Below are 137041 nucleotides of genomic sequence, written 5' to 3' on the forward strand. Positions count from 1 at the left end.
TATTACATATATATAATATAAACATATACCTACGTAGAAGGTATATTTATTGTTTATCAACCATATCACATAATATAAATGTATCATAATCATATCTATAACCTATACCTGTGGCTATACATATATAATATAAAAAAATAAATTTACAGCGTTAATTTTTTATTCAAATTGATTATATAGGGTGTATCTTATGTCATTGTACGCGGGGTTTTTTAACGATTATGGATCGATGACATAGAATTTCGTTAAAACGAAAAAAAGACGTGTTTCTTTATATTCAACAGGCAATTTTTTTATAACAATTTCAACATTTTTAAACACGCGGGTGTACCAACAGCAAAATCAACTTTATTTTTTCAAATGGTAACTACTATATTTTTTAATGGATTCCGGTAAAGCTTTTTTTTCTGAAAATTTTGATAGTCGTATCATCAATTTTGGTTTGCTAGTTTATTATAACTATATGGTCCTCTAAAGTTTAGTAAAATATGCATTAATACTTTTGTATGCAAAATAATTGATATAGGTTTACTTTACAAGAGCTAAATAATTTTTTCTTATAACTACCTTTTTATACACTTAAGTAGTTTAATTGGTAATCTAATGACACTCTCTCAAAAAAAGAAAAAAACATAAACAAACTTTTTGGCAAACATAGTTAATTATTTTTATTTTAACATACAATCATCAAAATCAGTATTATTATTTTAATTTGTTATTGTAGGTAATCGTAATTAATTACTTCACAGTTACTTTTCTTACAATATCATAAATTTGGATTCTTTATTAGGTGGCTAAAGTAATAATGGTAAATGGTATTCGAATGTTGACATTAATGTATTAGGTATGAATGGGTGTTAAAAAAAATTGTGTAACGAAAAAAGTACAATGTTTTGTGGCGCTCTTCTCGTAGTGGGATAAACTTGAAATTTGAACCATATAGGTTCCCTATATTGGTACCTAGGTATCACATGCAAAGTATGAATTTAGGAGTTGAAATTCTTAACCCTTCATATTTTTTAGTCTTGGACATTTACATTTTATTTCGTACTTTTCCTATCATAAATTCCTATCATACTTTTCTTACAATAACATTAATTTGGATTCTTTATTAGGTGGCTAAGGTAATACCTTATGGTATTTGATTCTTGTTATAATAATATAAGAAATCTGTAATTAACTCAGATTAAAAGTATTCCTAAGTTAGGTACAAACCCAGTGCCGCAATTACCGGGGGAGCGGGCAGGGCGACGCCCTGCTAAAAGGGGACGATGAGATTAATTTTGGGGCACAATTTCTATGATTGAATACCTTCTGTGTTAGTCTAGATTCAATAATAATAACAATTATAAAAATTAAAAAATGTTTATCTATTTCATATTTTGTTAACAATTTCTTATCTATTTTATAGTTGTACGATATCACGATATTTATTCTCTTATCAGTTTTATAATCAATTTTTGATTTCTCTGAGATTCGATAATATTATGTAGCCATGACATTGATTGTACTGTAGTGTTTTATAACCATGGTTAAAGCACAGAATAGGTTTAATCTATTCTGTGATTAAGGTATTCAATATTGTTAAGGTCAACTGATAAAGTATTAATAGCCCAAGAATTATAAATTCATGCTATCTCGAAATTGAATTGTGATTTGTTTTTCAGTTTCACTTTCTACTAAATTCTGACTATTCTCATTAATTCTTATTATAAAAATTAAAAACATGTCAACCAAACCTAAACAGTTTAGTGGTCACCAAAAACGAAAAATAAAAGAAAAAAAAGATCTTGTATTTAAAAAAAACCAAAGTTCATTGGATGCATTTGTAAAAAAAATAATTTAGATAAAATTGGTATGTTCTATGTAGTATTATTATTTATTACTAAATTAATTTCATTAATAATTACTCAACTAATTGGTAGAATACAGGCAAAATAGAAAGTTTACATTATATATTATAATAATTCATATAAAGTATTATTATTAATGTAGATATCTATATTGTTTAATACTAAATATTAAAATTTCAAAAAAAAATATTAGTATTAAGAAATAGTTAGTACCTATAATGTGGTTTTTATGTTTATCATTTAAGTAATAAATAGGTATCTATACTTTTAAACTGTTATATCTAATATATACTTTGTTAAATTTAATTATATACAAACTATTATAGATGGTGACATGGTGTAAAAGTAAATGACAAAACTTATAGTAGTAATAATGCTAGTGGTAGTGTTTAAACATTTTGAGATTGTTATAAAAAAATTGCCTGTTAAAAATAAAGAAACACGTCTTTTTTCGTTTTAACGAAATTCTATGTCATCGACCCATAATCGTTAAAAACCCCCGCGTACAATGACATAAGATACACATTGTATATATATAGGTATACCCTATATAGAATATAGACAGTTGAAATAGCGTCTATCAACTATGTACCTACATTATAAAATATTTTAAGATATAGGTTATACAATAGTTATTGTCAAACTCAAATAAATCGTTCTACTATCATAATTATCCAACGCATAATAATATATATAGGTACACGGAAAAAAATAAATAGCTATCCTGTTCATAAACTTTGGTAGCTATTCGGACTATCAAAAGCAATATAGTTGGGAATCCTAAACATATATAGTTGACATCATTGTGTTGGGAAAATAATGTTAAGTTACGGTTAAAATTGATAATCATTAATTATAGTTATAACTCATAACATAATAGTTATTCTAACCATCTAACCTATAACCTAATATTATTGATTGAACATTTTAATTTTAATTTTTGCTGTATAATTAACTATGTAGGTACTAAGTACTTAATTATTAGATTTGAAATATTAATTTTAATTTACTTGTGTTTAGTAAATTCTAATACATCTAATAATGAATAGTTGGAATTATTATTTTATATTGTTAAAAAAAATAAAAACTTACATTCCTCTCCCGGAATCGAACCTACAACCAGCATAACCTAGATAAAATTGTCCCTACCTATATAAACCTATTTTATTTAGGTAGGTACCCGCTATACCTTCATAATACCTTAATATAATATATAACATTAATTAATACAATTTTAATATAAAAATTGGTAATGGGTTTAGCCGTTTTGCCTAACATATGTAATACATATATACGCGTATTTCGTGCTTGTATAGTGCAGATTTCAAATTATATTATAGCCACGTGTTACTTGTATATTAACATTAAATTCCCATTTATATGTAAAAAAAAACTATTCAGAAATGTATTTTAATATTATTTTGTTCATATGGTTGTAGTTTGTACTGAATGTATATATACCTACTGAATAATTAGTTGTACTAACCTTATCGAGTATTATATTTATATTGTATAATGTGTAATATGTAATATACTAATATGTAAGGATAAAATATATAAATATATATACTATGTATATTGTATAATATATAATTTTATATTAATTAAAAACGTTGAACTTAATAAAATGTATTTATAAATACCTTTGTATTTTATTCTACCTAGCTGCAGCACAATTACTTATATTGTGTAAATTTATGTAAGTATGTATATTGCATATAATAGTATACAAATTGTTTTTTTTCTTATAGTAATAATAAACAAAATTAATTATTATAAGTCTTAAAAATTTTAAAGTAATATATAGCCAATAGGTACTATACTATGTTACTATATTGCTACATTATAAATAAAAAAAGTATATATAATACCTAAATACATTTATTTAATGTATTTATACCTATATACAGTATATAATATTAGTATCTATAATATATAGGTACTATAAGGAAAACACTATTAATAATACCTATACCTACTTATTATGTGATGCATTATCTTCCATTGGTGCGTATTTAAAATTTTGAATTACAATATATTATATATTTATGATATAAATTATAATATTATTAATTGTAACTAAAACAAAACAATATTGTTCTGTAGAATGATTTATTTACGTTTAAAACTTTGATCGAATATTATTATATTACGTTTAGTGTATAGGTTAGACTTTTGAGTTGGGGGGGGGGGGGCTAAAGCCCTGCTTTAATGATATTTAAAAAGCTTTAAACAAAATGTAGGAAATGTTTGGGGGCTATGGGCATTTTTTTTTTTTGGGGGGGGGGCTTAGCCCCTAAATATCAACCTGTATATGGTAGGTACTACAGTTTTGTTATAACTAGCCCCGCCGGGGCGAGTGAAAACGTTTTATAGCCTTGCCACTATCAGGTATTTGTTATACATACAATAACCAAAATGTTGATACATCTTTTAAAATTGTTTCAAATGGATCACTATTTATTATTTAGTTTTGGACGTTGTATAAATTCCGCCATGTACGAGTCTAAAAATTTCTATCAGCTTTTCCTCTACGTTTTTTGTTGCCCCATTTGGCCGAACCCCCATTCTCTCAACATGCTCTCCTGAGTTAGGTCCACGAAATTGTATCCATGACTAAATTTATTATGTTGAAATCTGTGTTGTTGCAAATTAGCATAAGCTTCCTCCAGTCGTCAGGAAAAATTATAGAATCATGTTTAATATTAATATATCGGTTAATGATAGGTATCAATGTGCCTAATTTCTGATCACGATTTGGCACACTGCTAACTATGAAACATTTCTTGGTTTCACGACATATAGGTATCACCAAACACCCATTGTTGAGGTAATATATGCCCTACATTATTTTTCCGGCGTATGAAAATACTTTCAAAATATTTCAACTATTAAATTTGGGCCACCAATTTGATTGTTGTTGTTCTCCAATCTCCATATGCGTCAAACACAAACTTCTCATAAGTCGTTATTCCAATTGCATTTTTTCTAATATCCAATTCACGTTTGCAATATGTCACTGTTCATAAGCCTATAAAAGTATATAAAATATACAATATAGTATATAGGTAGTATTTATCGGTAATCTCGAACCGTTCAACCAATTATAGTAACTCTAATTCCTTTCTCTTTACGACAATCCCTTCGTTGACATTGCCATCTCGACCTTTTTAAAAACATTTTGTTTCATGTATATTTGTCATGTCAATAATATTTTTTTACTGGAGAAATTGAATTCCGGAATTTATATCGGGTACTTATTCTGTTAACAAATCCTTAAAGTTAATTTTATTGATAGATATAACAAATACGTACTGCAGTGATGTTTGATCGGTATATCGGTTTGATTATTTGTGATACCTAAACACTTATGGTAGTAAGGCCTAATATAGTAATGGTACGTTTTTCCGTCGAATTATTAGATTCATTTTTTTATTAGCTTCCAGTAACAATATATTATTATAGCTCAACAAGATTAAAAAATATAAAAAAAAAATTAATTTTTTATATTTTTACCATGTACCTATTTATTATTATAGTTGGCGGGGAGATAACAAACCTGAGTGGTGGGGCTAAACTTTATATATAAAGTTTTCACTCGCCCCGGCTGGGCTGTATAATAACAAACCATGGTTTGTACTGCAGTACCTGCACTGTTACAATTAAAAAGTCTAATGATAATAAAAAAAAATACTAATTATTATTAAACTATACCTATCCAAGACTTTTTTTTAAAAAACATTTATATTTACTAATATATACGCATATAATATATCGACTCATAAATATTTAGTGTAATACCTATATAGTATATATATATAGGTATATAGGTACGTAAAATTACATACTACGTACATAAAAACACTGCTGTTATACATTTTAACCGTATTCTGCTCGTTATTTAAATTTGCATCAAGAATTGAACCTATTTATTTCACGTATAAGTATGGTAAATATGTATCGACGTAGTCCGTAGACATATACCTATAATATAGGTATAGCCTATTAAATATAGAATTGATATTATAAGGTTTATAGGTTTATAATTTGGTTACTGAATATATTTTCCTCTATACATCCAAATACCTGCAGAAGAGGTAGGTAGGTAAATAGGTAGGTATAGTAAATTCTATTGCAGGTTTAACACGCGTATTGCAACAAGTAGGTATTTATCGTATAATTAATATACTATATATTACACAATTATTACGAAGTGAATCCGTATAGGTATACTTATAATAATATAATAGTAATTGGTAATTGTAATTTTTGAGGTATGTACCTATTATACAGTTATATAGGTACTTATGTAAATATTGAAGGTATGTATGGTATCAATATGTATATGTATGAGTGGTTAGGTATATATTGGTATCGCAAAACGGTTTTCTCGTGACCAGAGAAAAAAATAGGGGCGCGATGTCATCACGTCTGACATAAATCGAATCCGCCCAAACACTAACCGCCGCGCGTGCATTAGTAACGCGTTTTTGTGCGCATTTTTTTTCGTTCAAAATTCTCACCGTTAAGACGATACCCGCCACTGCACCGCCAAGTGCGTCCCCGGTCGGGGTATTGAGCAGCGGGCGCGGTCGAGCGACCGGCGCGATCGATGCGGCCAACGAATGGCAGGGCCAGAACACGCCTTCCCGGGGCGGCGCTCGGCACGCCCGCCCGCCGAACGATCGTGGCCCGTCGGTGAGGCTCGGCACAAGTCGCCCGCCAGCCCGCCGCCGCTCTACCGCAGTACTACCGTCATCGCCAGTACGTCGCAGTGATCCGCGCGTTGATGTAGTTTGTTGCGGCGCGTCGTCCCGCGTTCTCATTCTTTGTCCGTTCGCTACCCAACACAGCCATCGCACAGTGGCTCCGGTCGGTCGTCGCAGAGTCAAACGTGTGTTCAGCTAATATTTCGTAGCCATGATCCGAATAGCCGGCGAGTGCGGTTCGATAAACGTTTACGGAACAAGAAAAATAATAAAACAGTAAATTCCTCCAAACCCGTCGTCCGGCTGCAGGGTATATAATAAGAAGAAAAAATAAAATCAGAACCCGATCCCAAATTTCGTTCTCGCTCGCACCGGTGGTGGCACCAGACCCGTGGATATGGCGTTCTTCTTTTGTGGTATTGTTGGAGATTTACGTTACTAGTATTATATTGTATTTTTTTTCGACGATCCAAAACGTCGTCGTCGTTTTTGTTGTTATTATTATTGTCGCGTACACTATTGGTTGGACGACGTGTTTCGTACTGCGGGCCGAGGTGTATATATATATAATATACTCTGTATAATGTGTTATTATTAGGTCGTATTATATACCTATGGCTGTACATACATACATTTATATATTGTATACAGTGTGCGTGTGCCAACAACACTATACTGGCGTTGATTACGTGAATACTAGTTTTTAAAGTAGTTGAGAAAAGAAAACCGTTTGTTCCGCTGCGACCGTAGTTTTTCGAAAGTATAGTCGTCCTGTTGGACGCGTAAGCGCTGTTGAGAGGGGAGAAAAACACGACCCCCCCTCTCGGGCCACCCCAAAATCCGCCCATTTTATGAGGTTCCATATATGGACGTGCAGAGTTTGTTTTCGCCTCAAATTGTGCCTATATATAATTTATGCGTGGCAGTACGTATCGATATGTAGTACTGCTATATAACCTATACTTGCTCGTTTGAAACTGCAATTGAAGTTGTACGTGGATAAAAATCCCTCCGGCGTCTGCTGCCTCGTCCTCGCGCGTGCCGTCGAAAACGGTTTAGGTAGGTACCTACGCGGAAAACCCGCCGTGTAATTTATCTCGTTTGCGGGCGGGCACGTGCACGCACGGGTAATGCATACGAAAATGTGTTATGTAAATGTGTTTAAAAACGTATACCTATAATAATATGTACCTACCTACGAGTGGCTACAGCGGTTTTTTCTTTTTATTCCGTCGTGGTTTATACCCGCGTGTGGTACCTATATACTGCGCGTCTGCGTCAGTGCGCGCCGTGATGCACTGACTGCGACGACACTATAATAATATGACGTATAATATTATATAGGTATATAATATATATATATTATTTATACAACTTACTGAATAGATGTATTATATATTTTTATTATTATGCGTATTATACACGACGGACGTGTGTGTAGACGTCACGCGTGCTATTATTATTACGCTCAAATATTGGACCTATCTATAAATAATAATTATAATATAATATTACTACCTAAATGCCACATTTGACTTTATGCGAATATTTATTGTTCTTGTAATCATATCGTTCGGTCAACGGTATATAAGATAATATTAGACACTAAACGATAAATTTATGGTTCGTTCGTTTTTTTTTTTGCTCTCGTATCATATAATAATCGTATTATAATGTCGTTCGTTTGAATGTTTGATATCGTAACTTCTGTATAATATAATTCTGCGATTACCATTCGGCGGCTTTTTGTTGATTATATTCCTATATTTAATATAATACAATCTCCGCCGCCCCGGACGACGGACCAGACAGACTCCAGCCGACACTGTTGAGTGTTAAGCCCGGCCACAGAGGAGAGTTATCGCGCACGCACACACACACGCACACACGCACATGCTTGACTCGTACGCCCCCTCCACCCGTCGCTCCTAACAGCGTCACTCTCCCACAGTTATGCCGCTGCTCACACAGCCCCCATACGGAATAACAATAATAATAATAATGACTCGTATACGACACACACATCGCGTCTTGTATATAATATAACATTTATATATATTTCGTCGACTTCCAAATTTCTATTTAAATATTTTTTAAATAGTTTTTTTTATTGTTTTCATTTGATTGCATTAACGTCTATACTTTATAGGTACCTAGTACCTATACATTATGTTTACTAGTACACTTATATAGTAGGTATATATTTTTGTTCTCTGTCAACTGTCTATAACACTTGCAAGTGCGAAATGGTTCAACATTCGGTTATGCATTTTATTTGTATTATATAATATAGATGTTATACAACATTTTTTTCGATGAAATTGAAAATATTTTGTTACAATATTTCAATTGGATAAAATAGTTTGATTTAAAATTACAATTTTAAATAAGATTTAGTCATTTTCATGATTAGTTATTGGTAATATTTTAAACTAAATTATACGTTTCTTTTTTTTATTCTTACATAAACATGTACTGTGGGTGAAGATAAATTCGCTGAATTTAATTAAGGATTACAGAAATTAAGTCTCAAGATAATATAAATATAATATACCTATATTACTTATGTATAATATAGGTAATATATAAACATTGTATTAATAATGGTTTAATCTTAAATGTAGTACTTTCTTCCATGAAATAAAATTAATTTATAAAATTGTTTAAACGTAGGTATTTTTAACGAGAAATCCAATCAAAAAATCTATTGAATCTATCTTGATGTTTTGAAAGCATTTGTTATAGATTTTTTGTGGATACTTATCTTTCAGAAAATTTTTAATTAAATAACTTTTGTACAATCGTTGTCCTATTATGCCTTAATTACAGAATTATTTGTATGTTTATTACCTATCTACTTATATATATATTATTGATTTTGTGAATTAAATTGTTATTATATATTATATTTATATTAAATACCTAAGTAATATAGGTACTATAATGTCTAAAAGATAATTTGTTTTATATTTTGTAAATCACAAAAATCATAACATGTACTTCATTAAATATAGATTATACTTAATAAGTAAATACCTACAAGAATATTATTTTATTCATAGTCAATAACTCTGCTATTAAATTGTATTAAATAATAATGAATATCATATTGATACATATCTTATTGGGATTTCAGAACACCAGATCATACATAAAATATCCTTTAAAATATAATTATGTTATTGTGAATCAATTTCAACAAATATTTATTTATTAATACTACTAATAATCACTTATTATAGGTTATACCTATGTATTATCTTCATTTTATATTAAGGTAGAACATAATATAATATAAGCATCTACAGTGTTAACATATTGGTATGAAAAAAGTTGACTTGAATCAGTATTTATAAATAAAATAATTGATTTTATTGTATTTTTTTTACTATGTCTATATGAAAATATTGCATATTGTTTATCAGTTTTTGTTTTTTATTGATGTTAAGTAAATACTAAGTAGCACATTGTAAGTACCATTTAATAATGTTCTATTATATAGGTTATTTATTAATATGTTACCCATTACCAATATAAAATATAAATTAATCCATTCACGAATTAAAATTCACTTGAAAAAGATAAATATATTAGGTATTTTATTATTGTCTTTATTTTATTAGGTAATATAAGAAATTAAAAAAAAAACAAAAATAATATTTTTACCTTTATTTTCATAATACTATTAAATTCTGAAATACAATATTCATATATGTATTTATAAGTACATTAAAAAAAATAATAATTTAAAAAATGAATTAGATAGGTATATAATATCTAAGTATAATTAATAATTATTTTTATATTAAATACGTTAAAATGAATGTTTAAACTATGACACAATATTGTATACTTTAAAAGAGTTTTTAATAATGATACAAACATCTAATCTTTTATAGAATTTTAGGTATACATCTTCATGATGTTGGGCATTCATCTTGCACTTCACATAATTTGGTTCAAAATTGTAAATAGCTCTGTATAATGTATATACTAATTAATGTATGATATATTAGTATTATTATTATTCATAATAAATAAGAATGCAATGGACAAATAATATTTATTATTATTTGTGAAACTTTGGTTATTATAATGTATAATAATATTAATGTTTATAGGACTTTTTAAATGTTCAATAACAACAATTAATAATAAATAAATAACTGTTTTATTTTAATATTAGTATAAGATTTTACGGAAGTATAATACTTAAGTCTAAAACTTAAATCCTGTTGACATTTTTAACCCATCTAAGAAACTATTTCACTATTTTATTTAACAGTTTTTCCTTAATTAGGTTTATTGGAGAATTTATAATGATACAATTAATAAAAGACCCTTCTTAATTAATATGTCCCAACTAGATAAAATAACCAATTGGTTGCTACGTTCTGATTGATTTAAATTTAGATGAGCCCTTTTCATTATAGAACATTGGAACACATGGTGTCCGTAAATTGACGTAAACGTAACTGTAAAAGCGTTAAAATCTACTGTTGAATTTTTGGTGTTAAGGGTAGACCGACCTGCGATCTTTGAAAAGAAAAACGCACTAAACTCCTCCCAGGACCCAGACCGGCTTCTGCTCATCTATAATGGTTACAATGTAATTTATATACATATATATATTAGTATATTCAAGGAGAAGATCTAGTGGTACGATTAAACGTACGAAAGAATCTTTGTTGTAGGTAACATAACGTATACATTATCCGTTTATCCACAGTGCGTTTCAGAATTATACTTTTTATAATAATATTGTGCAACGTAAATAAAAATTCAAAAAAACATTTCTACTTAATGTAAATTTATTTATTTATTGTTTTTTTTTTTATATATATTTCCATAGCTTCGCCCGGTAGCGCAACTGAACAACTCATGACTCAAGGTGCGTTCAAAATACGGTCCGGACAAGTCGGTACACCGATAGTTCAAAACAGCGACCCTAACCGTGAGTAAACACATATTTTTGTGATACGTATATTAATAATTTATATTATATTTTAACTGATCGCCATTCGGTTGTCATTGGAGATACTTCATTATATTATATAATATCGATTCGCCGATAATGTTCGCGTATCTATATCTGACGCGAGATAAAAACAAACACAAACGAAATTGAACAATAATAATAATATTATCATCGTATCTTGATCGGTGGTATACGATGATAATATGCGAACGCAACAACAACGCGTGTGTGTAGGGTGTGGTCCATTTATGATTTACCTATAATATACGTCGTGAGTCACTCGCAACGAGGGCGCAAAACGGCAAAACCTATACAGCGGCGTATTAATACATCCCGCTAACTCGTTCACCCCTATACACAATATTCGATAATTTATACACTGTACATATTCACTATACGTACATACACGTATTATACAGCATGATGTCGTTCTGTGGCGTTTTTTCACGTTGGCTGTACGCAAGGGCTATTGGACGATAGAAAAACACTGCGACCCACTCTGTATACAAGGCCATATATAAAATAATAAATATAAGGTCGCTGCAGAAATATTTGATTTATCCCTCACTGTCTCTCCTATAACTGTATACCATAATATAATACTCCTAGCACTGTACTACTCATACCGAACGACGTGCATTATTATATATTATTATTATTATTATTATGCAACTCTTATATTCCTCTGGTCGGGACAGGTGAAGTGGCCATTAGTTTTGCGTCGAGGCGAACCGCCGCCGCCATACCATACATATATATATATATAATAATCCCTCGGCGTGTCCGTCATGAAACCCCAACTTCTTCCGCAACGTCACGTCGCTGTTTTCCTTGTGGTGGCTGTAATCGCGCACCGCTGTAAACGCATTAATTTTTAATCACACGTAATTAGCGTGATTATAGAGATGTACGTCCCGTAACTGTTTTGCACCAACAACGTATTCTGGATATTATGGATAGTATTATATGCATTTGGTGGTATGTTTATGTATTATATGATTTATATGTATATACGAAACTATCAATTTGGAGACTTCCAATTCTATAGTTGTCATCTCATGTTTTTACATTCACTCTGGAACCAGGATTAAATGGGGACTCGGGGTGTGGGGTACACTGGTATTTAAAGAATTGTAAGATAAAACTAAATAATATACTTTTTGATATTATGAAATAGGTTTGCTTTTAAGTTATAACATATCAATATACAGCCGATTGGTATAATTATTATTATTGACCATAAATGATCAATTATCGAATATTATTGTTAAGCTTTAAAGTGGATATATTTTCTATATTACGACCCATCTATATAATGATATCCCTTGGCAAAAAACCACCAACTGCAATGAATTTACTTCAAACAAATATATTACCGTTCCCATGATTGTATTTATTTATTATGTATTTAATTCATACGGACGTAAAGTCCAATAACATAAACGCTAAACAACATTATATTTTATAGTAATTTGTGTTTCACATAAACACATAAAATAATAAAACGCACTTTCCACATTTTCTGTCCACTTAACAACACTATACACATTATTCCATCTATACATTTAGATATTGAATATATTTACAATATAGGTGATTGGAATGTATTTAACAAGTAATTTTTATTTTGTTAATTTATAATATTGTCTACAAATAAATATATTTATAATAGCTGTAAAGCATTTGGATTCGATGCAAATATATACATGCACAGATAATAATTTAAATTATATTTTGCAATCTACTATATTTCAACCCTCCCACAAAAAGGTCCCTAAGGGCAATAGCTACATAAAAACGAAAAAACCTATATAGAGGGAAATATTGTGTCCCATCTGGTTAAACTCTTGGTTCCGCCTATATAGCCTATGCGTTTACATTATTTTGAACGTTATAGTCAATGAGCTAAAGAAATTGCACTTTTCAATCATATTTAAAAAATAATTAAAATATGATTTATAATTATTAATCTTAAAATAATTTTCTCCAAATATTAATTATCAGTTTTGACTCAAGTTAAAAAAAATGTAGGTATATTATAATTATGAATTATTGTTTCATTATTGTATTGAAAAATTAATTTATTGAGTATAATATTTTATTTACAATTAAGTATTGAGTATGATACATACCTAATATTACTAGTTATTATTTTCTTAATTGTACTCATAGCTTGGAAACTATTGTATTATCTGTGTTTGATATTCAGTCGGTCCGGTGGTAACAGGGCACAAGTCTACGACATTGCCATGTATACAACGTACTGTTAACATTCCTTTTCCGACTATAATCTAATTCAAATATGTAAAGGTCGCCGTTTGTAGGAACTGGCAAACAATCGAATCGTTGTTATCGGGCAAACAAGTGACCTAAAGGGAACAAAAAAACCCTCGTCAACCATATCTGAGATATTATCTAACGTACTCAGCCTTATATACAAACAGGTTTTGGTGTCCATAAAACAAAAAACGTTTTAGAGGGATAAGTCATTTATTTTTTAAATTTTATTCTTTATAAGTTATAACGTATACACGTTAAAAATAAAATACAATTGATACAATATTAATGCTTCAACTTAAATAAAAATAATTAGGGTTTAAGTATATATTTGTTTTTTTATATTTTTATGAAGGTTAAATTGTATCCGCATTTAAATTAAGTATATTGTACTGTATTTATCATTAATAAATTGTAGGTAATCATAATAATAATAAGTTGTAAAAATATATATTAGGTTTAAGGTGTATCATATAGCAAGTTGTATACTTAAAGGTATAGTAGGTATTTTTGCAGCAAATAAAAAAATGCTTGTTAAATGAAATAACCAAATGTATATATTAGTTTTTTTTCCTTTTGACAATTATATTTAACTTTAAGTCTTTAAAACAATATTATCCCTTACTGAGGCACTGCAAGTTCACCCATAATCTGTTTCACAACATTGAACAAACAAATAACTAAATAAAAACTAACAATGTAAATAAAATATAAAATTAATATATATAGAAATAATTATGTTGGATACAATTCCGTTCCAGTAGGTAAATTTCGTCATAATTATGGTGTGAGTTCTTAAGTCAATTGCTTGCATCTTCGGTGAAGTTGTGTAAATCATACGAGGTACATACAAATACGATAGGTCGTATTTGTTGATTAAAATAATATTACTGTAGTATAATGTATTCATCGTTTATTTGGTTGCTTCGCATTCATATTGTTATTGTTTTGATGTTATACTTTTTTATGTCACAGACTCACAGAACATCTCCTTAGTTCTAGCGGAATCAATTTAATAGTGCCTATTCTTTCCGACGTAGTTTATATCTATCGAGGTGCCGGAGTGTATTAAGTTTTTGTTGAACACAGTCTGATTTTCCCATGATGGCCATTTTTTTCATATACGTATTATTATTTTCTTTCTGTAACTTTTCAGCAGCCTACAAATTCATTTACGAATCAAAGTTCAACATTCAAAGAGTTATTTTATGAATAGTTCAGTTAATGAATTTTGTAAATATTAAAAAAAATTAGGTATACATTTTTCCAGAGCTTGAATCCGGTTACCGGTTTTCAACTGAAACCGGTTACCATGACCAATTTTGGGTCTGGTAACCGCTTCCCGGTTTGTAAGTTTAAATTTTTGGAAGCGATTAACAATTAACGGTAACCACCAAGTTCAATTAAGGGGTAACGTGTAGCGGTAACCTTTTTTTTAAGAAACCGGTCAATTCAACAAAACCGGAAATATCAAAAAAATTAACATTATATTTTTTGGAAATTGTATTCTATTTTTTTGATTGACAAGATAATAAATGTAATGTAATAATAAGTACGATTAAACATGGTATACTGTCTGTAGCTACGATAATAAGTAATAAGCACCAATCGTAGATACTAAGTTAGTCATTTTATTTTATTGTAATTGACGCCGTTTAAACACTTTTCCATGAACTATTTTTCAATCAATGGTAACAGATAATTTACTAATTCAAATTTATATTTGGCCATAGATTCAAATGATAAAATTTATAGCTATATAGGTATTTATTTTTTAATTCTTGTATTGAAACATTTTATAAAGTGGATATTTGTTTTGTGTAAATTAAAGGAAAACTAAAATTTTCCGAAAAAAACAAATGAAAAAAACCGTTTCTGAAGGGTTAATCTTGAAGAATTAAAATCGCTTCCAAACCGATAACTGGTAACCACATTTTTAGAGATAATATTTTGGTAATCGGTAATCAATTACCACTAATTCTAAAAACCCCTGAAACCGGTAACCACTTACGAAAAATGTTTACCCGGTAACTGAATTTTTCATGAGCGGTTTCGTGTCATTTTTCTGAGTTTTTTCCATTTTTGTTTCTTAAATTAAATTATATAATTATATATTTATAAATTATAATCATAGTATTGGGGAAGCAGATTAACAAAACGCGCTCAGGTGGAAACAATTTGTTCCTATACATATAATAGTTTTACATTGGTAAAATTTACATTTTACTTTTTATAATAAATTAATTTTACTATCGAAACTTTACACGATTTTATAGCTAACTGTATACGTTGGTAAGTACAATTTTTACTTATATTATCAAATGCATTTAAATGCACTTCACTTAAAGCAAAATGTATGTGAAATGTCAGGAAAATACATACAATCTCCCGACTCCACGTAGGGGGATCCCGCCTAACCATCAGTACGATAGGCATTTACATCGCTCCCAGTGTTAATCTGTCTTCCCAATACGTAAATTAAGAAATTTAATTATAAACAATTCTTTGTAAAAAATGTATATATTGAGTTTTATTATCTAACATTATTGGGGCTGTAAAAAAGTTATAAAATAAAATGAATAAAATGATTTATTAAGTAGGTATAGATGTTATATACTTAAATGTATAATTGTAATTTTGTTTTGTCTCCATTGAAATAATATAATTTAATATGTTAGGTATAGATATAACAACTAGATAAGTGGATTCTACATTTAAATTCACATGTTTTTGTAATGAAATAAATATAACTGAATAATATTATTGTATCAATGAACATATAGTATAGTACTATAGTATATGATGTTAACTATAATATTATTTTACACTTCGTTTATTAAAATTTGGTGTTTCTAATTAGTCATCCCGATTCTTGTTCAATTACGTGCCCGTATAGTTATTGTGGTCTGAGTTGGTAGTTATTATAGTAGATAGTGGATGTCAGTGTCAGATGTATTAATGTTCGTAGTCTACTAAAAGAACAAGGGAAAACCTAAATTTTTACTTCTATTTTCTGATAAAGCAATTAAAATTGAACACTGGGTGGTATGTATTTGAACACAATATAAAAATATATATACAAATTTGTAATATATTATGAAGCCTTGTAGCAATAAAAGTACCATGTAATAATATATAATATAACAGTTGTGGATAGTGAAAATAGTAGCCTAGCCTATAATTTAGCCAGTTATTGTGCAGCTATACACTGCGCCCACCCCCGCCAATCTCATGCTGCGCCTTAGTAATTTACGACAGATATATGTATTTTTTCATCCCGAGTACTTACTACTTGTCAGTAGTGGGAGTCAGGGTCTGCTGTCGTCCGCGTCATCATTGTGTGTGATGTGTATGTGTGTGTCTGTGTACTGTATGTCTGTATATATAATATATATATATATGCGGCAATGCAGCATGTTGTATATTTTTGTGTGCACGTAAGTATTATAGGACACCGATGTGTTCCAAAGATCTCTTGTCGTTCTAACAACATAAGGTTTTTTCATGGCTCGCGATATACGAAATATTTTTATATTGGTTTCATGCAGTTTATTCTCTTATTAAAAAATGTAATTGCGGTAATCAAGACCTAGCACCAATGTTACGGATTATATTATGTTAATTATTAAAAGTTCGCAGCGTGTTCAAATTTTTAAAATGTACTAAATTATTGAAACACAAAATCGTTTATTTAATAGTTGTAGTAGGGATATACAGTTAATTTTTTTTTGAAACACGACACTGAATATTATAAAAATCCATTAATATTTAACTCATATTACAGTTACATGTCATGATTTTACTGATTATAAGTAAAACAAAATAATAATAATAACTTATGAGATATTATTAACATATTGTAGTTCAAAGAGTTATAGAGTGATCATTGTTTTTCCTCTCATTTTACTTTTTAAAATAAAATATAGTTCATCAAATTATATAGGTAGGCTATATGTAATAATTATTATAGGTATACCTACTAAATTTACAAGTATGATGTATTTAATTATAACCCGTATTCTCTCTTTAAATCTGTAATAAATTTAAACTGTGTCGTTAATTATATTTTTTAGTCGATAATTATTTTAGCTAAGTTAAATGAACTTTATTAAATTAATAATACAAAAATAACAGGGCAAGGGTTCTGCCATGATATGCTCGTCAAAGATGTATAGAAAAATATTATTCATGTAAAATGCATTAATTTACTCTAAAGATTGAATCTTCTGAATGTATTTACTCATTTTGTGAAATTGTATTTAACACGTTAATAAAGATTAAGTTCATTTTATATACACACTGCAGTAAAAAAACAGCTATTATAATGCCCTTGTGTTTCGTTGATTAATGTCATAACGTGTTTTTGACAAGTTCAATCTGGCGGTGGAACAAATGCACTTTTAGCCCTAAATAATAATATTAAATAAACCGTTCTTCGTTCTAGAATTTATATTTTAACCCGTATCAGAAGATAGAAACTCTACACTCGTATATTCTGTTAACTAATTTCCCACGGTCTGGATACAGTGGATACAACAACTGCGGGTACTCCGTCCAACAATTATCATAAGATCACTTATTGAATTAATATAGGTACGTTCGAAAAAATACATTTTGTACTAGAAAACATTAAACTAGTTTCTACTACTTATCTACCGTGTATGTAATATGTAGAAAATGTATGTGATATGTAGATATATAGGTAGGTATCTTAAGAAGAAGGGAAAAAGTGATTAATACAAAATTGAAAATAGTAAAATTAATATAATTAAAATCCATTCTTCTGGTGCGTACACGAATTTAATGATGTGAAAAATAAATAATAATATAAGTAATTCGTTTTTTTTATTACTCATATTAATATGTAGTCAATCCTAATGTTTATTTATATGATAGTGTTCATTGAATATTAAATAATATGACATGTTTGTACATGTAGTTTTATTAAATGTTAACAACGAAAAAGACTACTCTGATTATTTTGTTCAATGAACGAAATACTTTCAAATTTACTATAGTAATATTAAGTATTTTTAAGTTTCTAACAATTATTTTCAATATTGGCTCCTGAAACGAGTTCAGCTGAGCAAACATCGAAGCATTGAAATCCAAGAAGGATGTGGTTATAATATAGGGGGTGGTTTGATGGAGATATCCTTCCCTTCTATTTGCAAGGGTCCAGTGGTTGATGAATGGCCTCAGATGCACTTCAAAAGCTGCTGTGCAGTGTGCACCCTATATAAATTTATTTTTTCTCAATGTGTAATTAAAGGTGTTGTGTTGTTTAAAAAATATGTGTAATAGTTATAGTTAAAAATACATAACAAATAACCGCATATAAAATATTATTAACATACGAATTATAACCAATAAAAACTTGTGAATTATTATTAAACTTAAAAAATGACTTGGTTTATTTTTATATTTAATTCATCATCATAATTATTAAAATTGTTTTGTAGATACCTACTTTTAACTAGTTACTTTTTTTACTTGAAAATTCATATATTTTTAAAATAATAATAATAATTTCAAAAGAATCAAATATTTGTTTTTAGTTTTTGCACCTATTTATAACCTTGAAAACTCGTATAATATATTAATCAAAATATGCATAGTACAAAATGTGTTCAACAATTTCAACCCCTATTAAAAAGTGTTTTAATAATAAAAAATTGAGTCAAATCTAGAATTCTACCTAATCTCAAAACAATTACAAATATAATTATTATTATAAAATACACACTTCATATATTATTTTTAAAATAACCTACCTGTCTCAATTCATATAGGTACAGTGTACACGCCGTACACTTTTATTTAGAAAAATAGTAGTGTATATACATTGAAATTATCGTACCAAAAATGTATATTTCCATTGGTGGTACCTATACTTATACATAAAGTTCAATTTATTTATAGTCCCTAGACAATTTATTTAAATTAGTAATCAGAATAATGTAATATAGGTACTAACATATATATAGGTACTATATATTCATAAATTTAAATATATACGCAAGCTTACTTTTCTATTATTCACAATCTTTTGAAAATTCGTCAATGGATATTTTACAATGTACTTAATATTATTATTTAATATTTATACAGTTTTACTTAGGTCTCGAGTAAAAAAAATATACATTATTGGCAAATATAAGTTAGGTTAAAACGTGTAATTAAACTGTTAAAGCCTCTTTTGTACCTAAAACATTAATAACGTTAAATTTGAGCGCTGCATGTCATATCCTTAGTACTTATTATGCTATTTATATATATATATTTATTATGAATTATAATTAAAATATTAAAAAGTTCCTTGTCTAATTTTCTATAATTTTGTCAATATACCTAGAGGTAATATCATATTATAAATAAAATAAACCGTTTTCTTAAATTGGAATTTTGGTGATCAATAAATAAATAATTGACAATATTTTTCATTGAAAATGGGGTGTACATTATAAAATAGTTTGTATGAAAAAGTTCTAAATATTATAGAAAAACCACATTAAATAAAATATAAAATAAAGTTAGAATACAAAACTGACAGTATCAAAGTTGACGTTATAGTAAGCAGTACATAATATGAAAGCGCACAGGAAGCTGTGTAGTAAATATTACAAGTACAATATTATAAAATATTATCGTGATTGTTTTCGTTTCGTATTTATAACATGCACCCGGAGCATGTGTGAATGGTATATGTATTGCATAAGGCGTAAAAAAAACAATCTAATGAAAAAAATAATAATATTATAATAATAATATGCGTATTCGATTAAAAATAAAAATAATAAAGGCCATAGTGGTTTATTATGGTGGTCTTTGGAGAAATATCGAACAAAAATATTATTTAAAATATTTTTGCTCCCACGCGGGGAGAATCGGTCGAGACGTGTATTAACGACGAGCGTGCACTATATTATACTAAATACATTTATTAATATGACACGGTTGTATGTAGTTGAAGTAACAGTCGTAGTAATAAATGCGAATGTGTGTCGTGTCCGTGTTATTGTGCTGGCGTAAACGAACGATTCTCGGCGGCGTTAGCGGCCTGAGAACCCCTGTGTGCTAGGGTTGTCCGCCCGTAGCGTTCCAAGGGGCCCCGGCCGTTCGCTGGTGAACAGTTGGCTCGTGTATGTTTTTCAAGAGTTGAAGAGTGTCAGTGTGCGCTCGGCAGCGGATGTACGGCGTAGTGCTTCTCAGAGTTGTGCGGTCATTGGTTATCTGTATCGTGTATTATTATTATGCGTTTAATCGAAATTTTACTTCGGTGTAGTGCTACGTGTTTTCTTCTACCGACTAGCTATATATATGTTGATGAGATTTTTGGACGAAATTTAGAACTTACATATTATATCATAATATAATAAGCACATATAGTTTGCACGACACACCTACAATTCAACAGGTTTATTTAATTATATTATAGGTATGTTGTTAATTTAAAAAAAAAATAATGCCGTTGCCTATATATTGTAATTATTATAATCAAGTAGTAACTTTATGCTATCGCTGTATAGCTTGGCATCGCAAGTACTGCGCAACATCGGTCACTGTGTATATAGTGTGTGTGCGCGCGCGCGTGCATGTAAATATAATAATATCTGAGGGCGTTTCACACTACATAACACGGCCTATTCCGCCGCTGAAACTTAATGGATCTTTTGATCTCGCACGCTGCCGTTATTATCTGCACATTTCAATAAAGTTGGTTTTTTTCATATTCGTATATAATAAAAAAAAACTTTGTTTTTCCAAGTAATATATGGGTTAATAGTTTAGATATACATTATATCTGCACATTAAGTACTGATATCTGTACACACGTTACCGTAGTTTCATTGTATATAGGGTTTTGGATGTTGAATTTTTAAACAATATTAGTATTCGTGTATGGTGTATCTACATGTGGTGTATTTTTTAATTTTTAAAAATTCATTATTGTGTTCTAGCCTTCTAGGTATGTATAAACGTTTTAATTTTTAGTACCTCTATTCGATTATTTGTGTACAATAATTAATGTCTATATTTGTTTTATGACTTAATGTGCAATCGCTGCATTAAACAAGTTTTTGTTTTTATTATATAGTCTTTGTATGTTTGTTTTGTTCAAAGAAACTATAACGTTTAAATTTGAATCTTGTGTTATTAATTAACTATTAATTTGAAATTAATAAATACAATATTACGAAATTATATTTCCACATAGACGTACTTATGACAAAATTAATAAAAGATTTTGTTTTTTCTGTAACATTAATGCACACATAATTGTTGGTAATTATTAAAACCAATTTTAATAACATGGCATATGTTTTTCGATATTAAAAAAGTCTAAATAATAAATTGCTTCAGTAAATCGTTAAATGATAACAATAAACCATTTTAACGGATACAGAAAATACTTTGGGTTACTACTTCTTTTGTTATCTACTTGTACATAATACACATGCCACGAGTAAACATAATATTAAATATATTATATTATAATATACATTATACTGTAGAATATAATTTTAAAAAAAAATTCGATCGCGTATTATACATTTTTATACATTATATTAGTTTTGTATAATATTCTTCTATTAATTCTTAATATTCTCCAAACAGTAATTACTTATATTCACATAATATGGGCATTATAATAGTTAGTTATCAATTCTAAAATCGAATTAAAAATAGCAGATACTATACATCACTTAGCTGTATTAAATATTTTAGGTCAATAAAATAAAATCTTGATTTTTACATTTTGATTTTATGCCCACAAACATAATATATATACATATATATACAAATTTTTATAACACCTTCATATGTGTTAGGTTATACGTTTATTATACGTACAATGAACACTATGTATGACCCATATTTTTGCTAAAGAAATTCAACAATTTTATGGACATTGTTGAAATAAAAATTAAGTTATTGAGTATTAAAATTACGTTATATAATTACGTAGAAAAAAGTACTTATTTTCCACTGATAACAAATCATTTAACGTTTAAGAGATCAAAGTATACTTTCTAATATTATTAAATTTGACATTTTCGACAAATAATAGTACACACTTTGTTACTAATTATAAAAGTATGATTATCGACTAATAAATCTTACGTCAAAATACCAGCTGTTTGCTGGCTATTTGCTATTATAGCTTAGAAATATTATCATAATTGTTTATATTTTCATAGTCCATATCATAATATGTATTTAAATTTAGAAAATCCATTTAATTATTAAAATTAAAATTTTACGTTTTTTAATTTAAAAAAAGCTTTTATAACTGCGGCATCATTAAGTTGTTTTGTGTTTTAAATACTTAACTCTGTTAATATTTTAATAAGAAAAAACTGATGATAACAAAAACGACTAGTATTAAAAATAATTACAGTTATCCATTTTAAAAAGTAGTACAAACACGCTAGCGTATTCCGACACACATTACACCTATAGCTATCTTGTTAAAAATATACGTTGATAAAAATTAATTATAATTAACTTTTAAGAATGCTGCAGTAATATGATTTTGCTTAAACAGATAAGCATTTATATAGGTACCTACCTACATATTTTATAAATAATAATAAATAAACTTCCGTTGACATTAAAGATTACATTTTACGAATTAAATTGAAATAATATGTCACGACTCTAGAGTCGTGTATGAAAATTAATATTTTGCGATATGTATAATGTATATATTAGTTATTTAAGTAAATTTTGAGCGGAATTTTAATTCAAAATAATTTCCCGATCATGAAAAAAGTTTAATCTTGGATCTTATCTACTAGTAGCGTATCTGAAGGGCTACTTAAAGAGGGGAGAACATTTAAAAATATTGTACTTCATTTCAAAATACCGTGATGAAGGGCTCTACCTCCTTTGTTACCACACGCACAATAAGTATAAGTCAACTGTCAATTTTTCAATGACAGGTTATCTTTAAATAATTTTATCTTATTTGCTAAAAATAATCAAAAAAGTAAAAAAATACAAGAAATAAACATATTCTTTTTAAAATATAATTTTGATTTTTTTCATTTGCAATTAACTAGTTAGGGAACTTTTTTTCTATTTAATTGGTTGAACTTATGATTCAATATGTCTGCATATTATATTTATTAAATCCAAACTAGTTAGGGTGCATAAAAATGGTCTGATATTCTTATCACTACTTTTTGGAAACGTCTATAACAATAAATTATCGATACGCCCAAGGATAATAAATTATGTATGAAAACACCACCACTAAAAAAAGTCCAATGGGGCTCAACGTCGCGACGCGTCGCTTCGTTGCCCATAGGTATACGTTACTGCGATCTACCAACTATGAACTAGTATTATTTTTAAAAATATCACGTTTAGTTTTGGCCAATGTTACCTAATTATTTAATTCGCGCTTGTGGTCTTTTTTATTGATTATGAATTGGTAAACAATTTTATAGTTTTCATTCATAATATTATTGAACTAATATCTCAAATATGTGTAAATGTCTCAAATGGCTTATCTAACATAGGTAAAACATTATTAGTATTGTTGAAGACGTCGAAGTTGTATATATTTCGTTGAAATATGGAAACTTCTTTTTCTGTATACGACTCAATTATAATATTATATTGTATTTTATTTAAGTACGTTTTTCAAAAGACGGAACTGATAAGTGGCAAGCAGGCAATATAGTTATAGCCTATATAGGTTATAGACTATACATCTGCAGCTGTGTGTTCGGGTGGTGATTTATTTATTTGTTATAGCATTCGATATTCTTATTGAAAAAAAAGGGTAGACATGTAGGTATACGGTTCTTAGTACATCCTTCATCGAGCCCTTCTTCATGCATTATGCGCATAGGTTTCTTTCCCTCTCGTTTTGAGACAAAATCGGTTTTGAACTTCGATTATAATAATTTCAATATTTTCAACTATAGTCTTTTTGCAATTGAATATATTCAAAACGTCGTATGCACCTTATTAGTTGTATTAGGTATATTATGTTAAGTTTGCAGCATGTGTATGAAGTAATGTATACGCGTTATTACTTTGTTATTTAAGAGAAAATTGCGACCCAGTGATAAAGTTAAGTTAAAGACTTGCTACAATAGTCCATTCAGATTTCAGACCGCCCAATATACAGTCAAGACACATATATTATATAAAAGGCAGGCTTTACATTGTTAAAAATGGTTTGTCAGAATCTAATCAATAATTTTTTTTACATTTTTATTAAATATTTAGCTTAATATTGGATTTCCTTACAACTTTATTTATAATGCACTACACTATATTAACTACTTAGTTTAGATAACGTTTATTTATTTATTTCTACACAACTTTATGATTATATTATAAATTATAATATACGCGATGAAATTAGATATATAGACATAAGTTAGTATACCTATTTATATAGATGATTTGAAGTTCCCAAGTTATGGCATGTACTTTTTTTTAAATGCGTTTTGTATATGCATTAATTGTACCTATATTTTTACATAGTCAAAATTTAAATTATCCATGTATAAATATACCTTTTATCTGAGATGAAATATGCGGATGGTCACATTTTATCTGATTAGTAAATATTAGAAATTGTAGTTCCAAAATAGCTTAGAAAATATGTGCATAATATAATAGATATATATTATTTTTTATGTACGTTTAATAAGATAACTTTTTATAATTACCTATGCAAAACTAATCTAACAAATGGTTAGGTAAATTGTAATACACTTTATTATATTAAGCATAATATAAACTTATGTATAATATAGCATATTGCAGAATCAGTTTTCTATATTATTGTCACTCGTATTTAATTGAAACGAATAAATTTATATAAACAATAATATATACAATGCACATAGATAATACCTACATTGTATAATACAAATACATACATAGGTATACGTGATACGATTAGTTTTGTATATTTAGTACCTATAGGCTATCAGGTTTACATTTTATTTGAAATTATTCAATGTTTTTCTAAATCTAAAATACGGTATTTTGTTTATTGAATGAAATATCTATTACTTATATTATACTTTTTGGACGAGGTTGACATTATTGGAGTCCACAAAACATAATAAATAAAATCATATTCTCTAAATCGTGTTTTCTATTTTTATTTTTTTTCCACGATAAAAAGCTGTTTTGGGCAGCGTAGTATTTGTTCTTTTGCGCTATGAACGGATTTGAGTAATAATAATTTAAAATCCGAACATTATAATATAATGTTATTTAAGAAATAACCGGGAAGAGGAATTTTTTCAACTATTGTTTTTATTTAGTAACGTGACTCCTTTTTTTCTTCAAATTTATATGTTTTGAGAATACAATAATTATTAATAATATCGTAATGTTATCTCGTCAGGCAGTGCGTTACTTGTCATCTCGTTCGGTCCGTCGGGGTCGCATTGTGGAATGCGGTTTTGTTCGTTTTTGTGCAAAACTTAAGGCCGCTCCACAATGTCCCGTCAACAACAAAGATTTTAATAATAATTATAATAATAATAATAATATTACAACAACTGTAAAATCAAAACAATATTATGGACGTCGTTTCAATATTCCACCGATGAAACCCGAGCAGCCCTGGAGATTGACTGGCCGAATTAATATTCCAATAACTCTTCGCACGCTACACGCTCGTCGCAGGACTAAATACGATTTTATGTACGTATACACATCACAACGAGCAGGCGGCGCCGCTAGAACAGACACCGCCGCCGCCGCTGTCGTTGTCGTCGTCGTCGTTCGTCGCTATCTGGTGTGTGTATACTGTATAATATATATATATATGTACAATATACATACGCCTGCCGTTAAGCGGATTATACACCGGCGGCGGCACTCAGTGGTGCCAATAGCGCGGGTCTGAACACTCTTCTTTCTTATTTCTTCACCTTTTTCTAATATTCAAATTAATTTCGTTATAATAGGCATATCGTATGGAGGAACAGAAACACAGGGTGATTCACCATAGCATAGGTTCATCCCTATTTGCTCATTACTCATAATGAATTTATTTAAATTGCTATTTTTGGAATTTTTAGATAATAGACCATATTTTTAAATTCTTGAGATTTTTTTATATTACTCAAGTGGTGTTCGTGGTGATACAATCTTCTGTTTTTCAAATAAAAACCTTTTTTTTTTAGTATGAATTATTTAAAAAAAAAAAAATTATTTTGATATACTTACCTTATTCAAAATTCAAACGAGTAGTTTTTCAGTTATTCAAATGTTTATACTAAGGAGTAAGAATAATAGTTATTAAAAATAATTTTCAAAAATATAAAATATATGTGACCTATAATTGGTATCTAGATATTTAGATCTAGTATTTATTATACTTTGACCGTTTTTACAAATTATACATTTTAAATTTGAATAGATTAATAGATTAAATATTATGAGGACGTGGCACCCGCATATGTTGTCTCCGTCTTACAAGTGCGTAACATACCAAATTGTATGCTCAGCAGATCACCTTTAGCTCCGTCAGTGTTTAAACATTAGAGTGAATTGACCTCTTAAAGAATATAAAGGTAAGTTTATTATCTAGGTAATGTAATAGATTTTTTATTGTACTTTAATTTTAAACCGAGTTATGAGTATTTTAAGATGTATAGATAATTTACAGTTTTAAATACTCAAAACTCGCTTTAAAACTATAATAAACTATAATAAAAAGTCTATGAAATTGTCTAAATAATAATCTTACCTTTAAATTGTATAAGAGGCTGATTCACTCTAATTTTTATACTAACGGAGATCTACGCGATCTACTGAGCGTACAATTTGCTATGCTACGCACTTGTAAGACGGAGACAACATAATATGCGGGTGCCACGTCCTCTTAATATCTACAATTTCAAATCACCATAGCCCCCGCCGACTTCCTCCCCCATATCTTCCAAAACCATTATCCTTAGTACATAAAGTAAAATAACTTAAAAACTGCTCGTTCTAGTTTTGATTTTAATACGTCAACACTCAATATAATCAGAAAATAATAATCCACTAAATAATTTTCTATAGAAAAGGGAGTTCTCATTTGAAAAACAGAAGTTTATATCTCCACAGGATACTTCTTAATAGTATAATAGTACAAAATATCGCAGTAATTTGAATATATGGACTATAAGTAATTATAATTAAAAATTCCAAAAATCAGATTTTAAATAACTGCATTATTGAAGAAAGGGGGGTGAGCATGTTTGGTAATCGCGCTACCTATATTAAATTATTATTTTTTTTTTTTAAGTATTGTTTTTGTTTGATATTATGGATCATACATCTCTCTACGCTATAATTTGTCTGAAACGATTTTCGCTTCGTTTTGAAAACATTATTTATTAATTTTTATATTTTCCATTCGTAACGGGATCGCTTTTGGTCGGGCCCGTGACTCGTGCGCGTTATTGGAGCCTTGGAGGGCTTTATTTTGTTTGAAAATAATTGGTCAGAACGTAAAAATAGGGAAAACATTTCTCCCGAATTATATTAACGTGGAACTGTATTGATTTAGAAATATATATTTGTCCATAAAGTATTTACTCGAAAACGTATGTGTTTGGAAATTAAAATACTGGAAAATATTATCTTGTAATCGTATTCAATTGTTATGTATTTTGTTGGAATAGTACTACCTCGGAATATTTTGTTCAAAACTGCATCGCAATGTATCACAAACTGCATCGCATGTATTGCAACAAAAACACTCAGCCAAACTTCGTGAAAAAAAAGCTAAGTATAAAAAAACGGCTCTTAAAGTTGTAATATCATTTGAACCATAGATACCATTGATGTTAAAATAGTCTGCTAAATAATTGAACTTAGCTTAGCAACTTTAAAACACTTGATAAGTAATACATTACTTATTTCAATGATAGTAGACTATATTATGATATGTACTCATAATGCAATAGTATTCTTAACTTGTCACTAAGCTAAGTTCAATTATTTAACAGACTGTCTTAACATAAATTATATATATAGTTCAAAAATTACCTATAAAAGGATATCACAACTTTTAGAGCAGTTTTTTTTCACTGAGTTTGGCGGGAGTGTTTTGTTGGGATATCACTAATATTTTGTTGATACCTTATTATTTGTAACTTAGTCATTGTTACAATGTTACGTGACTAGAAATAAGTAATAACGTGGTTTAATTTTAATAATATGATATCGTGAGTAAGAGTGAATGTTGCCGTAGAAACGAGCGTAGTGGGATGGATAAGCGGTGGATCCCCCCAATATTATACACAATATTATATTTTACGATATTTTCGTCGCATACATACGAAAAATCGGACTTAAAAGTTCCTGATCATTTTTGGTTGTAACTTTTAAGCCATCCAACCAATCTGCTTGTGAGATCTCTCATTCCCATCTGCGCAATATTTCTGATCGATTGATACCTTATATGACCTTGTATGTTCAGCCGTTTGCCCTGTAGAGCGGGCCGAAGAATTAGCACAAATTAGCACGGTTTTTCAATGTTGCAACTCTGGCTCTATTGTTAATATAGTACGTTAATGGCTATTGGATTTTTTTTACTTATCCACATCTGGATCACGTTCTGGATTCGTTTGACGACGTAAAGACGAATATTATACATTACAGCCGACGGGATAGCTATCAAATGTATATCATGTTATGCAATGTTTAATTACGACTACGCGTGTTATATATAGTTCGGTAGTTGTTCATAATATTTTCCCCAAAGTAGTATTTTAATATCTGCCAATTAGGTGAATTCATAGGTGTTATAATTTTCGTATATACTTTATAATATTAGGGTAAAATTACTACATCTAAAGTATTTAAAAAAATTTAATTTTTATAAATTATTATGTTTGTCATCGGTTTAATATTATGGTTTTACTTTTCAACAATATTTTTTTATATACATTTTAAATGTTAAATACCTTTAAGTAGGTTAAGGTATTATTTGTTTATTTCCCTGTAAAATGCAAGGTATAACGATTGGGAGCTAACGAAATAATACAACATACGCGTAGTTTGTCTTTTTAAGCTATTTAGACATTTGAAATTGCATTTTTAGTAGGTACATTTTTCGATTTGTATAGTCAAAGATTTTTTTTATCATTCAATAAGCTTAACTCTTAAGAATTCAATACAAGGTTCCTCATCATAATATGTTGTTCTTTTAGCAATCAAAACGATTTAGAAAATACGCGAACAATAAATTATTTTATTTAACCGTATACCTAAGTTCAAATTTTTACAAAATTCATAAACATCGAGAAAATGTGCAAAACATTTTGGGGTTAAAATTAATTGCAAATTCTTCATGCAAGTTTCTCCTTGGAATTTACAAAACAAATTTAGCGTAAAACCAAATAGATTTATTTTATGTGCATTTCAAGCTCAAATTTTTATGATATTGGATATATTCTAACGTTGGATTCTAACGATTTAACGATTTCAATAATCTCCTCAAACAGTTTTTGTTATTATTTATTATTAAAAGAAAAAAAAAAGATTAATAAAAATGGAATACTATAGTTTTAGAAACTTGAAACATTTCACCATTACTTTAAATACCCCACAATGAATTTTTCAAAATATTTAGACTAGTTTTAAGCTATTTATTGGTATTTTACATTTTTGAATTTTTAGTTTTTTTCTATAAATGTCGAAACGATTTTTCATGTTTAGTTAACAAAATATAATGTAAAATTCTTCTTTAATAAGTAAGTTGTACTCGGAGCAATTAAAAAAAAATTTAAATAAGTACAAAGACACATTTTTTATGTACATTTGAAGCATAATTTTGACAAAATCGAATATTTAAATGAAAAAGTACTTTTTTCCCTATAACTATTTTAGTTATTATTTTGTAATTAAAAAATGATTAATCGTAAAGATATGAAATGTTCAAAATATTTTTACTAATTCGAAGTTATTTATACCTTGATCCTTTTCACACCGTTTGAAAGTACTTTATTGACTTATATACTATATTTATTAATAGAAAATGAATTAGCAATAGTAGGTTATTAAAATATATAATATTAATATAATACAATATTCTTAGAAATAGAGGTTTACGCCTGCTGGCACATTGTCTGAGTTCAGAACCGTTTTTTGTACGCAATGATTCTTCATCAGCAAGAATTCTTCATTCAGAATTCAAATTAAGGTATTTAACACATCCATTACGGCAGTAACCTCCTCAAAATCGATCGCACAATTCTAACCACAATAAAATATATAGGTATGACCTATATATACATTTTAAGTTTGTATTAAATTAATTAGGTATGTATATTTTTTGAAAATGGTTATTTTTAAATTATTTAAAAACAGATCAATAATGTGCTTGGTATCACGACAAACAATGATTGGTTTGAATGTTTTATTTGCATCCGTTTAACAATTCCGGAAACTAAAATCGTACATTTTGATAAGTATTGAATATGTAATGTCATAGCCGTTACACGTTATATATTTACATCACTCATAAATATTCATCGATCATATTCTTATATAAGTTTAACATTCAATTAACTAATTTCATTTTTATTTCAGTTTACAACATATACGTTTTCCCTTTTAACTTTAAAATGTAATTTACTTTTATTTTTTTATCATATTTTTTTTTTATTTGGCCATGTTATATATATAAAAGCTATATCAAATAGCTCATTATTTTTCCAAATATTTATTGAGGAGCTTTGAAAAGAAAAATGTACTACATAAATCTTATACAACGTATAATATACCTAATATAGATGACCGGAAAGTGGGTTTCGGCATTTTTTGGTTAAGGATGCAAAATCAATCAAATCCCTATTGAATAATTTATTTTGTAACAAAAATAACTACATATTTTTTTTTGATTTTTACTATAAAGTAGTTTTTAGGGTGGAGCTGATTGAATTCGACTCTTAAAATACGTTCATATAGCATTATAGCTATAACTAAAAAGTTTATAATAATTGAATATGAGAAAAATTGAAATGTAGTTTTCAAATTTACTAATATTTATTTATATATACGTGATGATGAACTATAATAGTGGTATATGTATGCAAAATTGAGTATATCAAGTATTCACATTGACATTGGTACATGATCGCTTATAGTTATAATAAAAGGTATAACATTTAATGACAATAAGATGTTATTGTGATAATAATTGATGTACTTAATAAATATTTTCTACTATTATTAATTATTATACATAATAATAGATATTCTAACCGTAGGTAGGTTATGTACATAATAATTTGTGCCTACATTATGCAAACTATTTCTTTGAATATGAATATTTTACTATTTTTTCTTCTAAACTGGCAACTAAAAATATATAGGTAATATTATGTTTAACCTTGCGGATATCTATGTAATTTAAAAAACGAAATTTAAATTCATTTAGAGAATATTATACAAATATGTTAAATAATTCATCAATTAAGTTATTGTTTCACTTATTAGTAACAGGTGTTAATGATAGGTACTGTATAAATGATGTGATTTAAATAACTTTTAAGGTACTTTTTAGTACTTTCAAAATTTATTTTAATGTTTTTAAATTTCAAATAACATTTTAGACCAATTAATACTAAGTATATATCCAAAGAATAGTTTCCAAGACAAAAAAAATGGTAAAATAATACTCACTAGACATAATATTCTTTTATTTCTGTTTTAAATGGTTTAAAATAATGGTTTTTAACTGTTCCTTTACGTATACATTTTTGAGAAAAATGTCTACCACATAATAAATGGTAATTTAATGTGTTTAGGATGTACAGTGTACACTAATCCAAATACTGCACTATATAATATACAATAACCTGCAGGAGGAACATTAAATTACATTTTTAACACTAAAATGTTTTTTTGTTATTCGTATATAAAATATCTAATAAGTACGTTTAACTAAAATTGTCACTGCGCATGCTGCATACTACAGGCATACTGCATAGTCTAAATTACTAAATTACTGAATCAGTGGTTCCCCAACTTTTCCTTACAGCACATCGCACATTATTATTAGATTTATATAGGTACGTCAGAAAGTTGCGGCACACTTTTCATAAACATTTTCTACTTTTTGATAACAATACTACAATGGTACCTACTTTAAGCCGCAGGAAAAACTTATTATGTCCCGCAGACCAATCAAACATTAAATAGTAAATACTATATTCACCAAAATGTTAAAACTAAAATTTGAATTTTTTAAACTATTATTTTATTTTTAAATAGTTATATCTCCAATATTATTAAACATTATTTTTGTGGGCCTTTTTATAGCACATAATTTGGAAATCACTGGTGTAATTATATCCATTTAAAATATATTATCAAATTCCAAAATTGTTATAAGCTGATTCGTAACCAACTTTGATAATATTTTGTCATCAGTGCCACTCAAGAGTATAGTCGAGTCGTAAATGGTGTATCATTAACTCGGCGGCAATGGAGTATGACGCATCACGATGATGCATTCTGTGCGTAGTGTTGCCACCACATAGAGTTTTAACCAGTGGCGTGCCCAGGAATTTAAAATGGGAGGGGGACAAAATTTTTTTTTTAAATAAACAAAAAAAAAGCGGGTAAGTGGAAATTCACTCTGCTGTACAGTAAGCTACAAGTGGGTGACTGTAAATTTGAATTCAATTATTTATATCATCATCATGTGTGTAAAAAACGGTTCTGAACAGAGACGGTTTGACAGCCTAGGATATTTTATTTAATACTTATATTGTTATTATTAATATATATATACATTTTTAACTAAAAAATCATTTTAGAAGCTTGTGGTTATATAATGGTATTTATTTATTTATTTATTTTTATCCTGGATACAACATTTCTACCAAAAGGAGTGCTTTGATTTCAAGATATAGTATCTTATATTTTAGCAAATTGGATTAAGATGGTACTTAAAAGAGGTCATTTTTCAATTTACTCAATAATAATTTAATGGCACGGAAAAATCACCGACAAATTACGAAAAACCGCTAAAAACATGATTTTAATTTCTAACGCTTTGTTCATCGACATAGAAACGAATAAAAAATAATAATATTATAATATTAATTCAACTAAAAGGCTATAGGTAATAAATAATAACAATATAAAATATCTAGACTGACAAGCCGTCTCCGCTCAGAATCATTTTTCTTATACAAAGATATTATATCATTGAATTCAAGTTTAATACAATCCATTATACATTGACCCACTTGTAACCTACTGTACAGCAGAGTGACATCCACTTACCCGCTTTTTAAATTTTAAGTTTAATAAATTTTGTCGAAATTAAAACTTTAAATATTTAAAAAGAAATTGTGCATATGTGTTTTTAATATTTTTCAACTGCTATTGTAAAAATATATTAGGAGCCGTGTATTATATATTCACGATTTTTGACCAAACAAATAAAAATTTATTGATATATCATGTACAAAAATATAAAAACAAAATTCAATGTAAGAAAATCGCTACTTGAGAAATCGAGTGAATATCCAATGATGTTAACATTTGAACTTCAGACGCTCAAAAATTTAATTTGACTTTCCGGTAAACATTTTTTTTTTTGATAAAGGTAGACAAACTTATGACGAATTTTGTATTAAATTATCAAATCTTAGATAGTTAGATAGTTAGGTTAAATTGTGACTTTTTATAATATTTTTCAACTGCCATTGTAAGAATATATTAGGAGCTTCGTATTAAATTTCAAGCTTGTTGACTCAACGAATAAAATTAATAATAATGTAGAAAAATTAATGACTCTTAACAGCTGTAATAACTAATAAGTTGTTTTCTGAAGGTCGGTAAAAAAAAGACAATGGGGGGGGGGGGGATATAACCCCTAACCCTCCTCCCCAGAGCACGCCACTGGTTTTAACTTTTAAACATCACTATAAATGCACTATTGCGATGTATTCAAATGCACATGATATAATATCAGATAAAACTGCATCGAAACTATTTTGGTATTATTATCCTGAGGGTATTTATATACACTTTATAGATGTACCTACTATAGGTATGACAGCATGAGATTGATTTGATATTTTGATTAGGAAAATATGTAAAAGTCGTAGATGATATAATTACCAGGTACGCGTATATAGAGTTAGATTTGGCCGTGAATCGAGCAGGAATGCAATTAAATAACAATTATTGATAATGTATCAATATACGTGCTGAAAATCGTACAATTTTGTCTTTTATACTTATATATACGTTAAGTAGGTAAGTATTTTACATTATTGTAAATTAACTATTAATATATTATTTTAATACATAATATAGGTATTATAAAATATTTGTACTCTACATCTTTTCCATAAATACTACAACCAGTGTACAATCTAACTGTATATAAGCACTATAACAATTAAGATTAACTAAAATATATAAACGACACAGGCGCATGCATTACTATTTGATTACGAGCGGTCTATTTTGTACATTTTAGATAATTATAAATTTATAAGTTTCAACTTGTAAATATAGTTACACAGCATGCCATGTATTATTTTTTGTTATTTCGAGTTTTCAGGTATATTTTGCTGGCCTAAAGATTATACTTCATACTTTTAATCAATTAAAAATCAATTATTACTATAGTGTATAATACATTGCTAATTGTATTTTTATACAATGACATTTTTTTTAAAATTATTAGTGCTTGGATGTTTTTGTAGTAAAAACTAAAAAACACTTGTTATTTATTTATTGCAGTAGGTAGATATAATTTATTTGAAGATGTATTTTCATAAATACTTTTTTTTTTAGATAAATAGCAATACACAATAACAATTGATAAGCTTTTAAACTTTTTTTTTTTTATTAAAAATACACAATTACAATCTATACACATTTGGTACAATAAATCATTTTGATTACAGATAATATAACTAGCGAGACTAACAGATATTGGGAGGGTACTCAGTAGTGCCACCCGACAGACTAAATTAGGAGGTCTCTAGGCCAGGATCGTTTAAGGACGTCTCTGGGGGTTAAAGCTTTTAACTAAATAAATAATCTAATACCAACATCTTATATTGTATTTACCTATTACATTATTATAATGTCAATACACTATTTATACCATTTTTATATTACTTAAGATAATTTTGTTTATATTTTGGACCTAACCGTATAAATTATTTTAGTATTATTTACTGGAAGTCTGGATAAAAGGAATAATTTAAAATATATAATAACAACTGGAACATCAGATGTTGGACAAAATATTTCCCCCGCAAATTGCATTAAATTTTTTAAATTTCAAATACATTAAATTCGTGTTTTTTGTAAAACAAATTTATAATAAAGTATGTTTAATACTTACTTATTTATTTTAAAAGTAAAGAAAATAATTCCAAGTACAACAATAACATTCAATCTATATCTTACTAGATATTATATAGTACTTATATATTATATTGTATATTTTTCAACTATACCATACTCTGAATATAATATTATATAGCTCAAACTTTTCACTGTACATCTAAAAGTTTGAACATTTGTTCGCAACTCTTTATAGGCTTCTGCAATTGCTAAAGAATCTCTGCACAAGCATTAGTTACGACTGCAGTGTTATGTTTTCGTTTACAAACAATATTGTCGAACGCCCGTATTGGAATTGAAACTGTAGTGAAAAAATATGTTAAGTATAGTGTATACATGTTTATCTTAGTAGGTATATCATATATAATATTATATTATATACTATACGTTGCACATTCGAAATCAGTATTTACTAGGTATTTGGTGTGAAATGTTGTGTTACAATTTTTTATTTTGAATCCAATGTATACTATACATCTCGTTTTTTTTTATTGTTTGCGTTTATTGAATGGTATGTTAACTGAATGGGTAATGAATAATAACTAATGCGTATGGTATACCATTAGGTACCTATATAAAAATATATTATTATATACGATCAATGATTAATATACTAAAATTCGCTGTGATTTATATGTATGTCACATAAGATGTGCATTTAATATATCTGGATAATCTTTTTTCATTATTTGCGTCGCATTTATATGTATCTTATATTAACATAATAAATATAGAAAAATTAACTAATCGCAAGTGCATTTCAGAATATTATTTTAACACATGTCTGAAAGTTTTAACTTCGGCTATAGAATGTTTTATATTTCTGTATACTTGCCTCTCTTAGTTATTATTACTTCCCTATACATAAAATCGTCGGTTTTACATTTTATTTATACATTTAATGATGACAATATTATTAAATATCAATTGTATGAAAATTACAGTTGAAATATTGTGGTTTATGATGGTACGCAGATATATCATATTATATATGTGAATATGTGATATAACAACGACAATCGTGGCAATAGGTATATATATTACCATCAGCCTCATCAAGCCAACATTTGATGTTTTACATAATATTATACAATATTTTATTTATTATTATAATATTGGGATCCCCAATTATTATTTCAGAGCGCATGTTTAAATTGTATAATAGATTACACTCGTTTTAGAATTAAAATTAAAATATCCAGAAAAAAAAACCCAAAACAAAACACAAACAATAGATATACATATAATATTGTTACCTTAAGTTTGATGATAAGTAAATTCACTTTATATTCTTTAATAGTATAATACTAAAGCTTAAAACCCAGAATTGGAACATCTGAACGCAAATTTGGTATTTGCTATACCTATTGTTCAATTGTACGACGGAGACTACACAAAATACGGGTGTGACTTACTAACGTGATTGAAAGCGGCGATTTTTTTATCTCTATCCAACACACGTGAAACCATTATTTGGATGTGTTTTATTTCCAACATATAACGATTAATCTAGTGTGAAGATAAGAATTCTGAAAACAGATTGAATTGAATTTGTCGTCTTATCTATATTTTGGATAGACTTTTTAACATTCTCAATTTTTCAAAAATCAAAGCTTATACCTAGTATTTTATTGTTTACTGTTTAGATTTCGACGAGCAGAGCGATAAAAGTATTGATTTAACAATGTGTGCTATTTAAATTTTTTTTTCGTCTGTATACACGAAAAGTAGTCAAAAAAATGCTTCGAATATCAACTTAAAGGGTGGTCACTGGTAGAAAATGTAGTCTAGTTTGTAATTTTGAGAGGTCAACATTTTAAATTCTAATTATTTTGTAAAATAATTGAGAAAGACAAAAATAATTAAGATAAAAGGGGAATTATTACCTAAAACCTTCAGTTTTTGACAAAATCTATTTTCTTTTTTTTTGTAGTAACACAAATACGTTTCGCGGAAGTAATACGAAAGTAGTACCCGTGGCGTCGTCGATACAAACATGAAAAAAAAAATTAACACCTTAAAAGTTCCCGAAATGTTTATATGGCCATTTTCCATACAGATAACATTTTCAAAATATTTTCACTCTTATTTAGCTATGTACCTATTTATAGGCATGAGAAATGTTATATATTTTTTTTGTTTTTTTAGAAATTATTATCGATAAATAATTTTCTGCTGGATAAAAAAAACTTTAAAATGTAATACAAGATTCCTCATAAGTTGTTATAATATAGTAGTTAAAAATATTCAAGTACATATTCATGCATTGCATGTATTTAAAGTTCAAATGTTGACAAAATTCATCAAAATCATGAACGTTTTCAAATTATTTTGTAGTAAAAAATTTATTAAATTTTTAAATTTTATAGCTAAGAGTTAAATATTAAAAATACAGTTTTTTTATAGATAATTTAATAATACTTTTTGTACTTGAAACTTTTAATGTACCTACCTATATTATTATATTCTATACACGGTTTTCGGAAATATATTACTTTAATAGAAATAATATATTATCATAAAATATACTTAGTAATATGACAGTTTGCCATCGCTTAGAAACGTTTATCATTGAATTAAAATTTAACACAACCATTACAATAACGCACACGACACCTAATCTACAGCAGAGCGGAACACCGATGCCCACCTTTTTAATATAACTTTTTTAGGGTATAATAACAAAAGTGTTGGAAAGTTGATTTCGAGTGACGTCAAATTAAAATTGGTTTTCATAGTTCTTATCGCTTCTCTAGATCTATTGGTATCTACTCTACGTTACTAAAGAAACCAAACGTAAACTGCTGAACGCACTTGTTGGCGACTGAGACAAGAAATGCGGTTGTGGCGTTTTCTTATAATAAATTATACTACAATGCTTTGAGTTTGTTGTTGTCCCAAATTGAACGTATAGATGAACACTGCATGTTGGTGATTGGTGAATGTATAATGTACACACAAAATATAATATTTATTGTATATTATTGTATAGTAATTGTATTGTATATTATTATATAGAATATGAATATAAAAACGACGACGGATGATGGTACCTATTAGTGTTTTCAATATTATTCGACGTTGAGTGGCGTTTGTAGATTTTCTTGTGATCTCGTTCGCGTCAGTGCTATATTTATGCAAGGACAAATGGGAAAATTGCACTGGGCCCACTCATAATAGGCCCACTGACTTCAGACATACAATATATTAACTTAACCTTTTTATTATATTTTGGGAAAACAAAATAGATTTGGATTTTATTTGGATATTTTGGTGGGTCATAAAGTATAATAACTTTTCTCTGAAAACTTTGCCGACAACAAAATCTAATTGCCGTTATTATCGTAATAATATTATTATTTTCGTAATATTACTACTGCCGTTGTCTTGCGTAGTTACGTGATATACGTCAGTCGTATTTATTGCATATTGTCTATTTGTCATTTGTTTATCATTTTTAATAATTTAAAAATGTCAAAATATACTTAAGTGGTTCAATGACGAGAAAATTAAAGAATAATCGATATGAAGAAACAAAAAATCTACACGATAGCTTAGATAAATGTACGTTTAGAACTAGTTTATCTACTAGAGCACAATAGAAATGTTTGTGAAAGATGATAAGCTGAAATCAAATTTGACTTAAAACATTAAACTAAAAAACATTTAGTTTGATACATAAGTGTACCACTGTACCTAATAATCAAAAATACAAATTAAAAAAAAAAATGTTTTCTTTTTAATATGTATACTTAATTAAATAAATATTAAACATTAATTAGACGCATTGAAAGTGTAAAATGTTCTTGTATATTAAATAATAAAACAATAAAATTGTATTCTCAATAATCCAACTACTCGTATATAAGCAAGTAATTACTTACAACATTAATTAAAAAAATCATGGACAATTTGGGGCCCAAAACTGTAAGTTGTACTGGACCCATAAATTGGTAAATCAAGCCCTGGTTCGCGTGCAATATTGTCGCATCGTGTGGCGTCAGATGATTTTTAAAACCATGCATTAAACATTCACGTGTATCGATAAAACATCCAATAAAAAAACTTTATAAACGTGCAGCCGCCAATGCGTAAATACCATAGATATGCCGCACTGTTCTCTTTAGGGGTTGGGAGTGGGTGTGTGGAGGGAGCTATTATTTGGGTTGTTAACACACGCTTATAATAATAATATATAAGAGTAATAAATGTATACGCATTATATCGTAACCCGAATTCTCGGAATTTGGATTCGTTATATTATATTATATGCCTATGGTTTTATGTATAGGTGCGTCGTCCGTATTTTCGAAGGTGGAGGTACGGTACCCACCCACTATACCGCCTATTGTTCGTATATACACATTCAGTGTCTCCAAGTCATCCAGACACAAGCTTACCGGTAGATGAATGATAATTATAACTATTATAGTTATATGTATATAATAATATTATAAATTATAATATACCGGTTTTTCCTTTAATAATGAATTGATACCAATTATGATTTCTATAATTTTCAAGTATATACTCAAAGAGTGAGGACCGTATTATTAAATTCTTATACCTGCTCATATTTTGTATACCATTTAAAAACTGTCCTGCGGCGATACAATAACTTCTTTTTTTCAATTAAGAATTAACTGTTTTTTTTCTGTAAATCGTTAAACAGATGATTTTTTTGAAAATTGTTTGTATCTAAATATTTTAATTCTAACTAGGGGTTTTTGATTTATTACATTTTTGTATACTATAAACTACTACAATTAGGATATAATAAAGAGCCGTGATAATAGGTTAAGAATTAAGATTATACTATCGTGTTATAAATTATGATGGCTTTAAAATTATAGTAGTTATATAATACCTAATTATATTAATCAATTAACATTAAGTAATATTTGTGATTAAATAAGTATTATATCTATGTCATATTTTTGTAATACCATTTTTTAGGACTATTTCTTTAGTAAATAAGTACATTTTAATAACTCAGAAACTACTCGTTAGAATTTCGACTTCAATACATCAAAATATAAAAAAAAATCATCATGTTATTTAACATTTTAAGTGGTTCTCCTTAAAAAAAAATATGTTAACTTACCAGTTAGTATCGTCACATGGAATAAATTACATAAAAATGTATTAAGTATTTCAAAATATGGTCCTTACTTATATTGTTAAGAATTCCAAAAATCAGCATTTGAATAAATTCATTATTAAAGGAAAAAATGGGGATGTACATGCTCGGTGAATCATCCTGTATAATATGAATTGCAGTGGCTGGCATATCTGTATAATATTCTAAACGACGGCGACAGATTCCGTCCTCGTATTATCGACAATTTGATTTACGACATTTGATGGGCCGCCGCCGCGTTTATATAACACTCGTGTATATAATAATATAGGCACGTTCGTGCTTATTATTTGATTATCTGTGTGTACAACGTTCAAAAATAAAAGATGGGTGTAGAGGATTATATTATAATTGTAGAAAATATTTAGAATATAATTATTATCGTTTGGCTCAGTGTAAATAGTACTAAATACAGTGATAATATTATTATTGAATTGATATTGATAATATTATGCGAATGCTGCGGACAGCTATATAATATTAGGTATATACGTGTAAATCGTAAATGTGTAATATGATTTCAGTATAATATTATAACATTATAGTATGTGTAGTTGTGCATTCCGTGTGCATATTATTACGTGCATATGAATGTATAATAAATATTCAATGAATTATCTATATATTATTTTCAATTAAAAACGATCGGCAAAATTATTGTTGGATGCGAATATGTAGTTTCATCTAATTTATTACTATATTGTAGATAGATCGATATTTAAATTACAGAAAACTATACTGTTAGTATTGTATGAATGAATTAACACTCGTAGGTACTTAATACATCTGTAAAAATGGATTAAAAATGTGAATATTCGGAATATTTCCTCTAGTGTTATTACACAAATTGAAACAATTTTAACCTTGTCTATAATAATTGTTAAAGAAAAATCAAACATAAATATCACTTATGCGGCTATGCATCATGTTAAATCATTGACAATTTTAACATTTTATGTCCATGTTTATGTGTATTTATGTAATGTAAACGTAAGCATAATACACAATTTAAGGGGAATAATTTTAACTACCTACGTTTGTTACAACTGATCCAAACCAATATTTGCAATTTAACTGCACTTCGTATAAATGGTTCGCTTATGATTTTTAAACGCAATCGCGCTATAGTATTTACCATAGATTAAATATTCATTGGTCGCATGCATGAAGAAAGAAGGATGGCGGTTCGTTTAAACGTTAAAAAAAAACTTAAATATAACTTCTAACGGGGCATTTTAGTGTGGTGAATAAAATTAATTTCTTTATTACCTATGGGAAAATAATAGAAACACTTGAATTACATTACAATATTGTGAAATATAAATTTTATGTATACACATCGACCCACGTCCTTCCACCGTTTGTGAACGGCCAACTACTATTTCTATATTGCACATTTAATATACTCGTTGAGAATTTATTCATGTACCTACATTATACATCAGTGATTCCCAAAATCAGGGTGATGCCGTATCACAATTTTCAAGACAAACCTTACAGGTTTTATGTTTCTAAAAAAATTTTGGATGTATATGTTCACTATTTATTTTATAATAACACAAACCTTTTTCAACTGGCTACTACTTGTATCTGAAATCACGTATCTAATATATTTTTATCCCGATAAAGCCGGGAATTGGGTGTTCGCTGCGTACTTACCAAAAACTATAAATTATTTTGAAAATTCAAATTGTTTAAAAAACAATAATATAGTTTAATACAATATTGTATTATTATTTATTGCGAAATATTTCTAAAGAAACAAAACGGTTCTCGAGACAGGTGATTCTTAACGAATACTAATAGGTATTGATGCGCAACGACAAACACCGCGGCCAAGTAGTTCTATGCATAGAAACATGTTGACCTCAGCAGTTTAACTAAAAGTGATGAAAATTTGTTCAAAACAAAATAATATGCTTATTTACATTTCATAACACATATTAAGATACTAAGTATTGGAAATGGTATACATTGTCTTTAATGATAGTAATAACGTGTTATTTTATAGTAGGAGGTACCTATGTATATTATATTGATGGTGCATGCAACTTACTGATACGCGAATATAGCCACGTAGCCTCGTAGAGTAGGTATCGACCAAAAACAAACGCATAAAAAATATTATAGAATCTTTGGGTACTTACGGGTATGTTACCTACTCCACTCAGCTTCTAATTAATACTTATTAATAACTACATTATAATTTATAATATAGGTACTATAAACTCGTAAGCATTGGTGTACTTACCTATATATAAAAAATATAAATTATCAAATATAAGGGTGCCTGTATTTTATTGGGGACTGGAGTGGACCGTGTTTTTAAAAAGTAAAAGGTTGGTAACAATTGCAGGTGTAGAGTGCGTACAGCCGTATAGGGTACTGCGGTACATAAAATAAACAACACATGTGATGACGTCTTACCCTGAGTTTAATAATTTTGTTTCCAGAAGCCAGAAGTATTTAATGTAGGTACACTGTACACATAATTATTATGAATGAATTCAGTACACAGTAGATCGAATTCGTAGCTATTCGTTTACACAATTAATTCTGAGCTTATTGATTTTATTATTTTTTCAATATTTAATATCTTTAAAAAAAATAATGACTTTTTTATGCTGATAACACTATATAATGTCTGAGGATTTTTATAATATTCCAGTCAAAAGATTTTGTTTCAAAAGCTTTTAGGTGTTTTTTCTTTCCTTCTGTATTTGAAGTTATACGTGTCAAGTGGTTACAAAAGTACACGCGAGAAATTGTACTTACGTAGCTGTTCAGTTATCTATCTTAATTCTTAAAATAGTAATTGAATAAATTCATAAATTTGTTATTGTAGTTATTACGCATTTATTGGTTGACATTTTAATTTAATTTAATTTAGAAAGCCATAGTTGTGTATATGTATATAGCTAATAGGGAATACCCAGAAGCTGATATGTATATGAGGTGTTTAATTGATGCTGTAAACTGTAGAGTATAGTTGTATTTTTTTAGAACTGGCTTGAAGTTTGGATTTATATTAAACCTTTACATTTTTGTTTGACACTTTTTTGCTACAAAAATAGTCCGGTCACAAAAGCCCTTAAGACATCACCTTTTATTGATGAATTTTATAAATCTTCTTAGTTTAGGCGATTTTGAATTCACTTGAAGCCTGATCTTAACTTTTAAACCAGTCACGATTTCGTCAACAAGGTGATATTAAAATCATCTTGTGAATGCCTATAATATATTCATACTATAGATTAATTTATATCATCGATCTTTTGAAATAATATTCTATTAAATATAATAAGCAATACTTATACAATATTCAGTCATACTAAGTTCTTGACAAGATAGTATCTATCGTACATTCGTACACAATATAATACATACCTTAAAGTATACATAAGTCACACATTTTATTATTGTGTACCTAATAGAAGGTTCAAACATATTTCAACTAAATTCATTATTGATAATTATTTAAGAATATTTTAAATTATTACTTACTATTACTAATTAGTATGAAATACGAATTATATAACATACTAGGATTGTAAATAATGAGTCCCCAATGTTTTTTGATTTTTTTGTCTTTATAAGAAACACTTTTTTCATGGTGTTTATCAAATAAAATAATATGTAGGTATATTGAAATGGATATAATCTTTTGTAAATACATTTTTCGTTTTTTTAAGGAAGATTTTAAGAAATAATTAAATGCTTGGTTGGTTGCATAACATACGTTAATTAATTTCGTATTCCTTATAAATAATAGTTATATCATAAATGGCCAATGAAGTCATGAATGAAAATAAATATTACATCATACGTATAATGAAATTATAACGCTAAAGGTAAATTAATTTGGTTAATGTGGCCGATACATTATGCTTATATTCTGAAATGGAATCAATAACTTATTTACACGGTAACTTACGAATAAACTACAAATTATTGAACGCTCGTGCAACAGTATTATACTTATTGCGTATATTAACTACATTGTCCTGATAGACCTTTATTGAATGTTTGTGTATACAACCTGCAATCGTTCTTATTGTCGTTTGTATTTTTATATTAAAATATCGCCAGGCATATCTGATATTTGTAGTATTTAATTATGTATGAACAATTATGCTGTAGCCGCCGCTTATATTATAGCAGTATATTGCTGCTCGGGTTGTCAACAATTTAATATGTACTTATAAAACCAAAACTGTATATTGTTCAGATACTTCTGACGTGTGTATTTGTGTATTGTATGGTTAGGTTATTTGTATCAATTCATTGCATAAAACATTATAAAACCGTACATTGACATACAGGCGATATAGGTTGGTCTATCTATAAAGAAGTACGCTAAACGTAGCAAAAAAACACAAAACCGATATTGGCGTTCGGTTCGCTAGTCTATAACATTGTTTTCTTTTTTTGTCGTAACGCAATATTACTCGTAATATAAATATGTACGTCGCCCGAAGAAACATGCGGGACCGTCGCTCCGCGTATTTTCGTCGTCGATCCAGAATCGAGCGTGCGAACCTAATTCGACTCGGTCGGGGTGTGTCGTTTGGAGATGACGAGAGAGAGAAAAATTGAAAAAAAACCTCAAACGATTTAAATGATTTCGGGTGGGGTAACTACTTCAGTCTGTCGACGATGACTTACAAGTTTTAAAGATTATATATTATTATTATTATTATTATTATATAGACGCACGTGCTGGTCGCACAATATAAAAATTATCGCATTATTTTTATGTGTACCTATATTGTATATTATATTATATGAAAAAAACCTAAATGTTGTTTCGCAGACCGGAGCACCATCGTCGGCGGTTCAAACGGCAACGGCATAACAGCAGCGGCCACCGCCACGGCCACCGGGTTCGAGATGTATTCATTTTTCGCCAGCACGGCGACCGCCGCCTCGGGCACCGGAACCATTTCGGTGGCGCCCTCGTGCGGCGGCGCCCCGCTGCCGCCGCATTCTGTCGGCGCGCAGGCGCACTTTACCGGCATCCAGTCGGCCGCTGCCGTCACGCACCAGCAGCAGCACCAACAACAACAACACCACCTCCACCACCACCTCCTCCCACTACACCATCTCAATCAGCAGCAACAGCAACAGCAGCAGCAGCAGCAGCAACAACAACAACACCAGCAGCAGCAGTCGGTCTCCGCGGCCATCAATTGTTCCGTGGTGCGCGCTATCGCCGCCGCTTCGTCGACGCAGCCGTCGATCGTAGCCGTTTCGTCCGCACAACAATCATCGACCGTTGTCGCCGGGACGTCCGCCGCTGGCAAAAGTAATTTCATTTCGATTTTGTTCAGTTTTTTTTCTTCTCCTTCCGCTACGCCTCACATTTTTATTCAATTTTTTTGGAATAACGGATTTTGTGGTTTTAAAATAAAAATTCAAAAAAATACCAACGACGCAAGTAAGCCGAAATTGGGTTTTTAGTTTTTTTTAAAAATAATTTTTCTATAATATATCGTTGCGCTCGGATGCCTGCGGTGTAAAAGAATAAAATATAGGCTTCTAACGTGTGCGCGATGCGTACATGAAAAATACGGACGGACAAAATGGCTGACACAGACTTTTGTGCCGTCGCCGCCCCACCGGTGTGTGTCACGTTTGCCCCTCGTGGTGTGCGCCCTTCTTTGGGCTCGCTCCTCTTAAACGGACCGTTAACATAATAATAATAATAATTCGTTGTCGTAGTCGTCGTCGTCTCGTTTTACAACCATTAAGGGTATAATACGTTATAACTTAACGTACCTTTCTATGCGTTTATTTAATTATTTTTTTTCAACACGGTATTCAAAACGTCGCCTTGTCCTCGAGAACGGACTACAAAATTATATCTATCAATAAATTCATTAAAGCTCGTTTTACGACAAGAGAAAAATATTCTAAATCCGCGGTTTAAATACGGCCTACGTCGTTGTATGATATGGGGGAGGGGGGTATATATTATCCAAAAATCACCTGGCAGGGCGTGCTTGACACCACAAGAGATACGAATTAACGACTACTTTACGTCTATATATATATATATATATATATATATTATGTATGGTGACTAGACGCAATTTTTTTGTTGCATTGTCCTAATGTCCTTAACATTATACTAAGTACATGGAATTTTATCTTTTTTTTCTGGAAAATATAAGATACAGATATATATAGTACCAATTATTTTTCATAATATAATTATTCGTTTACATTTTGTGGTTTGACCTAATATAGTATTTACTATTTAGTACCACATGTCCACATAATGTTTTTCTACCATAGTATGAATGAACTGTTGTACGTTATAAAATATGTATACCTATGCAGTTTAGGTTATATATTTATAATCATTATACGAACCTTAGCGCATTATATAAACAAACCAATAATTGGTTGCATCCTATCAAATATTAACGTATAATTAGGTAGCAGATAGTACTAGTAGTAATATTTACTATTAGATTTAAATACTTATATTTTTCAATAATCACACATTCTGAATATTACTGATATTTTGAGTGTATTTAGTTTCAAAGTGGTTATCGGATAAATACACGCCTATAATAAGTTGAATACTTGTATTGCGGGATTATATTATAATATAAAATATTTAGTTTTACTAGTGGATATAAATCGAAACAATACAAAGGGTTCTTGGGTAAAAAAAAATACTTTAATTTTCATATGACCTATATGAAACATGGTATATAAAAGCAAAATAATTAACGTAGTTTACACGTTGGCCAAACCTCTTAAATAAGGCTTTAATTTTGGTAGAGGGGCCAAATTATAAAACTTAATTTTTTTTAGAATTTTATATCTAGTCCCCATCTACTTAAAATGCATACGTATTTATTATTATGTTGACGGGTTGTACCGAAATCCGTCGTCGTAGCGGTCTTTCGGCGGAGTTCACTCGATGGAAAAGCGTATAGCGTTCCAGTACCCTAAGGCGTGCCGCCACGGTGGTTTAATATAACGCCACCGCCAGATTCTGTTCTATTTTAGGGTCGGTCCCCAACGTCGCAATGCTCGGTGAGAAAAATCAATAGCCGTCCTTGAATTTGAAAAGTCCACGTATATATAGGTGCTCGACGAAAATCAAGGTTATATGCCATTTTATCCGTATGATATATTTTTTGTTTAATATGACTGTGTATAGGTACTCGTTTCGGCCATAATTTACTATATATAGACATATTACATATTATATGTATCTAATACCTATACAATTGATACGCGTATACCTCCTAGTTGATAGTTTTGTAGGGAATTCGCGTCGAATACGTATAATAATTATTATTATTATTAGTCATTCGTTCGAGGGTTAAATTTCCGATTACTTTTCGTTCGCTCGCGGTTTCAAAAGGGTAATTGGTGTACGCCTGGTATTATAAAACCCGCTGCTCTACTACATATATACTCGCATGTCGAGATAAATATATATGTTTATGAATTTCCATTAGTTTCATTTGAATATGATACTATAATGTATAATTACCTCCAAAACTTTCAATTTATATACTTCTGTATTTCCAATGTCCAACATTTCTGTGTATTATCATAATTTTGTGGTAGTATTGAACAATTGAAAAGCAGATTATTATTTTTATTTAAAATTACTACGCGCGATGGATCAACAACATGATATTATTTTGATTATAAATTGTAAATATGAGTATTTTAAAAATTATTTATTTATTTTAGAATAATGAAACGGGAAGTACAACTTTTGGATTAACAACAAAATACGTTGTGAAAATAATTTTCACAATTATGATTTTCATAGAATTTTTATAATCGTCGGCGGTCGCTTTTTAATTTATACATGCAAATATTATTATAATAGTCATCACAATATTATCACTTTGTAATATCAACATTTTGGTGCAATTATTATAAACGTTTAGTTGAAAATAAAAATGATTACTTTTCTAGATGTATGTTATTATACCGTTGATTAGAATTATATAATAATGTTTCTGGGATCATTTTGCCATCAGACCATTTCATTAAAATATATTAATGACTATACAAGCGTGCGTATATTACAGTACCTATATAACGCAACTCTTAATCCACTTTGTGACTTAAAGCATCTTATACGCGTTTCAGAATGAAAATACCGTACGGTAATAGGTACGTGAACTATCGTCTGTATAGGATTTCACACTTACAGTTTTATTATGATTGTTGACCTTTGATTCCAATTTTTTTTTATTTCTACGGGACCATGTATGGTTAACAACGTGCACAAAACCATAGAAACGTTCAGTGCGACTCTAGCGTACGAGCAGGGTTGGTAGCTCCGGGACACCCGCCTCCCACTACCAAATGTTTGGGTCCTCACATGCAGTTAAATGTCATTTGACGTGTCATTTCGATAAGTAAAGTAAAGGATTATTAGTCGATCGAAATAATGAAAATATTCACTAGTTTTATTTATACACATATTATACACATCGTTAAAATAATCTCGTTTTTCAAACTTATCTGCAGTTATTATTTTTTTTTGTAATACCAACTTAAATTACTAAAGTATAGTTAATAATATACTATAAGATATTGTAAAATATATCATAATATAGGTATTCAACATAAAGTTCATATTATTTTGTTTAAATAATAAATACAATATTTATTTTTTTTATATTAAAATATTTTGTATTGCAAGGAAAAAAATGGGAAATTATAAGATTTTAGGTTGTGCCTATAACTTGCTTATATATATTTATGCCCGTACGAAATTTTAGCTCTATAAAATAAAATTATGTATAACTATAGTAGAACCTCCAACCGCCCTTGGAAAAGACATGGGTTTACAGTTCGCCGTTGTCTGTTGTGTCGTTACTCGTGTGTGCCTTTTATCGTATTCCATATTGTCCATTGTAATCATGGTATTATATTATTCACTAACCATGATCTTCCGGAAAATATCTAGAGTTGAGCACCACACAGCAGACGACGCAGCTGCAGTGTACACGGTTTTAATGCGTATAATATATAACCAGCTTAGTCAGAGGTTTTTTTTTATTCTGAGTCTTTTCTCGCAAACAATATTAATTAAATTCATTGTGTCGGGCGGGCACGTTGAACAAACCGCCGTGTGTTATTGTCTATAATATAATCGTTCGTCAATCGAATTCATAATCATAATTATAATAATGTTTGTACACACGAATTTTTGTGTCGTTCCATTTTTTTAATGATACAAATATTCCTCAGCGACGGTGAAAATATACATTAAATACACTGCGAGCGCGCGCGTACTGTTTTTCGGCTAGTTTATCGCCAAGTCCGCACATACCTTAAGGTATACCGTATACATACCTACATAATAATATAATTTATAATATCATAGGGCATAGGCACCTACCGCACAACTGCATAGTTTACGCGATTATCAGCTGAACCATTCGATCGTATAATATATTATATTATTATTATACAACACTCGCACGCGATTTTATGTTTACCTAAGGACGCGCTAAATCTTTTTTTCGGTACGGCCACGGTGACTGTTCACGGCAGATAATAAAATGTGTGATATAATCAAGGCTGGGCAAGTTAATGATTTTTTTTAACTCAGTTAAGTTAATATGCACCAATAACAAAAAGTTAAAAGTTAATAACACTTTTTGTTAACTTTTTATGAAGTTAAAAAAAAGTTAAATTGTTTATACAACGCTAGCGTACTTAATTTTTTTCCAACCCGAAACTAAATTATATGATATAGTGTTAATACTTCATACAGTATTTCCATATAAGTTCGATTCAAATAATATAAATTTTCAACTTTAAACAATTTACGATACAATTTTTTTAACATGAAAACAAAATAGACTGAAATAGTAAAATATTATAAAATTAAAAACAAAATTAATTTACTTAATTTACTTCTTAAAATGAAAAATTAACTCGTTAATTAAGAAAGAAATTTAACAAATTAACAGTTAAGTTAATGAAAAGCCAAAAGTAACTAGTTAAGTTAAAAAGTTAAAATTAAATTAACTTTTTAACTTAACTTTAACTTTTTAACTCGTTAAGCCCAGCCTTGGATATAATAATAATAATATTACTGTCGCTCGTGTTAATATCATTACATTACGACTGCGTAGTGCGCACTACGTATATTTAGTTTCTTGGAACATTATACTGTTGTTGATATTTTCATTTTTTTTTTTATCACAGTAGTTGTACAATTTTTACGATAACAAATATCCAATATTTTGCTGAACAATGATGATATTCGTGTTTTTTACCGGGTGCTTAAACAATAATAAACGAAATCGGATCTCCATGTACAAACTATACGCTCTGCAAATGTGCTATTATTATTTTTACTATTTATTTCTACGCACTTTACTCAGATAAATGCACACACGCCGTACGCATATAGTGTGGGAAGCCGCGGGATTAAGCATTAAACTTTTAACTTTGAAACCTATATATTGGTTTATTCGACTCAGTCGCTTATGTGGCTCTTAAATGCTTTTAACTATTTATTTTTATCAGCAAAACATTTAAAAAAAACCATACCTTGGTACTGGCTACCATGATGATTCGACTACTACAGAATTACCTTTCTAATCTATATAATATAGTATACTTCATTCATTCCGATTCTGCTCGAGAATATAAATTTAAAAATATTCAAAGCGTTTTATTTTCCGAGATTATAATTCTCTGCAAAAGTATAAATTAATAACTATTAATTTTAATACACTTTTTTAATCGTATAATTTTATTGTAGAAATAATACCTATACTTAGGTTATGGTTCAGTAACGTCATGTTGAACGGTTCATCTATGTCATAGATTCTATGATACACTTCAAATTAGTTCAAAATATTATGGTAATGAAATATACTACAGTTTTTTTTTCATTTGGTATTCGTTGTTACAACTTGTTTTTAAACTGTTCATATTTAATACAATGATTTATAAACATTTTTTAAGCCCCAGTTACTAAAAACTTTAATATAGTACATAGTACCTACCCACACACTCAGTACTTACATCTTTAACTTACATTATTTATGTGTATATATTATTACAAAATATTATAGTTTATTAATCATATTTGCAGTTAACGTGCATAAATGTATAATCAGAAAAATGAAAATTACTATTTGGCATTTAACAGTTTTACTTAATTACGTACCTAGGTACACTGAAAAAAATTATCAAGAAATATGAGCAATATAAATATTCAAATATAGGTATATACATTTTATATCATTACTTACAGTTAATAGGTTTAATTAATTTTTATCTACGAAACTCGCATACATATGCAATAATATTGTATACTAGTATAATATTCAGTGGTGCAACTTACAGCGGTCGATACTTAATTCCAATATAATGTTTAAGAGGACGTGATACCCGCATGTGTTGTCTCCGTCCTACAAGTGCGTAACATAGAAATTGTACGCTCAGCAGAATAAGTGTAGCTCAGTTAGTTTAAAAATTAGAGTAAATTGATCTCTTAAAAAATCTAAAAGTAAAGATCACTATCTAGGCAACCTCGTGGGCTTTTTATTATATTTTAATTTTAAATCGAGTTATGAATAATATAAGATTTTAAATTTAAAGCGAATTATGAGTATTTTAAAATTGTAAATAGTTTGTAGATCTTAAAATACTCATAACTCGCTTTAAATTTAAAATACAATAAAAACCCCATGGGGTGGCTAGATAATAATCTTAACTTTTGATTTTATAAAAGGTCAATTCACTCTAATTTTTAAATTAACGGAGCTAAACGTGTTCTGTTGAGCGTATAATTTGCCATGTTACGCATTTGTAAGACGGAGATAACACATGCGGGTATCACGTCCTCTTAATGTTTAAGTGCGTGTAAACATTGTTGATATCGAATCCATTTCGAACCGCCAAGACGGATCGGATATCTCTACGTGTTTAAGTTACATTAACACGGACCAAGTAACATTAAACACGAATAACGTACAAATTCCAGAGGTGGATAGAATTTTCAATTTCAAAATTAAATTACCCGTATCGGAATCCTACAGCAAACAATAATACGAATAATTACTGTGCCGCTCATTAATATAATGGCGACCACTGCAGCTGTAATCGTTTCAATAATATCATTGATTATAAATACTATCCACAGTTAACGACCTTTTTCTTTTCGTATAATTTTTATTGTATAAAAATGTATCGCGTGAAGTAGATGATGTGCAAGTAAAGTATCTTGGCTGATGTTTGTATAAAAATAAATAAGTAAATATTGTGTACACTATGGTAGTGTGGTGTGTTCTATTTATAACAATATTCACGGTCGCTGAGGGTCATGGAAATCGCAGTGGCAGTCGGGAAATCGGGTCCGAGAACGAGTTGTGGCGCGTAATCTAATAGTAGAGGTACCTATTATAGTTGTCTGTTCCCAGCAACGTGTGACAACAATAGTAGTTAAAAATTTAGGTATATATTACGTATCATAATAATAATATGTACTACCACTATTGTTCTTACATATTTTTATATATTAATTTACTAGTAAAATTATATAAAGCCGTATACCGCTTTTAACTGCAATTTGCTTTATTTATGATTATTTTATTATGTATTATTTTAATTTTTCCGAATAATATTGTTGTATAATATTATTATTACGGAAAGTTAAATAACGTAATGTAAAAATGTAATAAAAAATACACCTTGATATTTTATATTATTTTGTTAGCAAATTAATATTTAATTATTTAAAAATATGAAAAATACTGGTAGTGTACATAATGAGCATTTATAATCAATTTTAGTCGTTGTACAATGTACATATATGGAAAAATAATATTGTATAAATCTCACCACCAAACTTATTTATCTTTATCTGTTTAAGCAGAAATGTAAATTGAACATAAAACAATTAGCAATCGCCCCTGCCACTGAAGTTAATAGAAGTTCTATATAAATTATAATAATAATAATAATAATAATAATAATAATAATAATAACAACAGTAATAGCGCGATTGCGACAAATGGCAAAACAAGTATACGAGCATTTGTTGTATAGTCTAGTCGTATTGTTCGTATACCGTGGCAAAACTACCGAAACCTTCCAATGCTTTTTCAATTTTCAATTGTCTGGTTGTGTGCTTGAAAAAAACATTGTTTATTTAAATTGAACATAATACAATTATTATTCTCAAGCCACTCGAACATAATTATTGCCTATAATATAGTATTATAATATACATTCCTTGTAACAGGTGCATAAAATAATCTCCCATTTTGTTATCAATAATCATTATTAACCGTGTACTAAATAAAATATATTATTTTACAATTGCGAATAGAGAAAAAATAAAATATACCAGAAAAATTTGAAGACAAAAAGTAATATTTGTATAATTAGTGTAATAGTCTAATAAATTGCTAATTGATAGTACCTACCTATATTGTTATATTATTTTATATTGGGTATGATAAAAACTATAAATTAAGCAGAGGGGAAAACATTATTTTTCAACACAATATTATGTCCGTTTGCCGACGTTGAGCTGCAACAAGTCCGCTATTGGGGGGTTTCGCCGTTTATGCTTTGTAAAGTGCGAGTGTATCATTTGTCGTGTATACAAAAGTACGTATCGTACTCAATACAGTATACACATTACAGTAACTATGATAATATGTCTATATAAGCATATGGAGTGTATGATATTTTAGCAGACGACGAAAACTGTACGCTCGTGTGCTTGCGTGCGTCGCGTCGAGGTCATTCCGGCGGACCGATGTTGATAAGCCTGTGCCAAAACGTAATTTAACACTGTTTTTATTCGCCCCCTTTTCGCGATTTTATTCCCTCTTCTCCACCCCGCGGATGAGATCCGTCCTACCACGCCACCGCCACCGCTTTCTCGTCAAACTCCGGCGCCGTCGTTCGTTACTTCGTATTATTTACGTCTCACTCGTCGATTGTGCAGCGCGTTATCTGCGAGGCTGTACGTGTACCTGCATGTCGGCGCGTGCGATTGTGTCTCGCGAACCACGATTGGTTTCGTGACAATAATAAAACAATAATCGCGACTGAATAACGTAGGTACCAACGCATATTATTATGGTGTTTACGACTCGACTATAAAAATCGGAATTGGGTTATCTGTGTTATTAAATTTTTTGATAAAATAAACCCAAATAATGTTATTATTATCTTAAATTCTTACACATTACTATTTAGTATTTTGTACGTGTCTCGTCACTCGTCAGCGATCGTAAGGCGGGGGATGGGGTGGTTGTAAGTTCCCCGGTTGAAGATAACAGTGTAAATATTGATGTACTGCAACCACAGATTATAATATTATAATCTATATGCTGCAACCATGATGTTGAAAAATAAAATATTAACAATACCTAATCGCTATTGTAGCTTTTTACGAATTTTGATTGTCCTATGTTCCGTTCCGTTCCGTTTCTGTAAAATATTATTCTCTGTAGCTAAATTTATTATTTTCATTAGTATGCGGTTTAAATATTTTTGTTTTTAGGTATGGGACAACATCCCTTCTAAATCCCCCCCCCCTGAAAATATAAAACGTAAAATGCTCTCCTTATAGGCACATGAGCAAATATTTCACTTGGTTTGGTTATACTTCCAATAACAGAAAATTAAATAATAAAAATTTTAAGTATTTTATTATCTATGCTGCTAGAGAGTCGCTGTCTTCTACAACAAAGCATTATATAGTGTGTATTTTTGCGAGGCAAATATAGTTTCCATAAGTATACCGTATACCAATATTGGTGCGAGCTTAGGAAATACTTCAGTCGTACGTGTTGCCAGAAATATATATATATTTATTTTATAATTTATATACACCGAATACTTTATCAATAAAAATAAGAAATTGGTTTGCCAATTTTTCTCTTCAAAATAAGTCATCGTATAGATATTGGACATACATTATTACATTTCTGTGAAATTTACTTCTTATGTATGGAATGACGACCCGTCAAGTGTAATCATTTCCATGGATGAACACTTGTTAAATATTAAAAAAATGATCCAATAGGTACAGTCTTTTAGATGTTTTGAAATTTAATATTTTTTATAAATTGAGAAAAAAAAATCAAAATTGCAAATGTGTTTAGTAATATTATACTCAGAGGTCTGAAAAGGTAAGTAAAAGTACAGTAATTTATTACCCCCGAAGCCATCTACTGATGACGTTTCGATCAATCCTACAAAATGTGAAAGATGTTTGTATTTTGAAGGATTCGAGTTCTGGAATTCCAATAGAAGATAAGAAGTCCATTAGATTTTTAAGAGAAATAAATGAGAGAATGTCATAGACTTACGACAAATGCTAAACCCGTTATAAATTGTATTTAAAATATAACAATCTAAAAATATCTTCAAATATATACCTAGTTAAAGATGAATTATATTTGTATTTATTATTTAAAATATTTTTGAATAATGAAATTTCAAACATTCGATGTTATCTACATTTTAAAAATGTATAAACATTATTTGGATTTACTCCACGTATAATATAACATGCATGACATCGAAGTGGTTAAAAAGTATATATATTTTTTCAAATAGCAAGTTTCTAATTGTGTATTTAATATACTAAGTGATGATTATTATAGTTTGGTAATTACTTATATTAGTTACTTTTAATATTACATTTTTATTAGATTTTTAATGTTTTATATTAAAAATATATGTAAGTACCTAATACCTATATATAGCTTTGTGGTTATTCTTTTAAATGTTTACGGTTCATCAAATTAAATTATGTTTTCAACAATTGTATCCCTTTAAAATAAAATTATCTTATTTTTTCTCATTTAAAAATAATTAAATATTTTATAAGTTTAATTTAAATATTTGCAATATAAAATCAATAGGTACTATACAAAAAAAAAAAAATTGTAATAGAGAACTCAAAACATTGTGTATAAAAACCAAACATTCTCGTTTCTCGACAAATTGTGTAAATAATTTGACGAATTTACATTTATGTAGATACAGTGCACAGCAGCTGTTAATTAAATTTAAAAGCGATAATTATGGTATTCATGAATAATGATTCATTAGTTCATCTTTACATTACATTCACAGATCTTCAGTTGCATTAGAGTAAACAGTAAATTAATATTTTGGTTACAGTGAAAGAAATGCCGAAATTGGTGAAACTTGCGCCCAATGGATCGGCGGACCGGTCGCCACTACTAGAGTCCAAAAAGCGAAAAAGGCCGATTGGGAAAAGCCACGCTTTGATCACCAGTAAACCATTGACAATAGGTAAGAATATATTTCTTGAAGTTATAACGATAATGTAATATTATACCTGTACGGCTGCAGCAGTGGCGTATTTAGGTTCTTGTCTTGGGGGAAGAGGGGGATATGATTTTATCCAGTAGCCCCGCATTTAAAGTTAGAGGCTTTAAGTTAAGACTCCGAAAATTTTTCGGCTAAATTGTATATAATATTATATACGGTGATCCTCTTGATCCTCCCCCCGTAAATACGCCATGGGCTACAGTAGGTATTATTATTAATACATTTAAAATAATAAGATCGTAATAAAATACCACAATTGTACAATATTGAAATAGGGTCTATTATGAAACACGGTTACAAATATGTTTTTGATGACATCTGCTACTATTTAATATTTTAAAGAAAAAAACATTTTGTAAACGTCATGGTAAAAACACTTTTATAGTTTTGCTTATTTAAAGTTCATATACTGTACAACAATGCTAGTATACTGATGTGTTAATGTGTCGCTGGTTTCAATGATTTTTTAAAAATATTTTTTTTATTATATGCTTATTGGACTAGGCGTTTAGGTTGTACAAAATCTTTCTATTATAAACGTATATTATTTTCATTTTGCTTTTTGTAATGTAAATTATGTAAATGTAGTCACTTTGACTTTTTTATGATTTCGTGATTTGAGTATTATAACGTCACCCAAGACGTATATTATATCTTTCATGCTTATTATAATGCAGTCACCCTCGTCGAGAGAGATGACATTTCCGGACAACACTGTACATTGAATAATCGACAGTAATGCAATGAGTTTTAATATTATTATTTATTATCTTACTTTTCCATTGTATACAAATTATTATAACAATAAAACGATACATTGTCTTATTGTTGTTAAAAAATATAGATAATAATATATTGAATTTTAAACTCATAAATTAATCATTGTAAGTATTAATGTTCTTGTCGGTCTACGAAAAACTTACATTTTCATTCAAATATGTATAATTACACAATTTAAATGCAGAAATAATTTTAACAAAAAAACATTCGCGAAAGCGGATTACGTTCCAATTGATTTGGCACACCAAAGTATTAAAAAGAAAATAACCACACAGATTGTATACTTGCACTCTACAGTCTACAGTGAACAACATTAAAACTTACCAAAAGTAATATTATTACGCTAAATATAATATGTATACAAATACATACAAGCTAAAAGTACGTTCGTACTTACATTAAAATCCTTTTTTTTGATACCTTGCATTGTACATAAGTTGTACAGTATTCTCTTTCTTTTATATATTTTGTATGTCAAGATAATATACAATTCATTGAATAATAGGTATTATCGTTTTATGTAAATAATTCACAAATCATAATTAAGTAATCTTTTAAAGCTATTCTCCATGTCTCTTTGAAATATTTCAGTCTTTCCGAAAAATAATAATGAATAAATATGAATATAAAAATTTGTGTTTAGCATATGAATGTATACAGAATTATAACTAAGATTAGTAGTATTTTGATAAGTTCAACCCATTTAGCTATAAAAATGTTATAATACCTAACATTTATGTATAATATTAATATGTGCACAGTTTTCTTTTTTTGACGGGTAATTTTTGCTGTACATAATTCCCATGTTGATTTTTCCTAAATATTTCCTAGACAGTAATCAATAGGGAGCAGTGCGTTTGTGTGTTATAAACTGTATGTTGTGGGTTGTATGTTATGGGTCGGGTGCGTGGTGAGAATTAATGCGGATAACGGATTTCAATCTTGTTTTTAGCATCATCAATTTAACCGCGGAAGTTCATAGTACAATGGAAACCGGATAGATTTATTCCCCAATAATTTATTAGCTTATACATAGGTTGTTATTTTGGTAAACACTGAAAGAGAACAGTAATAATATGCAAATAATGGTGTTATTCCAACAATTTAGTTTTATTATACGTGTTATTTCTAATATTTACTTATATTATATTATAGGTACACATAAAAGTATAGTTGTTTTAGTTTTGGCGATAATTGTAATTCAGTATTTGATTTGTTCTTCCAATGTAGTTGCTCCCACTCCGATTGCAACAACCCGAAACGAAGACTCTGTTAATTCGACCAAATATACAACGTATGCGTCGCAGAACAATCCGTCACTGGTTTTGAAGAAAAAAGATTCCACTGTCCAATGCAGTCAAACGACAACCATCAAAAGTACGCAACTAAGTTATTATTTTACCGTAAACCCATCATATTATATAAGTACCCTTCCCACTCCGTATACATGTTCTTATAAACGTAATTCGATTTAGCTGGCGTCAGTGGAAATATACCGGTGGGCATAGCTGTTGCCAGACAAAGGTATACTCAAAGTTCTTCCAACACGGAGGTTCAAAGGCAACGAGAGACCACTACGACGGTATCGATGCCCGAAGTCGTTCATCAGTCACCGATGCAGACAATGGGTAAACAGACGCATTTCACATTATTATAAAAAACTGTATCATCATTTATCAGTGGCGTGTTTAGTCAGGAATTTTTAGTCTAGACGGTATGTGGTCACTGTGCCCTACAACAAACTAATATTCGATTAAAAAAAAAAAAAAAAATACGTAATATTGAGTATACTTAATAGTTATATTATTACTATAGTTCAATGTTTATAGTATTTCGACCGTTTCAACTATCAATTAAGTTGCTCATATAAAACCAATTAGTAATAAATATATACCACTGCGTCTGGATGATATAGCTACACGATTTGTGTTAAATGTATGATAACTCGGTGTATGTCCATTAGTTTTGTCCTATAACGATTGTTCCATGACGACTGGGTCAACAGCAGGTATTAACCGATGGCCATCGTCTGGGAGCTGCAATATTCCTCAAAACACTATCGGAAGTCAATGGAGTTTTCAAAACACTACGTTAAGAGGTAGATAATAGATACTCTAAACAATATTGTTTGATTTTGTTTATACTCTATCATACTAGAAAAGTTTTTAATTCATATTAAATTGATGTCTAAACGATTTTTCTCTCTTCCAATATTATATTATTTTTATAGATAATTTAAAAGTGTCTCATATGTATTTTTTTTTTATGTGAAGCTCCTGCTTTGGAACAGCAGACCGTGCAGCCAGTTGGATATCAACTAGTCCAAGACCAATCTGGCCAATATTTTCTTTTGCCTCAAAACTCTATTGCCGGTTAGTAAAAACAAATAATCAGAAATGTAGATATTTTCAACTCATGTTATTTATTAATTGTTATACCTATATAGAACTATTGTATTTTATTAACTTAAATATTATTATGTAGGTTTAATGACTATGCCATATGATTATTGCAAGTCTGAAACACAGAATCACCATCAACCCAATCAAGGTTATACTCTGATCCAACAACCACAGCAACAGATGGCTACTATATCACCTATCATAAACCACCATCCACAGTATACGTCTATTGCAAGTTCGGGTAAATATTATTATTTTTACTTAATAACTGTTTCTCCGATTTTTAATTCACTTGTTATGATTTAATTCAGGTTCATACCTAATTCAACAAGTCAGCTCTTCCACTCCACCGGCCCTCATAAACACTCACCATCAACTAACCGACAACAGTACGCATCAACAACCGTTAATACAGTTGACGTCACCGGAAAATCAGATGATTATTTTCAACCAACAACAGTCAGCTATTGTGGCTCAACCACTAATTAGTCATCTTCAACCGCCACACTCAGGACTGACTATTGCAACTCAAATGCAATCTGGATGTCAAAACCAAATCAATGACATACAAACAGTATCTGAGTCTGTAACTGTCCAAACCAAATTAGTACAGCAGTCTATTACTGAGAAGAGTACAATTTCAAGACACACGGAAGAAAATGTGTCAATTTCGTTGGACTATTGTAACACTACCATCAGTGAACCTGAAAAAGACTTAAAACAAGATTTTTCAGCACCAGAACAACTTTTGGAATCTGAAGCGATCGTATCACATGACGCCAGCAATCAAACAGATCTTCAAACTGAAGATGAAACTTATCATCCATTGACTGAAGAGAGTAAAGAACCCAATTTCACTGAGAGTGCACAAGACTGCACGGATAATGGCCAGCCTTTGACTGATGGTGCTACCCAGACTTCTGTATTATCTATAGCTGAGAATTCTAATACACCAGATATTACTGGATTAGAGCTATTGCTGAATAGTATTGAACAGTTTGAAAAACGCAACTCTAGTGAACAATTAGATATTTATCATAACCAAGAAGTTGTAGTTAATACTTTGGAGGAGGAAAATGTACAAACAATAGATACCAATGTAAATACTGTAGAGGAAACAGAAGAAAAAGGCGTTAACAAGATTGATTTGCTTTTGTTGGCTGAACAGTTTTTGGAAACTGAAAAATCCAGCGAGACTTCTGAACAAGACACTGTCAGTAAGAGTTACTCAAACAATAATAATTTAACTGGTAAGTGTGGTAATCAAGTTTTATATTTATATATATATTTACTTATTTATATTATATAATATTAAGATTTGAACTTCAATGGTCTAAACATGTACAACATATGCATGCAGTTATGCAATTAATAAAGTAAATTTATGTGCTTTAAAAAAATAAATAAATATGATCATCAATTTACAATAAATATACCATATACATAGACACATAGTATTATAAAATAAATATGCTTTTCAAAGTATAAATATTGTTGATCATATAATTTAAAATCATTAAAATTGTAACTATCAACATGCACTAAAAATTGTAAAATCAGGAATATGCATTTAAAATTTAAGAAAATTAAATTGCACTATAATTATACTCTAAAATATTTTGCTCTTTCATTAGTTAAGTCACAAAACTAATGAATAGCTTATCCAGCAATAAATCTAAAAAGCAAAAAAAAAAAAAAATATAAAATTAGAAAATTTACATGCTGGTGGTAAAATCATGCTAAAAGCAACAAAGTTCAAGCCAGCCCTATTATATTATGATATTTGCAAGTATTTTTTGTGAATACATGAACTTATATATTATGTTTTTGTTTTAATTTTAGAGGAAAATGAATGCAGTTATGAGTTTGAAGAAAATACTACTAAACCACTTGAGGTGACAATGAATAAAAATGGCACTAAAAAAGTATACACCAAAAAATCATTTTCTCAGACTAGCGATATTTTCCAGTCTGTTGACAAATTGAAAGTTAATTCAAAATTAGATACAATAAAAAAGTTACCTAATTACTCTAAAGACAAAGTTCTGAATCGAAAAGTATCTGAATCAAGTTTGTCATCATCTGGTCAAGTAAAACGTGGACCAGGTCGTCCGAAAAAGGTATTGAAATGTGACGAAGGAAATAATAACAATAGTAATAATGAAGATATTAAAGAAAAACGGTTGAAGTTGGATTGTAGTTCAAAAGCCAAACACAAGACTTCTAGTTCCTCATCTTCAGATCTCTCTCCTCCTGTGTTGGAACCATGGATTCCTTTTTCACCTAGAAAGGATTCTACACATACCCCACCTACATTATCGCCAGTCTCATCAATGGCTAAATTGTCTGATGTTCAAAAATTATCAGATGATGCTAAGGTCTATCAGAAAAAAATTGTCAAAAAACGCTGTACATCATCAATTGTATGCAACATAATATTTTGATTGAATTATCTATTTTTCCCTTTTAAAATGTTAAATTCATTGTTTTATTTTTCAGATTAGTGAGGATGAATTTATACCACCCTTGAAGAAACGAAAAGTCGGACGACCAAGAAAAATCCAAAATCCTTTTGATGAAGTCATTAAAAAACATCTGTCTCTAACTCCAAAGAAAGAAAAACCAGTTTCTATATCGTCAGGCTTGTTAAGCAGGGTTTCAACAATAAAAATTAACAATATAGAGACACCGTCTTCTGGCCAATACAAAATAAAACCCAAGTTAAAAGCTGAAGTTAAAGTAAGTTATTATAATTAGTATATAATAAATATATCTTATTAATAATAATATTACTGAACATCTTGGAATAACTTAGAATTTTGTAAGGTTTTTGTCAGAATTATTAAATATATTTTGATAAAAATAAAATCTGGAATCATAAGTTTAAATAAATATTTACATATTCATATTAAAAATAATTGTATTTTCAAACAATAAATGCTAAAGAATTAAATATTTATACTACAAATGATTTGTTTACATTTAACATTAATTAATTTAATTTACTTCTGAATTTACAGATTAAACATTGGGATGTGGAAGATGAAGATGACGAGATCCAAGACCAAGACGACATACTAGCAATGCCAGAATATGTATGTAAAAAACGCCGAATAGCTGATGCATTGCATAGAATGGTATTTACTAAATATTAAATAACATCTAATACAAATATACTTACAGGTTTAAATTTAAAAAGTATTACCAATTATCTAGCATACTCCGCATTTTATTCATATTTTAACTAAATTTAACTAATTTGAAACAGTTTATAATACGTTTAAGTATAAATAAAATGTTTTGAAAATAATAACTCGGTTAACAGAAATATTATTCAATTATAAATAATAGTAGTTTATCATACTATTTTGTAAATTCTTAACGATGGAATGATTATTAAATAAGAAAAAAGCTACAGGTTCCAAAAATAAAGTGGAGTTAATGAAGTAGGTACCAATGTAAATGAAACAAATATAAAACACTGTGCATACAAAATTATTAAACAAATATATTATGCAGTTATTGAGTTGTAGAATACAAATATTTATTTTACCAATTTCTCTTTAAAGTCTATTATTTTATTGTTTTCATAGGTTTATAAGAATAATTTAAAGCCCAACAGTCAGTTAATTTATAGAATATTTGAAAAACTAATATTTTTTTGAAACAGACCTTTTTATATTCAAAATACTTATTTTCTTTATGTTTAATGTGTATACATTTAAATTATATTGTATTGTATTTTTCCCATTCGCATTTCTGTATATATAATGTACACATACATACACACTTGTTCATTCACACACATATATATACCCAGTGGCATGTCACATAGGGTTCAAGTGTTGCTTGGGCAACACCTTAAATAAGGGTGGGTGGGTGGGTATTGATAGATAAAAAATAGGTCGGTATGACAGTATTCAGAAGGATAGGTTAGGTTAGGTTAAAATTATTTGAGCAATACCAATTTTTTTTATGACACACGCTATTGCATTTACCTAACATATATTATGTATAATCTTAAGTATTTTATAATCATTAAAATGTTTCTTATAGTCTCCATGTACTGTCAATAAACCAGCAGTGATCCCTAAGAAAAGAAAGTTTTCAAATGTATCGTTAGACAGTGTAGAAAGTTTAGACGATACTGTTTCACTTCCACAAAGAGACACATCATATAACTCTGTTCCCGTGAGAAGCCAGACTTCAGAGTCGTCTGACATTTCTCTTGAACAAACTAATGAAGGTTAGTATTTAGTACTTATAATTTTGATTGGTGATGGGTAATTTTGGATTTCGGATTCTATGTTGTGTTCATTGGTGGTTTCAGAACGGGATAGTTCTACTACGGTCGAACTCGCTGAACGACAATGCATACCCGTCAGTCCGAGTCGACCGGATGTAGAAATAACTACCGTCGATGTGAGTGTCTCGTTATTGTTATAATGTTGTGTGAATTGTATTTTCATTTATTATTCTATATTTGTAGGATGATCATGAAAGAAGAAGACTGAAAAAGAAACGCAAACATAGAAAACACAAGCACAGTCACGACGAATCAAGAACTAAACATAAACACAAACACCACAAAAAACATCACAAAAAGCATAAGCGACATCGAGATTCTGAGCTTTCTGTATCCGAACCACCCACTCTGTCACCTCAAACACTTATTGAAGACACCATTGAAGAGGATGATGACGATGATGACAATGATGATGACAAATCCAAAGAAGTAAGTAAAACCGGTATTATTTACAAACTATTTTTGCAATTTGAATATATTTTAATAATTTATAAATCTAATTTATTAATGCTGAATTATTTAATCATCTGAATCACATTATGCTGACTTATTGTATGGTTTATTAACTGACATATTTTATAGTTTGTATGGTAAAAATGTATAGGTAGTAAAAAAACTAGAAACTAAAAAAAATTAACACAATTGAAATATTTTAGAATGACTCCAGTGAAGTGGAAAGCAGTGACGTACCAACATTTTTGTCTGACCAGCAAATATGGAAATGGTCAGGTGACAGTTATAAGCGTCCAGGTCGTGGTGGAAATAAGAAGACCTTTTATAGGTCCATCAGTAGAGGAGACGAAACCATAAGTGTATGTTACAAATTACAATACTTATATATTTTTGTTCTGTTTGTGTTGTTTGCTTTGAAATTTTATAATTTTATAACAATATATTTTTTTGTTTGTAACCAGATTGGTGACTGTGCTGTGTTTCTATCTTCTGGTCAATTAGATCGACCTTTTATCGGTAAAGTTAACTGTATGTGGGAGACGAACCAGGAAAAAAATGCAAGTAAAAGTATTTTGGTTCTATCACCCTGAAGAGACGGCTAGTAACTTTACTGGAAACCTACCATACCCGGTTAGTACAATATACATAGGTGTGTCTACGGTGGCAGTCTAGGGTGCCTGGGCTGCCCCTGTAATTTTTGAATGGCGCAGGTCAATTGAGTTTTTAAGTTAGAAGGGTTACAACTTTTATTTAAATAAATATCATTATAATTCCTATTAACTTACAAAGATATGCTCTAAAAAATTAGGTAATATCTTTATTTTGTTAATAACGTGTATTGTCAAATTGATTTCCTGACTTCGGAAAAACCTACCATAAAGGCTTAAGATAGATGACGACAGTACGGTACGCATCTATTATTGGATATTATTGTTGTACTATAAATTTTTGATTTGTAGCTAGGGGGTGTAATCCAGAGCTGTAGATGAATAATATTTCTGAAGTTAAAGCAATTTCTGTAGTTCAGACTTTTTTTAAAATTATATAAATACTTTATTGTGGAGGGGGGCTTTAAAAACTACGGCCTTGGGTATTTAGTGCTTTTTTTAGTTCATTATTAAGATAAGAGCTAGGCTGACACTACGGCTGAACTCTAGTCACGCCTACGACAATATACTCAAGTTTTTATTATGATCACAGTCTATATTTATTATGTTTTATGACATTATAGGGAGCTTTGTTCAAATCACCTCATAATGACATTAATGATGTACAAAGCATTATGAATGGGTGTCAAGTGGTATCAATAGAAGAGTTCAGTTCAACCATTGAAAAGGATGCTAAACGGCTAGAGAATATTTATGTTAATAATGATCTGTTCTATTTAGCCGGGGATTATGAGCCAGTCATGAAAATGATTAACTTCAGTGATGGCGTAGTGTTGAAAACCAAGTGATACTTGATTTACTCGCTAATAACCATTTTAAAAACTATTATTTATTATTTATACTAATTAATATTGTTTGTTTATTGTGTCACTATGTATACCCATATATTTATATATATATATTTTTATTATTAATTTTATATGTAACTATTTATTATTTTGGTTTTATTTTTAATCATCTTATTAGTTATTTGTTACCTGTTAAAACTGCATTTAAAGGACTAATATTTGGATCCAAAACATGAAAGTTAAATGTTTTTATTAGTTTTTTCATCCCTATTTATAAAACAAGTTGTACATATTTTATTATTGGACTTTTTTAATGTGGTGTTATATGCATGTATATTATAATTGTATATTTTGTGTAGATCTCCCTTTTATTCAAGTTAGCCATTGTGAAATCATAATATATCCGGTTCCTAATAAATTATAATTGGAGAATCAAAAATTATTTTTCATTACACGACGAAGAATATGTGAATTCTTGGATTTCCGTTTCTTATTCATTTCTGGCTGCATTTTAATTTCTTGCAATTATTATTTATCATTAAATACTAAAAACGATTACATCTAAAATGGTATCATCGTGTGATAAAAATCCACTAAACTAATTTTATAATTGAAACATTACCCTGTTTGCTTACACAATTCAATGTTATTTGAGAATGTTAGATTATCTAAAATTTTAGTTTATGTCTTATATAATATGTCATATGAATTGCTTTAACTTTTCTTACACATTTGAAATGTGTTTGACCATAGCATTTAGTCGTTTATTATTTTTTTTATTTAGTTTTACTTATTATATCATATAATTTATATGTATTAACTAATAACACATAATGTTGTACTATAAAATCATTTTGTATTAATTTTGTTTGTAATTATTATTTATTGAAAAGTAACTAGTGTGTTGCATTTCCTCTGTTTTACTGAATAACAACCACAAAATGAAGGTTCATAATTTAAGTTTATATTTTGAAATTTACAAATCTTTGTAGTAGATACTCATAATATATTCTTATTTTATTTTATTCTATGTGTGTTATACAATATACAATATATACAATGTACTTCATTATCATTTATCCTATATAATAATAATATGTATGTTTTGGAATACATAAACTGTCGACTTTAATATAATATGTAATACGAATTGACGTTATTTGTATTTTATTATCTATCATATTATGCCATACTACCTAATACCTATATATTATCATTGTAATGAGTTGCTATTACTTGTAACTAATAATAAAACAGAATTAGCATATTATTTTGTGCATCCTAATTATATTTTATTGGAGATCACCTAATCATCTGCGATCTGCCAAAGCCACCAAACCATAACATACTACCATTGTCTATTTATAAATTATAAATTTTAATCAATAATACTACATACTTATCTACTATTTTGATGTGGTAGCTCACCTTTAATTTTTAAATTATAAATTAGAATTGTATTATTTAAAATAATTACAATAGAGTACTAATTGATTGTACATTTGCTATTTGGAAATGTTTCTTAATCATGTCTGGAAACAAATGTCAAAATTTAAATTTTAACTATTTAAAAACAACAATAAAGTTTATTGACCTAAGAATGTTCAGACTATGTATGAAAGAAGTAAAGGAACATTCCTACTTTACGACACCCTGTTTTTTGGCTTTTTTAGGGTACTTGGTCATTTTTTGGGTGAAAAAAATGTCTGTGATTAATTGGTCTAGTGTAGGTACCTACTTAATAACATAAGTTTCAAAAACAAAAATTGCAAAAAAAAACGTGTCCCGTAAAGTAGGAATATACCAAAGTGAAATCTAGACACTAAATTCTGTAAGCTCCTATGCCTTTACAATATAATTTTAATTTCTTTAAATGTAGTTGGTGTTTTAAATTTATAGTAAATGTAATTATGGGATTATTAAATTACCATCACACTTTAATAACCAATAATTGTTTTATTTCCATTGGGAATAATTGGGTGTTTTACGCACATTATACCTTATTGTATACCCATAATACCTAATCGATTTTTATAGGTTGTTAACAATAGCTTTTATTAGAGGTCTTTGATATTTTTATATCAAGGCTCTTCTCTCATTTGTTTTTCAATGAGATTATGAGATTATAAATTATTATATGTAAATTGTCAAGCCGTTTAACCATCGTGTTTCAGCGAGATGTGGTGCTTGGATTTCTGAAATTATGAAATCATCAAATCAATGTTCAACGATGTGCCAGCTCTGATGGCTGATGAGCTTGAGCTATGTTATTATGTACTAAATCGAAATAAATAAATAAATATATTATTATGCAGCGTGACGGCAAATTTAGAAACCATTATGGTAACCAGTACCATGGTTGTACATTTTTACGAAAAAACAGTGTATAAGTAGGTACCCCTAGCATACCTCAGTGCTTGGAATGAACGGATTCCTGGAACGAATTCCATTTTATAAGAAAAGAACGTGAAAATGAACTAGTTCTGTTCTTCAAGGAAAAATAACAAAATAATTGTTCGTTCCTTTCTGGTTCCAATAATTTACACAGACAATTTTATTATGTAAATAATTGGAATTAAGATATATTTTTTTAATATGTATAATGCATATTGCTAATTAGTGATCGTTATCGAGCATTGACGTTAAGACGTTAATCGACATACCCACCCACGTTGGGCAACAATTTAATTTTGAAGAAAATCTCAAATTAGAATTATTAAATAATATGTACCTACTTGCAGTTACATATTATGATTAAAAGTTAAAGAAGAATGCATATGAAAAAAAAAAAACATAAGTGATTGAATAAGAATTTTTATTTTATTTGGAACTAAAAAAGGAACTCGTTCGTTTTTCAAAGGAACGAATTCTTTTTTCTTTCGAGGAACAAGGAACGGAACGCATTCCTTTTTTTAAAAAAAAAGAACGAGGAACCGAACGAATTCCTTTTTGTAAGAAACTTGCCAAACACTGGCACACCTAATATTACGTTCACATACGACTAAACTTAAAAGTATTACTGTAATACTGTACACTCGGACGCTCCCCCGCCGTAGTTCCGCGTCAAGTAATTTATTTTCGCAGTCCGCAGCAATGGGTTTGTTACCGACCGGAAAAATGAATGTACATCAGTTAATTGAAATTTAAATTGAAACCGAATTGACAGTTTGTTTCCTTGGTATTGTTTTTAATCTCTCTTCAATTTCATCTATAGTCGCGTGTGTTGGCCGCCTATAAGTCAACACTTGACAATCGCAGTGGTTTACCCCGAACCGACGTCCTGCAGTATATAGTTACCTATTCTACGGCTCAACTTCAAACGACAATAATTATTATTTTAAGGACTATTAAAGCAAAAGTCCCGTGGCTACGAACTCTGTATAGGTGTCGAGTGGCCAGCGCAGTTGCTCTTCAATTGAAATTAGGCGTAGGCTCATACTACAGTTATAAATTATAATATTAATTATTAATACAGATCCTACTGCTGAACACTTATATGCAAGCTCTTTCTCCAAAGCTCACCAAATCTTCCTTCTATGTATCCAATTATACACCTACCCTGCGGTCTACACAAATATCGCAATATTCCTCTTGTCTCCGGCGGTGCGACATAGCATCAGCGTAGATTGGACACCACTGCAGACGCCTGCACTTCAAACTTATATTATCCATCCAAATACACTATCTAGTTAATAACTAGCCAGTGGTGTATCCAACCCGAACATTAGCTCCTCCAATCTCTATAAATTTTTCTAAAAAGTAACTTGGTGGAGCTTTGACCCCACCCCTCATTCTTTGCCTAATTTTACTATAAAATATATAAAAAATATAAAGTAAAAAATAAAAATGTCTATGCCGTGCCAGGTAGGTATCGTATACCCCCACTCCTAATTTTATATTTATGCGTGTGCCCTTAACGAAAATCGTGGTACGCAGGTTAGGCGTAGCCCCCCACGTTATTTTTCACAATGATTAAAACGTGTACCCATAAACTTTTTTAGGACTACATCACTGGGTATCGTGATTTATGTTGTGGAATGAATTTCGTCGTTAAACTCGCAAAATTATTTTCAACTTCTACGCCGGTCATACGATGCCGTTTATTGTTTTCCGAACGCGATTTAAAGTTAAAAAACAAATTTTAATACCCATCAGCAAAAACCACGTTCCTCTAACACACGCACACTCGATTTAAAACTCTTACCAGTTCACAGAATTGGATATTAGGAAAGTAAAGAAATACGGGAATTTAAGTTTAAAACGCAATAAGACGATCCTAAATATCGAAAAACTTTTCCCCTCCCGACCGCACGACCGCACGTCCGCACATCGGCATTGTGCAGGCGTTCGGACGGTTATTGTTTTTAAGTTTTAACAATAGTTTTAACAGGGTAGGTGTGTCGGAAGAAACCTGCATATATAGTGACAGCTTTTTGGCCGGTCGGAATGCACCCATATAATATTATTATTATTTTTTTATTCGTATGGCAACAATAACACAGTAACATTTAAAATACAATAAATAAAATAAAACTTATAAGTGATAATAATAACAGTACATTATATAGTATTTAGTCAAATCTAGATTTCTATGTCCAAGGCCTTTATTCATTCAAATTCTTCCTTCGTAACTTCATTAATCCCATTAATGCCCGACTCGAACCTTCTATTCGGGCATTCGTCTGTAATATGTCTCATAGTCTGGCTGTCATTTCCACAATCACATTCTGGACTGTCCTTTAATTTCCACTTGAACGTCATATTTCCACATCTTTCGTGTCCAGTTCTAAATCGGTTAAGAATTACCCATTCTCGCCGTGGAAGTTCGAACCCTTTAACTCTTTGTGTGGGATCTTTAATCAAATTTTTATGTACTGCCGTATTGCCCAGCCACTCCTCTTGCCATTTTATAGCATTGCAGAAGTGCGACTGCATTAGCTCTCTGGCCTTGACCCATGGTGGTTTCCTTGACTTAAGTCTTATATCAGGCACATTTTCTAAGTATTTGTAGAGGATTGAGTTTTTGTAGGCATCGGTCTTAATAAATAATCTTACTAATGCTTCATTCCTTCTGATTTCTGGTGGTGCGATATTTAAAAGAACGGGCAGCCATGGTATAGGCGTTGATTGTACTACTCCGCTTATTAACCACATTGCACTGTTTAAAAGCGTATCCACTTTTCCTGAGCGTGCGCTATTCGACCAGACTGGAGCTCCATACTCCGCTGTAGAATACACGAACGCGATTGTTGCCGTTCTCAGAGTACTAGCATCTGCCCTTCATCCAGTTCCAGCTAGTTTCTGCACTAGGTTCTCACTGTCGTTATAAGCTTTTTCTGTAGCTTCTCAATATGGTTCCTAAATGTCAACGATCGATCCAACGTTACTCTCAAATATTTTGGTGCAAAGTTATGGTTTACTTTTACTCCCTTCAACTGGACATTGAGTTCCCTATTTGCTTCTTTATTATTAAGATGAAATATTGAAATTCTCATACTTCTGTCTTATCTGGATTTGGTCTTAGTCTCCATTTGTGAAAGTATCTTTCCGAGATGCTTAAGTCATTTGTTAGGGTATTCTCACCTTTTATCATATCTTTACACGAGTGTGCTACGGCAATGTCGTCTGCAAACTGGAATTTTTGGTCAGTGGCTATCGGCAAATCATACATGTATAAGTTGAATAGCGCAGGGGCTAGTACTGATCCTTGTGGTAGTCCGTTATTCATCGAGCGCCACCTACTTTTTTTCCATCCATAAACACTTGGAACATGCGGTTGATCAGCACGTCGTTTAATAATTCACCCGTTTTCTTGCAAGGTAATATATTTATAAGCTTCTGCATAAGCCCTTCTCTCCACACAGTAACGTACGCAGCAGATAAATCAATTAATGCAACATTCGTCTTCAGTTTTCTCTGAGATCCTGCCTCGATCATTGTAGTGAGTGCTAAGACCTGTTCCACACATCCTGACATCCATGGTTATTTCTGAAACCTGCTTGTTCTATTGGTATGTGTTTATCCAGGTATGGTTGTATTCGGTTTAATATATATATTAAACCCATATAATATAAATATGCCAAAAAGAGTTGTCGTCCTTTCCACGGGATGTATAATAAATAATAATAGGTAATCCTGTATCTAATTCACTCGTAATCGGTACCTATAATATGATGTATGGTTATTTATATCAAAAAGTCTCACCGGACACACGAGTCGCTTTAATTGTTGTTTATACATACGCATATATTATTATCGATGACTAATGACTACATCATATTTTTATTTAAATTAAACGCGTATCGATGTATGAGTTAAAAAATAGAAGTACCTCTGACGAAAGACATTGTGTTATTTTCGTGTGGGGAGTTTCTCATATCATCATTGTTGCTATACACTGCGTCAGCTTTTTATTTTTGTTTTACACTGGTTTTATCTGGTGCATACCTTTAATAAAAACAATTGTTTAAAATATTAAATTTCACGTCATGCGTTTTTTGTTGTTGAAAAATTACAAATATTCAAAAAAAGTTTATATTTAATATTCATTAATTGTAGTAAGAACGTGTTGCAACTATTATGAGGAACTTTGTATTAAAATATTAATCTTTTTTATTCATAAAAGAACATTTTAACACACATAAATCTAAAATTTGTCTACCTACTTAATTTTATAATTTCTTAAAACTATTTAATTGTCTAATTAATAATTTGCCCACCCTCCTGGTAGCTGTACAACATTCAATATTATTAAAATGCTATACTATAAGTTTTTTCTTATGACAGAAAGGGGAATCCACCAAATTATGATTTGGCGGAAAAGTGAATCGGCAGAAAAGGGAAGGGTATACTTTTGGCGGAAAAAGGTAATTCGCGAGATATCCCGTTTGTTGTGTACCTGCGTGTGTCCTATATACATATAAATACGCACCCGTTGGGTATTTAAATGTCACGAGCAGAGTAGGTACGATGGTCAGTGTATTGCTACAGTTGACCGAAACTCGAGGGGAAATCTAATAATTTTAATTTTATAATAAACTATATTATACAATCTTTTAATTCGCGGACGTAAATAAATGCTGTGTAAACTACACTGGCGAGGCAAAAAAATAAAATAAAAAATATAACGAATTCATTCGCGCACTCTTCCCGCAATATATTAGTATATTACCCCACGGTTGTAACACAGTCAATAATGCTCCAGTCACGGTCACACCTACCTAAACAAATATTATATTGTAATATTGTATACCCGCTCGTCACGACGCCCATGTGAAATATTAAAAAAATCGATAAAATATACAATTTGAATAAGGTTTTATTTTTCAAATTTTTAAGTTTGACTGAGGAGTAGTATATCGAGTATAGGTACTGTAAAGAACAAATTGTATGCGGTAGGTACGGCCATTTGTGTGTGTGCCAACATATTCTATATACACTGCGGTGGTGTACTTATATCATCCAGATAATGGCATTATGAAATAGAAATTATCGAACATGCGCTCACTCGCGTGTTAAAAACAGCAGCCATACAGTATATACTCTATAACTGCACTAGGACCTGCCGAACGCTGCAGTAGTTATACGTTATAACAGGGGTGGCCACTAATCTTAATTTTGGGAGCCTCAATTTATAAAGAGAATTCCAAGCGAGCCACATTGATGTTTATAAAATGGATTATAAAATTAAGAAACATTTTTCATTTTATAGCAAATCAAGGAACATTTATTTATTTATAGAAATAATTTAGAGCCGCAAGACACTGACTCAAGAGCCACATTCGGCTCACGAGCCTCGTTGTGGCCACCCCTAGCGTCATACTAAATAGTCGATTAAACGACTCTCAGTTGTTCATAAGACTTCTTTTTAGACTTTAGAGCATAATATATAATATTATATAATATTTTATGAAATGTAGCCATGCAGGTATATTGTGCACGTAGGTACAGACAGGACGTATAGAATTGCATTGTATGTTTTCACTTTTCACATATTACATACGACATTTTAGCATCAAGTGCGTAAACGCTTTTGTCCTGGGGCGGATAACAGTTTTTGTTGTTGAAGGAAAATATGTTAAAAGGCTACCATAAATAGTAGACACAAATAAATACAAATTTATTATTTAAATTTGTACGGAGACACAATTAACATTATTAGTCTCTGTCGTTGGAGGTTTAATTTTAATTACCTAAAACATATCGAACTAGGCTTATGAAAATGAAAAATACGTAGGTAGGTATAAATGTCTTCGGGGGTTTTCATTACTTTTTTTTTGTATTTAATCGCAATTAATGTTGTAGAAATGAATCTCGGAAAAAAGTTGTTGACTTGACACCCACGAAACATTTTTTACTTTTTAATGTTCTACATAGTTTTGGTCTAATGTAAGCAACGAGAACCAGGACGTGATGAGTTTTTAGACTCAGTGGTTTTTGTTTCGTTTACTAAGACAAATTGTCCACACTAATTTAAAATATGTTTTTTCCTGTTTGTTTGGGTAAAAAATACTGCTAACAGTAATGTCAAGTCCAAAAAATCCTTAAAGGAAAGAAAGTTCGAATAATATTATTTAAGGTTCTACCACCAGTCTCAACTATTATAACTAAAAACACTTTCATATATTTTCAAATTCTAATTACCATTAAATAATATTTACTAATATTTAAAAAATTGTATTTGCTATTTTTTTTTGCTTGATATTTATTTCATGTTAATGTAATTTTTTATGATTATATAGATTCACGAAAAGTCAAAAACTATAATTAACATATTATACATATAATAGTTTATTTTTATTTTATTACTTTATTTTCATATATTTTCATATATTTTAAATTTGAGTTTATAATTTATATATACATGTACAAAATAATAAGTATTTATTAACAGTGCCACAACTACCGCAAGGCACCGCCTGAGGGGCCTCACAATGTATGGGGACCTCGGATTTTACCATTACCATACATAATATTATAAAACAATTGTAAAATCAAATATGAGAATTCAATCATTTTGAATTTTGTATTTTTGTGTATATCAATATTAAGTATATAGGTCCTATTTCATTGGCTCAGAAAAAAAAAGGAAAAACGGGAATTTTTAAGCAAAATCGATTTTGGTTTTTCGTATAATTTTAAAAAAAATCACGGTTGATACATGCAATTTTTACTGAATGTGTATATTAACATTTTCTATACACTGGGGGTGCCAGGGACATGGACCTAGCTATTATATCTATAACAATTTCAGGTTTACTGGGAAAATAGTACATTTGTTAAACTTTCCCACAACGACACCAGCTCTAGGTCGAGATAAGTGAAACTATAATATCTATGAATAGTAAAATATTGTTTTCATGTGTAATATTATAATTAATATTCAAAATAACTAATTAAAAAAAATAGTATTTGGTTTTGTATTCGAATACTTTATACCACACTAATTTACACACAACACACTAACAAGTGATACCTTGTGATTTCCTATGTTCTTAATATATTCTTATAATAACATCTAAGTCCAATCCCCTTTCTAATTTTAAATGCAGCTCATGTTTATTATTACCTATTTTGGTTCATAAATTAAAATTACTTATTACCAAGTAGTACTATAAACTTTTAATAATGTTTGCCTTATAATACATTATCATAACTTTAATATCGCCAATATCGGGCAGTTTATGTATCATTGATAGATCATACTTATAAGTTATATGCACGACTTGTAGTATTTTGTATACCTAGGTACTTGGTTTGAGACGTAATATAGACACACAAGTGAGTTGTACATTTGTTTCAGATATCCAAGACGTTAAATATGACATTTTAAGGGGGGGGGGGAACGGACTTACAAACAGCGGGTTTTAATAATTGGGTTTTATAGTAAATATGCCTGATAACTGATAACTAATTCTATTTTTTTCTGAGTTAATGTCTAATATTTAGTGACACCCAGACAGGTTATAGGGGAAGTACCTACTGCAACCACATTTGCTTCGGGAGGGTTATTGGCTGGTCCGCGGAAGACACTCCGAACTAGACCTTACAATAGCAAACGTCTATTGCACTTAGTGATAATTAAACCAATACAGCAATATATGGTATATGTGAACAACTATGGGGTTGTGCCTGTAAGTTCAACATTGATACTATTCAACGCTGCCAAAACATCGCTCTCCGTACTTTTGTCGCAGCATACTGGTACGACAGAAACGACATTATTCACTAATATTAAATAATTTAACTACTCGATAACTTTCAAGGCTCTCTCAAACGCCGAAGATGATATGACTTGGTCTCATTACTAGGAGTAATCACCCAAACATGTTTTGTATAATATATCTACCTGCAAAAATATTTAAGTACACTTTTGAAATGTATTTTTGATAGTTTAATACAATAAAAAAGCTTTCGGGGAAAAAAAATATTAGGTATTTGGCAATACCATTTTTATAATTGAAAAATAAATTACCTATAGCGTAGGTATACCTAATATAAATAAATTACATAATATCCTTAGAAATACAGTCTAACACATCGTCTCCGATCTTTACTGTTTTTTTGTATGCAATGATTTATCATATAATTCAAATTTAACAAATTCATTACAGTAACCTACTCAATGATGAGGTAGGTAGTAGGTACGCCCGAAACCTAGTACAGCAGCGGGTGATATTCAAGTTTTTTTTTTGTTTTATAATAATCTCACGTAAGTATAATGCAGTTAGGCGTATACATCTTTAATATTATTGAGTAAATAAGAAGGCTTCAAATATTTTGAAATGTGTAAAATAGTCATTGTTCGGTAATTTTTAGTATTTTTTAATTTAAATAGAAAACTAATAATGAATGTTAAAAAGTGAGACAGCAAATAAAATATATTAACGAGGGATTTGTGACAAGGACACAGTAGAGTATTATTAAGTGAGGGATTAAATGAGGATGCTTGGTAGAAGATTATATTTCTTGAAGGAAGACAGAGGAAATTTTATAATAAAATCGCTACTAAGATTATTTTTTTTATTTCGAGAAACTGATGAGCCAAATACTTGACGGTAAAAATAAGCAAAACTGGTACCTAAGTAAGTAAGTAAGGCAGCTTTTAAGATTGCAAATGAAGAGTTGTTTGTTTTTTTAAATGAAAGATAAAGGGAAAATAAATGACAAGGATTAAATCAATGCTTCCATATTAAAATTATAAATATTTTTTAATATCATTTTACGTTGTTCTTAGAGTTTAATAAAGACAATTAAAAGTATTTAATAAATATGATTAAATGATAAAAATAACTAGTATTAAATATATAATTATTAGAAAATAAGTAAATAAATTATTTACTATAGATTCCTTATCATGGTATTTTGATGGTAAGCGAAAGAAAAAATTATAAGTTTTTAATAAGAATAATTTTGTAAGAAATTGTATTTAGATTGCTATAATGTTTTTGCTGTTAACTATAAAAAAAGAAAATACAAAGAGTTTTGAATTTAAATGGTTTAATGATAAGAAAACAGTTTCTTGCAATATTATTGTGCATAGCTGTCTATGTAAACTTGAGTTAGGTAGCGAGGTAAAAATATACCGAGAAGAAATTGTTTGAATAAACAAATAATTGAGTTGTACAAAATGATTGAAAAAAGTTAACTGATGTAATTTGATTTGAAAACTGCTAAAATGAAAACTTTGTGCAATAATAATAAAAAAAAAAAAACAATGGATAGATTAATATTTGTTGATTTTTGTCCCTCTAGAATTTATTTTAAAAGACGTTTATGTTATTTTTGAGATAAAATTGTTTTTTTTTTAGATCTACATAATATCATAGGTGACATATCGACTGGTTTTTTAACAACAATTGTTCGTTATTAAATAGTTTAATTGCATCATTGGAGTAGTAGGTATCGGCTATACTATTCGAGTGGCTTACAATCATACAAAATCAAATCAATTAAGCAAAAATTAAAATTAAATTTAGACGCTAGTGGGACGCAACGTGCAGTGGTTCGGGCGTGGCAAAGTCCAATTTATATTCAGGCACAATATTATACACTTTCGGACCCAATGTTATTCGCCAATTGACAAAATTAACAGTTTTATAAAAAAAAAATACGTTTTAGATTCTGAGCAGTCAACCATTCGCTGTACAATAGTGCTCTTTTTTGTATACATTGTTGTGCGTGAGTGCTCCAAAAGTTTCAAGTTTCCCTGTCTATTGATTGGAAATTGAGCCTATAGTTTTGGTACTTAGTTGAGGTAATTTTTCGCTTATCTCTATAGTTTTTATTTGCGATTGGAAAAACTATAAAACCGTCGAAATATTTTGAAGACATTTCAATGGTTTTAACTAGGCTTTTTTTATAAACGTTTTTGGATTACAATGATTTACCTGCAATAATTCTCAACGTATAATATGTAGGTATTATGAAAAAGCGTCTTAATTTAGCGCCCAGGTGTTCCACTAGATTTTAAAATACATTTCAACTTTGATAATATTTCCTCGAATAATTGCATCGACAATGTATATTAACATACGGTAAGTGATTATAATACGATACATTTTTAATTATATATTATTTAAAAAAGTATAACTACGTATACGATTAATATTATGTATATTAAAATCTAGCTATATTTAAATATCATTTCTTTGTGATTCGTAGCAGTTAGGTTAAAGTATTATTATTATTTTATATTTTTTGTTCGTAAGATAAATATTATTGCAGACAATGAAAACACATAATTTCGCTTATAAGATTTTTGCGTTACTTATGATGAGATTTTTTTTAACTATTATATTTTGCTTTTGAATACGTTTTTGATTACGTGAGGTTTCCATTGACGAATCCTCTTGTGAATTGTCTACGCTTGGATCAATTTTCAGGACATAGACGATAATGGCCGGACATCCGGCGTGACCCCATTGTGTTCGTGGTAAATGGAGTTTGTCCTTTAGTTCAGATAGGAGTGCCTATTCTTTTGTTTTCAATCCAAAAATTCCCTGAATCATTCCAAATATCATGACTTAATCAAACAATCAATACGAAAACAATGTTTATCTTATTTTGTAAATTATAACGACAAATGAATATAACTGAGGACGAAATGTAGAATTATGTACACCGGCTTAGCGGTTATCTTTTGAGGATTCGTAAAAAGTAAATAAATATCAACTATAATCAGTTTGTTTGTTATTCATTGACCATTGAGTAATGATTATAAAAATTAAATGTCCTCAAGTAATATTTGCTTCATTGAATATTTGTTTAAGTAGGTACCTATAGGTTCTTAATATGTACAATACAATTACAATACGTTTACTGGTTTGCATTCACCAGTGTTTTAGGGTTTAAACACTTTAATTACAGCTTATGATTGGTCCTGTAATTAAATATAACCAAATTAATATTATATTAAACATTAAATCAATGAAGTATTATTTCCGAATACAAATTTAGGCATATGTTCAAAATAACCAAAATACTACAAATATCTTAACAACATATAATTATTCGTTGTTTTAATTTTCGTATTAAGGAATACTAATTGAAGATTTTGATAATTCAATGTTAACCAAAGTATTAAAATAGTACACACTACATTCAACAGACGTTCCTTTATTTCTATGGATTCTTATATAGTGGTCTCACAATAATTTGTATTTGATAATGTTGAATTGTTCCCTTTTCCATCAACCTTGGACGTTCCATTTACGAAATTGTATTCAGCCAATTTAAACATTTTAATGGGGTAAAAACTTAAAAATGTACATTTATTTTATCCTTGTAAAATACTGTGGTATTATAAAAGTATAGTATGTAATACATAAATAGTGTACTTTTTAATGAAAACTGTAAAACATTTTAATTGTTAAACAATTGCATCACTTAAAATTAATATTAAAATAGAGTAACAGTTAAGTAATTATTAATATTCTGAACGTAGTATAAGAAATATTTGGTTTTTTTTTAATTTAGCTTATATAGTTATATTAAAAATATATAATAATGTCTAATAATAATATATTATTTATTTATTATAATAAAATGGGTGGAAACGCAATTTAACAGATTAAATATTATAAATAGATACCTATGCAGAGTAATGTAGTAAAACAAAAATACCTACAAAAGTAATTAATAATAATGATTTTTTTTTCACATTTTGGTAATTTAAAATATGCATCATTTTATTTAGTTGTAATATTAACGACTACATTTTTAAAAAATATATAAATACCTCTATCTATTTATTTAAAATGTTACTGTTTTACTTTTCACATGAAAGGTGAATGTTAGTTATTCTAGTTACCTAAGATGTTCTTATGACAAAATATAACATTTTCAACAATAAATAATTTAAATTTATTTTTTCTCGATTTATCTTGGACTAGGATTGAGGTTTTCCACATTTATTTTAAAAACATCTAAAATTTACTACATCGATCAACTTTAAGTCTAACATCATCAGTCTATGTAGTTTTTTAACACTCACAGTCTCATCCCGCGGTCTTTTCATTCTTTTAACACACTTTTTGCAAAAAAAAATAATCAATCTTTGTCGCACTTCGCTTACCTAGTAAGTTATCACACGCTTCCGTTTTTTGAAGAGAACATATTCAAAATGATGCTAAATATTGTACAAATGATGTGTTCAACGTATATTTATTGGAATCGCATACAACGATTCTGTCATGTAAAAATAAAATGTATTCACTAAGAATAATGACACGTCTTTTAAACATTCAGCCATCATTATTATATTATATGAATGACACAACAGATATAATTTTAAAGTTTATTTGTTTAAGCTTTTGAGTTTTTTAATGTAAATCAATATTTTAAAATGTGGGCAAGTGGCTACCGTTTTGTTACACAGTAGGTGTCGAATGGGTCACTGTAATATACGTGTTAAATACTTAAATTTGAATTCAACGACATATAAAATCATTGTATACCTACCAAAAACGATTCTGAGCAAAGACAATCTGACAGCCTATAATATTACTAAGTACCTATATTTGATGATATTATTGCTATTTAAGAAATTTATTTTACTATTAAAGTAGGTAATATACAAATATACTAATACAATAGGTTAAATTAATTTATGAGGAAAATATTGTGTGTAAAAAATATAATAATATAGAGTAGAACATAGGTAAGTCGAAAACCTTGATGGTAGTCGAAATAAATTCCGTTCCTTTTCCTAATCTAACCTAACCTAACCTAACTTTAGTAAGTCGAACAAATTTAATTTCCCTTGAATTTCGACTTATCGAGGTTTCACTTCTTTTCCATTTTAAAAGTTATATGAGTACCAATGTATCTTCACTATTTTTGAACTGCTATTGTAACAACTTTAAACGCTCATAAAACAATATTGTAATTATGTATTTTTGAAATTTATTAATTGGTTCAAGAACCAACTATCAAGAGCCTCGTATTAAATTATCAAACTTTTTGATTATGCGAAAAATATTTAATCAACATTTATAGAAAAATAATTGAAAACTTCAAGGGTCTATAAAAAGCTTAAAATTAGTTGAAAACTTTATCTTTTGTGGAAAATCGCCATGTAAACAATTGATAAAAATGTAATGTAACTGCTGTATTTTTTTTTTGAATTATTAAAAAAAAAAAAACAGTACCATTTTTGTCAAAAACTGCGTAAAAGTTATGTTTTTTCTTAATTTTTATTTTTTATATGCCTTATGGGCATTTTCCATTTGGACCTCTCAAAAGTAAATTAAATTTCGTGTCAAGGAATCAAACTAGCCTTAAAGTTTAAAATCAAAGCATTTTTTCTACTACTTTTTGTGTATAAAGATACAAATAAAAAATTAAAATTAAAATAAAACACACAACATTGCAAAATTAATACATTCATCGCTTCACTCAGAATTTAAAATGTTGACCGTCAGAAAGTTTTATTTCCATTACTAAATTTTTTTTGAATTTTATTATATACGATTAAATAATATAATATATTCATTATTCAGAAATTACAAATCACCGTTGTCAGTAAAAAAAACATCGTATATTTTTTGTAAACACTATATAATATTATAATTTATATGTTTCATTAATTGTAGTTATATTATGCATTGATGTATGTGATATATTTATAATTTTTTTTTATTCAGATGAGCCTTACAGTGCAGGCAGCGCCATTGGCTGACCCTTTTTACTTATATACTAACATTTTTTTTCTCCATATAATATATAATAACAATAATATAGGTGTCTCAATTTAATAATAATAATAACAATGGTATTTATTATATGTTTACAATACGTCAATACGTGTTAGAATGAATTATTATTCAGGCTAATTTATTTTGAGAATTTGAGGACTTAGCCTATGATATTTATTTTGTTCTAAGACGATGATTGATAATAGAGAATTAACAAAAAGTTTTGAGTTTCTAACTAATTTAACTATGGTTTGTTATATGGTCGTGTATTTTATATAAACTATAAAGCCCTATTGTGTGCAAATACGTGCAATAAACAACACATAAATTATATCTAAAACAGATCGATTGTTAAGCCTGAGTGAGTTTAATGTTAGATTTGGCAGTTGTCCCCAATTCGAGTGCCACAATCCCAGATGGGTACCGCAATTATAGATTTCAGTATTATTTGGAATTATGAAACCGACAGCTATATTTCAATTAAAGTTAAATAACATTTCGATTAAATTCAATTTTCTTTGGTGAATGCGTAGCAGTCTATTTTTCACAGACGGTTAACTGATGCTGACTTTTGTGGAATTTAATGGTACCTACTTATATAGGTATATAAGATAAGTATGCAAAGTTAAATTTGAAAAAATTGTATTAGCCGTCTAAATGTTATTGTTTGTTTGAAGTGTAATCTTCTAAAATGTGAAAAAAATGATTGAAAAGTATGTAAATTATAAAACTAAATACTGATGCTTTCTCGTTAATATTAATGTCAAAGTATGATTTCCACAAATGTTTAAGTTCACTTTACCGGAACCAAAATTAATCAATACTGTTTACAATTTTACTGTTTGGTAGTTTTTGAAGAACATTGAATTGTGAATGTATAGAATGAACGTTATTATTTCGTATCTCATATTCTCATGGATGAGAATCGCAGAAAACATTATAGGACATAAATCTTAGATGACAGGCTAACAAGAGTTTTGGCTCAAACGTTTTTCTATAGGAATCGAGTAGATATATTGAAAAAAAAAAATAAGTCGAGACGAGATGACGAATAGATGGGGTTAACATGTATAATATACATGTATAATATTATATAGTATACATATACCTACTATTTTATATTATTATTAGACAAAATATAGATACTTTATGAGCTTATGACGTAATATGCAACAGATATATTATTATTTAGAAAATATAAGCTAGAAATTATTATTAATGTCAACATCGTTAAATCCATAATATCATAGTTTAAAATCGTATTTAATGGGTGGATAGTACCTACCTGTAAGTATAGCTATTGTTTTCTCATAATTCATAATAGTAAAAAATAATTGTTAGAAAAATCTAATGTTAAATTAGCAAATTTGAATCAAATGTAAAATATACGGTGTGAAATTGTAAAAAAATATTTTTAAATTGATTATTCAAGTTTATTTTATGGCAATCGAACGAAAGAATACGTACAAAATACTATCTATGGAACAAGTAGGAATATTATAGCTAAGAATATTTTACGAGCACCAGTCTGTTATAATCTGATCTAAATATAACGTTAGATTACATTACAATTATTTATTAATATATTTTTATATATATGTATACTGGCAGGATATTAATTGATAAATTTTCTTTACTAATAGTATTACATAATATACCTTCTTTTTAATTTGCTACTGCACATTTAATATTTTCTATTGCACATATTGAGTGCTACTGCACATCATTTTAGGCCCAGCTGCATCGTGTGGAAATTTGTTTTACTGTCATTGTCACTCCACATGAAATGCAGGTTGTCGGGTCTTTGTTTCGCAATAGTAAGTTTGTTCTTTTTATTTTTCATTCATATGTATGTAAACTTTTTAAACAATATAAAATATAAAAATATAATGTAAATATATTTAGCACCAATGGCCAAGTCATCAATGTGAAATAAAGATCAATTAAAAAAAAAAAAAGTTTGTTCATAAATCTGCGATGAACAAGCAATTTAATTATCAATTTTTTTAGAGTTGCGGCTCGTTAATAACTTCATAAATAATAAATTGAGTTTATTAAAACGATTTCTAAATGTTATTATAAACATAAATGTAATTACAAAAATGAATTCCATATTTCTATTTAAAATAAATTATAAATACCTATATATTAAAATTGAATGCAATAGTTTTTCTGATTAATATTTATGTTATTTTTTATGTGGGTAATTTGTTGTCTTTAGTGGTATAATCGATTATTTTGTGATCAATCTGTCTTGTAATTAGATTTGAGGCATTTAAGACACTTTATTATATTGTATTTCACATTTTTACTTTTTCACATATTATGATAATTGTTTTTTATACCTATATAACTATTCCAATAAAAGTATTATATTTAAGAAAAAAACAATAATAGGCACATTTTCAACACAAGTTTATCGTAAAAAATTTTATTTAAAACCGATCTTTATTTCGTTTCGACGGATTGGCCAGTATTATTGTATTTTTGAACTTTAATTTGATTAAATAGGTAGGTACCTATAATTTTTTTTTGTATATAATACAAACATATTTCAGTTTATTCGATTACTGAACTAACGACTTATACCAAAAATAATATTAGTATGAACTATCAAATAAAGTAAAATCATGTACCTATAATGTATTTGATTATTTATATTATTTTTAATAAAATAATTTCAAATTTAAATTCGGAACATTTAACGTATAAGATATTATCTCATATTATTTTAATTTTTTGGTATTGGGTTTGGGTTAAAAAAATAAATATGATATACATCATTCTTACTGTCCAAGATATACATCTATACTTATTGTACTTATATATTTTAAATATCCCTAGAATGTTATGAATTGAATACCTATATTGCGAGCTGGTCCAGAAAAGTGCATTCCTATATGCGATGTATACTGCCGACAAAATACTTGCACTCACCTTGTTGACGGATGATGTATCCGGTGATATTGCCAAAATACTATTGTGTGTGTATGTTTGTTAGTTTGATATGGGTAGAATTATGAGTAATTACTAATTTTAAAACTCATTTTTGATAAAAAAATTCTTTTACCTTGGCAGATTTCCAGGGGACATTAACCGAGATGTTTGCTCGTAAAACACGGGAGTTTCAACATTTAAACAACTCGAATAATCTCTTCCCATTGGCACTGTTGAAACAAACAACGATAACTTATTATTTCCATTATTATCTAAATTCAAGTACTGGCTATTGTGTACATGACTTACAACCTATTTTAGCCAAATTCTCGCGATAACCCTTTTGAAGTTGGTAATTGTCATTACCTTCAAAAGGAGGCTGATCGCCTGACCAGGTTTGTTTTGCTCGTCTTACTATCATTACATTTATCTTTATCGAAATAAATAACGTGTGTTATCAATAATTTGGTGTACAATTATTATTCATATGATGAACAAATTATTTACATTCATAAAAGTCGCTATAGGTACAACTACCTATAATACCTAATAAAGTATTATAAATGAAAAAAAAAAACATTTTTATAAGTGCCTATAAATGTTATATTATTTTATTATTCAACTGTTTGTATAAGCCATTTGTATTTTACTTTCTTGATCTTTAATAAAGTAAGTATGGTAGTTGAAATGAAAAAAGTCTGAATTTTGAAAACTTCAAGAATTCGTGTTAAATAGGAAAATAATAAAAATGTAACTCAGTAATGATGAGTAGGTGGGTAATTTGGCTAGCTTTAATATAAAATATTAATGAGAGAGATTTGATATCACACCCAAGCAGTATAACCACTTGAATCTATTAAAACGTCGGCGTAAACAGTCTCAAAATTTCTATTTTTTTTTAAACTTTTTTTCTAAACTATGATAGCTAGAAAGTTGGTTGATAACTCATTAAAAAGGGATTATAAAGTAGATACTAAACGTGGAATTAAATTATTTTTTTTTAAATTATTTAAATTTTCACAGATAAAAAAAAAAGAGTTATTTTTTGATAGATTTTCATTTAGCGAAGTAGAGTTCCGAAACTGGAGAACCGATTTTATTGTTTGGGGTCTTGTTAGATTCACATTGGCTAGGAGAAAGTGCAGTGAAGATTTTCAGAACCTTATCTCCAATCGTTAATTTACTACAAAGCTGTAAATCATGCAAAAATCAATCATCTGAAAAACATCAAAAAACGCCCAATAAAATTTGTTTTAATTTTTTTTAATGTTCTGTTGTGAATTAACTATTAAAGATAAAGTTCTTAAAATCTTCACTGCACTTCTGCTCCTCACCAATGTGAATCTAACTAGACCGCAAACAACGAAATCCGTTTTCCGGTTCCGAAGATCTATCTCACTAAATGAAAATGAATTTTTGTGGGGCTGTTCACACTGTCATTTTTCTGGATTCAAATTGTTATACTGCTTGGGTGTGATATCAGTTAATACATTTCTAAAAAATTAAAAATCTAGAAAGTTTACATGCCGATCCCTGACTTGGCAAGCGTTTTTAAATGCCATTATTTTCGTAAAAATTAATAATATTTTTTATCAGTTTTATTTTAAACTAATAAATTCACTATAAATCCTTCTAATAATAACTTACTTAAATATTACAAATTACATTTTATATTTTTACAACATATTCTGTATCCTGAATAATAAATAATAAATAATATTTTCTACGTATCAGAATGTAGGTAGAATATAAATTAAATTACAAGAAATCGAGGTTTTTAAAATGAATAAATTATTATTGATCTTTACCTTTGTCCTTTGTGTGACGTGTGCAACTGATTACAAGGTAATATGATTCATTCTGAGGAAATTTATAGTATGAGAATTCTGTCATATGTATTTCCGAAATGTGTCGATTGTTTTCAACATTTTGCGATAATAATATTGAATGGTTATAGTCCTTGTATTATCAAAGCATTTACCAACGTTGAGGAAGTTTGTGGACGTGTCTTATTTTACACAGCGTACTCATTGTCCATGTGACAAAACTAAAATCAAATAACTGTTCAATCGTGTCCGATTTAGTTCTGTATGAGAAAATGTGGATTGAGGATGACAATAATTTAATTATATCTCCTGTCAAGGAAATATGATTCTTCGTTACTGTCGACGTAGAGGAACTTCATAATCTGTTATATACACATCAAGTGTATCGTATATATTTGTTTTGAACAACCAACTTGATATTGTGGTTTTACTTCAATATAAAATTTGAATAGATGATAATATTACAACAAATATTGACAAGTGGTTTATGGTCTGGTCTTTTTATGTATAAGTTTAAAACAAAAATGTTGAGTACAAACAATGAATTAAAAATGATATCTTATATATTATAATTCTTTAACACAATAAAAAGAAAACAATTGTGAATTACAGTAATTGAAATATCTACTTAGAACTTACTAAATAGTACATTTATTATTATATTGTTATTTGGACTTATAATATGAAGTCTTTTGCAATTGAGTTACAATTGTACATTTTAAAATTTTTATTTTGTTAAACATTATTATGATATCAAAGTGACAATGCCATTTAATTATTTAACCGTATTACTGTAAGTTATAAATGTATTTTAATATTATATAGAAATTTAAACATTGTATAGTAATAATTTACCAGGACTTGGCGTGCATTTGTACCTATTGTTATCGTGTCCAAACAAAAAAATACAAATTTTTTATTTTATTTAATACAGAGGTGTATGAATATCCTCCATAGATAGGTTGGTATTTCATTGGTTGATTTCTGTTGATATATAAAGTAATTTTATGTGTCACTTAAATTAATTTCATATAGACAAACAACACGAGAAAAACTTTTGAAAAATAAAATTTTGCTCCCCGGGCACTAGGTAATATATTTTTAGTTTGACGCAGGTGAATTAAATGATTGTGAACTTCATATTTTTAACGTGCAATAATTGCCATTATCGTTTAATTTTAAACGACAATGCACTATTGTATTTTATATTATTCACTTTAATAACAATGAAGTAAATACATTCAAAAGTTTAACATTGGAAATCATATAGGTACAGCAATTAGGTAGGTATTTCAATTGACACTAAGTAATAAGGTATTTAAATAATACTACCTACACAAAATGCGTATCAGCTTTTTTCTTGAATATTTTATTATATCTTGATATTATAATAGGTATACTTTTTTCCTTGTGCACAATGGTATCGCCACATGGAGATGAACAGTTTGCACAATATTTATTACTATATTATAGTAATAGCCAATAATGTATAGGTTAAATTAATATTTTCAAAAAACATTCCATATATATAATATTATAATATTATTTTTGTTAGGTTTATGTTTTATAAGTCAATGCCGACTTATCGTATAACGGCATGAATTGGTTCATGCGTTATAAATAGATTAAAATAATTAGTCTAAACATTTTACAATTTAATAAAGTATTAAATTTTTTTTACCATGTGCAAATAATAATACTATACCTACTGAATCGTGAACATTTTAATTACAATAAAATTGTCTGAATACTTTTATATTTTCAAATATTTGAATTGTACACACATATTATGTAATTTAATATTTAACTTATCAATTGCTTACTGAAGCAAATGACGCAGTGTTAAACAATTGTTTTAATGATATGACTATAGGCTTGAAATAATATCGAAGGTACCTTTGTGTAATTCGGTATCACATAACAGTATACAATTCGACTCCCATAGGGCAAAGGGTCCAAGCAGTTTTCCAACTCGTTTTACTCAGACATCTGAAAAATATTACTTCCCTTAAAGTGGCAGCGGTCGGTATTTCAACACGTTCAACGTCATATGAGAGATAAATGGATTGTTATTCTACCGAATAAAAATGAAATAGATCAAATTTACACGGCACCATAGACTATAGAGGGTCAAAATATATAAGGTTTCATCGATTTATTATATATAAAAAAATTATTTAAACTAATTATGTTGAAGCTATTTAATAGTGCTAATAAATTAAGGTAAAAATTATTTAAAATAAAGGTACACAGTACACATCAATACATTAACTTCATAATGATTTAAGAAACAATATATATAATATATTTTCAAGCTTAATAATTTAATCTATTCGACTAACTTGGAATGTTATATATACTTTTTTTTTACCTGAGCAGTTATGATTTTAACAATAAATAATACTAAATATATGGGGGACGGAGTGGTTGAGCGGACTTTAGGCGTCGGTTGTGACGCACACCGACGCCGGTTCAAAACCTCGGCCGCGGGTGGCATTTTTCTTCGGGCAAGTCACGGTGTCCGGAGAGAAGTGCCGCCATTACCCACCCACGCATGGCAGATACCTACAGAGTACAGGTGCCCGCTAAAAAATCTGCCAAACTGTGTAAACGTGTTTAAACCTACAGTACCCTCCCACACAGTTAAAATCCACCCTTTGGCCTAAGTTGCCGCGGGTTAATTAATAATAAAAAAAAAAATACAAAATATAGGTTCATAAAAATAAATACACTTAATTGATAAAATAATTAAATGTACTTAGGTACTATCAAATTTTAATAGAATGAATGTTAAAAAAAATATTTATTTATTGTTCTTTTTATAGATATATTGTAAAATGAAAACTTTTAAATATTATATCTTATACAAACAAGATGTACAATGCAAATGTAAATGTATATAAACATTTTAATTATTATTTATATTATTATTTTTTAATGCAACTAATATACAAAAATCAGATATAAGGAATTAAAAAAAAACATTTTGCTTTATTCCCTCACAATTCAAATTAAATTAGCAATGTTTGTATTTTCCTAAATAAAAATATATTATGTATTTATGTATTTGAAATGTCAATATATAATACATTCGTAGATTTTTAGACGACGGTTTTATACTAAGATATCTTATCAACTAACTTACTTATTTTTTGCTTATTAAAATAGTAGCCACTCTGAAGAATTTTCATTTCGTCAGATGGAACCACAATAAATTCACAACAATCTTCTAAGTGCCAATTGACGAAGTAATAACTGTATTATTACTTCATTATTAAAAAACTTTTCCTTTATTCGGATTCTCAGTAAAATCGTAACATTAGTGTTGTCCAACTTTCAAAAACGAAATTACTTTCCGTTACATTGGGTTTAATCGCTCTTGTGTTTCATTATTACCAAACTTCTTATGGGTACTTCATATAAATTATAAATATAAAATACCGATATAATTTGAACACCTATTCATTGACCAATCACATTTAATTGATATGTAGGTACCTATATGGCTATTGGCTATATAAAGTATGAACACATTACTATAGCGGACATCGGGACATTAAAAGACACAACACCAACTTCCAAAAACTCTATGGGTACAAGAAAATTTCACGTACCTATAATAAAATCAGTCGACATTCAACAACGACCAACTAATACATTTTGTTAATGAAATATAACTCCATCTAATTGTTATGTAATAAAGATAAAAATTTAAAATATAATATATTATGACGTATCATAACAAACAATATGATTAGAAATCAAGGGAATCACATAAGTACAGACGTATATTAAACGCAATATTTTAAATATGTAATTTAATTATATATAATTTATTATAAAAGGAATTAAATTTAACACAATGTAATCATTGGTTATTCATAAATAAATAGTAATTCGATTTTATTCTAAAATGACAAAAACAAAATCAAAACGGTTCGAAGTACATGATTCTTATCAAATTATTAAAAACCGGTGCTTAAAATAGTACTGCACATTTTGATGGTATTATTTAATAGACATGCCTGAAAAAACTCTATTTTCATTTTTCATACTACCATTAACTTGATGGATAGCTCAAATCGCCAGGGAGTATTCTAAATTGTAATAATTAAGACAAAACATGAAGTTTTTGGAAGATCGTTCAAATTAGAGAAAACATTATTTTTTTTTACTGCAACAAACAAAAGTTTTCTTTTAAACTATTATTTTATCATTTTATTTGACAGTTAGATATATTTTTCAGCGAAACTTTGAAAAATTATACCCCACACCTTATCATAATTCATAATCAATTTAACGAACTTCTTTCAACATTTAAAAAATAGATATTATTTCATATTATATTATTATATAATATTAAATATTAAGAAAATAAAAAAAATATAAGGAATACGAGTTTAACACTAATGTAATGTTTGGTTTAGAATGTGGAATGTGATATTCACTTATTATGTTTAAAGTTGTTGAGATTTATCTGGATAAAAATCTTAAAGTTATACATTTATCCAAGGCTGGGCAAGTTAATGATTTTTTTTAACTCAGTTAAGTTAAGTTAATATTCACCAATAACAAAAAGTTAAAAGTTAAAAGTTAATTTAACTATAGGTTAACTCAGTTAAGTTAAAAGTTAATACAAACTTTTTGTTAACTTTTTATTAAGTTAAAAAAAAGTTAATTTGTTATACTTCATACAGTATTTCCATATAAGTTAGATTCGAATGATATAAATTTTTAACTTCAAACAATTTATGATAGGTACATATTTTTTGACATGAAAACGAATTAGACTGAAATAGTGAAATATTATAAAATTAAAATCAAAATAAATTAACTTAACTTACTTCTTAAAATGAAAAATTAACTCGTTAATTAAGAAAGAAATGTAGTAAATTAACAGTTAAGTTAACGAAAAGCCAAAAGTAACTAGTTTAGTTAAAAAGTTAAAATTAAACTAACTTTTCAACTTAACTTTAACTTTTTAACTCGTTTATGCCCAGCCTTGCATTTATCAATGATTTATCTTAAATGAACATCTCAGACATCATCTGTAATTTATCTAGATATTTAGTAGTGCTTATTTAACTAATAAATTCATAACATTATTTATTTATTTAATCATTTTAACATAATAGGTTAATTATTATTTATTTTTTTTCAAGATTTGTGAAAAATATTTAGTATTTAATATTTCAGTTCAACAAGTGGGCCACTGGCTGGTGCTCCAAAACGAAAAATTCTAGACTATGCTGGACCGTGGAAACGTAGCTAGAGTGTGAGCTCAACGGGCAGGTCCAATACGCAGTTTATGGGGAAAACAACCAATGATAACTATTGGCCCAGTGCTCCAAAATCCACGGTTCAGACATCGGTTTATATATTATGATTTATAGTGTATGACCATCGTAAGCAAGAAGATAAGAAAATATCTCTGTGATGATCCCTAATTGTTGCGTTATTTTAAATCGGTAACTCGGTAAATTCGTGACGTGTTAGATTTAGTAGGTATTATCAACATTATCGCACATTTATGCGTATACAATTTTAGACTATATCTTTCTGAAAATATTAAATTAGGTACTAAGTCTGTATTTGATTATTTACATTGTTTTTATATACACATTTATTATACATAATATCTATTATGGATTCATCCATGCAAATATCAGAACGGGTCCGTCGTTTTATGCACGAGTCGCTCGTCGCTGACTCGCTGTATAACAAATATTTGCTTATCTTTATCGAATTTATTTTTTAGTTATCTATTCTGAACAGTTTATACAATAGTTATTAATTTAAATAGATATGCGATGATGGACAATTTTAAGATCAACAAAACGTTTTTTGAAAATGTAAAAATTTGTGTATTTTGCACACAATATTTTTGTTTTTATTTTTATTTTTTCATTTTTTTTCATTAACTAACCCGCGGCAACTTAGGTCATTGGGTGGTTTTTAAATGTGGGGGAGTTTACTGTAGGTTTTAAACACGTGTGTTTCAGTTTGTAAGAACTTTCAAGTGGGCACTCGTAGGTATCTGCCATGCCCGGGGGGGGGGGGGGATGGCGGCCTCTCTCTCCAGACACGGTGGATTGTCCGAAGAGAAGTGCTGCCTGTGGCCGGGGTTCGAACTGGTGACGGTGCGAATCGCAACCGACGTCTTAGTCCGCTCGGCCACTCCGTCCCCCGCACACAATATTATTTACAATATGACTTATAAAAATTGTTTTTTGTTTGACAAAAATAATAGATAGGCATTAGAGTAAGTAATAGAGATAATATTTTCAAAAAATTTAAACTGTTATAAAACAGTTGGGTCTTTAACATAATTAAAATTCTGTGTAATTCATTATTGAAACGTTATTTTAATATTATATAGTAGGTAGGTTAGTATAATATATAATACAATATACAGTATAAAGTATTTAGTAGGTATCTGGTATCTATGTATAGTATACCGATACTTACCTTGGTACTCTACACATTCTTTATAGTAGATGTATATTGTATATTGTATATAAATAATTATTGAGGGATAAAATATATAATCGTACTATATTATTGTTATTGTATGCCTACAATAAATGTACTATTATTATATTATAAAATAAATCAGGGTTAGAATAAAATGGTGAATTAAACAGTATACATTTCTTTTATAATTTAATTTTTTGTTTGATCAAAATAGTACGAAGCAAGTTAGAAATAAAATGTATACCAGATTTAAATTGCCAAGTATGAATATAAATTGTATCGTAAAAAAGCTCACAGAAAGAAAGTTCTGCTTTTGTGACGTTTTAGTATTTCAAAGAAAAATATTTTCAGTAGGTTGTGCAAAATGTAGGTGCTTTGACTGACTGTAACGAGTGATGTTTGTTTTTAGTTTATTAATTAAAGGTTTTATGAAAAACGTACATCAGCTGTTCATATTAAATACAGTATTGTATATCTATGCGTTTAATGTTTATAATTTGTATTTTCGATGCAACAATTTTTAATATAAGGTATTTACATATAAAGTAAGAGCTTAAGATAATTATGTGTGGTAATTTAATATCAATTTACTGTGTGAACAATATAATTAAACGTATATAATGAGTAATGGCAGCCTTATAGTTGATAATTTTGTGTTCAAGAAATAGTATATTCAATATTGGGACGAATATAATAATTATACCTACTATTTCCCAAGTCAGGAAATAGTAAAAACTAAACGCTTGATAATATTATGTAGGTAACCTATACCTATTGAAAGATATGCTTTTAAAAATTTAAATATTCATAGGAATAGATCAGTTTTTTTTTAAATTTGGAACTCGTCTATTTATGAAAATTATGAGATACTTAAGTAAATATAAATATGTATTATTAATTGTTATATATTTTAGATAGATATATTCATAAATATCATATACATATATAAAATAGAATATTATAGAATAATAATTATTAGACATGACAGTGTGCCACAAATACACGATGTGTTTGTATTATGTGACCTGGTGATTATTTTATTCAATTATAATTTTGGGAATTATGTAATTGTATAATATAGGTATAGTCAGAAATGAAATTTTTGCAAACGACATTAATTTATTTTAATTTTGTGTTCATTCAAGATATTTTTAATTCGTAATGTTCTATTGTACTTTAAAATTAATTAAAAACATTATTTAGTAAAATTAAGATTAAAAAAAGTTACACAAAGAAATATAATAATTTTATGATTAAGCAAATAAAACGATTTTATTAAAATGATAATTTTTTTTGAACAGTGAACAATATAGCGCATATTTTATAGACTTTTTTGTTATGATAATTCAGTAGTATAAAGTTTTTTTCAAACTTCTGTATGAACTATATTCGAGCAATAACAATTAAATCGTGTAAAATGTACGGGGAACAATGTGAATACATGCCAAACTAATTATAAATCACCTATATATTTTTAATTATAACTTATATTTTTTTGTATTGGACGTTGGTAAAAAATTAATTATAAATTCGCGCGATTCGAAAGTATTAAAGAAAATACATCGGACGTACACGCACTTAAGCGTGTTCAATAATTTACTGCAAATAACAATGGAATTATTAATTTAAACACAGTCAGGATGGCACGGTATGGATGATTGATGATAATAATATATATTATTATCACACTTTGCTATGGGCGGTGTACGAAACACGTGTTGTAGTACCCCGATGTAAGTCTCGTAAGTTATTTTATATTCTTATACGCTCTTGGTGCATAAATAAATAGGTACGCAGTATAATACTATTTATACAGGGTGATTCGCCAAGCATGCTCATCCCTATTTTATTCTTTATTAAAAAACTTAACCAAATTTTTTAAATTTTTATACTGAAATTTAATAATATGTGTATACTTAATAACCATACTTTCAGTTATTTAGATTTTTTATACAGTTTAAGGGGTATCCTGTGGGGACTGGGGATGCAAATAGATGATTTTTCAAACATTTTGATGCATCTAAATTAAAATTGGAGAAGAAGCAAAGAATTTAAAAGGAAAACCTCAAAACCTAAAAATAAAAATGATAAACCCCTTCTTTCAAGTAGTTGCTGGGTTATTAAAATGTATATGCTAAGGATATTTGAGGGTAAAAAAATATATAATATATGTAATATTGGACTATTTATTGGATTCGGACAATATTTAAAAATTATAAGACATTGATAGATGAATATTAATTACAAAAATGTTGAAATTACCATGGCCCAAGATCTTCCACACCCATTATTATAGCCCTATTATCATATTATAGTAGTAAGTACACAGAGACAATAACTCACAACTATTATATACTCTGTACTCGTTCGAATTTCAATGTTGACAGGTACGTCATACAAATGTTCAAAAAAATCATCTGCCTAACAAAATACAGTAAAAAAGGTTAGTTCACATTTGAAAAAATAAGTGTGTATCGCCACAGGACACCCCCCTAAACGGTATGAAAAATCTAAACAATTCAAAAAATCAGAATTTGAATAAATTCATTATTAAAGCATAAAAGGGGGTGAGCGTGGCTGGTGAATTATCCTGTATATATATATATATTATAAAATAATATAAAGTAGACGCGTGCGACTGCTGTTTTTTAGTCGGTCGTTTTAATAATAATAATAATAATAATAATAAAAATACACGAAATTCGGTAGAAACTCTTGGACAAATCGTCTCCGCGTAACTAATGTATTTTTAAAAAATTTGTTTTTTTTTCTTGTTTTTTAACAGTGTATACTTACACATCGTGGACGGAAATCGGTGCAGGTCTCCGGGCAATGTCTCCGGCGGCGGCAGTGTCTGGTATAAGTATAATAATTCCGGTACGGTGACAACGAAATAATAATAATAATAATAATAATAATAATAATAATAATAATAATATGACGATGGACGACGTCGTGGGAGGCAGCACTGGTGCCGCGGTCCAAAGTCTCGTCGCCGCCGCCGCTTCGGGTAGTTTTCGCTCACGCTTCGCGCACACACGTTCGGTCGTTCGGTCTCCGGTGCATCGGCTTCCGGCGATATCGCGTGCTATAAATTGACGTCGTTCGTCCGTGTCACGCGTGGTCTGCCCGACAACGGAGACAGGACAAATTAAGTGCGTTTCTTTTGGACGACTACCGTCCGAAAATTGGTAAGTCGATGGTTGATTCGTGTTTTGGGATTTTAAATTCAATATGATATTATAATGATAGTGATTGGTTTTACCAGCGCGTAATACGTGCGTATCTGGTATGTATTTTTTAAACAGTCGTCGTTGTAGGTACATATTGTTATCATATATAAGTACTTACTGTTTTTGTCAATTTTTTTTTTTTTATAATATAGTAAGATGTTTATTGGAAAATTCCAATAGGGTGGTTTAGAGATAAGTTGAAAACTATCGACAAATTGTTGAACTATGTAGAAACTTTAATATACTAATATTATTACCTATCTATATTTTAAACTCAGTCAATTTTAGCCGTTGTTGTAATTCAAACTTTAATTTCGAACACGATTTTCAGTCATAGTTAGGATAAGCTCATTTGTATATTATTTTATTTTAATAAAATAATTCTAGTCTCAAAAATCTTTTTTTTTGTTGATCAACGTTTATAGCCCAATTTCTGCAATATTATTGAAGATAACTTTTTGATTTCAATTGATAAACTTCAGTATATTTGATGTTTATACCAATGTTCTAATTTTTAAATAAATATTCCTAAAAATAGTTAATGTTGCTATGTTTTTGTACAACATTGTACACTAGTTTAAAATGTCTTTTTTTTTTACAGTAGTTTTATACCTACTTAAGGTACCTAACTCAAAAATCTTGACTAACAATAAACAATGCTTTTAGACTTAACTTTATTGGGATGCTGGATGTTTAGGATTTAAATTGAAACGTATGATTTCTTTTTGGAGATTTTAAATCAATTTATGTTTTGAAAATAAACGTTTTTTTGTAAAATAGGAATAAAATTCGTTTTTGAATGCAATGATTCATTAATGCTATCAAATTTAAAGTAATAATTTAATATTGGTTTAAAATTGGTCCGAAGTGAGCAAAGGAAGATAAATGTCCAATACCATGTATTTATATTCTGTAAATTGTATATAATATCCTGTCAGTATTTGAGTTTAAAAAATGTTTTTATGCAGGAACAAATTTACTTTTGAAATAATGACTTATAGGTATGTATATTCACTTGAAAAGTTTGCCTACGAGTAAAAATACATTTTTTTTAATTCAGTTTTTGCATTAAAGTGATTAACAATGTTGTACATAGATCAATGTAGGATTTAAGAAAATATACTTTCTTTATCGGAACATTTATATAATTTTGAATTACTATATTATATGTATTTTAGCCTAATAAGGGCAAGCGTTTAGAAAACGTATGTATGCACTCGACATTCACACAACTATCGATACATCACTGATATTAATGATTAAATATATACCGACGGTAATACTATATTATTCTTGTTAGCCGTGTGCCCGTATTGAGATAAAAAAATCTTCCAATTGGATTTGTTACGATTTAGATAAAATGAGACATTATTGTGATGTACGCGAATCAATTAACCCACACAAACATAAATATTTGTTTTGAATATTATTCTATATTAAGTGTTTTATTTGCGGGGTGTCAAGTGCGTACGCGTGTGGTGGTCTCGGTCTGAAGTGTTTCGGAAACAGTTAAATAGTTTTTGTTTTTTTTTTTTTCTGTTCCTCTGGGAAAACACATGGCTACCCTCTCGACGCAGCGCGTAAGTCTAGCTGGTTGATGACTATAGATCTCGTGAAACAAACCCCTTTCGCTTTTGTTGTTGAACGAATTTCAGAAGTTTGCAGATGATAAGTTATACATTTAATCTAACGTTTCTACGCCATATCGCGTGAGTGCGTGACTTCGACGGATTTCTTATTACAAGCACATTATATACAATTTTATATTTCAGAGTAAAAAAAAATGTGCTTTATTTCGATCCTAATTATTATTTTATTTCACGTGGTCCCCGACGACAGTTCGGTTGGCCGACTCATCGACGTATTTATCTATATATTATGGTGTATATTACTATAGTAATATGTTGGTTTAGGTTAGATGCAATTAGAGGATTCGGTGAAGTGCAATCGTAAAGAATTATGTTTCCGAATGTCTTCTGTATTACGTACACAAATCAACATAATAAATGTTTCGTAAAATACATCTGAAACGAGTTACATGTTTTTTTCCTTTTCATATCTATATATACATTATACACGACTTGCGAGGTGGGGTTCACCATTTACGGGTTAAAAGCAAAATTCGTTTGTTAGTTCTTTGTTGTTGTTTTTTGTAAATCTAGCTGGTATTTATTTTGCTTTTCTCTCCTCTGCCCTTGCTTAAAGCTTTTAGAGTTTGTTTATAGCGGATTTACTCTAAACAAATTATGCGTACGCACATTCAGGTTTCTCTCTTGTTATTTGGATATCATTTTTTTTAAGGTGGTAGTATTTCAAGAAACGCTTCACTAAAATAAAAAACGTAAATTTTTTTCTCTTCTACAACAGTAACACAATTCTATACGTGAATTAAAAAATTAAAGAAAACATTTTTCTGTTACAAACTTTTATATAAGTGTGTAATACATTGAATCTCACGAGTTATCTAATGTTCCAACAATAAAAATGAAATATTAACTATTGTAAAACATTGCTATTTAGAATAAATTATAGTCACGAATAAAATAATGCAAATATATTCAATGGTTTTTATACTATTTTGTCGCATTCATATGAGCAAGAGACAGAATTTACAATTTCTCACTAATAATATTTCAGGTTTTTGTTTAACAAAAATATAGTGCAACTGCTAAGGAATGTTTATCAGTATCAGTAAACAATTTCAATCTAAATGAATAATAAACAATAACACAGCATTGAATCATAATAATATTATAATATACTTTCATTGTATTAGATTTATATTATTTCTTGACGTTTTTTTTTTTTAATTACGACAAAATAAAAACTGTAGTACATTGGATTTTGAACTCACAGTTCCTATCTAACTTATAAGTTATATTGACATTGTTAATTATTTAGAACTAAATTCGTATAGGTATCTAAATAATTTTCAATACGCAAAATATGTATTCAGTTTAATGGAATTATTATAGCGGGGTTATATAAACTTACAATTCAAAGCTTAAACTCTAATGTATAATAACATCATGAATTTAATTATAAAAAGGTTGATACTTAGTTTAAAAGTTTAAGTATTCAAATAACTTCATATCCAAGTGGATTTTGGAAAATGGAAATATAAATTATTATTTACCATAGGCAATATCAAACTTATTTATTATTTATATACATAACTATATGGCATGGTTTATAAACCTCAATGTCTCTGAAACGAAAAATACGCCTGATCGTATAATTATTTCTCAATAAGACTAGAGTTTGAATTTAATTACTTTTTTATAGTAATAAAAAGTTTTAGAAAAATTGTATAATTTCCAAGTTTATACTGGATTAATTTTTATTTGTTTTGTGTGAAAATCAAGATTTTAATTTGACATTTTTTGTTGACCTGATAATTAATCTACAAGACTAGAAGACGTATAAGGTATCTACATGCATTTTGCCTAGTCCAGATTTATATAACATAAAGATAACTGATAACTGATAAGCTAATAATTTTAATATGAAAGGTATATTTCGGTATGTCAGTGATTGGTTACTTTACTGGAGATAAATGTACACGTAAGTGCAACTATACAATTTGTAGAATTATTTGTTTATGAAATGTTGTAAATATGTTTTTTATAATTTTAAAATATTCTACATAGTTAATAATAATTAAAAAAAAAAAACATTTTATGTTTATAAGAATCTAAATAAACGGAAAGCAATAGGACAGAAAAACAAAATCAATAATAATGGTGTATCTTTTAGATTCTGAGCGGAGTGAGCTGGAAGCTAATGGTTTTACAATGGTGTTTTTTTAAAATTTTTTTTTTGTTTATATCCTGTATACAAAATTTTTACCAGAAGGAGTGCTTCGATTTCAACATATAGTACCATATATATCTTTTAGAAAATTAGATAAATATGGTCCTTTAGAGAGGTCATTTTTCGATTTTATTCATAGTTATTTAGTGCTACCGAAAAATTACAAAAAACCGCTAAAAATGGGATTTTAATTTCTAATGCTTGATTTATCATCATAGAAATGAATAAAAAATTATAATATTATAATATTAATTCAACTTACGTGATATAATAAATAATAACAATATAAAATATCCAGACTGACAAACCGTCTCCGCTCAGAATCGTTTTTCTTATACAATGATATTATACCATTGAATTATTTGAATTCAAGTTTAATACAATCCATTATACAATGACCCATTTGTAACCTACTGTACAGCAAAGCGACATCCACTTACCCGCTTTTTTAAAAATTAAGTTACGATATATAGGTAAGCTGTAATCTAAGTGATGCCACATTATTGTTAAATCTACTTAAAAAAATGTTTTCTTACAACTGAGAGGGTTTTTTTTAAATTATCAAGAATTCTGACCTGTTAAATATGAAATTATAAGCAAATCTATTTTTGCATTGTCGTGTAAATATTTTTTTCATACGTCTTTGATTTTTTCTCATCCGATTGTTTCATAAGCACTGATGAAACTGTTTACTCATTATATTATTATTTAAATATTAAAATATACTTAGGGTTTCTATATTTGTGTCCTTCCTTGATATCTGTTCTCACGTTGATTGTAATATGAATCGTTATGCGTACTTGGTTTTATCCAACGACACTTCAGGAGCCTTTATGCTCAAAATGCCTTGTTGCTTTGTGTAACACGTTGTTTCGTTCTTATTATTGGACAGTGGGACATTTGGTCTCCCTACTCAGCTGCGATTAATATTTACAGGATAAATGATAAATCGTATCTAGAATATATTCTTCAAACCAACTTTTCAAAAAAGGCATGTACCTTTAACAATATAATAATTCGAGACACCGATGCTTCTCATTAGTACGTTGACAATGATTACCCATATTTTCATAAGTTTATATTTATTTTAATTTAAAATTTTTTTGGTATCTACCTAAATGATTGTTGATATAATTAAAATCCGTTCAGAATTTAAAATTGTAAACAATCGAATAAATAAAATACATCAAAGCGTTTAATGTTAAATAAGTACACTTAGAATTCAGGGGTATACATACCTAATAATTTTATTAGCAGAATACTTGTATTCAATTTTTGGATGTTTGAATTGATCAAATCATTAAATTCCATCATTAATTTTAATCTTTAGTTGTATGGTATAAACCTATATATATATATATTTATATCTAAATAAGTTCTTCAAATCACTTACTACTGTCTATATACCACGAAATGGTCCAATTGAGGTACTTTTCAAAACTCGAGGGCTTAATATTATCTGCTTAAATTTATTTTAATAAAAATTACAACTCCCATTAACTGTTTATACAATATACATGTAAACAGTTTAGAATCATTTTATGGTAAGTGAATACAATTTCTCGTCGGTAAGAAGAATCATGTAATAATGATGTTATTTATTTTTTATATAGATTTTCTATAAATAGTTTAAAAACAAATAATTTTTATACTGTACTGTATAAAACTGAAAAGACATATTTTAAAGATTAATAACATTAGACTATGTAAAGAAACATTAAAATATAATTCTAGAAAGCCTTTATGTTGGCTACGTTAGTAGTACAATAGACGTTTGTTTGATTGTTTTCTATGGTTAACTCGGAGATCCGCCTAGTACTTTATTTAATTAATTAACTAATAAATGTATTTTATTTTATGACGCTTTCGATTTAATCATCAGGCGCAAGGTTAATTGTATGATAATATTTCATCGGATATTTACAATTTTGTTCATTCAGTAAGTGTTTTAGTAGTTGGATAGCTTGTAGTTGACATAATAAGATCTAAATGAAGTTATTGTTTATTATTACGTTCTTTTGTGATATATGACTATATGAGTATATTTTGTTTGCAAGAAGGGTTCACCACTTGAGAAGTGTCGTAGTGAGTGTCATAGTGAGAAAAAGTACAACTTGAGCACTGAAAGTATATTCTTAAAATAATTATTTACGAATATAATAACTTATATATTGAAGTATCTGTATAAGTATAGTTATTAGATATTATATACAGAAAACAATATGATACTATAGATATAAAGTAATATTTGTTTTTGAAGAGCTTGGTGCGCTATACTTTCTAAATTTGTACTTCCTTGTAGGTACCTATACACTTTTCTTGTCTACAAACATAATCATTTTATTATGTTATTGTACATATACGTATCTAAAACTATTTAAAAATAAATTGTTTTTATGTAAGATGATATTGTTATGGATCATAATATAAATTTCCAGGTATCAAATATGATTCCCGAGTTAATAATATGGATTATTAATGCACTAAACAGTATTTCTAATTAATCACTAAATTAAAGGTTAAGATCTAAGTTTGACTTTACATTTACATGATAGGTATACCCGTGGTAGTTAATTTATATTTGAGCATGATAATTTATTTTATTTTATTGGTAATACCAATACAATTTAGACTGAATAATTCAAACAAATTTATGTTTACTATTTTAATATTAATTTTTGATTTATTGAATTTTTTGGTTAAATTATAGTCAATTCATAGATTCTTAGGTTGAAAAACTGAGCTTATTATAGGCTTAAAAATCATTTTTGATATTTGGAATTTGGATAAATAAAGACGAAAGGTGAAGGCACGGCAATAAGTGAAATCCTTTAATGCTGGTATCAGAATTTGATAGCCGACTATTAGTTTTATTTTTCTTGCAGCAGTCATAAGTCTGTCTGAAACGGATTAAAACAGTTCTTACTTGACGGTTCTGTCTTATCCGTTGCTAACTAAAATCCTTTTTATCTTGCTACACTCAAGAAGTACAAAAATTAATAACAATAACTCTTGTTCATTCATTTTCTCAGAAATCGAAAGTAATATTAATACCTAACTCAAATTTATTATTACTTTTGGCCAAAGTTTCACTTGGTTTTGTAAATTAAAATTTAATTACACAGTTATTTTAATCGTATGAAAATATTGTTTATAGTTGGTGATGTTGCTTTGAATATATTGTTTACTAAAATTGTACTCAACTTATTATTTGGCTTATAAGTATCAAATTAAAGTTTTTCTTATTAAAAAAAAAAACAAAGATTTTTTATTATATACTTATTTAGGATTTAATACTATTGAAACTAAATACATATGTGCTTCAATAAATAAAATATACATAATAATAATCTTGTAAGAACTTCATAATTAGTGAGATTATGTTATTTAAATGAATCACACGTAGCTTTCTGTAACTGACGTTGGTATTATTAAAAATTATAAAAAAAAAATTAAATTTTTTTTGTTTAAATAGTTCTTTGTATTCCAATATTCAATACTTATTGACTCTTGCATATTGTACAAAATTAATATTTTTCTTGGATCTTTTTTGCAGGCAGCAGTTGAACATTTATTTTTATAGTTAATTAATTTTTGCCACCAATTTGCCATTTGAAAAAAATCAGTAACGTTCTTTCTATATGGCTACTTTATACTTGTATAGGTAGGTACTATACAGTTTATTATTAAAGAAATTACATTGTTAGCTATAAATTATAATGTATATGTATCATGTACCTACCTAATGTTTTACTTTGTTTTAATGGATAGTCGATAAACATGAAAATTACATCAAGCGTTACATATTTACGCAGAATATAGCCAACAATTGTAAACTCTTAAACAAAAACCATTTTTTATTAAATATTTGATCATTGTCGTAATTCAAAGTAATTGTATAAAATATATATACGAGTACTTAGAAAAAATACTTTGTTGATACTTTGAAAAGTATAATATAAAAGGAGAAATTATAGAAATGAGTCCTCCAATTTCGACTCGTAGTCGTAAGCAATAAATATACACTACTAGTAAGTGATATTATCTCGAATGCGCTTGTAGTTAGTAGGCCCCATCTGGCCCAGATTATATCTAATATCTATTATATTATAATATAAACTTACGCAATTATGTTTATATTTCATTTTGTACGCGAATCTATATGGTAGTTAAAATGTTAAATAATATATATATTATTTAAAAATAATATCACTCGATATATATTTTTGGCATCGCAACGATCAGGTTATTGGCCAAATATATATTTTTATCCATCTATATAATTCGTTGTAAACAGCATTAAATAGGAATGTATTGAACGAGTTTATTTTGGTGGTAAATAGCCTAAATGGCTTGTGAAGCGCAAACAAAATCATAATTAGTGTCAAATTGTAATGGTTAGTATAATTAATTATAATACAAACTGATTGAACTTTTGTACTCAGAATTTGCTTTATATTTTTCAAATTAAAAATGAAATAAAAGAGGATTAGCTTAGCGAGCATTGGTTTGTACAATGAATACCCAATCAAAGTTTATTCGTAAAATGGAAAATAAAATAAATATTTTAACACCCTCTATCAAAAATAAAAATTATTTTCTACTTCTCTTTCCATTGAATAATATTTAGTTTAATGCCCATAATGAATGTGTAGGGGAGTAAAAGCATTTATGTTTGCCCATTGGACCATGTCGTATTTTTATTTTTCCAATTAAAACAATACTAATTAGCTTTAGTTTCCTTTTGGGTCACCAAATGAAGCCCTACTGCCATCCTTTAATTTTGCGGTGTTTACAACTCATTCTCTGGGGGTATATACTGTCTTAACCTGTTTATTATTTTTGAAAATATTCATCAAATCCTTTTAAATCCACTTCGATCATAAGTTAAGTTTTAAGTATAGGGTAGCTGTAACAATAACAACCAATTTTAATCACGTTTTTAGCCGAGTTAGAAAACCACGGATCCTTTAATAATAACGATATTTTTCTATCGAGGCAAAGCTTCTTAAGATACTAAAATATGTGTTACAGTGCATTCATTGAAAAATATTAAATTTATTGGATTTTAAAAGTGACCTGTTATTTTTAACTTGTTATTGGAATGCTATATTTTATTCACTTATCCATGAAAAGACGGACCTAGTTTAAAGTTAAGTTAATATTATGAATAAATAATAATTAATAATATACTATTCTATGTACTAATATACTAATATATGTTCGTCTACAAATAAAATCCAGAAAAAGGGGCAATAACGAATACAATGGCACTTGTGTAATGCTCAACTAATAAATTCTAGTAACTCAAATTTAGTAAGTATGGGAGTTAAAAAAAAATTTAATTCTAAACTAATGCGTGACTTAATAATATTATAATAGGTACAAGATCCACGATGTCCCCCATATAGGCTCATATAGAATTATGGATCATATTGATAATACAGAGAAATTCAAAAACACGTTGGTCCATCCTATGGATTACATTTTAGATTCTGAGTGAAACGATGAATGTATTGATTTTACAATGATGTGTGTTTTTTAAAATTTTTTTTTGTGTCTGTGTACACGATAAGTAGTCGAAAAAATTGGATTTTCAACTTCAGTATCTTGTTTGATAGGAAAATGAATATCGTTGGTGCAATGAGGAGGTTAAAATTTAAAATTAGTTTATCCAATAGTTTTCAAAAGCGCCGGGAAAAATAACATAAAGATTAAGAAAAAAACGGGAATTTCTACGCAAAATTGGTTTTCCACAAAATCGATTTTGGTGTAACTATAAAACAAATGAACACATGAAATTTTCACTGTTCATTTATATTAGCATTTTCTATACACGATAAAATTTTCAAAATATTATGATTTGTTTTAAACTAATTAGGAACATTTTCTGTTTCCAATTTTATTAGTCTTTTTTTCTATGGATGTCAATAAAACTTTATTTTTTGGGTAAAAAAGTTTGAACATTTACTACAAGGCTCCTACTATATTGTTACAATGACTTTTGAAAAATATTAAAAATCCTTAGTCACAGTTTTTTTTTATAAGCATTTTAAGTTCAAAAATTGACAAAATATGGAAAAATCACGAAAATCACCAGCTTATTTTGAGTTCAGAATTCATAAAAATTTTTCTTTTTAAATCTAAGCTTTTAAAATGTAATACAAGATTCCTTATAAGATTATCTACCTTTATCAAAAAAAAATGTCTATAAGAATGTCAAATTTAATTTTTACGAGCGTTTGAAGTTCATATTTTCACAATGTTGGATATTCACTCGATTTCTCATGTAGCGGTATTGTTATTTTATTGTTATTCAAAAACGAATAACTGTAGTTATATGAAAATTTTACTGAATGTTTATATTCTCATTTGTTTTACGCCATAACACTTTGAAAATATTTTGACTTTTTTTGAGCTGCTTATAGACATTGTCAGTTTTTAATTTTTTTTGTTTTTTTTTCCTATAAATATCAATAACATTTTATTTGTTGGATAAAAAAGCGCGAAAATTTAATATAAGGCTCCTGATATATTTTTACAATAGCAGTTGAAAAATATTAAAAATACAAAGGCACAATTTTTTTTTTATAATCATTTAAAGTTCGTATTTTGACAACATTTCTCAAATTTAAAATTTAATAATTATTTTGTAGTTAAAAATGTATAAGATGTTCAAACTTTATAGCTGAGGATTGAAAATTTAAAACAAGGATCCACGTAAATAGGTTATATATAAATTACTTTATTCACAATAATATCATCAAATATATTAGTAATACCATAGGCTGACTGACAGTTTTCGCTGAGAATCGTTTTTCTTATACAATGATATTATATCATTGAATTCAAATTTAACACCATCCATTACAGTGGCCCACTTGTAACCTGCTGTACAGCAGCGTGACATCCACTTACCTACCTTTTTTATTATAATAACCATATATTATAACTTCTTTAAAATGTTTGTTCAATTTTTATGTTACCTATAGTTTTGTTAACATTACTCAATAGACAATGGTCGTTATCTGAAACAATGTTACCATCTATATTTCAATACATCTATGTTTCTAAGCTATTAAAAAATGTTATTAATTATTTGTTATTGTTATTCATATTATTCATGTTCTCACCATTTATGTTTTGAATATGGTTTTGTCTTTTGTTTTAAATGTACTGATTATATACTACCAAACCTAATCTAACAATTCCTACGGTATAGAACTGTTCTTGTTCTTCTAACCATAGTGTTTTGACTTTTCAGTTTACTGTAGGCGGTGTTACGAGACGTCGCTTCGTGTTAAAGTACTATTTAAAAAAAATAAAAAAATATACAAATCAACATTTTTCTTACAATTATTTACATTTATGAACAATTTTAGAATTAATAATAATAAATTTTATATTCTAATAAAAAATCAATAATTACATTTTACTTACTTAAAGAAAATTACAATAAATGTATTGATAATATGATTATGAATTATAATGCACAAAGCTTGAAATTCTCATAAAATATAATATTGAAAAACAATTCTTGAAATAAATATATATATTTGTTATAAAATATGCTTAAGTGAAGCCTACAAAGTATTAAAAATGTATTACATATTTACATATCTATTGCAAAATGTTTTTCTTCCTGTCAACAGTTGAACCCGGCTCCCCTTTACCGGATTATCCGAAATAATTACCTTATAACAAGATCTCTATATAATATTTTCAAACTTTATCTATACTAAAGGGATATTATGTAAAAAAATAAATAAATATTAATACTTACTTAGTAATAACCAATCGGCGGCAATCGGTATAATAATTATTGAATAAACCTATAATACACGTCATATTTTATAAAAAAATCATAATTTACTTTTATTTAATTACGTCTAAATCGTTTCTTCCTTATATTTGGCTTATTATAAAAATGAGTTCATTGATTTTGGTTGAAATTAATCTAACTATATAAATGTGAAATGAAAATCTCTCTACAGGCTAAACTCTGGAACTATTTATCAGATCTTCTTGGTTTTTTTTTAAGCGAAAGAGTATATATCACGGAGAAGGTTCTTATGAAAGAACATTTTAGAAAAATTCACCGGAAAAGTAGGAACTCTGGATGTCAAAAATACAACAGTGGTGACATCTGTCCAGAAAAAAATAAACTAAATAATAAAATAAAAATTTAGTTTATTGTTGCAGATTAAAATAATAATAGTGTATTATATATTGGTTGTTATTGGTTAATCGGGCATGTCTGTTGATTTTCACTATTATTTTTTGTCAATATACATATATATATATATATATATATACATGAATGTTTGTGTGTATTTTAGACCTCTGGGAAGAAGATAGGTTAATTTTAAAAGGGTTAAATTTGGTTTTTTTTATTCATCGGATTTTAGTACGGTTATAGGTTAGGTTAGGATTTTGTATTAATTGATTATATTAATCCACCGTAAGTGGAATCAAGTAAAAACGACAAACTTGGTATAACTTTGATACTGTAGAGTTAAATCATACACTTACGTACAAACAGCACTGGGTCCGCGATCTACCGCAGGTAGATTGCCTACCTGATAATATACTGCTATGAATCAGAATTTTTATTCCAGGCAACAGAAAAGTTAAGATAAATTTTGAACACCATACACCGAATATTAAATAACGAACTGAACAAAGTTTGAATCATATAGAGTTGGTACATTTAACGGGCAACAAAGTGCACGGGATCAGCTAGTATATTATTTATATTATATCTTTCAAAATAATGTAATTTGCCTGTTACGTGTTTTTCAAAATAGGTATTTAAATAGTTTTTATTTTTTATGAACGTTAGATACTGATAAACTACATCATACAATTATACATTAATTCTAGAATATTGTTCATGTACTATGTTAGTTTTTAAATCCAATTTTAAATTAATTAAAATCATTGTTTTAGGTTTTGGAGATAATTTATTTGAAAATTGAATTACATCTATAGATTTGTGTTTCATATTCCATAATATAGGTAATTATATATAGGGATAAAATATTATGACATATATATTATTTTAAGTGTGAGGAGACGAGGAGTGTTAAAAAATTCCCGAGTTTGATCGAATACTTTACCCATGATCCGTAGGGTTTCAAAGATACGAATATATTATTATAGTTTTTCTAATACACGTGAAATTGACTTGTGGTCTAATAAAATCATGTAATTTATCGGATGACGGAATTTTGAGCTCTTTCTTGAGTGGTGATTATTTATCATATATTTTTAAACTGTAAATTGCATGTTCTGATATTTATTTAAAATTTGATGTTCAATATTCAAACAAGAAATTAGTTTAAAACTATTATATATTTTATCAGGGAGATCGTAGATACTAGAAACTATTTGTACCCTGTATACAAACCGAGTGATACGGCTGCTGGGGTGTAAATCTACTAGGAAAACGAGTGAAATGCTGTGATAAATATGAACGTGTAAGCTTTACTGGATACTTTACTGGTAGGTATGGTTTAAAATCTGATGTTTGACATCTGGGTAACGTCTAAATACAGACATTTGTATTTAAAAAAAGAAAAATACGAGGTCTGAGAAAAAAGTTTGGATTTAGTTTAAATAATAGAACTTTTACGTATTGATCAGGAGTACAAAATATTTTGTAAACTTTTAGTAATCAATTTGTCGACATCAAAAGCTGAAGTGTGTATAAAAAATACTTTTACGTTTGTATGATTTTGTGTTCATTTTTGGTCATTGTAAAAATATATATTTAAAGTGCGGATGACAATCTGATCATGTTATGATATTACATTCCTTACATCAAGCAACATCTAAGGAAAAAAATATTCCCTTTCCTTAATTCAAGACTTTTTGATATGCCGAATTCATATTTATTTTAGTTTGTTTTGAATCATAGAACTAAAAATAAAGTCGGGAGCATCGATAATCGATTTATGACAGCTATTTTCTGTGTCCAATATGAATTTACGATTTGGTCATGGTTCAGTCACTTTTCGAGTGCCGTCAAAAAAGAATAAAGTATAGGGAAATGAAACTTTCAAAATTAAACCCACATCCAAGAATACAAACGACTGTTTGGACTGACCATTTCCTTCGGAGAAAACAATACGGCACTATTGTGTAAGGATTTAATTCAATTTTCTCGTATAGTACATCCGCCCATGTATATTAGCAACGTCTTTCTTTTATCCGTTTTATAGAAGCGATCAATAACAGTTGCGTGTTTAGAGATTTAGGGAGTAAGACTATTGTAAATCGGTGAAGTTTATTCCAGAAAAACCCAAATGATATAGATAAAATAACATCAATGTTAAAACAAAACAGCATATTCCACATATTATGTAAAAAAGTCTCCGTTGATTGTAATATACACACGTATCTGATTAATTGTTTTTATGACATAATATAAATACACACAAAGTGTGAACGATACTTGTAAAAACATTAATGACTATTACTTATTACTTATTAGTTTGCTTGTATAATAATAATAATAGTTCGTATATTAATTATTGTATAGATAGTTAGAAAGCGTTACATCAAAATCTTTAGGGTTAAGATTTCCACTATGAGTTCTAAGTTGCACATATTTATTATTAAGAAGGTAAGTAAAAACTGGCAGAGAGCCAGGATTTATTTAGGGAGGTGTTTTAATTTTATATTTAAATATACCTAACATGTGGAGGGCTTTACACACCCTCCATTATAGCCATCAATCTTCATATTCATAATATCAAATATTAAAAAGAAGTTAGGACCATATGACGACATATTATACAGAAATCTGAATCATATAGTAGGTATATATTATATTTTTTGCATGTATACGGCCGAGGGAGGTGTTCCAACAATCAAAACACCCTAATGCGTACGCTACAGAGTAGACAAACTCTGGTAAAAGCAAAAACTAAGAATATTGCTTACATTTTATTTAAATTTTTTTACGATGAAATTCAAAAGAAAATGGATTTAGATTAACAAAAATACATTAATTTTGAGTTCAACTTCGTTTATTTTAGTGATATTATTTGCGTTTTTTTTGTGTTTTTTTTCGTCTGAGTTTTAATTTATTTAAATAAAAAGCTATACTATATTATATTATGATATATTTCAATTGTTGTTTTTTTTCCTATGCTTACATTATGTAAGTACCTACATTTAAATGATTGTCAGTTAGAATTATTAAAAAATATGTTGTAACGATTGTTTTTCAAATGTTGCGTGAAAGAGTAAAGTGCATTTAATGCATTTTTTTTCCATTTTAGGGTTTGTAAAAACGGTACCTACTCATTTACTAACTATTGTAAATAGTTTGTTTTATGTATATTGTGTCATTGTTAATAACCTTGCAAGTGCCACAACGTGGGAACTATAATTTGATAATATATTTTTGAAGGACAGTGTAAAAACTATTAACCTTCCTATGTTTCTTAATTTAATTTGTACGCTTTAAAATGAAGTTAGGTTTATATTGAACGTTCGTTGGAAACAAATAATATTCGATACCTAACTAGGTATACATTTAACTTAATCACAATGAAAATACTATTTCATATCTATGTAAACTGTAAATAATTACTTGAGATGTATTATTTAATATTTAGTAAAGTCAATTGATTACGTAGTATATTATTTATTTATTTTATAGTTAAATACTTTTTATAACCGAGGATTGTAGTATAGTAGTATAGTCTACCTTGTATTTGGCAACTCAAAATAAAGCTAGTTAATAATGTTTAGTGTAGATATCGAAAGAATAAAGCATTATAAATTGTACAGAGAAAGCTGTTACCTATTGTTATTATTATTATGATTTTTTTCGATAATTAAGTTTTGAGGTAGAAAATAAACTTAGGTCGAATGAAAATTGGACACGGCTTACACAGGAAGTCTTACGATACTTACATGCCGTATTGTATAGTTTTTAGTACGAGATACTTTAATCTATATTACGATTTACGTTTTAGTGATTTTCTGTGTTAATATATCAATCTTATTCTCTAGTAGAAAAAAAATGTGTTAAATATTTCAAATAACATTTTTATGACATATGACGTTATTTGTATGCATGAAATATTTAGATCAATGCAGTTTCATTCTACCATAACAATATGTTAGCTTTAAATATTGTCAAGGGACGTAAAAAGCAATATTTTACCTTTACTACCCTTTTTAATGTCAATATAATAGTAGGTTGTATGAGACCTTGTTGGTTTTCAAACCAATAGCTGCCTGAGCTCAGCAATTTAATTACCACTTTAAAGCACAACATAATTAATTCATGAAAAGCGAGTTCAACGTGTAATCACTAGTCCACTTGTTTGAATTTTATTCATTAGTTGAAAACGTTTAATAAATTCGATACTTCTGAAACCGAATGATTCATTAAACGGATCTGAGAGGCAGTATCATTCATTATAATTTAAGAGAAATTAAATTTATTTAAAAATTATAAATGACTCATGTTCTGTAAAATAGACACGCGTTATTGAAACGATAGTGTAATTAATATTCTCTAATCACTAACCATACAAATATTATATGTTGTACTAATAAAATAACTTGCATTTATTAATTTTTCGCTTCGAATCATATGTAAACTACAAGGTCTACCATCTTGTCTGCCTGATTTTAATAATGTTATTTTGGTGCTTGAAGCCGAAGGTAGACATATTCGAAGGGGTTTAATGACTATAGTCAAGTTATAACCGAGTTTATAAATAATGCAATGACATCGACGTATTCGCCACGAGCGCCCACATGTTAGAATGTTTCTTGTTCAAACGTGGTCGTAAAAAGCAGGGTGATTGAAAACTAGTTGTGGAACTTAAACGCTATGTAAAAATATAAATGTGGATGGAAAAAGATCAATGTTGAGCGAATGCCGCACCGACATTTACTGTCTCTTTATCTGTCATGATATGAATGAAGCCGGAAACATAACGAACATAATTTATTATACGTTCACGCGTGCATGGACAAAAATCTGAAAAATCATTAGCAAACGGTTTTCATAGAACTAAAAAAACAAATTGTACGCAAATTAAACGTTGTCGAGGGTATATCATAGCTTTTTTCAAAATATTTTTTTTATCATACAGTACCGTACGTATATTGGCCCAGGAACGAGTATTTATTGCCCCCGCTAACATTTTAAATGTTTTACGACACACGTGAAGTTAGTTTCCCAATTTTTGTTTTGCAATACCTTCTATCTCACTTTATTGTTTGTTTTATTTTATGAGATTTGTTAAATGTTTTCGTAAGCTTTTAAATTATAAATTCTACAATTTAGAATTTATTTTTATTAGTATCGATAGGAATTATAATTAAATTAAATTAAAAAACTGATCTACTATTAATGATAATGGGTTATATATTTGCTGAATATCCAGTATACTTAGGTATATTACACTTGTATTTTTCTATTTTAAATATTCTGAAATATTATTTTGATTTTGATTTTGAATTTAAGTATTTAAATAAGACTCTATTTGTTACGGAAAAAAAGTTGTAGTTCTTAACATTTTAGTAGGTAGGTGTGTTTTTATCTGAGACTTTTAAAGTAATATTTTGTTTTTAGTATAACCCAGTTCAACAAGATGAAGTTTTTTTACAACCAATATGCATTAAGTTGATTAAACGAGCGCCTGAAAAATATTCTTAGATTTTCCCTATAGTGCAACTTAATAAAAAAATAATGGAAAACATACTACTATGTTGGTGTCTATAAACTGTTGTGACAGTTTTGATATAGAAATAATTTGCACGTTTTTTTTTTCATTAATAATTTCTATAAATAAATAAATATTTATAATTTATTATTTGAGTAGGTACCTATATTAAGTTATAGTCAGGACTCAATAAAATAATAATACAAAAGAAAAAGGAAGTTAATTTATAATCTTGAATTGAATTGATGTTCAAAGCTATACTATTCAATATTATTTAAAAAAACAAATACGGGCAAATTTGTTATCGGTTCATTGTTTTCCTACATTACCTTCATTTTAAAATACGGTGTATGAAAAACATAAAATAATATGATTTTAAACTCAAATCAGTGAAATTAGTAACTAAACTGAGAAAATAGCTCTGAAAATATAGATGCTTAAAATATGACATTTTATAATTGGAATCCTATAGATGCATAAAACAGATGTGCCTATAGCTCAACTCTTTACTTTTTGTCTGTATTCTATATAGGTTATAATTAGCAAATGCTATGTAGAGTATGTTATGTTTTCGTAATGCGTTTTCATTGTTGTGGTTGTATTTTAATTCGTGAGAACCTATAGACTTTTATTATAAATGGCTTACTTTGATACGGGGGGTCGTAAATTTATAAACAACCTTATAGTTCGAGAATTGTGATATTGTTTATAATACTTATTTTGGAACCAACATAACTGCAGAAGTTATCTAATTAGTATTGGAAATATTTGTGATTTACCACATATAAGTTTAAGTAAAGTCTTTGTAGTAAACTATATTTTTTTTAAGCTTTATGTATTTATCGACGATATTAATCTTCTAGTACTTACTTAATTTTGTGATGCAGTCACGGGAGTAAAGCAGCTTAAAAAGTTGTTGACCGATTAGCTTGAGATTATATATTGATAACAAAATTGCATTCAGGTTTAGTTTCTTACCCAAACAAATATGTTGTTACGGGGGACTTTAAAATGTAAGCGAAAAAATAATGATAGGTAATTATTTATTTAATTTTCATCAGTACCTAGTCACTACTCACTACCTACCTATTAAAAAAAAAATTATTACATACCTAATAATATTTATTATCATTAATGTTAACAAAATAAAAATATATAATATGGGAGACGGAGTGTCCGAGCGGACTAAGGCGTCGGTTGCGACGCGCACCGACGCCGGTTCAAAACCTCGGCTGCGGTTGGCATTTTTCTTCAAGCAAGTCACGGTGTCCGGAGAGAAGTGCCGCCATCCCATAATTTTTTTAATGGCATTTTTCGTGTATTTTAGATCATAAATCAATTTATTTTAGTGCATTTTAAATGGTCTTATAGGGTATATTTTATAGTCACAACTTGTATTAGTATAAATGTAACAAAAGTCACTATCGCAATCGCGTCGTCATAGTACAGTACATTATACATTACACCTATATACTCGGCTATAGTACGTATAAGTACCTATTCCATAACCGAACGGGCATAACCTAAATGCGTACTAGTAGGTAGGTAGGTAGGTACCTATGGACTGCGTAAAATGAAAAAAAAATAAATACGTAACGTATACAATTGTCGATGTAAAGTATTATATTATTGTCATAACAGCCTGTTTGTTATTCCGTTATGATACACTCTATTTGCAGGGCGATATGACCGTGTATAATAACGTGTGCGTGTGTGCGTGAATGTATGTCGTGTTAGGATATCCGGTATTGTCTTAAAACACACAGCGGCTGTAAAAGAGGTTAAGGTACACGTTGTAAAGGGACTAAGGGATAGAATGTACCGTTTGTGTGAAGCACGTGCTACGAACATATTTCAAGTTAAATGCCCCGCCGCACTTTCCAGGCTCCCGAACTGCTGTGGTCCTTAATGATTATCATCTAGCGCTTGGGGGGGGGGGGGGTGAGAGTGACGTCATCCATCGTTATTTTTTCATTGGTTTTTGTTTTTTTGCTTTTGATTTTAACTGCAGTGAAAACGGATATTCTATCTATAGTTAATTTCACTTACGTAAACGTGTTAATGTGAGTTTATTAGTATAGGTACCTATACTTTGATGTGTCGCCCATTTCTGTTATATTTGCGTTGTTACGTTGAAATTCGATTGAATCGAATCATGTCCATCGAAAAACTGTAACATGCGTTACCTAAGTAGGTATATTATCATGTACCATACGATTATATCGGTGCGGCTATAGCTACACCAATTTTATTTTATGCATTTTTGTTGTAACACATCCCCACGCAGTATACATTAGTGATACTAATCACCTACCTGCCTATAAAAATCAAATTATTGTATGAATATATTTATATCGTTCTTACCATTATAAGTTAAATTTCATTGATTACTGATAAAATACTGATAAAATTATCGATTCTATGTATAAAAAGAGAAAAATATACAGGTAATATAGGTAAAAAGTTATTATAGTTTTTATGAAATAATAAAAAAATTAACAATATTAGTAATTCCCTTATTTGTACTGCTGCACAGTACACAATTACCCTATTGTATTGAAACAAAATATTATATAAGGTTCCATAATTATTGGTTACAATATTTAGTGGTTGTACACTTATACGGCCATCTTTATGGCAGTTTTCTTAAAATTTAAACTCAGCAAATAAAATGAAAAAATATTCCGTAATATGAACACACGTGATTTTGTATCCTTTCCCCTATATTATTCATGTATAGTCTTAGTATTTATACAAAATAATATCAACAAAGTGTCAATATTCACTGGTGTGCATATAGATTTATATAATTATAAATATAACTATTATGGTTATGAATTTATTATTTATGAATTGTACGTTGACAATATAATAATCGTACATCATAAAATTTAATATAATATTGTTATTATATTAATCATTAACATTTTTTTAAACTATTTCATTATTTTGGTTTTATTGAAAAAATGTTCACTTTTTCCAACTCATTTTCTATTAATATCAAAATAATATGTCATCATTGGTTAAAACATACAGCTTTATGCTAATGATTATATAGATTTTTATAAGGGTTAAATAATATTATATATTTTATGTTTTTATACTGTACACGTACACACATAATATTATGGGAAGTTAACTGGAGCTATGTAAATTTGTTTTAGTTGAAATTGTATTTTTTGAAATGTGTTTGGTTACTGAAATTAAGTCATAGCCTAACAGTGGCAAACAATATTATATTATAAACTATCAAACGTGTTTTTGTAAGCTGTAGATTTTGGATAATGGCATTTTATAACACGTAGTAAATAAAACTTTGTTTGGATATTGAAATAAAGTAAAATACAACCGTATAGCTTACTATAATAATAAAAATATATTTTTCCAAAGTTTACATTACATTATGATAAAAATATATCGCAATAGGTACATTTGAATAGTTTGATCAATTTATTTTATATTTATTAATATGAATAATAAATTTACTATTTAAATTATAAGAATAGAATTTAAAAACTATAAATACTTAGGTATACTTTTATTTTGTTTACAATTTATTTAAATGTCCTAAAAAGACCAAGAAAATGCACTATAAATTGTAATTACTTACGTCGATGGTGGAATATATAAAGTTCGATTGGAGTTGTAGTATAAAATGTATAAAGTTACGTTAAGTTAATGAGTTATGAATATCCATAGGTACCATTTGAGGAGAGGGGGGGGGGGGGTGGATGTGCTTAGCACCCTCATAATGTACCCTATTCGTGTTTTAATCGATCTTATTTTATGTTAATAATATTAATAAGGACCTACAGCACAAAGCCATTACCTATTAGTAATTAAATATTTGATTATTGTATTGGAGGTTGTGGTGAAGTTGCTCTTCACGTAATCCAAGATCAAACAAATAATTGAAAAAATAGAGGCTTTAACACCCTTAGTTTTTTTTATATATATTAAAATTGCACCTCTACGTATACAATATTCTAAAAAAAAATATATATAAAAGCCTTTGCAAAATAAAATTAGGTAAGTATATTATTCTTTTGTTAAGATATTAAACCGATTTGTATTAAAATGAGCATCGTAATTTTTAAAGATACTTCTAGAAAAACAATGAAAAGTGCCTAAATATGATGTTTAGGCCTACCTATTGGTTTGTGAATAATATAATATGATTTATAATGATGTAACAATAAAATTAATATTAATATAAACAATAACTGAATCACTAACTGCAGAAAGAGGATAGGTCCATTTTATATAACTTTTCAGGTGCGACAAAAAACGAAATCATAACATGTCCCTTTTCTGTAGTAAACTGAAATTTCCAAACACTATATTTAGCGTTGGATTGTTGGATTTGACTCTTTTCTGCAGTAAACGATGTATTTACTCGTTCTTAATGAAAAATGATAACAACATCGAAATTGATAAAAATGGACTTGTCCCTTTTCTGCAGTTAGCGATTTGACTATTATTAATTGAATAATTGTAACTGGAAATATGTTTTGTTATCATAAAATTATGAGTTTTATTCGTCGTTGAATAACCTCTTACCTAGTAGAAAAAGTACCGAATAAATTATTTGCCATTTAGTTTCCGAATAAGGTATACACTTCCATCAAAAAAAAAAATTAATTTACAAATGTTTTTTATCTGGCGAATAACTAGTGTTATTAAACGAATACATTTGATTGAAAATTCGACCCTGAAAAATACTAATAACATTTATTTCGTAATTTAATTTAATTATTATAAAGTTCTTATAGTAATGTTTTACACAGTAAATGTAATAACATACCATTAGTTTATTAATAATCAGTAATCATCTTCAAGGCGAATCCTGCAAGCCGTCATATTATATTTAAATTATATTTAAACTAGGCGTAACGAGATTTGTTGCTTCAATAGACCGAATACACAGTCGGAATGCATTCATATGTATAGTCAAAAGGCGTTGTGTGGAGTTTGAATTATGAGATATTATGATGTATACTATGTGAATTTCAATGTGAATCAAGCATTTATCAATGCGTTGGGAACAATGTTTTCCAATCAAACGGCTGTTAATAATAAATGGATACACTATACAGTAATTATTTTAACGGCAAATACTAGTTATTTCAAAAAGTGTTAACTTTTAATTTTTAGAAAAAGCTAAGAATATATAAATTCTACTATTTCACTTACAACAAACTAATAATTTATTGTATTTGTACTTTTGGAAAGTTTTTAACAACAACTCCAAACTTTTAGATAGTTTTAAAAAAATAAGGCCAATAATATATGTTTACGTAGGTAACTAATATACCACTACCTATTATAGTTAAGATATTGTGCACCTACAATTTTTAAATGAAGATTCTATTCACATTTTTCATAATTTTTTCTTTGGTCAGAGGTCTATATGGTACCTAAATATCTATTTCGACCACAGTCAAGTATTTAAGAAAAACATTAGATCGGAGACTTATATGGGCCCCTCACTTAAAACCCTAAAGACTTCATTTAAATTATTGTCCACGCTTACTAAAAAAAATTCACAATAACAATATTTTTTAAATACATACACATCAACGCTAAATTTTTTATTTACAAATCCCTAGATAAACCCATCCGAACATAATATGGTCTTCAACTATAGAGTTGGTAATGCAAAAACATTCATCATCAACAAAATTCAATAATTAGTATCATTTTCAAATCTTCATCTTTGCCTCCATATCTACTTAACTCTTTACTAGACATATTATCCTTAAAACAAAAAGTAATGTAATTAAAAAAAAACTGAGGTTCATCGAAAATCTCAAAACAACTATATCTGCTGAATAATCAAAAGTAAAGAGAGGTGTTCCTATTTGAAACACAGAAGTTTGTATAGTTACAGGATCATCCTTAAGTGATACAAAAAAATCTCAAGTATTCGTAAATGTAGTCTTCATGTATGTTTACAAAGTCTGAAAATCAGAATTTGAATATATGCATAATTTAAACATAAAATAGGGCAAGCATGTTTAAAAAATCACCCTGTATACCATGCAATATAAGAATATAGTTTTTTTATTTTAACAGAAAATTTACAATCTATAACATATGTAAAATAAGCAAATAGGATAATTACGGAAAATATTTACAAGATGATTTAGTATGAAGAGGGAGGCTGTCCAGTGACCGAACCCTCATGCGTCATTGGGGTTAGGGTTTTAGTAAATCCCTGCACCAACGTATTTTTAAACCGACGGGTGGGATTATTAGGTGGGTTTGCTTCGCCTTGATTGGCTATTAGGAGGTTGGTGTGGGTGGCTAGTTTGGAGTGGAATTATTTGTTGTGTTTGGATGCAACTGTGGTAACGGTTTCAATTTTGAGGTCGTTGTGGAGTGAGTTGTTAGAACCATACTAGGGTGTAGAAGTTAGTAAACGGAGAGTAATTTATTGAAATGCTTGTATTGTTTTTGTTTGGGATGGTTTGGCACAGCCCTATATCTGTATTCTGTAAGCCCAGATGATCTTACGAATATAGTAAACAACATAAAGATATTTTTACTATAGGTGGGTATAATATAATTGTCTCCTTTTTTTATTCCGTCCCTTGCACGCAACCATTTGAGTCATGTGAGTAAATATAAATCATCTAATTGAAAATCTACATAGAATAGTATACAAAATGACCTAAGGTATCTTGTATCGATTTAAATATTTAATATTTCTGTGAGTATAATATACGAGTAAGTCAAATAACAAAACAATTTACTGCAGACCGCACCTGCAGTTATGCGCCGAAGAGGTAGATACTTGGGTACCTACTGCAATAATTATTTTATTGTGGTAACAGTTAACTATAAAACAATTTTTTATTTGTTTTGCAAAATAAATGAATCGTCAAATATTAAAAATTATGTTTTAATTTCTAGTTATTATCTTTATTACCTACGTACAAGTTTACTATTATAATTTAACAGTGAAAAAAGTGTTATTATGATTGTGATAGGATATTTTAACCGGTATTTGATACTTGCTAGCTATAATTTTTTACCCACATATACTAAAATCATAAATGCATGTTTGTTTATTTCTGCTGACAATTGGTCTACCATAAGAAAACAAGTTACTTATTACTGTTCACTGATTTAGAATTTAATATATTTTTTAATATTTTTCTATTTTTCTATTTTGAACACCATTAAACCAAATATTAAATAGGTAACGAATTAAAAAAAATTTGAATAATGTAAGAGTTAGCATTTCTTACAGACAACGAAGTGCACTTGGTCAGCAAGGTAGTATTATATAATTAATATAATAATTATATAAACAATTTAATTTCATATACTACCTAGCTGTTACATTAACTTACAAGCAAATACTGAAGTACCTAATAGTAGAACGTTGTGATTGTGTGAATAGGTTCATATAATATTCAGAGTGTGCATAGCTTAAAATTAATCTAAATATTTTGAAAACGTGTTGTGTACTTGGGTATAGTGAACACTAATATACGTAATGGAAAAAAGTTTCAAGTCCTTTAACTATTATTTTTTGAGTTACTCAATAATATGGGTAGCTAAAATCGTTATTTTCATTTGAATATCCAATTTCCTTAACATTTTAACTTCAAACGCTCGTAAAAATTGAATGTGGATTCACGCTAAACGTTATTTTAAATTTCACTTAGAACATTTTTTGAGGTACCATGTATTAAATATTCAAGTTCTTTGGTTGAGTATAAAGATTTTTATAAACGTTTATAGAAAAAAACACTTGAAAACGTCCAAAATTTCAAATATCTAAAAAAGAGGCAAAGTATTTTGAAAATTATACTATGTCTAGAAAAGCTAACATAAATATTTATTGAAAAAGCATCTATTAGTATCTATATTATATAGTTATTTATTTTTAAATTAAAGAAAAAAAAATGGACTTTTCAAAAATTTATTTTCTTCTGACTATTGAGAAATGAGCGGAGAATTTTTATTCTTGACACCCCTTTCGTCAAACTACTGTTTAGATCAGATTTGATACCAGATACCATTTTCAAATTTGAATATTTATGCCTTTTTCTAATATAAAACAGCGTATGATATAAAAAAATAAATCGTTGTAAAACCAACACATTCTTTACTCCACTAAAAGTTATTTTTAACATTGTAATTTGAAAGGCTGTTATGGATTTTTAATGTCGTAGATAAACCCAGACTGAGGTAACAATAACATGTTGTTAGATTTTATCGAATGTTAACCGTCTAAATTTGTGAGTTGATTAAAGTGTAATGTATTCTGGTGTAATAACATACTCGTGCTCATAAATAATAAATATAATGTTTAAATTGAAAATAAAAAATATCCTATTTTAGAGGTGGAATAGTTACGAAACAATCCCTGTTTTGTACTTCATCTAAAATCTAAAAATTCATTTTAACTTATCAGTGAAAACAACTGAAAAATAATTGTTTGTTGTAGAAAATGTACTGTGGAATTTCATATTCATATACCATGCTAAAGATAATACAAAAACCCATTTACTATTTAAAACAGTGAAATTATTTTATAAGCTAACATGCCTTAATAGCGGTTAAAATATAAATAGTTGTACATATGTGTGTATTATATTTATCTGTTTGATCAACTTTTAAATTTTAACATTAAAGTATTAAACAAAGTAGGTACTTGGACTAATAACATGTTATGCATTTGTTAAATTTTAAAATATATATTCTTAAAGATTGATATTTTCGAATATATGTATTTTAATCATTACATATTATTATTATTATTATTTTTTTATGAATAATTCAAGTAGCTTATCACTGAAAATATAAACTTTTTTTCCATAAAAACGTATAAACAGGCATTTATGCCTAATTATTTAATATGTATGTAATACATTGCAATTTATAAATATTTAAATAAAAATGATTTTCTAGTAAAATTTTTAAATATTTGTATTTGTCCTCAAGTCTATTTGTTTAGTACACATGCAATGTGCCAAATCAATTCTATTATAATATTATATTACATAAATAACGATTACATTGTTTTAGCTATGTTGAATGATGAGTAAATTATATTTTCGAAAAAAAAATATATGTGATCAGAAAATCAATAATTATTTTTTATTTTTCTGTTACAACTGATAATGGTACCTACAATAATCACGTTACATAGTATCATATATACAATTAATTAATTGATGTAAAAAAGTTTATAATATAAATTATGTTTTTTTTTTAGGAACATTAAACTCTGTAGTTTCAAATCGATATAGGTAAGATTTATTTAACTTTTTTTTAATGTTTGAATATGACTCATACAAGTGTAGAATTTTCTTTATTAAAAAGCAAAAAATAATTTGATGTATGCACTTAATCTATTTGTATTAGCTATATGTGTTAAAACTATTAGAGTATGGGGATTTATCGATTCCACCGAACCATCAAGTTTGGAAAAATGGTATCTATGTATCGACTTCGCTGTTACAACCTACTGTTCATCTCATATCGATTCTGCCTAGTTTTGTTTTTATAAAAAAGTATAGTAAAATTAGTAAAATTTACCCACAATTTATATTTCACTGATTTGACAAAATAAATAATTTATAACACAAGTTTCAACGTTTAATTTATCAATGTATAATATTATGTGTCAATTTAGTGTATTATTTATTTTGTATACCTATATACTATATGTTATGATATAAGAACGTTATATAACGAATTTAGAATATATTTAGGTATAATTAATTTAAAAAAAATATATATGTATAAGCAATCCAATAAGTTGCTAATAAGAAATAATTCAATATTATATTGATTCATATGATATATTGGTACGTTCTACAAAAAAACCAACTACTAACATTTTAGATTATAATATTAATGTTAAACATTTATAATACATTACATTAAATTTAAAACTTGGCGGAATCAATAGCAGGTAAATTTGATACATAATCGGGGGAATCGATTTTTATAAACCATTTTTATCTTCTTTTTTTTTTTTATAGAAAACATATTATTTTAGTAATACCATAATCCAAAGTAGTGATAGAGAAAAGTAGAGTAGTGGAGCCATAATATATTTTATCAGTTTTGAAGAATTATAGACCCGCCAACCCACGATCAAAAAACAAATTATATTACGTTAAGTAACATACCAATAGGTAATGCACTTTGTTCGTAACAAGTTTTTTTTTCAATTCGTAGATTGCATGGTTTAATAATTAAATGTTTCTCCTCTCCACTCTAATACGTTATAGGTTATAACTCATAATTATCAGTATCAATAACAAGGTTGAGTACTTTTGTAACGAAAAAACATATGTATTCTACTTTAATTCCTTAGTAGTATAGCCATCACCCGATCTACGATTATACCTAATATTGAATATAGTGTTCGGCGTCACTTTGCCTTCATAATATTACTAAGCTAATACGTTTGAAGATAAATAAATATACGAATATAATACAATATAGTAGATCAGTGGATGTGTGGGACTATAATCACTTTATAGGAATTTTATTAGTAACCACCTACGGTTCTGTCTATCATAAATTTCGGGAACATTAAATTGACATTCGTTACCTACGTAACATTTTTTTCAATATGGTTTTATGCTTCGAAAAAACAAAACTTAGAAGTGTAGCTACGAGGTAACTATATCATTTGTATAAGGTAAAAAATAATATTAATAGATTATGTTTTATTATGATTTACGATATGTAATTAAAAATATTATTATATTATTAATTTGTATTATTTGTATAATAGTATAATATAATTTATATTTTATAAAAAAAGTTAAAAACAATGATTGGAATATCATTCAAATTATATGTATATTTTTAGTAGAGAATGACTACGCGCAGGTCAGTACTGACATTTCAATTTCATAAAATAGAATTTGTATGAATACTGAATAACTTGTTGAATGATTAAAGATTTTTTTTATCTGCCAATAATATTTTTTGTATTTAGGTTAAATAAACAACTAAAGTCTTAACATATTTTTGTTGTTGTTAAAATAGAATTTGTTAAATTTCAAAGATGAATCTAACAAACTATAAATCATTGATGATTATATTATAATATAAGTACCTACTACAGAATACAGAAATTACAAATAAGGAGAACTCGAGTTTTATAAATTAAAATATTTATCACAATTATTATTTATTGAATAATTTTAACTAGGTATCATTAACGTTTAGTTTTTTAATACGAAGACATGAAGTATTATTATTAAATTATTATAATAAGCACATTTTACTACGGCACGTTTTTTTTTAAAGCAAATATTTTATGGCATCATATTTTTTTTTTTTAACGTAATTTTAATATTTTTTTTTTTATTGATCGTGAAGCCCGGCAACTATGGCCATTAGCTGTTTTGTTTTTGTTTGTAGGGGAGGTTACTGTAGGTGTAACACGTGTGTGTAGTTCTAGCAGATTTTTTAGTGGGCACCCGTGGGTATCTGCCATGCCCGGGTGGGGGATGGCGGCACTTATCTCCGGACACCGTTACTTGCCCGAAGAAAATGCCGCCCATGAACCGAGGTTTGAACCAGCGTCGGTGTGCGTCGCTCGGCCACTCCGTCCCCCAGTAATTTTAATTAATGTTTACACTATTGATAAACTGAATTTTATATTATTACTTATTGCAGTTGAATCACATATTAAATGAAAAAAAATCTAAATATATAGAATTCATGTAATACATTAAAAACGATTCTGTGCGAAACTTGTCTTAGCTATACTCAATATTGATTAAATTTAGTTATATCCATTTTCTTACATTTTTTTTTTGTATCAGTATTTTGCTATGCTTCGATGGACTTCTGATAAATTGAAAAAAATCACCCGTCTAAAGTCAAATATGTGTACCATTTACAATGGAGGTAATACCGATGGACTACATTAAACTGTTTAAGCTTTTTTATTGACGGAAACGCGTAAACAAAAGTATACACAAATTATTATGTGACACGTAGGTACGTGTATATTGTCAAAATACATTGGTTTGCTAACAATTCAAAAAATAGTTGCGAGATTTAAGTTATAATCCATTACAATTTTATAATTGTACGCATATTGAATAATATGTTGTATATTACTACCTAATATTTTTGCATAATTATTGCATTCACAAAATATTCAATATTATTATGATTTAGAATATTAACGAGTTTACGTTTGGGAGAGCACTATATATTATTATGTCTTACGTTATTTTTTTGTATAAATATTTAAAAACGTTGTCTTCATTGCAGTACCGAATTGTATCCATTTATTTGATGATTAATAGAATACGACGAGAAAATGTAGAGTTTTTGGCGTTTCGTCACAACTGCCGATGGGCGTAAACTGGGGTGTGATGCAAGATTAATTGTGTTGTCGAGTATTTTTCGAGTCTCGGAAACTAATAAATAAATAAGACCCTCCAGTCACCGCACGTGATGAGTTTTGGATCGCATCCAAACTGTCAAATGCCCACCTATCCTTCCGTGCCCTAAATAATATATCAAAAACTGCTCAACTAACAATATACTTACCGCTGCGCTGGTACAAAATTATTGATCTCCACTAATAATATATTTGTAAATTGAATTATGTTCTATCAAGTCATAAGTAGGTCTGATAGTAGTCAATAAATTGTATTTTTTCAATGTCTTCGAGTTGTTTTTTCTCATCTATTTGAAGCGTAGGTACTAGGTACTGAGAATTTGTTTTGAATTAAAACTTATTACAAACGATTTAAAAATTAAAGGAAAATACTAAATAGGAAATACCTTGTAATTACGATAAATTGTAATTTTGTTAAAATATAGTTAGTTAGGTAATACATTTTTATAATTTGTTTAAAATAATTATAATGTGCCAAACAAATTGTTTTAATAAAATCATTCATTAAAATAATGTTCGTTTTTTTTTTAGCTGGTAAACGTTAGAACCATTGGTATTTATGTAAAACAGTCTAATTTATAAACACAGTTTTTGTTATAAACTTGTAAATTGTAAGTTTGTAACGATCAGTGTAAGTTGGGTTCATTTGTTTTTGGCCACTTTTATTTTGTATTTTTTCGTTTCCGTGCAATATAATATTAGAAAAATAATCGTTCGGGTCTCGCGCGAAAATTCTACGGAACCACCTCCCGCACACCAACCATTACATATACCCCCCCCCCCCCCCCCCCACATTGCACAATCACATTTTAACTATTAATTTTATATAATTATTGTTTCGGCTTACCACTAAGTTTCCGATGGACGACCTCAGCTCATGACGCCCAGTTGTAGCCTCGTGATCACTTGCTCCGCATTCATTTCGCCGTCAACGAAAAAACAACGGCCGGACATATAGTTCCCTATTATAATATTATAGTTTATAACTTGTGTGTCAAGTCGATAATATTTTTTTCACTGATTTAAGTTAAGTTAATAGCCGTTTTTTTGGAAGGTTATATTACTATTTTTTTTTTAAAATTCAATTAAGTTAAGAGTTATATAAAAAACAACAATTAACTTACTAAGTTAAGAGTGTCGGTGCTTGTTTTTTCCAATTTTCTGCAATTCTATATAATTTGAAAATTATATTTTACATTAAAGTTGCTACCATAATATTATAATACTTTTCCACTAATCTACTGCCTGATACCTATTTAGAGGAGGGGGGAGGGGTTCTTAGGTGTATTTTATCTACAAAAATTACTTCACAGGAAAAACTCTCACGCCTCGTTGATATGTCAAATTTTGATATTTTTTTTTTATTAGAAAGTTAAGAGTTTTTTTCAGGTTAGATCTAAACCCAAGATTTCACTTTCCTCAAAATAGTGCTAAATATAATACTTTGAAAAATAAACAATACTGTGCAATATTCAAATTCATATTTTAGCTTCTATATAATTATAGTTTGAAAATCGGGCTTTGATCCTCAAAATTTTCTTTTATTTTAAATGATAAAAAAATTAACGAAATCTGACTATTCTATAGGGCATGGGAATTGTTCCTGTAAGACATGTTTTTGTATTAAAAACGCACCGGCTCCGACGTCCTTAATGTAATTTATTTTTATTTTTAATGATATATAAATGCATAGTTTAAACATAATGACCGTAAAGTATTATAAATAAATACATTTATTTCATTAAACAACCGTTAGTTACAACAAGCAGTGTAAAATTTAGAATTTAATTAATTATAAATATATAAATTTAATTATTAATTTTCTATTATACGTCATCAATAATAATTGCGTTATTATTTAACTATTAATCATAATAAATAATCATGATTTGGATTTCATTCGAAAGAACTGGGAAATTTACTAAGTCAGCTAACGGCAAATATCAATACAAATCAATTAACTAAGTTAAAAGTTAAGTTAATAAAAAGTAAATACAGACAAGTTAAGTTAAGAAGTTAAAACTAACTTTAACTCGTTTATGCCCAGTATACTGGGTAATACTTTCTTACAAATTGTTATACTAAATTTCCATCAACACGGAGTAGCCGAGGATCATACTGGGGATCATCCCCTGCGATGTCCACGTAGGACGTAGGTACGGAACGTGACGTGAAGCGAACACCAACTAGGTCATTATAGGGGAGGGGGTGTCTGGTCACGATGTTTGATATCGATATTGCGGTTTACGTGTTATTATTTATTATTCTCCTTTTTTGAGTATTTGACCCATACGATGTTGTACATATTATTATTTGCTGGTAACTGTCCATTCGACCTGTGCACGTATCGTATTATACGACTATAATAATACAACGAAACAATAAAGTCACGGAATGGTTTTTTTGTCCCGTCTTTCTAAATATTTATTTATATTATTAGTGTCTCCGTGGACTGTGGGAGTGTTATGTGTCTTCTCTGTCCGAGTTTTACGACGACTATTCGGATTTTTCTGCATTAAACTAATTATTTTTTAATATAATATTACGTTGTTTTGTTGTGAATTTTTATTTTTATTTTTTATTACGTGCCTATCCAAAAATGTGAATTCTTTAAATATCCACAAAACCCGAACCTTTGGATCTTAACCTTGATTTGTATCTTGTGACCTTGCCCAAAAAGAGCGGGTGATCACACGACCTTCATAGTTCTTTAAATCCCGAATGTCGCACTTTTGACGAATAATCGAGTGATCACAAAATGTATACCTATTGGCTATTACGAACGAGCCTACCTACATAAATAATAAGAGAGTGGCCAACTGATTAGGTAGCAATCACGTTTCATCCAATGTTTTCCCCGCCTTTCTTATATTTGTTTGAATTGAGTTATGACTTAAAATGATTGTATTTTGTTGAATAGATAAATGTACATAGGTACATGAATATTACATTAAATAACTTTATTTAGCATTGAAGCTATCAATTCTAAATATAATTTTGTATAGTAAAATATTTATAATATATTTTTATTGTATAATCTTTTCTTGTCATGCCAAACATAATAATATACTTCTAAGGTTATTAAAATATTAACAATATTCTAACGTAAACAATTTTTTTGATTTTTATAAGATTCATGTAATGTAAAAGAAAAATAAGTTTTTATGAAATCATAACGCAATTTAGCATGATATTCAACAATTTATTTTATTATTTGAACGATAAATAACGTTTATAAATCAGTGATAACAAACCAACCAATAGAAAACATTTACCGACCAAGAGGTCACTATCTAACCATCTAGAGTCTAAATTCTAGACTCTCTATTTATTACTGTTGATATAGTTTATTATTTCAAAACATTTGATACCATAAAATATATGGTTCACAAGATTACAACATTAAAACGTAACGGATAATTTCAGTAAATTGTTTTATAATTTTCATGTTGATATTTTAATTTATGTTTTACTAATTTTTAATATATTATATATGGTTAGAATGTGAATGACCTCAAAATCACAAAAAAATGTATGCAAATATGCCCGTAGAACAATAAACATTTTACATTATTAAATGGTATACAAAATTGAATCAGGTATTCATTATTTACTCATTCAAAATATACTCGATATACATTTTTAATAGATTATTGATATGAGCTACACGTTTGATATTAACACGTTCATGAGAGTTGTGACCCCGACGATAATATTTAATACCTCTGGGTATTGCCTACGGGCGTAGGGTATGTCTTTAAAAGCGTATATGACACGCTTAAATGGATAATACGCGGTAAATCTAATAATAAAAAAAGATTTAAAAAATGTTATTTGAAATTTAGAATTTAAGAAAAAAAATAATGTATTTATATCAATTATGTCCCATCGACCATTTACTTTGTGACAAGTTCAAATTTTATTATTTAAGAAAGACTCAAAAATAAAACACATGTAGCCTAAAATTGTCAATGAACCAAAAATAGTTTTTATTTTATACCAACTTTATTTTAATTGAAATTTTACCATTAGAGGATACCAATGTAAAATGTATAATTATGTAATGTACTTTTACATTTTATTTATAGGTAAAATACAAATAATTATCTATTTATCTGGTCCAATTGGTTTAACTATCATATATTTATATACAATTGATGCAGATATAACACAAAGTTTCACAGTAAATGAACTAACTATAGTTTGACTGTATTATTGTGGTAGGTACCTGCTTTGAATTTATACAGATTAATAGAAATCCTTTGAAATTATTGCAGATATACTACTGTTACCTTCAGTTACACAATTATTATCTTATGGTCATGGATAGTAATAATAATAATAATAATAATAATAATAATAATAAAGATAATAATATTTTATTTATCTATAGTAATTGCTAAAGCGCCTCTGAGATTAACAAATAATGTAGTGTAATATTGTCTGATTGGAATGGAAATTTATGTATTTTTGTAGGAAAATTTTAGAAAATTTTTAAAATTTGAACATTCCTTAAGTTAAACAATAATTGCGCTTTTCATTGATTTTTGCAATTCTAGATTTTAAATTAAGTAAAAATGCTGTTTATAATTCTGTATTACTTTTTCAGAAAAATCGGAAGTTTTCTGAACGCATAATAGTTCTATAATAGTACCTAACTATTAGTAGTACCTAATATTAATTTTTTGGAAATTGTGTTGAGGCATTGTACTTAATGCTTATTAGAAGTTAGAACAGAACAACGTTATTAGTGGAGGACGGAGTGGCCGAGCGGACTACACTGCGACGCACACCGACGCCGGTTCAAAACCTCGACTGCGTGCGGCATTTTTCTTCGGGCAAGTCACGGTGTCCGGGCATGGCAAATACCTACGGGTGCCTACTAAAAAATCTGCCAAACTGTGTAAAACGTGTTTAAAACCTACAGTACCCTCCCACACAGTAAAAACCCCCCAATGGCCTAAGTGGCAGCGGGATGGTTAATAAAAAAAAATAATAAAAAAAGTTAGTGATTACCATTTAATATCAGACTAATCGTGTATTGTTTGACTTTGTTAATGTTGATATTGTTATTTATAGAATTATATCTTCAATTTATGATTTGAACCTCATGTCAATTTAAATCCAATTCAATTTAAATTAAATTTGATTTCAATCATTATCAAATGTACAGACAATTACATAGTCAATATCGTATTATTTATTTTAGTAAAGCATATTTATGAATACAGTTATCTGATGAATATTTAGCATGATAAATATTTTATATCTATAGATAAAAACATCAAATTTGTATTTTTTATCTGTACAAGTTTTGTAGAAATCAATTTCAATATATATATTTTTTATCTATTAAGTAAATAGTAAATATTATTACAGTACATTACATTTAACATAATATCTGTATTCTATATTCATTGTTTAATTTAATGTATAAGTTAAGTTTTTTTAATTTTAAATTATACAAAGTAAAATATTAATTTTATACTATCCAAATATATGGTCTTTTATAGTATAATCCTAAATATTTTTTAAGAAAACATTTTATATGAAACTTATAGTAGGTAATATCAATTATTTATGTTGTAACTAAGTGTTGGTATTCTTAAATTTCTCGACTTATCTTCCATTAATTTAATTTTATATTTCGCAATTATTGTCTACTACCATCGATATAAATTATATAAGGCACAATGTATTAATGTTTCGTTTCTTCTGTCAATCAAATAGCTATCATCCCTTTTGGATCATATTACATGTTTCATATTTTAAAAGTTCGTTTAAAATATTGATAATTATTAAAAAGTCACAAAATTCCAAAGTAGGTATGTGCTTTTGATTTATATTATATAGTAAAAATCGATTTACGCTTATTTCGACGTCTTATGTAAGATATAACCACGCAAGGTTTCATGCATAGCAATATACCATATAATATATTAATTCATACAATTTGCCACCGAGGGACATTATAATATTGAATATTGATCAGTATCGTATAATACTTTAATATAACCTAAGCTTATACTTTAGTACCATTAACTTACCATAAATATATATAGCGGGTTTATAAACTACAAACCATTAAAAAAAAATTGTTAAAAATACTCGTAATTGGTACTAAAAATTAAAAAAAATACTATTAGAAATAAATTATTTGTTAAAAATATGTTCTTGTAATAATGTTTTATGAAATGATAATAGCTAATAAATGATAACTATTGGGTGTGCACAAAAAAAAATACTTAAAACATAAATTTGGTGTAAAATCTGAAAAAAATGTTTTTACACATCAATAAAAATAATAATTGATTTTTAGAATTATTAATATTTATTTATTGTGCTCACCACAAGGTGCGTTGAATCACACGATTTTAGAATGTCGACTTGCGCTTATTGATATACACCATAGATTTGTAGATAGTCCATAACAAGGTTTCGTTCTGAATTCATTTCGGATTATGATATCTATGCGATGAACGTCGAAAATAATAAGGCGTACAAACGGTTTTATCCAATAATATTCTATTCTACTGGACATAATATTACACATAGGCACCTAACATTAATTATCATTATAAACTTATAGCTGAAGTGTAATTCTGACATAAAAATAAGCTGAGTCTCGTCCCGCCGTTTAGACTTTCAGGCCGGACGTTATCGCATCGGTGGGGAAAGGGGGGGGGGGGGCGGACGCGATGATGTTAGTACTACTATACTACTACTACTACTACTACTACTACTACTATTATTATAATGATCATCGACCTTGATTTATGTGAACCCTACAATATAATGTTATAACATACTATATTACTATTATATTATGTATACCTCTGCAGGCACAATCGCCACGGTGTGATTATTATTCTTGGCGGGAACACGTGTCATCGCGGAAGGCGCGTGACATCGGATTATACCTGCGAAATGCACTGTGACCGTCGTGAAACGCGCGCTAAGTACGTCTGAACTTCGTATACGGTAACACCCACACCCACACCCACACACCCACACACACACACACACGCACGCACGCACGCATTTATATAATATAATATACGTGTACAGTCAGTTTATATAAGATTTCCCGGTCTCCGCTACAGCAGTCATCTCGCGGGGCGAAATCGTTCAATCATCGCTCGCGGACTCTGCTCGGGGTGTCGTCGGTGGTGGTGGCGGCGACAGGTATATATTCAGCGGGCGTCGCGAACCCACAGAGTGCATTTGTCGTAGGTAGGTTGGTGTGTATAGTAATATTATATAATATAGTGGCGCGCGTATTACAGTAAAGCCTTATTCGGAGCGTCGAGCTTAAAGTCGGGATTTAATTATGTCACACCCGGTATATATACTGTTCGGGGGACATGCGTGATTCGAACACACGCGCACGCGCGTTCAGTCACGATACAACAAATGAACAGACCTATACATATATATCTATATATAAATACAATTATTTATATATATACGGTTTTCAAAAACAACTGAATTAGACATCCGGCAGAGTTTATGATGAACGTGATTAATGAACGACTACGGCGCGTGCGTGTGTAGTGATCACCCCATCATATATACGCGTACACCACCCATACAAAGCTATATTATACATTTGGCCTAAACATCTCATCCTTCCCCTCCACTGCTCGTTAATATACATCGCCTATCTTTGCGTCTTGCATCAACACCACCACCAGTCACCACCTACGTTGTATTGGGAAGACAGACTAACACTGGGAGCGCTGTCGACGCCTATCGTACTGATGGTTTGGCGGGTTCCCCCCTACGTGGAGTCGGGAGATTGTATGTATTTTCCCGACATTTCAAATTTATTTTCCTTTAAGTGAAGTGTATTTGAATGTATATGATAATATTAGTAGAAATTGTACTTACCAACGTATATACAGTTAGCTACAAAAGCGTATAAGGTTTAGATAACAAAATTAATTTGTTAAAAAAAAGTAAAATAACCAATATAAAACTATATCTATACATCCCGAATTGGAAGGTACAAATTGTTTCCACCAGAGCGCGTTTTGTTAATCTGTTTCCCCAATAGACTCTGCACCAACTCTGATCTACCGATGAGTCTGATATTGTACGAATTTTTACGTATGGGCTACGATGTTTGTAATAATATGATAATTTCGGTATGACAACCCTGCACATCCCTCCAGGATTCAAAGAATTCGTCGTAATATAGTTTTCCAGTTTAACGGGTGGCGGCGTTTCTTCCAGTTCCATCCCGTTGACTTTGAAACTTATATCGTGCACGGATATTCGTACTCGCGCGGTTTTTAATTCGTTTGATACCATATACCAGGTATTACGAGTATGATTATGGTGATAATAATAATAATAATAATGTGTAATTTTTCTGTTCAATACACACATAGACGCCAAAGGGTGTACTCACGATTTATTCTCACCCTATGCTCATTAGTTCACGTTCTGACACCGAACGATACTTTTGATTTCATTTGCACAGCTATTACGCGCTACTGGCTATGTTTGCTATGGCAATATTATAGATTGGTGGTACATACACCAACAACCTACAACACTCGTACGTGAAATATATAATCTTACCTTAAGTGCCCACAAGCACACAAAGTTTGCATACCAACACATAATATAATACAACACAACATACAATGATTACGCGTACGAGTTATCTCAATTGACGATTTACGATATTTTGTTTATTCATATTGTAGTGGACACCAATAAAAAAATGATTTCAGAAACATGTATCTAATATTGCAAAGTATGTATTTAATTATGTAAATAAATACATACTATATGGAATGGTAGGTAGGTTTATGTTTCTGAAATCCTTTTGTAATTGGTGTCCACTATGAAACAAAAATATACAAATATTCCATTAATTAAAGGGTAATAATAAAATATTATTGTATTTCTTTTTGAATGTTATTGAAACACGTTTCTGCAAAAATTGTTAAAAATAAATATATGATTATTTCAGCAATACTTACTATTTTATGTAATTTTATGTTATTTGATAATAGTTGTAGGTATATACTTACTTGTTATTAAGTTTATATGGTAAATTGGGTTAGGGCTGATTGTTTTGAAATTCTTTAGTAAATGTTTTGGAATAAAATAATCTATTTGAGTTAGTTGACCCGACTTGAATAGGACCCTACTTGAAAATATAATACGACGAAAAGAAATTTATATTGGCTACTATAAACTCCTTGTACAGGTACTTGGAAGGGTTTACTAATTTTTGGAGGTTCGCAAAAAAAAAAGAAATAAGCATAAAAGAACCAAAATTCTCATAGTTGTAGTTAGTAAAACAGTGTTTTGTATTTATTTAAATCTATAATATAAAATATATACTCATTGGTACGCTATATAAAAGTAATTAATATTAATTACATATAT

General features: G+C 28.6%; 2 protein-coding genes across 3 annotated transcripts in view; both read left to right on the forward strand.

Moving 5' to 3' along the window:
• The first annotated feature begins 6597 nt into the window (after positions 1–6597).
• On the forward strand, positions 6598–67803 carry LOC132938447 (uncharacterized). Its single transcript, XM_061005283.1, is given in 20 exon segments — positions 6598–6978; positions 11415–11516; positions 46139–46630; positions 57490–57624; positions 59674–59820; positions 59919–60071; positions 60407–60541; positions 60717–60815; positions 60928–61086; positions 61157–62095; positions 62688–63268; positions 63345–63584; positions 63866–63982; positions 64902–65091; positions 65176–65267; positions 65335–65580; positions 65808–65963; positions 66066–66155; positions 66157–66234; positions 66836–67803. Coding segments are annotated over 20 exon segments (4395 nt in total). The 5' UTR covers positions 6598–6959; the 3' UTR covers positions 67061–67803.
• Positions 67804–97525: 29722 nt separating this feature from the next.
• Positions 97526–137041, forward strand: part of LOC132939151 (protein artichoke) — a 241829-nt gene continuing 202313 nt past the window's right edge. The window contains exons 1-2 of one of the 2 annotated variants that reach the window (XM_061006176.1): positions 97526–97684; positions 124469–124502. The gene's annotated coding sequence lies outside the window, so the exon portion shown is untranslated. The remainder of the gene's footprint in view (positions 97685–124468; positions 124503–137041) is intronic. The other variant, XM_061006177.1, reaches the window with a different exon arrangement.

The sequence above is a fragment of the Metopolophium dirhodum genome, chromosome 2 (assembly GCF_019925205.1).
Source record: "Metopolophium dirhodum isolate CAU chromosome 2, ASM1992520v1, whole genome shotgun sequence".
Taxonomy (NCBI): domain Eukaryota; kingdom Metazoa; phylum Arthropoda; class Insecta; order Hemiptera; family Aphididae; genus Metopolophium; species Metopolophium dirhodum.